The 144,179-nt window shown below is 43.3% G+C and overlaps 1 protein-coding gene across 2 annotated transcripts; it reads right to left on the bottom strand.

The window, feature by feature from the left end:
* Nucleotides 1-50,863: 50,863 nt before the first annotated feature.
* snx2 (sorting nexin 2) lies at nucleotides 50,864-113,530 on the bottom strand. 2 transcript variants are annotated; one of them, XM_041185855.1, is made up of 15 exons: nucleotides 113,372-113,530; nucleotides 107,302-107,416; nucleotides 102,348-102,505; nucleotides 95,051-95,117; nucleotides 94,429-94,472; nucleotides 92,547-92,688; nucleotides 88,403-88,481; nucleotides 75,540-75,615; nucleotides 70,907-71,020; nucleotides 70,569-70,662; nucleotides 67,188-67,393; nucleotides 65,664-65,807; nucleotides 52,468-52,548; nucleotides 52,305-52,376; nucleotides 50,864-51,378 (listed from the first exon to the last, which is right to left on the bottom strand). In XM_041185855.1, the coding sequence occupies exons 1-15, from the start codon at nucleotides 113,489-113,491 to the stop codon at nucleotides 51,328-51,330; spliced, it is 1,563 nt and encodes a 520-aa protein (XP_041041789.1). In that variant the 5' UTR covers nucleotides 113,492-113,530; the 3' UTR covers nucleotides 50,864-51,327. The 2 variants fall into 2 exon arrangements, with proteins under 2 accessions (XP_041041789.1, XP_041041790.1); XM_041185856.1 differs by lacking the exons at nucleotides 94,429-94,472; nucleotides 95,051-95,117 and having other exon boundaries at nucleotides 113,372-113,524.
* Nucleotides 113,531-144,179: the final 30,649 nt, after the last annotated feature.

The following is a 144,179-nucleotide window of genomic DNA, read 5'->3' as shown; positions in this document are numbered from 1 at the left end:
AACAGCAACCCATAGACTTTTAGCAGACACCAAGCAAGCATTTTCACCTAGCAAATTCAAAATGAGGCTCCTTTCACTTTGGTTCCTGTGGAAACAATTGTAGGCTTACAGCACCTTTGACCTTACATTGCCTCTGCCCTGCATACACACAACTGTTGTTATACCTAGCACAGCTCATTGAATGTAAGTTCTCATTGTATCACCAGCCTCTTCTAGCAATAAAACCTCTTTCATAGTACCAGTTTTGTTAGTGATATAAACATATTGCTTGGTCAATGCTAGCTAGGTGCCAAATTTCACTTGCCTTCTTGAATGCTCAGTTCAAAAAAAAAATGTAAACCTCTCTTACACATCAAAACTAGTCCACAACAAAGCACTCAGACTAGCTGGCTTTAATCCAATTAAGACACACCCACAGTCTAAACCTCTATTTTAAAAGAAAAGTATTCTCCAATATTATATAAATTAGTAGCTTCATGGCTCTCTCACACACACTCCCACACACACACTCACTCACACACTCATTAATAGCTCCATGGCACATTCACACACTCACTCACACTCCCACAATCACGCTATCTCACTGCCCCTCCCCCCCACACACACACAATCTCACAGAAACACACTCATTCTCTCATTCCCATTGATACACTCACTCTCTCACACACTCCCAGACACACACACTCATTCATTCCCACACACAGTCACTCTTTACTTCACATACATACACCCACAAACTCACGCACTCTATCACTCACACACACGCTCACTTACTCTAACACTTCCATACACATTCACTCACTCTCTCTCACTCCCACACATGCTCACTCCTACACACCCACACTCTCCCACACACACAACCTCACTCTTTCTTACTCCCACACACACATACACTCTCACTCCCGCATACACTCTCACTCCCGCATACACTCTCACTCCTGCATACACTCTCACTCCCACTCATAGATTCTCAGACACATGCACACACTCTCACTCCCACACATAGACACATGCACACATGCTCACTCCCATACACACACACTGATGCACACAGCCTCACTCCCACACACAGTCACACACACTCATTCACTCACTCCCATACACACTCACTCCCACACACACACACGCACTCACTCCCTCACTCCCACACACACACACACAGTCACTCACACACACACAGTCACTCAACACACACACGCAGTCAGTCACACTCTCTCTCACATGCACACACACACAGTCAGTCACACACCCAGTCTCACACACACAAACACACAGTCTCACACACACACACAGTCAGTCACACACACACAGACACGCACACACACAGTAAGTCACACACACAGTCAGTATTACACACAGTCAGTCACACACACAGTCAGTCACACACACAGTCAGTCACACACACAGTCAGTCACACACACACACAGTCACACACACACACAGTCACACACACACACAGTCACACACACACACAGTGACACACACACTCAGTCACACACAAATACAAACAGTCAGTTACACACAGATATACACACACAGTCAGTTACACACACACACATACACACACAGCCAGTTACGTATACACATACAGTCAGTTACAAACAAACACAGCCAGTCTCTCTCTCTCTCTCTCACACACACACACACATACACACAGTCACACACACACACACACAGTCGTACACACATACAAACACAGTCAGTTACACACACAAACATACACACACACAGCCAGTTACACATACACATACAGTCAGTTACAAACAAACACAGCCAGTCACACACATATACACACAAAATCAGTCACACATACACAAACGCAGTCAGTCACACTCTCACACACATGTATAGTCAGTTACACACACACACAGTCATTTCAGTCAGTCGCACACACATTCACAGTCAGTTGCACACACACGCGCAGTCAGTCACGCACACACACACACACACAGTCAGACATACACACACACAGAGTAAGTCGCACACACAGTCAGTCACACACACACAGGCAGTCACACACATGCACAGTCGCACACATACATGCACAGTTAGTCACACACTACACACACACATGCACACAGTCATTCACACTCATACAGTCATACACACACGCACAGTCAGTCACACATGCATATGCACAGTCAGTCACACGCACTACACACTTTCTCACTCACATATACACACACACTCACTCTCACAGTGCTATACGTACTCACTCTGTCAGTCTCACACACACACACACAGTCAGTCACACACACGCACACAGTCAGTCAAACACACACACACTGTCAGTCACTTTCTCACACACAGTCAGACACTCTCACACACCCAGTCAGTCAGTCACACACACACACATAAACATTGTCAGTCACACACATGGTCAGTGTCACACACAGTCAGTCACACACACAGATAGTCACACATACACACAGTCAGTCACACACACACAGTCTCACTCCCACACAGACACACACACTGCCACACACACACACAGTCAATCACACATACACAGTCAATCACACATACACAAACACAGTCACACACACACATAGTCACACACACAATCATTCACACAAACTCACAGTTAGCCACACACAGTCAGTCACACACGTACCGTCATTCACACACAGTCAGTCACACAGTCACATACAAAATTACACACACACAGTCACACACACATTCAGTCACACACACACAGTCAGTTACACACACACATTGAGCCACACACACACACACACACACACACACACACACACAGAGTCAGTCACATATACACACACAAAGACAGTCACACACACACACACACAGTCACACACACACAGTCAAACACACACACACATTGTCAGTAACTGCCTCACACAGTGTCACTCACTCTCTCTCACACACAGTCACTCATTGTCTCTCACACACACTGTCAGTCACTTTCTCTCACACACATAGTCAGTCACACACAGACACACCCAGTCAGTCAGTCACACACACTCACACACACACAAACATTGTCAGTCATACACATGGTCAGTGTCACATACTGTCAGTCACACACACAGTCACACATACACACAGTCAGTCATGCACAAACACACACACAGCCTCACTCACACACAGACACACACACTCACTGCCACGCAGACACACAGTCACACATACACAGTCAATCACATACACACATACACAAACACAGTCAGTCACACACATACCATCATTCACACACACTCAGTCATTCATGCACAGTCAGTTACACACAGTCAGTCACACACACACATGCACATACACAGTCAGTCACACACATACACATTCAGTCACACACATACACATTCAGTAACACACACATACACACAAAATCAGTTACACTCACATACACAAACACAGTCAGTCACACACACACACAGGCAGTCACACACACACGCAAAGTCAGTCACACACACGCACAGTCGCACACATACATGCACAGTCACACACACTACACACACACATGCACACAGTCATTCACACTCACACAGTCGTACACACACACGCACAGTCAGTCACACATGCACATGCACAGTCACACGCACTGCACACTTTCTCACTCACATATACACACACACACTCACTCTCACAGTGCTGTACGTACTCACTCTGTCAGTCTCACACACACACACAGTCAGTCACACACACACACACACAGTCAGTCACACACACACACACACACACACACAGTCAGTCACACACACACAGTCAGTCACACACACACATATTGTCAGTCACTGCCTCACAGTGTCACTCACTCTCACACACAGTCTGTCACTCTCTGACACACACACAGTCATTCACTGTCACACACACACTGTCAGTCGCTTTCTCACACACAGTCAGACACTCTCACACACCCAGTCAGTCAGTCACACACACACACAAACATTGTCAGTCACACACATGGTCAGTATCACGCACAGTCAGTCACACATACACACAGTCACACACACACAGCCTCACTGCCACACAGACACAGTCACACACACAGTCAATCACACACACACATACACAAACACAGTCACACACACACACAGTCATTCACACGCAGTCAGTTACACACACAGTCGCACACACAGTCAGTCACACATACACATGCACACACACAGTCAGTCACACACACACACACACAATCATTCACACAAACTCAGTTAGCCACACAGTCAGTCACACACATACCGTCATTCACACACACACAGTCAGTCACACAGTCACATACAAAATTACACACTTGCAGTCACACACACACAGTCACACACAGTCACACGCAGTCAGTCACACACACACACATTGAGCCACACACACACACACACACACACAGTCAGTCACACATACACACACAAAGACAGTCACACGCACCCACACACACATCAGTCAAACACACACACACATTGTCAGTCACTGCCTCACACAGTGTCACTCACTCTCACACACAATCTGTCACTCTCTGATGCACACACAGTCACTCACTGTCTCTCTCTCACACAATCAGACACTCTCACACACATAGTCAGTCACACACAGACACACCCAGTCAGTCACACACACACACAAACATTGTCAGTCATACACATGGTCAGTGTCACATACTGTCAGTCACACACACAGTCACACGTACACACAGTCACGCACAAACACACACACAGCCTCACTCTCACACAGACACACACACTCACTACCACGCAGACACACAGTCACACATACACAGTCAGTCACATACACACATACACAAACACAGTTAGTCACACACATACCATCATTCACACACACTCAGCCATTCATGCACAGTCAGTTACATACACAGTCACACACACACATGTACATACACATTCAGTCACACACATACACATTCAGTCACACACATACAGTCAGTCATACACACACAGTCAGTCACACAGTCAAACACACATAGTCACAAGCACATGCACACACACAGTCAGTCACTCAGACACATGCAAAGTCACACACACAATGTCACACACACAAACACAGTTATACACATGCGTGCCCACACACACAGTCAGTCACACACACACATGCAAAGGCACAAACACACAGTCACACACACAAACATACAGTCACACACACACATGCACAGCAAGTCACACGCACACACTCTCACACACACACATAGTCACTCACACATACAGTGTCACCCACAAACTCACAGTCAGTCACACACTCATACGCAGTCAGTCACAAAAACACAGACGGTCAGTCACACACACTCTTACTCAGTCACACACAAACACAGTCAGTCACACACACGGTCACCCACACACAGTCACCCACACACATACAATCACTCATACACAAACACATACAGTTTCACACACACACAGTCAGTGCACACACATTAAGTCGCACACAGTCACACACATACAGTCAGTCACACACACAATCAGTCACACACACAATTACACACACAGTCAGTCACACACATACTGTCATTCACACACACACAGTCAGTCACACACATACTGTCATTCACACACAGTCAGTCACACACAAAATCACACACACACAGACACACACATGCAAATGCACACACACACACTCACGCACACACAAACACATACAATCACTCACACATGTACAGTCACACATTCACACAATCAGTCACACACACATGGTCAGCGCGCACACAGTAAGTCACACACACAGTAAGTCACACACACAGTAAGTCACACACACAGTAAGTCACACACAGTCAGTCACACACACAATAACACAAACACGATCTGTCACACACTAATCACACACGCGCACACACACTCAGTCACACATAGTCTCACACACACACACAGTCAGTCACACACACAGTCAGTCACACACACAGTCAGTCACACACACACAGTCAGTCAGTCACACACAAAATCACACACACACACACACACACACACACAGAGTCACACACACATTCAGTTACACACAGTCAGTCACACACAGAATCACACATGCACAGTCAGTCACACACAGTCACAAACATACCATCATTCACACACAAGGTCAGTCACAGACAAAATCACGAACACACATTCAGTCACATACACATTCAGTCACACACACACACACACACACACACAAGCACACACACAGTCAGTCGTGCACACACCCATACACACACAGTCACTCACACATACGCACATTCAGTCACACACACAGTAAGTCACACACACAGTCAGTCACATGCACAATTACACCCACACAGTCATTCATACACAGTCACACACAAAATCACACACAAACACAGTCAGTCACAGACACATTCAGTCACACACACATGCACACACACAGTCGGTTGCGCACACACATTCAGTCACACACACAGACACACACACAGTCCATCACACAGACACTCACAGTCACAGACACATACAGTCACACACACATGCACACACACAGTCAGTCGCGCACACACCCATACACACAGTCAGTCACACACACATTCAGTCACACATACATACACATGCACACACACAATCAGTCACACACACACCCATACACACACATTCAGTCACACACACACACACACACACACACACACACACACTGTCTGTCACACAGACATAAAACTCTGTCATTCAAACACATCATCAGTCACATGCTATACACACACACACACACTCACTCACACAGTCTCACACACACAATCACTCACACACACACATACAATCACTCACACACACACATGGTCAGCGCACTGCAGTAAGTGACACACACAGTAAGTGACACACACAGTCATTCTCATACACATTCAGTCACACACGCACAGTCACACACACATGCACAGTCAGTCGTGCACACACCCATACACACACAGTCATTCACACATACACACAGTCAGTCACTCACACACATGCAAAGTCACACACACACGCGAACACAGTTACACACATACACACACACACACAGTCAGTCTCACACACACATGCAATGGCACACACACACACACACACACACAGTCTCACACACACACAATCACTCATGCACACACATACAAGCACTCAAACACACACGGTCAGTGCACCACAGTAAGTCACACACACAGTATGTCACACACAGTAAGTCACACACACAGTCAAATCACACACACAATCACACACAGTCATTCTCATACACATTCAGTCACATACATTCAGTTACACACACAGTCACACACACAGTAAGTCACATACACACACAGTCACATGCACAATTGCACACACACTCATTCACACACACATTCACACACAAAATCACACACACACACACAGTCAGTCACACACACAGTCACACACACATGCACACACACAGTCGTGCACACACCCATACACACAGCCATTCACACACACACATTCAGTCACACACACAGACACACACACACATACACACAGTCCATCACACAGACACACACAGTCAGTCACACACACATTCAGTCACACACACATGCACATGCACACACACAATCAGTCACACACACACCCATACACACACAGTCACACACACACCCATATACACACAGTCATTCACACACACACATTGTCACACACACAGACAGTCCGTCACACAGACATAAAACACAGTCAGTCAAACACACATCATCAGTCCCATGCGTATACACACACACACACACAGTCAGTCACTCACACACATGCAAAGTCACACACACACACGGACACAGTTACACACATGCACACACATACACACAGTCAGTCACTCACACACATGCAAAGTCACACATACACGCGAACACAGTTACACACATTTACACACACATACACACAGTCAGTCACACACACATGCAAAGGCACACACACACACACATGCAAAGGCACACACACACACACACACACACACAATCACTCGCACACACATACAATCACTCAAACACACATGGTCAGCGCACCGCAGTAAGTCACACACACAGTACGTCACACACGGTAAGTCACACACACAGTCAATCACACACACAATCACACACACAATCACACACAGTCATTCTCATACACATTCAGTCACATACATTCAGTTACACACACAGTCACACACACAGTAAGTCACACACACAGTCATTCACACACAATCAGTCACGCACACACCCATACACACAGTTATTCACACACACACATTCAGTCACACACACACACAGTCAGACAAACACACATAGTCAGTCATATGCGTATACACACACACACACACACACACACAGTCAGTCACTCACACACATGCAAAGTCACACACACACACGGACACAGTTACACACATATACACACTAACACAGTCATACACACATGCAAAGGCACACACACACACACACACATACAATCACACACACACACGGTCAGCGCACTGCAGTAAGTCACACACACAGTAAGTGACACACACAGTAAGTGACACACACAGTCAACCACACACGCAATCACACACACACACACACAGAGTCATTCTCATACACATTCAGTCACACACACACAGTCTCACACACACATTCAGTCACATACACAGTCACACACACGTTCAGTTACACACACAGTCACATGCACAATCACACACACAGTCACACACACAATCAAACGCACAGTCACACACACAATCACACACACAAACACAGTCATTCTCATACACATTTCGTCACACACACAGTCACACACACATTCAGTCACACACACAGTCACTCGTGCACACACCCGTACACACACTGTCATTCACACATACACACATTCAGTCACACACACACACAGTCAATCACACAGACACACACACAGTCAGTCAAATACGCATAGTCAGTCACATGCACCAGAGTCAGTTACACATACACACACACACACACACAAAGTCCGTCACACAGACACACACACAGTCAGTCACTCACACACATGCAAAGTCACACACACATGCGAACACAGTTACACACATACACACACACACACACAGTCAGTCTCACACACACATGCAACGGCACACACACACACTCACACACACAGTCTCACACACACACAATTACTCACGCACACACATACATGCACTCAAACATACACGGTCAAGGCACCACAGTAAGTCACACACACAGTATGTCACACACAGTAAGTCACACACACAGTCAATCACACACACAATCACACACACAATCACACACAGTCATTCTCATACACATTCAGTCACATACATTCAGTTACACACACAGTCACACACACAGTAAGTCACATACACACACAGTCAGTCACACACACAGTCATTCACACACAGTCACACACAAAATCACACACACACAGTCAGTCACACACACATTCAGTCACATACACATGCACATACACAGTCACACACACCCATACACACAGTCATTCACACATACATTCAGTCAATCACACAGACACACACACACACAGTCCATCACACAGACACACACACAGTCAGTCACGCACACAGTCCATCACACAGACACACACACAATCAGTCAAACACGCATAGTCAGTCAAATGCATCGGAGTCAGTCACACACACACACACACACACACAGTCACTCACACACATGCAAAGTCACACACACACGAACACAGTTACACACATACACACGCACACACACAGTCAGTCACACACACATGCAAAGGCACATACACACACACACACACACACAGTCACACACAAACATAGAATCACTCACACACACACATGGTCAGCGCACCACTGTAAGTCACACACAGTCAGTTACACACAAAATCACACCCGCACGTTCAGTCACACACACATTCAGTGACTCACACACACTCAGTCACATACACAGTCAGTTACACACTCACAGTCAGTCTCACACACAGTCAGTCACACATACACATGCACACCCACAGTCTGTTGTGCACACAGACACAGTCAGTCACACAGACACACACAGTCAGTCAAACACTCATAGTCAGTCACACACACACAAGCAAAGTCACACACGCACACACAGTCAGACACACACACAGTCACACACAAACACATACAGTCACTCATACACATACGGTCACACACACACACAATCAGTCACACAATCATTGTCAGCTCACATACGGTAAGTCACACACAAAATCACACACACAGTCATTCACACACACATTCAGTCACACACACACACACACAGTCAGTCGCACACACACCCATACACACACACAGTCATTCACACACACACACACACACACATTCAGTCATACACACACACACAAAGTCCGTCACACAGACACACACAGTCAGTCACTCACATACATGCAAAGTCACACACACGCGAACACAGTTACACACATACACACAGTCAGTCACACACACATGCAAAGGCACACACACACACACACACAGTCACCCACACACAATCACTCATGCACACACGTACAATCACTCAAACACACACGGTCAGCGCCCCGCAGTAAGTCACACACACAGTACGTCACACACAGTAAGTCACACACACAGTCAATCACACACACAGTCACACAGTCATTCTCATACACATTCAGTCACGTACATTCAGTTACACACACAGTCACACACACAGTAAGTCACACACACACACACACAGTCAGTCACATGCACAATCACACACACACAGTCATTCACACACACAGTCACACACAAAATCACACACACACATTCAGTCACACACACATGCACACACACAGTCAGTCACGCACTCACCCATACACACAGTCATTCACACACACACATTCAGTCACACACACAGATACACACACACAGTCCATCACACAGACACACACACAGTCAATCACACACACACAATCAGTCACACACACATTCAGTCACACACACATGCACACACAGTCAGTCATGCACACACCCATACACACAGTTAGTCACACACACATTCAGTCACACATACATACACATGCACACACATAATCAGTCATGCACACACCCATACACACACAGTCATTCACACACACACACATTCAGTCACAGGCACACACACACACGCACAGTCCATCACACAGACACACACACACAGTCAGTCAAACACACATAGTCGGTCACATGCGTACACACACACACACATAGTCAGTCACTCACACACATGCAAAGTCACACACACACACGCGGACACAGTTACACACATCCACACACAGTCAGTCACACACACATGCAAAGGCACACACACACACACACGGTCACACACACACAATCACTCACACACACACGGTCAGTGCACTGCAGTAAGTCACACACACAGTAAGTCACACACACAGTCAACCACAAGCACAATCTCACACACACACACAGTCATTCCCATACACATTCAGTCACACACACACAGTCACACACATATTCAGTCACACACACACACAGTCACACACACATTCAGTTACATACAGTCACATGCACAATCACACACACACACAATCACACACACAGTTACACACATACTGTCATTCACACACACAGTCCGTCACACACACACACACACACATGCACACACACAGTTGCACACATGCCCATACACACACAGTCATTCTCACACGCACACATTCAGTCACACACACACAGTCTATCACACCCACACAGAGTCAGTCACACAAACACACACACGCTCACACAGTCACACACGCACACATACACAGTCAGTGACACATGCACACACATGGTCAGTGACACACACACACATTAAGTCAAACACAGAGACACATACACAGACACCCACATAGTCACACACACACAAAGTAAGTCACACACACAGACACAGTCACTCACAGACAATCAATCACACACACACAGTCACACACAGTCACATACACACACAATCAGTCATACACAGGCAGTCGGCCACACACAGTCAGTGACAAATACAGACAGTCACACACACACAGTCACACACATACACAGTCACTCACACACACAGTCACTCACACACACAGTCACTCACACGCAGAGTCAGTTATACACACACACACACAGTCAGTTACACACACACGTACACACACAGTGACACACGCACACACAGGATCAGTGACACTCATACACACCCAGTAACTCAGACACAGAGACACATACACACACCCACTTACACACACCCACATAGTCAGTCACACACACACACACACACACACACACACACACAAAGTAAGTCACACACACAGACACAGTCACTCACACACAGTCAGTCTCTCTCACACACACACACACGGCCAGTCTCACACACACACACACATACGCCGACAGTCTGACACACACACACATACACTGTCAGTCTCACACACACACATAGTCAGTCACACACACACCGTCAGTCACACACACACCGTCAGTCACTCACACACTCAGTCACTCACACACTCAGTCACTCACACACTCAGTCACTCACACACAGGAACACACAGTCTGTCACACACACACATAGGCACAGTCAGTCACACATACCCACGCATAGTCAGTCACACACACATCCACATTGACAGTCACACTCACGCAACGTCAGTCACATATACATATACACTCTCTCTCACACACACAGTCACTCACAGATAGCCATTCACACACACACAGTCAGTCACTCACTGACAAATGATCAGTCACTCTCACATGCACACACACGGTCTGTCACTCAATCACTTCCATACACATTCACTCACTCACTCTCTCTCTCACTCCCACACATGCTCATTCCTACACACTCACTCTCCCACACACACACACACACACAAACTCACTCTCTCTTACTCTCACACACACACACACAGTCCCACTAACGCCAACTCTCACTCCCACACCCACTCTCAGTTCCACATACACTCTCACTCCCACACATAGACTCTCACAGCCACACACAAACACAGATGCAGACACTCTCACTCCCATACACACATTCCCACACACGCACAGCCTCACTTCCACGCACACACAGACACTCACTGCCACACAGACAAACACCGTCATTGCCACACACCGACACAGACACAAGCACACTCACTCAATCACTCCCATACGCACAGTCACTCACTTTGACTCCCACATACATTTACTCACTCACTCTCACTCCCACAAACACTCTCTCAGTCTTCCCCACACACACACATACTCACTCTCTCACTCCTACACACACTCACGCACTCTCTCGCTCCCACACACACTCACTCTCTCACCCACACATACAAAGTCACTCACACACACACACACACACACACACACACACAGTCACACACACACAATCACTCACGCACACACATACAATCACTCAAACACACACGGTCAGCGCACCGCAGTAAGTCACACACACAGTACGCCACACACAGTAAGTCACACACACAGTCAGTCACACACACAGTCAATCACACACACAGTCAATCACACACACAATCACACAGTCATTCTCATACACATTCAGTCACGTACATTCAGTTACACACACAGTAAGTCACAGACACACACAGTCAGTCACATGCACAATCATACACACACAGTCATTCACACACACAGCCACACACAAAATCACACACACACATTCAGTCACACACACATGCACACACACAGTCAGTCACGCACACACCCATACACACACAGTCATTCACACACACACATTCAGTCACACACACACACACAGTCCATCACACAGACACACACACAGTCAATCACACACACACACAATCAGTCACACACACATTCAGTCACACACACATTCAGTCACACACACATGCACACACAGTCAGTTGTGCACACACCCATACACACAGTCAGTCACACACACATTCAGTCACACATGCAAACACATAATCAGTCATGCACACACCCATACACACACAGTCATTCACACACACACATTCAGTCACACACACACACACACGCACAGTCCATCACACAGACACACACACACAGTCAGTCAAACACACATAGTCAGTCACATGCGTACACACACACACACATAGTCAGTCACTCACACACATGCAAAGTCACACACACACACGGACACAGTTACACACATGCACACACACAGTCAGTCACACACACATGCAAAGGCACACACACACACACACACGGTCACACACACACAATCACTCACACACACACGGTCAGTGCACTGCAGTAAGTCACACACACAGTAAGTGACACACACAGTCAACCACACACACAATCTCACACACACACACAGTCATTCTCATACACATTCAGTCACACACACAAAGTCACACACACATTCAGTCACACACAGTCACACACATATTCAGTTACACACACAGTCACACACAGTAAGTCACACACAGTCAGTCACATGCACAATCACACACACACACAATCACACACACAGTTACACACATACTGTCATTCACACACACAGTCCGTCACACACATGCACACATGCCCATACACACACAGTCATTCTCACACACACACAGTCTGTCACACACACAGTCACACCCACACAGAGTCAGTCACACAAACACACACACGCTCACACAGTCACACACGCACACATACACAGTCAGTGACACATGCACACACATGGTCAGTGACACACACACACATTAAGTCAAATACAGAGACACATACACAGACACCCACATAGTCACACACACACAAAGTCAGTCACACACACAGACACAGTCACTCACAGACAATCAATCACACACACACAGTCACACCCAGTCACATACACACACAATCAGTCATACACAGGCAGTCGGCCACACACAGTCAGTGACACATACAGTCACACGCACAGTCACACACACACAGTCACTCACACACACAGTCACTCACACACACAGTCACTCATACACAGAGTCAGTTATACACACACACACACACACACACACACACACACAGTCAGTTACACACACACGTACACACAGTGACACACACACACACAGGGTCAGTGACACTCATACACACCCAGTAAGTCAGACACAGAGACACATACACACACCGACTTACACACACCCACATAGTCAGTCACACACACACACACACACACACGGCCAGTCACACACACACGGCCAGTCACACACACACACATACGCCGACAGTCTGACACACACACACATACACTGTCAGTCTCACACACATACACATAGTCACACAAACATACACATAGTCAGTCACACACACACCATCAGTCACACACACACCATCAGTCACTCACACACTCAGTCACTCACACACTCAGTCACTCACACACTCAGTCACTCAGTCACTCACACACAGGAACACACAGTCTGTCACACACACACATAGGCATAGTCAGTCACACATACCCACGCATAGTCAGTCACACACACATCCACATTGACAGTCACACTCACGCAACGTCAGTCACATATACATATACACTCTCTCTCACACACACAGTCACTCACAGATAGCCATTCACACACACACAGTCAGTAACTCACTCACAAATGATCAGTCACTCTCACATGCACACACACGCTCTGTCACTCAATCAATTCCATACAGATTCACTCACTTACTCTCTCTCTCACTCCCACACATGCTCATTCCTACACACTCACTCTCCCACACACACACACACACACACAGCCTCACTCCCACACACGCACAGCCTCACTCGCACACACGCACAGGCTCACTCCCACACACACAGCCTCACTCCCACACACACAGACACTCACTCCCACACACGCACAGCCTCACTCCCACACACGCACAGCCTCACTCCCACACATGCACAGCCTCACTCCCACACACGCACAGCCTCACTCCCACACATGCACAGCCTCACTCCCACACACGCACAGCCTCACTCCCATACACACACAGCCTCACTCCCACACACACACAGCCTCAATCCCACACACACACAGCCTCACTCCCACACACGCACAGACACTCACTCCCACACACACGCAGCCTCAATCCCACACACACACAGCCTCACTCCCACACACACACAGCTTCACTCCCAAACACATAGACACTCACTACCGCACAGACAAACACGGTCATTGCCACACACCGACACAGACACAAGCACACTCACTCCATCACTCCCATACACACAATCACTCACTTTGATTCCCACATACATTTACTCACTCACTCTCACTCCCACAAACACTCTCTCAGTCTTCCCCACACACACATACTCACTCACTCTCTCACTCCTACACACACACTCACTCTCTCACTCCCAAACACACTCACTCACTCTCTCACCCACACACACAAAGTCACTCACACACACACACAGTCAAACACACACATAGACTGTCAGTCACACACACACACAGTCAGTCACACGCACAACATACACACAGTCACACATACAATCACACACACACAGTCAGTCACACGCACAACAACATACACACAGTCACACATACAATCACACACACATAGTCAGTCTCACACACACACATACACACAGTCACACAGTGACACATGCACACACAGGGTCAGTGACACACATACATACCCAGTAAGTCAGACACATATACACACACACACACACACAAAGTCAGTCACACACACAGTCAGTTTCACACACAGTCAGTCTCACACTCAGTCAGTCTCACACACACACACACACAGTCCGTCACACACACACATAAAAAACACACATACACACCCACAGTCAGTCACACACACAACAGGCAGTCACACACACACACACACACAAAGTAAGTCACACACACAGACACAGTCACTCACTCACTGTCAGTCTCACACACGCACACACATACACACACAGTCACACACACACACATACACAGACAGTCTGACACACACACACACACACACACATACACTGTCAGTCACACACACACAAACACATAGCCAGTCACACACTCACATAAACAAAGCCAGTCACACACTCACATACACATAGCCAGTCACACACTCACATACACATAGCCAGTCACACACTCACAATCAGTCAAACACACACACACCATCAGTCACACACACAAAAACACACATTCACTCGCACACACAGTCAGTCACACACACAGTCAGTCACATACATTCAGTCACTCACACTCAGTCACTCACACTCAGTCACTCACACTCAGTCACTCACACACAGGAACACACAGTCAGTCACACACACACATATACACAGTCAGTCACACACACATCCACATTGACCGTCACACTCACACAAAGTCAGTCACACATACATACACACTCTCTCACACACACAGTCAGTCACTCACACATGATCAGTCACTCTCACATGCACACACACGGTCTGTCACTCAATCACTTCCATACACATTCACGCACTCACTCTCTCTCTCTCACTCCCACACATGCTGATTCCTACACACTTACTCTCACACGCACATACACACACACAGTCTCATTAACGCCAACACTCACTCCCACACCCACTCTCACTCCCACACCCACTCTCACTCCCACACCCACTCTCACTCCCACACCCACTCTCACTCCCACACATAGACTCTCACAGCCACACACAAACACAAATGCACACACTCTCACTCCCTTACACACACTCCCACACACGCACAGCCTCACTCCCACACACGCACAGCCTCACTCCCACACACGCACAGCCTCACTCCCACACACGCACAGCCTCACTCCCACACACGCACAGCCTCACTCCCACACACGCACAGCCTCAATCCCACACACGCACAGCCTCACTCCCACACACGCACAGTCTCACTCCCACACACGCACAGCCTCACTCCCACACACGCACAGCCTCACTCCCACACACGCACAGCCTCACTCCCACACACGCACAGCCTCACTACCACACATGCACAGCCTCATTCCCACACACGCACAGACACTCACTGCCACACACGCACAGCCTCACTCCCACACACACACAGCCTCACTCCCACACACACACAGCCTCACTCCCACACACACACAGCCTCACTCCCACACACACACAGCCTCACTCCCACACACACACAGACACTCACTGCCACACAAACACGGTCATTGCCACACACCAACACAGACACAAGCACACTCACTCCATCACTCCCATACACACAATCACTCACTTTGATTCCCACATACATTTACTCACTCACTCTCACTCCCACAAACACTCTCTCAGTCTTCCCCACACACACATACTCACTCACTCTCTCACTCCTACACATCCACTCACTCTCTCGGTCCTACACACACTCACTCACTCTGTTGCTCCCAAACACACTCACTCACTCTCTTACCCACACACACCAAGTCACTCACACACACACACACAGACACACAGTCAATCACACACATAGGCTGTCAGTCACACACACAGTCACTCACACACACACACACACACACACACACACACGGTCACTCACACACACAGGCAGTCACACACGCACATTCAGTCACACACAAACACACACATGTACAATCATACACACACACACATGCACAGTTAGGCACACACACACACAGGATGTCACTCACACAGGTAGTCAGTCGCACACATATGTACGCACATTCAGTCACTCACACACACAGTCACTCACACACATTCACACAGTCACACACACACACACACAGTCACACACACACACACACACTCACACACACACAGTCACTCACACGCACAACCACATACACACAGTCACACATACAATCACACACACACAGTCAGTCTCACACAGTCAGTCTCACACACACACATACACACACACAGTCAGTCATACACACACACACACAGTCAGTCACACACACACACACACACACACACACAGTCAGTCACACACACACACACACACAGTCAATCACACACATAGACTGTCAGTCACACACACAGTCACTCACACACACACACACACACACACACACGGTCACACACACCCAGGCAGTCACACACGCACATTCAGTCACACACAAACACACACATGTACAATCATACACACACACACATGCACAGTTAGGCACACACACACAGGATGTCACTCACACAGGTAGTCAGTCGCACACACATGTACGCACATTCAGTCACTCACACACACAGTCACTCACACACATTCACACAGTCACACACACACACAGTCACACACACACACACAGTCACACACACACACACACAGTCACTCACACGCACAACCACATACACAAAGTCACACGTACAATCACACACACACAGTCAGTCTCACACAGTCAGTCTCACACACACACATACACACACACACACAGTCACACACACATACTCACACACAGTCAGTCACACACACACACATACACACACACAGTCAGTCATACACACACACACATAGTCAGTCACACACACACACACACACACACACACAGTCAGTCACACACACACACAGTCAATCACACACATAGACTGTCAGTCACACACACAGTCACTCACACACATTCACACAGTCACACACACACAGTCACATACACACAGTCACTCACACGCACAACCACATACACACAGTCACACATACAATCACACACACACAGTCAGTCTCACACACACACATACACACACACAGTCAGTCACACACACACACATACACACACACAGTCAGTCACACACACATGATCAGTCACTCTCACATGCACACACACGCTCTGTCACTCAATCACTTCCATACACATTCACTCACTCTCTCTCTCTCACTCCCACACATGCTCATTCCTACACACTTACTCTCACACACGCACACACACACAGAGTCCCAAAAACGCCAACTCTCACTCCCATACCCACTCTCACTCCCTCACCCACTCTCACTCCCACACCCACTCTCACTCCCATACCCACTCTCACTCCCACACCCACTCTCACACCCACACCCACACCCACTCTCACTCCCACACCCACTCTCACTCCCACACCCACTCTCACTCCCACACATAGACTCTCACAGCCACACACAAACACAAATGCACACACTCTCATTCCCTTACACACACTCCCACACACGCACAGCCTCACTCCCACACACACACAGCCTCACTCCCACACACACACAGCCTCACTCCCACACACACACAGCCTCACTCCCACACACACACATCCTCACTCCCACACACACACAGACACTCACTGCCACACACACACAGCCTCAATCCCACACACGCACAGCCTCACTCCCACACACACAGACACTCACTGCCACACAGACAAACATGGTCATTGCCACACACCGACACAGACACAAGCACACTCACTCCATCACTCCCCTGCACACAATCACTCACTTTGATTCCCACATACATTCACTCACTCACTCTCACTCCCACAAACACTCTCTCAGTCTTCCCCACACACACATACTCACTCACTCTCTCACTCCTACACACACACTCACTCTTTCGGTCCTACACACACTCACTCACTCTGTCGCTCCCAAACACACTTACTTACTCTCTCACCCACACACACACAAAGTCACTCACACACACACACACACACACACACAGTCAATCACACACATAGACTGTCAGTCACACACACAGTCACTCACACACACACACACACACACACACGGTCACACACGCACACACACACACATTCAGTCACACACAGTCAATCACACACATAGACTGTCAGTCACACACACGGTCACTCACGCACACGGTCACACACGCACATTCAGTCACACACACATTCAGTCACACACACACATTCAGTCACACACACACATTCAGTCACACACACACATTCAGTCACACACACACATTCAGTCACACACACACAGTCACACACACACAGTCACACACACACACACAGTCAATCACACACATAGACTGTCAGTCACTCATACAGTCACCCACACACACACACATGGTCACTCACACACACAGGCAGTCACACACACACACACAGTCAATCACACACATAGACTGTCAGTCGCACACACAGTCACTCACACACACACACACACACACACACACACACACACGGTCACTCACACACACACACGGTCACACACACACAGGAAGTCACACACGCACATTCAGTCACACACGCACATTCAGTCACACACATACACAGTCACACCCACACAAACACACACACGTACAATCATACACACACATGCACGGTTTAGGCACACAAACACAGCAGTCACTCACACAGTCACGCACACAGTCACACACACACAGTCACTCACACACAGTCACTCACACAAACACATTCAAATCGTCACACACGCACACACAGTCACTCTCACACTCGCAGTCACTCTCACACACGCAGTCACTCTCACACACACAGTCACTCTCACACAGAGTCAGTCACACACACACACAGTCAGTCACACACACAGTCAGTCACACGCACAACCACATACACACAGTCAGTCAAACATACAATCACACACAGACAGTCTCACACACACACATACACACAGTCAGTCACACACACACACACACATACACACACACAGTCAGTCAGTCACACACACAAGTACACACACACAGTCAGTCACACACACATGATCAGTCACTCTCACATGCACACACATGCTCTGTCACTCAGTCACTTCCATACACATTCACTCACTCTCTCTCTCTCACTCCCACACATGCTCATTCCTACACACATACTCTCACACACGCACACACACACAGAGTCCCAAAAACGCCAACTCTCACTCCCATACCCACTCTCACTCCCTCACCCACTCTCACTCCCACACCCACTCTCACTCCCACACCCACTCCCACACCCACACGCACTCTCACTCCCACACCCACTCTCACTCCCACACCCACTCCCACACCCACACCCACTCTCACTCCCACACCCACTCACTCCCACACCCACTCTCACTCCCACACCCACTCTCACTCCCACACATAGACTCTCACAGCCACACACAAACACAAATGCACACACTCTCACTCCCTTACACACACTCCCACACACACACAGCCTCACTCCTACACACGCACAGCCTCACTCCCACACACACACAGCCTCACTCCCACACACGCACAGCCTCACTCCCACACACGCACAGCCTCACTCCCACACACGCACAGCCTCACTCCCACACACACACAGCCTCACTCCCACACACGCACAGACACTCACTTCCACACACACACAGCCTCACTCCCACACACGCACAGACACTCACTCCCACACACACACAGCCTCACTCCCACACACACACAGCCTCACTCCCACACACGCACAGCCTCACTCCCACACACGCACAGACACTCACTCCCACACACACACAGCCTCACTCCCACACACACACAGCCTCACTCCCACACACGCACAGCCTCACTGCCACACACACGCAGCCTCACTCCCACACACACACAGCCTCACTCCCACACACGCACAGCCTCACTGCCACACACACGCAGCCTCACTCCCACACACACACAGCCTCACTGCCACACACACGCAGCCTCACTCCCACACACACACAGACACTCACTCCCACACACACACAGCCTCACTCCCACACACACACAGCCTCACTGCCACACACACACAGCCTCACTCCCACACACACACAGCCTCACTCCCACACACATAGACACTCACTGCCACACAGACAAACAGCGTCATTGCCACACACCGACACAGACACAAGCACACTCACTCCATCACTCCCATACACACAATCACTCACTTTGATTCCCACATACATTTACTCACTCACTCTCACTCCCACAAACACTCTCTCAGTCTTCCCCACACACACATACTCACTCACATTCTCACTCCTACACACCCACTCACTCTCTCGCTCCTACACATACTCACTCACTCTCTCGCTCCCAAACACACTCACTCACTCTCTCACCCACACACAGAAAGTCACTCACACACACACACACAGTCAATCACACACATAGACTGTCAGTCACACACACACACACACACACACACACACACACAGTCAGTCACACACACAACCACATACACACAGTCACACATACAATCACACACACACAGTCAGTCTCACACACACACATACACACAGTCAGTCACACATACAGTCAGTCACACACACAGTCAGTCACACACACACACAGTGACACATGCACACACAGGGTCAGTGACACATATACATACCCAGTAAGTCAGACACAGAGACACATACACACACACACACTAATACACACACCCACATAGTCAGTCACACACACAGTCAGTCTCTCACACACACACAGTCAGTCACACACACAGTCAGTCTCACACAGCCTCACTCCCACACACGCACAGCCTCACTCCCACACACGCACAGCCTCACTCCCACACACGCACAGCCTCACTCCCACACACACACAGCCTCACTCCCACACACACACACAGCCTCACTCCCACACACGCACAGCCTCACTCCCACACACACACAGCCTCACTCCCACACACACACACAGCGTCACTCCCGTACACACACTCCCACACACACACACTCTCACTCCCGTACACACACTCACACACACACACAGCCTCACTCCCACACACGCACAGCCTCACTCCCACACACACACACAGCCTCACTCCCACACACGCACAGCCTCACTCCCACACACGCACAGACACTCACTGCCACACACGCACAGACACTCACTGCCACACACGCACAGACACTCACTGCCACACACACACAGCCTCACTCCCACACACGCACAGACACTCACTGCCACACACGCACAGACACTCACTGCCACACACACACAGCCTCACTCCCACACACGCACAGACACTCACTGCCACACACGCACAGCCTCACTCCCACACACACACAGCCTCACTCCCACACACATAGACACTCACTGCCACACAGACAAACAGCGTCATTGCCACACACCGACACAGACACAAGCACACTCACTCCATCACTCCCATACACACAATCACTCACTTTGATTCCCACATACATTTACTCACTCACTCTCACTCCCACAAACACTCTCTCAGTCTTCCCCACACACACATACTCACTCACTTTCTCACTCCTACACACCCACTCACTCTCTCGCTCCTACACACACTCACTCAATCTCTCGCTCCCAAACACACTCACTCACTCTCCCACCCACACACACAAAGTCACTCACACACACACACACAGTCAGTCACACACACAACCACATACACACAGTCACACATACAATCACACACACACAGTCAGTCTCACACACACACATACACACAGTCAGTCACACATACAGTCAGTCACACACACACACAGTGACACATGCACACACAGGGTCAGTGACACACATACATACCCAGTAAGTCAGACACAGAGACACATACACAACACACACACACACACATACACACACCCACATAGTCAGTCACATATATACACACACACACAAAGTCAGTCATACACACAGTCAGTCTCTCACACACACACAGTCAGTCACACACACAGTCAGTCTCACACAGCCTCACTCCCACACACACACACTCTCACTCCCGTACACACACTCACACACACACACAGCCTCACTCCCACACACAAACAGCCTCACTCCCACACACACACAGCCTCACTACCACACACGCAGCCTCACTCCCACACACGCACAGACACTCACTGCCACACACACACAGCCTCACTCCCACACACGCACAGCCTCACTCCCGTACACACACTCCCACGCACACACAGCCTCACTCCCACACACACAGACACTCACTCCCACACACACACAGCCTCACTCCCACACACGCACACAGTCACTCTCACACACACACAGCCTCACTCCCACACACGCACAGCCTCACTCCCACACACACACAGACACTCACTCCCACACACGCACAGCCTCACTCCCACACACGCACAGCCTCACTCCCACACACGCACAGCCTCACTCCCACACACGCACAGACACTCACTGCCACACAGACAAACATGGTCATTGCCACACACCGACACAGACACAAGCACACTCACTCCATCACTCCCATACACACAATCACTCACTTTGATTCCCACATACATTTACTCACTCACTTTCACTCCCACAAACACTCTCTCAGTCTTCCCCACACACACATACTCACTCACTCTCTCACTCCTACACACCCCCTCACTCTCTCGGTCCTACACACACTCACTCACTCTGTTGCTCCCAAACACACTCACTCACTTTCTTACCCACACACACCAAGTCACTCACACACACACACACAGACACACAGTCAATCACACACATAGACTGTCAGTCACACACACAGTCACTCACACACACACACACACACACACACACACACGGTCACTCACACACACAGGCAGTCACACACGCACATTCAGTCACACACAAACACACACATGTACAATCATACACACACACACATGCACAGTTAGGCACACACACACAGGATGTCACTCACACAGGTAGTCAGTCGCACACACATGTACCCACATTCAGTCACTCACACACATTCACACAGTCACACACACACACACACACAGTCACACACACACACAGTCACACACACACAGTCAATCACACACATAGACTGTCAGTCACTAACACAGTCACTCACACACACACACATGGTCACTCACACACACACACACGGTCACTCACACACACAGGCAGTCACACACATAGACTGTCAGTCGCACACACAGTCACTCACACACACACACATGGTCACACACACACATGGTCACACACACACAGGAAGTCACACACGCACATTCAGTCACACACGCACATTCAGTCACACACGCACATTCAGTCACACACACACAAACACACACACAAACACACACACAAACACACACACGTACAATCATACACACACATGCACGGTTTAGGCACACAAACACAGCAGTCACTCACACAGTCACGCACACAGTCACACACACACAGTCACTCACACAAACACATTCAAACCGTCACACACGCACACACAGTCACTCTCACACACGCAGTCACTCTCACACACGCAGTCACTCTCACACAGAGTCAGTCACACACACACAGTCAGTCACACACACAGTCAGTCACATGCACAACCACATACACACAGTCAGTCAAACATACAATCACACACAATCTCACACACACATACACACAGTCAGTCACACACACACACACATACACACACAGTCAGTCACACACACACACACATACACACACACAGTCAGTCAGTCACACACACACATACACACACACAGTCAGTCACACACACATGATCAGTCACTCTCACATGCACACACACGCTCTGTCACTCAATCACTTCCATACACATTCACTCACTCTCTCTCACTCCCACACATGCTCATTCCTACACACTTACACACACACAGAGTCCCAGAAACGCCAACTCTCACTCCCATACCCACTCTCACTCCCTCACCCACTCTCACTCCCACACCCACTCTCACTCCCACACCCACTCTCACTCCCACACCCACTCCCACACCCACACCCACTCTCACTCCCACACCCACTCTCACTCCCACACCCACTCTCACTCCCACACCCACTCTCACTCCCACACATAGACTCTCACAGCCACACACAAACACAAATGCACACACTCTCATTCCCTTACACACACTCCCACACACGCACAGCCTCACTCCCACACACACACAGCCTCACTCCCACACACACACAGCCTCACTCCCACACACACACAGCCTCACTCCCACACACGCACAGCCTCACTCCCACACACGCACAGCCTCACTCCCACACACACACAGACACTCACTGCCACACACACACAGCCTCAATCCCACACACGCACAGCCTCACTCCCACACACACAGACACTCACTGCCACACAGACAAACATGGTCATTGCCACACACCGACACAGACACAAGCACACTCACTCCATCACTCCCATACACACAATCACTCACTTTGATTCCCACATACATTTACTCACTCACTCTCACTCCCACAAACACTCTCTCAGTCTTCCCCACACACACATACTCACTCACATTCTCACTCCTACACACCCACTCACTCCCTCGCTCCTACACACACTCACTCACTCTCTCGCTCCCAAACACACTCACTCACTCTCTCACCCACACACACAAAGTCACTCACACACACACACACAGTCAATCACACACATAGACTGTCAGTCACACACACACACACACACACACACACAGTCAGTCACACACACAACCACATACACACAGTCACACATACAATCACACACACACAGTCAGTCTCACACACACACATACACACAGTCAGTCACACATACAGTCAGTCACACACACACACAGTGACACATGCACACACAGGGTCAGTGACACACATACATACCCAGTAAGTCAGACACAGAGACACATACATACACACACACACACACACACACACATACACACACCCACATAGTCACATATACACACACACACACACAAAGTCAGTCACACACACAGTCAGTCTCTCACACACACACAGTCAGTCACACACACAGTCAGTCTCACACAGCCTCACTCCCACACACACACACTCTCACTCCCGTACACACACTCCCACACACGCACAGCCTCACTCCCACACACGCACAGCCTCACTCCCACACACGCACAGCCTCACTCCCACACACGCACAGCCTCACTCCCACACACGCACAGCCTCACTCCCACACACGCACAGCCTCACTCCCGTACACACACTCCCACAAACACACAGCCTCACTCCCACACACGCACAGCCTCACTCCCACACACGCACAGCCTCACTCCCACACACGCACAGCCTCACTCCCACACACGCACAGCCTCACTCCCACACACACACAGCCTCACTCCCACACACACACAGCCTCACTCCCACACACGCACAGCCTCACTCCCACACACGCACAGCCTCACTCCCACACACGCACAGCCTCACTCCCACACACGCACAGCCTCACTCCCACACACACAGACACTCACTGCCACACAGACAAACACGGTCATTGCCACACACCGACACAGACACAATCACACTCACTCCATCACTCCCATACACACAATCACTCACTTTGATTCCCACATACATTTACTCACTCACTCTCACTCCCACAAACACTCTCTCAGTCTTCCCCACACACACATACTCACTCACTTTCTCAATCCTACACACCCACTCACTCTCTCGCTCCTACACACACTCACTCAATCTCTCGCTCCCAGACACACTCACTCACTCTCTCACCCACACACACACAGTCACTCACACACACACACAGTCAATCACACACATAGACTGTCAGTCACACACACACACACACACAGTCAGTCACACACACACACACACAGTCAGTCACACACACAACCACATACACACAGTCACACATACAATCACACACACACAGTCAGTCTCACACACACACATACACACAGTCAGTCACACACACAGTCAGTCACACACACACACAGTGACACATGCACACACAGGGTCAGTGACACACATACATACCCAGTAAGTCAGACACAGAGACACATACACACACACACACACACACACACATACACACACCCACATAGTCAGTCACATATACACACACACACAAAGTCAGTCACACACACAGTCAGTCTCACACACACACACAGTCAGTCACACACACAGTCAGTCTCTCACACAGTCAGTCTCACACAGCCTCACTCCCACACACACACACTCTCACTCCCGTACACACACTCTCACACACACACAGCCTCACTCCCACACACACACAGCCTCACTCCCACACACACACTCCCACACACACACAGCCTCACTCCCACACACACAGCCTCACTCCCACACACACACAGCCTCACTCCCACACACACACAGCCTCACTCCCACACACACACAGCCTCAGTCCCACACACACACAGCCTCACTCCCACACATGCACAGCCTCACTCCCACACACACACAGCCTCACTCCCACACATGCACAGCCTCACTCCCACACACACACAGACACTCACTGCCACACAGACAAACACGGTCATTGCCACACCGACACAGACACAAGCACACTCACTCCATCACTCCCATACACACAATCACTCACTTTGATTCCCACATACATTTACTCACTCACTCTCACTCCCACAAACACTCTCTCAGTCTTCCCCACACACACATACTCACTCACTTTCTCAATCCTACACACCCACTCACTCTCTCGCTCCTACACACACTCACTCAATCTCTCGCTCCCAAACACACTCACTCACTCTCTCACCCACACACACAAAGTCACTCACACACACACACACAGTCAATCACACACATAGACTGTCAGTCACACACACACACACACAGTCAGTCACACACACAACCACATACACACAGTCACACATACAATCACACACACACAGTCAGTCTCACACACACACATACACACAGTCAGTCACACATACAGTCAGTCACACACACACACAGTGACACATGCACACACAGGGTCAGTGACACACATACATACCCAGTAAGTCAGACAGAGAGACACATACACACACACACACACACACATACACACACCCACATAGTCAGTCACATATACACACACACACAAAGTCAGTCACACACACAGTCTCTCACACACACACAGTCAGTCACACACACAGTCAGTCTCTCACACAGTCAGTCTCACACAGCCTCACTCCCACACACACACACTCTCACTCCCGTATATACACACACACACACACACACACACAGCCTCACTCCCACACACACACAGCCTCACTCCCACACACACACAGCCTCACTCCCACACACACACAGCCTCACTCCCACACACGCACAGCCTCACTCCCACACACGCACAGCCTCACTCCCACACACGCACAGCCTCACTCCCACACACACACAGCCTCACTCCCACACACACACAGCCTCACTCCCACACACACACAGCCTCACTCCCACACACACACAGACACTCACTGCCACACAGACAAACACGGTCATTGCCACACACCGACACAGACACAAGCACACTCACTCCATCACTCCCATACACACAATCACTCACTTTGATTCCCACATACATTTGCTCACTCACTCCCACTCCCACAAACACTCTCAGTCTTCCCCACACACACATAATCACTCACTCTCTCAATCCTACACACCCACTCACTCTCTCGGTCCTACACACACTCACTCACTCTGTTGCTCCCAAACACACTCACTCACTCTCTTACCCACACACACAACGTCACTCACATACACACACACACACACAGACACACAGTCAATCACACACATAGACTGTCGGTCACACACACAGTCGCTCACACACACACACACACACACACACACGGTCACACACACACAGGCAGTCACACACGCACATTCAGTCACACACAAACACACACATATACAATCATACACACACACACATGCACAGTTAGGCAAACACACACAGGCATTCACACACACAGGCAGTCAGTCACACACACATGTACGCACACAGTCACTCACACACACAGTCACTCGCACACATTCACACAGTCACACACACACACACACAGTCACTCACACACATTCACACAGTCACACACACACACAGTCACACACACAACCACATACACACAGTCACACATACAATCTCACACACACAGTCAGTCTCACACAGTCAGTCTCACACACACACATACGCACACAGTCAGTCACACACACACACATACACACACACAGTCAGTCACACACACACACAGTCAGTCACACACACACACACAGTCAGTCACACACACACAGAGTCAGTCTCACACACACAGAGTCAGTCTCACACACACACACACACAGTCAGTCACATACACACACACACAGTCAGTCACATACACACACACACAGTCAGTCACATACACACACACACAGTCAGTCACACACACACACACACAGTCACACACACATGCACACACAGTCACACACACACACACACACACAGTCAGTCACACACACACAGTCAGTCACACACACACACACAGTCACACACACACACACACACAGTCTCACACACACACACACACACACACAGTCACACACACACACACACACACATACACACACACAGTCAGTCAGTCACACACACACATACACACACACAGTCAGTCACACACACATGATCAGTCACTCTCACATGCACACACACGCTCTGTCACTCAATCACTTCCATACACATTCACTCACTCTCTCTCTCTCACTCCCACACATGCTCATTCCTACACACTTACTCTCACACACGCACACACACACAGAGTCCCAAAAACGCCAACTCTCACTCCCATACCCACTCTCACTCCCTCACCCACTCTCACTCCCACACCCACTCTCACTCCCACACCCACTCTCACTCCCACACCCACTCCCACACCCACACCCACTCTCACTCCCACACCCACACCCACTCTCACTCCCACACCCACTCTCACTCCCACACCCACTCTCACTCCCACACCCACTCTCACTCCCACACATAGACTCTCACAGCCACACACAAACACAAATGCACACACTCTCATTCCCTTACACACACTCCCACACACGCACAGCCTCACTCCCACACACACACAGCCTCACTCCCACACACACACAGCCTCACTCCCACACACACACAGCCTCACTCCCACACACACACAGCCTCACTCCCACACACACACAGACACTCACTGCCACACACACACAGCCTCAATCCCACACACGCACAGCCTCACTCCCACACACACAGACACTCACTGCCACACAGACAAACATGGTCATTGCCACACACCGACACAGACACAAGCACACTCACTCCATCACTCCCATACACACAATCACACACTTTGATTCCCACATACATTTACTCACTCATCTCACTCCCACAAACACTCTCTCAGTCTTCCCCACACACACATACTCACTCACATTCTCACTCCTACACACCCACTCACTCTCTCGCTCCTACACACACTCACTCACTCTCTCGCTCCCAAACACACTCACTCACTCTCTCACCCACACACACAAAGTCACTCACACACACACACACAGTCAATCACACACATAGACTGTCAGTCACACACACACACACACACAGTCAGTCACACACACACACACACAGTCAGTCACACACACAACCACATACACACAGTCACACATACAATCACACACACACAGTCAGTCTCACACACACACATACACACAGTCAGTCACACATACAGTCAGTCACACACACACACAGTGGCACATGCACACACAGGGTCAGTGACACACATACATACCCAGTAAGTCAGACACAGAGACACATACACACACACACACACACATACACACACCCACATAGTCAGTCACATATACACACACACACACAAAGTCAGTCACACACACAGTCAGTCTCTCACACACACACAGTCAGTCACACACACAGTCAGTCTCACACAGCCTCACTCCCACACACACACACTCTCACTCCCGTACACACACTCCCACACACGCACAGCCTCACTCCCACACACGCACAGCCTCACTCCCACACACGCACAGCCTCACTCCCACACACGCACAGCCTCACTCCCACACACGCACAGCCTCACTCCCACACACGCACAGCCTCACTCCCGTACACACACTCCCACACACGCACAGCCTCACTCCCACACACGCACAGCATCACTCCCACACACGCACAGCCTCACTCCCACACACGCACAGCCTCAATCCCACACACGCACAGCCTCACACCCACACACGCACAGACACTCACTGCCACACATGCACAGACACTCACTGCCACACACGCACAGCCTCACTCCCACACACGCACAGCCTCACTCCCACACACGCACAGCCTCACTCCCACACACGCACAGCCTCACTCCCACACACGCACAGCCTCACTCCCACACACGCACAGCCTCACTCCCACACACACACAGCCTCACTCCCACACACACACAGACACTCACTGCCACACAGACAAACACGGTCATTGCCACACACCGACACAGACACAAGCACACTCACTCCATCACTCCCATACACACAATCACTCACTTTGATTCCCACATACATTTGCTCACTCACTCTCACTCCCACAAACACTCTCTCAGTCTTCCCCACACACACATAATCACTCACTCTCTCACTCCTACACACCCACTCACTCTCTCGGTCCTACACACACTCACTCACTTTGTTGCTCCCAAACACACTCACTCACTCTCTTACCCACACACACAAAGTCACTCACACACACACACACACACACACACAGACACACAGTCAATCACACACATAGACTGTCGGTCACACACACAGTCACTCACACACACACACACACATACACACACACACACACACACACACGGTCACTCACACACACAGGCAGTCACACACGCACATTCAGTCACACACAAACACACACATATACAATCATACACACACACACATGCACAGTTAGGCAAACACACACAGGCAGTCACTCACACAGGCAGTCAGTCACACACACATGTACGCACACAGTCACTCACACACACAGTCACTCACACACACAGTCACTCACACACATTCACACACACACAGTCACTCACACACATTCACACAGTCACACACACACACACAGTCACACACACAAAGTCACTCACACGCACAACCACATACACACAGTCACACATACAATCACACACACACACACAGTCAGTCTCACACAGTCAGTCTCACACACACATATACACACACACACAGTCAGTCACACACACATACACACACACAGTCAGTCACACACACACACATACACACACAGTCAGTCACACACACACACATACACACACAGTCAGTCACACACACACACACACAGTCAGTCTCACACACACACTCACAGTCAGTCTCACACACACACTCACACAGTCAGTCACACACACACACACACACAGTCAGTCACATACACACACACACAGTCAGTCACACACACACAGTCAGTCAGTCACACACACACACACACACACAGAGTCAGTCACACACACACACACACACACACACACAGAGTCAGTCACACACACACACACACACACATACACAGTCAGTCACACACACACACACACACACACACACACAGTCAGTCACACACACACACACACACACACACAGTCACACACACACACACAGTCAGTCACACACACACACACACACACAATCAGTCACACACACACACAGTCAGTCACACACACACACACAGTCAGTCACACACACACACACAGAGTCAGTCACACACACACACACACACACACAAAGTCAGACACACACACACACACACACACACACACACACACAGTCAGTGACACATGCACACACAGGGTCAGTGACACACATACATACCCAGTCAGTCAGACACAGAGACACATACACACACACATACACACACACACATAGTCAGTCACACACACAACAGGCAGTCACACACAGACACACACACAAAGTAAGTCACACACACAGACACAGTCACTCACACACTGTCAGTCTCACACACGCACACACATACACACACAGTCACATACACACGGCCAGTCACACACACACACACATACACAGACAGTCTGACACACACACACATGCATATAGTCAGTCTCACACACTCAGTCGCTCACACACTCAGTCGCTCACACACTCAGTCGCTCACACACTCAGTCGCTCACACACAGGAACACAAAGTCAGTCACATACACAGATATGCACAGTCAGTCACGCATACACATGCAGTCAGTCGCACACACATCCACATTGACAGTCACACTCACACAAAGTCAGTCACACATACATACACACTCTCTCTCACACACAGTCACTCACAGATAGCCACTCACGCACACACACAGTCAGTCACTCACACATGATCAGTCACTCTCACATGCACACACACGGTCTGTCACTCAATCACTTCCATACACATTCACTCACTCACTCTCTCTCTCTCTCTCTCACTCACACACATGTTCATTCCTACACATTTACCCATACACACACACACACACAGTCCCACTAATGCCAACTCTCACTCCCACACCCACTCTCACTCCCACACCCACTCTCACTCCCACACCCACTCTCACTCCCACACATAGACTCTCACAGCCACACACAAACACAAATGCACACACTCTCACTCCCTTACACACACTCCCACACACACACAGCCTCACTCCCACATACGCACAGCCTCACTCCCACACACACACAGCCTCATTCCCACACACACACAGACACTCACTGCCACACAGACAAACACGGTCATTGCCACACACCAACACAGACACAAGCACACTCACTCCATCACTCCCATACACACAATCACTCACTTTGATTCCCACATACATTTGCTCACTCACTCTCACTCCCACAAACACTCTCTCAGTCTTCCCCACACACACATACTCACTCACTCTCTCACTCCTACACACACACTCACTTACTCTCTCACTCCTACACACACACTCACTCTCTTGGTCCTACACACACTCACTCTCTCACTCCCAAACACACTCACTCACTCTCTCACCCACACACACAAAGTCACACACACACACACAGACACACAGTCAATCACACACATAGATTTTCAGTCACACACACAGTCACTCACACACACACACACACGGTCACTCACACACATACACGGTCACACACGCACATTCAGTCACACACACACACATTCAGTCACACACACACAAACACACATGTACGATCATACACACACACACATGCACAGTTAGGCAGTCACTCACACAGGCAATCAGTCACACACACATGTACACACACAGTCACTCACACACAGTCACACACACACACAGTCACACCGTCACTCTCACACACACAGTCAGTCACACACACATGAACACAAAGTCACTCACACACACTTGCACAGTCAGTCACACACACACTTGCACAGTCAGTCACACACACACTTGCACAGTCAGTCACACACACACTTGCACAGTCAGTCATACACACACATGCACAGTCAGTTATACACACACAGGCAGTCACACACACACTCAGTCAGTCACACACATGCAGACAGTCACACACACAGTCACTCACACACACACACACACACGGTCACTCACACATACACGGTCACACACGCACATTCAGTCACACACACGCACATTCAGTCACACACACACACATTCAGTCACACACACACAAACACACATGTACGATCATACACACACACACATGCACAGTTAGGCAGTCACTCACACAGGCAGTCACACACACATGTACACACACAGTCACTCACACACAGTCACACACACACACAGTCACACCGTCACTCTCACACACACAGTCAGTCACACACACATGAACACAAAGTCACTCACACACACTTGCACAGTCACACACACACTTGCACAGTCAGTCACACACACACTTGCACAGTCAGTCACACACACACTTGCACAGTCAGTCATACACACACATGCACAGTCAGTCATACACACACATGCACAGTCAGTTATACACACACAGGCAGTCACACACACACTCAGTCAGTCACACACATGCACACAGTCACACACACAGTCACTCACATACACTCACACACATTGTCACACACACACATTCACAGTCACATACGCACACACAGTCACTCGCACACACACACTCTCACACACACAGTCACACTCACACAGTCGGTCACACACACACAGTCAGTCACAGACACACATTCAGTCACATACACACAGCCAGTAACACACACGAACACACAATCAGTCACACACACACACATGCAGTCAGTCACACACACACACGCGCACAGTCACACACACACACGCAGTTGCTCACACACAGTCAGTCACACATGCATGCACAAACACACACACACACACACACACACACAGAGTCAGCCCCACACACACACACATGTGCACTCACTCTCACTCACACCTACAGACAGTCACACACACACACACAGTCACACACAAACACACACACACAGACAGTCAAACACAAACACACACACCGTCACACACAAACACACACAGACAGTCACACACAAATACACACACAGGCAGTCACACACACAGAATCACTCACGCAGATGAACACACAGTCAGTCACACACACACACACTTAGTCATTCAGTCACACACACACACACACACAGTTAGGCACAAACACACACAGGTAGTCACTCACACACTCAGGCAGTCACACACACACATACGCACACAGTCACACACACAGTCACTCACATACACACACATGCAGTCACACACACAGTCAATCACAAATGATCAGTCAGTCACTCTCACATGCAGACTCAGTCAGTCACACACACACACACACAGTCACACATGCACATTCAGTCTCTCACACACACACACACACACACACACAGAGTCACTCACACACACAAACACACAATCACTAATACACACGAACACACAGTCAGTCTCACATACATACACACACACAGTCAGTCACACACACACGCAGTTGCTCACACACAGTCACACATGCACGCATACACACACACATGCACACACAGTCACCCACACACACATATGCACTCACTCTCACACACAATCACACACACATGCAGAGTCACACACATAGACAGTCACACACAAATACACACAGTCACACACAAACACAGTCACTCACACACACACAGTCACTCACACACACAGTCACACACATGCAATCAGTCATTCACACAGTCACACACATACACAGTCACACGCAAACACAGTCATACGCAAACACAGTCACACACACATACACAGTCTGTCACACTGACTCACACATTCACACACACACACAGTCACTCTCTCACACACAGTCACTCACACACACACAGTCACTCACACACACAGTCACTCACACACACACAGTCACTCACACACACACAGTCACTCACAAACACTCAGTCTCTCTCAAAGCCACATACACACACTTCCTCCCACACACACAGTACACACTTTCTCTCTCACCCATACACACACACATTCACTCTCACACTCCTATATATACACTTGCTCTTACAGTCTCACACACGCACACAGTCACTCTCACACACACACAGTCACTCACACACACAAAGTCACTCACACACAGTCATTCACACACAGCACACAGTCACTCACAAACATACACACACTGTCACAAACACACACACACTCCCTCCCCCACACACAGTACACGCTTTGTCTCTCATCCATACACACACACACTTACTCTCGCACTCCTACATGTACACTTACTCTTACAGTCTCACATACGCACGCACAGTCACTCTCACACACTCAGTCACTCACATACACACACAGTCACTCACAAACATACCCACACTGTCACAAACACACACACTCCCTCCCACACACAGTACACACTTTCTTTCTCATCCATACCCACACACACTCACTCTCGCACTCCTACATGTACACTTACTCTTACAGTCTCTCACACACACACACACACACACACACATAGTCACTCTCACACACACAGTCATTCACACACACACAGTCATTCACACACACCCACATACAGTCACTCACATACACACACAGTCACTCACAAACATACACACACTGTCACAAACACACACTTCCTCCCACCTACACAGTACACACTTTCTCATCCATACACACACATATTCACTCTCGCACTCCTACATGTACGCTCACTCTCAGTCTCACACATGCACACAGTCACTCTCACACACACACACACTCATTCACACAGTCACACACACACACAGTCACACACACATACAGTAAACACACACACACGCACACACATTCATTCACACACACGTTACTCACAAACACACACATGCATGCAATCATTCACACACAGTCATTCATGCACACACACACAGTCACACACACACAGTCACACACACACAGTCACTGTATACACATACAATCACTCACAAACACACACACACTCCCACATACACTGTACACACTTTGTCTCTTACCCATATACACACACACACTCTCACTCTCATACTCCTACATGTACACTCACTCTCAAAGTCTGTCACACACACACACTCAGTCATACACACACAATCTTTCTCGCTCACCCATACACATACACACTCACTCTCTCATTCCCATACACACTCACTCCCACATACACACAAACTCCCACAAACACTCTCTTACTCCCCCACACACACTCTCACAATCACACACTACACACTTTCTCACTCACCCACACACACAATCTCGCACTCCTACATGTCCACTCACACTCTCACTCCCACACACAGGTACGCACAGACTCACTCCCATGAACACTCTCACTCCCACAGACACTCTCAGTCACACACACACACACTCTCTTATTTCCACACCCATTCGCTCTCTCACTCCCACACACACACACAGCAGTCAGCCTCCTCCTCCTCCCTCCCCTCTCCAGCCCCATGATCTAGGGCTCCATTTCACAGCCAGCCTCTCCTCCCAGGCACTCCACTCTGCTGCACACTGTTCTCCGGGCCCTGGTTGGAGATGCTGCTGCACCACTGGTCAGGGGGTCACGTCTAACGTTGATGGCAGCCGCCACTGGCTTGCAGGCATTACAATGAAGAACATTGGTTTGGGGGGTAATATATTAGCATGGATAGAAGATTGGCTGGCTGGCAGAAATCAGAGAGTATGCGTCAATGGCTCTTTTTCTGATTGGCAGTATGTAATGAGAGTAGTCCCACAGGGTTATGTGCTGGGGCCTCAGCTTTTTACAATTTATATCAATGACTTAGATGAGAGAAGGAATGGGTAGCTAAATTTGCAGATGGCACAAAAATAGGTAGGAAAGTAAGTTGTGAAAAGAACATAAGGAGGTTGCAGATGGATATAGATAGGTTAAGTGATAAATCTGACAGGTGGAGTATACTGTGAGGAAACATGAAGTTGCTCACTCATGACGAAGAATAGAAAAGCAGAGTATTACTTAAACAGAGAAGGGCTGCAGAATTCCGAGGTGCAGAGGGATCTAGAGTCACAAAACATTAGTACGCAGCTACAGAAAGTAATTAAGGAGGCGAATGGAACGCTATCCTTTATTGCGAGAGGAATTGAGCATAAAAGTAAGGATGTTATAGTTCAGTTATACAGGGCATCGGTGAGACCACATCTCGAATACTGTGTGCAGTTTTGGTCTCCTTATTTAAGGAAGGGTGTAAATGCATTGGAGGTGGTTCAAAGGAGGTTTACTGGATTGACACCTGGAACGAGCGGGTTGTCTTATGACGAAAAATTGAACAGACTGGGTTTGTTTCCACTGCAGTTTAGTAGAGTTGGGGGGTGATTCGATTGAAGTATATAAGATCCTGAACAGTCTCGACGAGGTGGACGTGGAAAGGATGTTTCCTCTTGTGTGGGTGAGTCCAGAACTAGAGGTCACTGTTTTAAAGTTAGGGGTCGCCCTTATAGGACAGAGATGAGGAGAATTTTTTTTCTCTCAGAGGGTCGTGAGACTTTGGAACTCTGTGCCTCAGAAGGCGGTGGAGGCAGAGTCATTGAACATTTTTAGGGCAGAGGTAGATAAGATTCTTGTTAGACAAGGGAATCAAAGGTTATCGGGGGTAGATGGCAATGTGGAACTTGAAACACAAAAAGATTAGCCATGGTCTTATTGAGCCAGAGCAGGCCCAACAGGCCGAATGGCTTAGTTCTGCTCCTATTTCATATGTTTGTATGTTCTTTTTATACTATTTTCCCAGTCCACTTATGCCAACTAATTTTATAAATAATGGTAATTACAATGTTAAGCTGGCATATTGTCACTTGACTGGTAATCTAAAGGCTCAGGGTAATGGTCTGGGGACCCGAGTCCGAAACCCACCACAGCAGATGGTGGAATTTGAATTCAATAAAAATCTGGTTTTAAAAGTCTAATGATGACCCTGAAAACCATCGTCAATTGTCATAAAAGCCCATCTGATTCATTAATGCCCTTTAGAGAAGGAAATCTGCCGTCCTCACCTGGTCTGGCCTACATATGACTCCAGATCCACAGCAATGTGGTTGACTTTTAAATGCCCTCTGGAATGGCCTAGCTAGCCATTCAGTTGCATCAAACAGCTAAAAAGTCAAGAAAAAGGAATTAAACTGGACGGACCACCCGGCATTGACCTAGGCACCTGAAACAGCAATGGCGAACCCAGCCCTGTCGGCCCTGCAAAGTCCTCCTTACTAACATCTGGGAGCTAGTGCCAAAACTGGGAGAGCTGTCTCACAGACTAGTCAAGCAATAGCATGACATAGTCATCCTGAAGGAATCATGCCTTACTTATAATGTCCCAGACACCACCATCACCATCCCTGGGTATGTCCTGTCCCACCGGCAGGACAGGCCCAGCAGAGGGGGCAGCACAGTGGTATACAGTCATGAGGGAGTTGCCCTGGGAGTCCTCAACATTGACTCCAGACCCCATGAAGTCTCATGGCATCAGGTCAAACATGGGCAAGGAACCCTCCTGCTTATTACCACATACCACACCCCCTCAGCTGATGAATCAGTGCTCCTCCATGTTGAACACCACTTAGAGGAAACACTGAAGGTGGCAAGAGTGCAGAACGTACTCTGGGTGGGGGACTTCTATGTCAATCACCAAGTGTGGCTCAGTAGCACCATTACTGACTGAGATCTCTGAGCCCTAAAGGATATAGCTGCTAGACTGGGTCTGCAGTAGGTGCTGATGGAACCAACAAGAGGGAAAAACATACTTGACCTCATCCTCACCAACCTACCTGCCTCAGATGCATCTGTCCATGACAGTGTCAGTAGGAGTGACCACTGTACAGTCCTTGTGGAGACAAAGTCCCATCTTCACCTTGAGGATACCCTCCATCATTGCACCATCATCATGCTAAATGGGATAGAAATTGAACAGATCTAGCAACTCAAGACTGCGCATCCATGAGGCGCTGTGGGCCATCAGCAGCAGCAGAATTGTACTCAACCATGATCTGTAACCTCATGGCCTGGCATATCCCCCACTCTGCCATTACCACCAAGCCAGGGGATCAACCCTGATTCAATGAAGAGTGCAGGAGGGTATGCCAGGAACAGAACCAGGCATATCTAAAAATGAGGTGTCAACCTGGTGAAGCTACAACACAAGACTTTTTGTGTGCCAAACAGCATAAGCAGCAAGTGATAGGCAGAGCTAAGCGAGCCTACCACCAACAGATCAGATCTAAGTTATGCAGTCCTGCCACATCCAATCATGAATGGTGATGGACAATTAAACAACTCACTGGCGGAGGAGGCTCCACAATTATCGCCATCCTCAATGATGGGGGAGCCCAGTACATCAGTGCAAAAGATTAGGCTGAAGCATTTACAACAATCTTCAGCCAGAAATGCCGAGTGGATGATCCATCTCAGCCTCCTCCCGAGGTCCCCATCATCACAGATGCCAGTCTTCAGCCATTTCAATTCACTCCACTTGATATCAAGAAACAGCTGAAGGTACTGGATACTGCAAAGGCTATGGGCTCTGACAATATTCTGGCAACTTGTGCTCCAGAACTTACCGCATCCCTAGCCAAGCTGTTCCAGTACAGCTACAACACTCACTTCTACCTAGCAATGTGGAAAATTGCCCAGGTTGTCCTGTACATAAAAAAAGCAGGACAAATTCAACATGGCCAATTACCGCCCCATCAGTCTATTCTTGATTGTGACAGAAGGAGTCATCACCAGTGCTATCAAGCGACACTTGCTTAGCAATAACCTGCTCACTGATGTCCAGTTTGGGTTCTGCCAGGGCCACTCAGCTTCTGACCTCATTACAGCTTTGGTTCAAACGTGGACAAAAGAGCTGAACTCCCGAGGTGAGGTGAGAGTGACTGCCCTTGACATCAAGGCAGCATTTGACCAAGTGTGGCATCAAGGAGCCCTAGCAAAGCTGGAGTCAATGGGGATCAGGGGGAAAATTCTCCACTGGTTGGCATCATACCTAGCACAAAGGACAATGGTTGTGGTTTTTGGAGGTCAATCATCTTAGCTCCAGGACATCACTGCAGGAGTTCCTCAGGGTAGTGTCCTAGGCCCAACCATCTTCAGCTTCCTCATCAATGACCTTCCTTTATAAGGTCAGGTACAGGGATGTTCACTGATGATTGCACAATGTTCAGCACCATTCACGAAACCTCAGATACTGAAACAATCCATGTCCAAATGCAACAAAACCTGGACAATATCGAGGCTTGGGCTGACAAGTGGCACGTAACATATGCACCACACAAGTGTCAGGCAATGACCATCTCCAGCAAGAGATAATCTAACCATTGCCCCCTGACATTTAATGGCATTACCATTGCTGAATTTCCCCACTATCAACATCCTGGGGGTTTGCATTGACCAGAAACTGAACTAGACTAGCCATATAAATATTGCGGCTACAGAGGCTAGGAATCTGGCAGTGAGTAACTTACCTCCTGACTCCCCAAAGCCTGTCCACCATCTACAAGGCACAAGTCAGGAATGTGATGGAATACTCCCCACATGCCTGGATGAGTGAATCACCAACCACAATCAAGAAACTTGACACCATCCAAGACAAAGCAGCTCGCTTGATTGGCACCCCATCACAAATATTCACTCCCTCCATCATCAATGCACAGTAGCAGCAGTGTGTACCATCTACAAGATGCACTGCAGAAACTCACCAAGGTTCCTTAAGCAGCATCTTCCAAATCCAAGACCACGACCATCTATAAGGACAAAGGCAGCAGGTACATGTGAATCACCACCTGGAAGCTCCCTTCCAAGTCACTCACCATCCTGACTTGGAAATTTATCACTGTTCCTTCGCTGTCACTGGGTCAAAATCCTGGAACTTCCTCCCTAACAGCACTGTGGGTGTACCTACACACAGGGCCTGCAACAGTTCAAGGAGGATCTCAGCACCACCTTCTCAAGGGCAATTAGGGATGGGCAATAAATTCTGGCCTAACCAGTGACGCCCACATCGTATAAATAAATTAAAAACATTTCTCACTCTCAAAACAAATGTGAAGTTCTACCATGTTATGCTCTCTCACCTACAGGAACCCTTACTACAAATTCATTAATTGATCCTGTTTCATTGCACATCACCAGGTCTAAAATAGCCAGTTCACATGGTTGGTTCCAGAATGTTCGAAGAAACTATCCTGAAAATACTCTCTGAACTCATCCTCCAGATTATCTTTGCCAATTTGATTTGTTTAATCTATACAAAGATTAAAATCACCCACGATTATTGCAGTACCTTTCTTACAAGCCCTTATTATTTCTCAATTTATACTCTGCCTTACTGTGTAGCTACACAGTAGTCTATAAACTACTCCCAGCAGTCACTTCTTTCTTTTGCTATTTCTCATCTCCACCCAAACTGATTCTATCTTGATCTTCGAAACCAAGATCAATTCTCACTATTGTACTGATCTCAGTCTATATTAACAGAGGTACCCACTTGCTTTTCCTTCCTTCTTGACCTTTTGAAATGTCAGATACCCATGAATATTCAGGCCCCAGCCTTTGTCACCTTGCAACCATGCCTTTGTAATGGCTATCACATCATACTCAATTATTTCTATTTGTGCCATCAATTGATCCATCATTTTTTTTATGAATGCTACATGCTTTCAAATAAAAAAAAGCCTTTAATTCTGTCCTTTTTAACCAGGGATGAGAGTGGCCAAAGAATACTTATAACAAGGAACCATGTACACATCCTTGCAGAAAAGCAGTAAAGTCACTGCAGTGTGAGGGACCATAACATTATACCATTTTTTTTTTATTATTTATGGTGAAACGCAACTGCTTCCAAGCCACTTCAGATTGATGGAATTGTAAAAGTTTCATGAGATGAATGCAGTTGGGCTCATTTTTGGATGCTACATCTAACAAGCACCTGATCTGGCCAGGATGCTGACTTTCTAGTTGTCTCATTGTAAAGGAACAGTATAAGAACCCATAATAAACTTGGAGTGCAGGACAGGTTTCTTGTAAGGAACAGTAAACTTTATTTACAGGCTCCAAGTGAAGCTACATGCTTGTTCCAAGACCAAGGAGATCCGCCCCTAAGATTCCCCACACTTAGGGCTGATTGGTCTATACAGTCACATGATCCCCATAACAATAAGAAATGGTTTAACATACAATTTCTACATTCCCCCCCCCCCCCCCCCCCCCCCAACCTTTAAAGTTGATTTACCCTCCCATTTACAAAAACATCTTAGCCCTTATATACAGTTCATGTCATTATAAGTTTAGTCTTTGAGGAGGATTTTGGATTTGGGTAGAGCGACGCAACTCTACAACTGGAGGTTCTTCCACTGGATCAACCTGAACAGGAACTGCAGCTTCAGGGACATCGCTAGACAATGGCAGTTCAGAATTATTTACTTCAACAGAGATTTCCCCAAAATGCCGATACCAGTGGGAATTTCTCATCCGTTTGACTATTTTTCCCTATTCTGACTTTATTTGCTTGGCACACGTTTGCACACACTGTCCATTTCTGTCACACTGTGGTTTCCATTATCCATATCGCTACCCTGCACCATTGCCATGTCCTTTCTCCTCACGTGAACCCTCATCAACTATTTAGTTTAAAGCCCTCTCTACAGCCCTAGGTAGATGATTCACTAGGACACTGGTCCCAGCACAGTTCAGGTGAAGACTGTCAAAAGGTACAGCTTCCTCTTTCCTCAGTGTCCCAAGAATGGAAACCCACTTTTCCCACATCAATCTTTGAACCACAATTCAACTCTGATCTTATTTACCTCATGCCAATTTGCTTGTGGTAATCTCTGGATTACTACCTGAACCACAAACTATCTTTGTGGTCCTGCCTTTTAATGTAGTCCCTAGCTGCTCACAATCCATCAGCAGAACCTCTTTGCGACCATGTGAATTAGGAGCAGGATTAGCACATTTGGCCCCTCGAGCCCACTCCGCCATTCAATAAGATTGTGGCCTGAACTCCATTTTCCTTCCTACCCCCTATACCCTTGGATTCTTGATTGACAAGGGAGTCTTAAAAATATTCAATGACCCTTGCCTCCACCACACTGTGGAAAAGTTACAGACTCGTGACCATCTAAGTGCAAACATTTCTCCCCATTGCTGTCTTAAATAGCACACCCTTATTTTTAAAACTGTCTCCCACAGTTCTAGTCTCTCCCATAAGGAGAACATCCTTTCAGCACCCATCTTGTCAACTTCCCTCAGGATCTTATATATTTCAATAAGATAGCTGCTTATACTTCTAAACTCCAATGGATACAGGCCCAACCTACCCTCATAGGATAACGCCTCATTCCAGTAATGTCAAGTGAATCTCAAACTGCTTATAATAGAATTATATCCTTCCTTAAATAAGGAGACCAAACAGTACAGTGCTCTAGATCTGGTCTCACCAATACCCTATATAACTGTAGCAAAGCATGCCTACTTCTATATTCCATTCCCCTTGCAATAAATGACAACATTCCATTTGCCTTCCTAATCATTTGCTGTACCTGCAAACTAACTTTCTGCTTCACATACCAAGTCACCCAGTCTGGTTCAGGTGAAGCCTGAGCCAACAATACAGCCCCTACTTTCCCCAAAACTGGGACTATTGCCCCATGAAATGAAACCCATTTCTCCCATACCAATCTGAGCCACGTGTTCAACTCCCTAATCTTATTTACCCTACACTAAAATTTGCTTGTGGTTCAGGTAATAATCCAGAGTTTGTTATCTTGAGGTTTGGCTTTTTAAATTTAGCGCCTAGCTGCTCATGCTTGCTAAACAGAACTTCTTTCCTAGTCCCATGTCATTGGTATCTGCATAGACCACTGGATCCTTCTCTTTTAGTCCTATGTTGTTGGTTCCCATGTGGACCATAACAATTGGATCCTTCCCCTGCTGCCCAGAGATGTCCTTAGCCTAGCACCAGGCAGGCAATCCAGCCTTTGGGGCTGTCACTCCAGCTGCAGAAAACCTTCCTTTGGCGCTTAGCTGGGCAGAGCTGTGCTCATTTGGTTCCATTCCTCTAATGGTAGCCAACATCGCACTTAGAATGGCTGCTTCTTCCCATTCCCACACATTTACTTCTGATGTTTCCCAAGGATTTACGCTTGGTTCCTTCCTATTTCTCATTTACGTTCTGCCCCTTGACAACATTCTGAAACAAGTGCTAGTTTTCACAAGTAGCCTGACAAAGCTCATCACTACATCACCGCTCCCTCCCTCGTCTCCTCCACTGCTACTAAATTATCAGGCCACTTATCTAACATTTAATACTGGATGAGCAGAAATTTCCTCCAATTAAATAGTGGAAAGACTGAAGTGATTCTTCGGTGGGAGTCAAAAACACTTCCTTAGCTTCTGATTGCATACCCCTCCATAGCAAGTCTGAGACTAGTCTGTTCACAACCTTGGTATTGTTTTTGACCTTGAACTTCCGAACACATTCATACCACCACTTAGGCTGCCTACTTCCACCGCAACATAGAATCAGTCATTTATGGCACAGAAGGAAGTCACTGGGCCAATTGCGTGCACACGGGTGCCCTGTGAAGGAGTCCGGCCAGTCGCACTCCCCTACTCGATACCTGTAGCCCTGCAAGTTTATTTCCTTCAAGTACCCATCCAATTTCCTTTTGAAATCACGTCATTTCTACTTCCAGCACCTTAGTGGTCAGTGAATTCTAGATCAATACCAGTGCTGCACAAAAAAGGTACTTCCTCACACCCACGCTGCATCTCTTGCCCAAAAACTTAAATCAGTGTCCCCTTGTACCATCAGCTGTGTCATAATCTTCTACACCTCTATCAAATCTTCCTTCAATCTCCTTTACTTGGGAGAACAATCCCAACTTCAACTTAACCTTGCAGCTAAAATCCCCCATCCCTGGAACCATATCTTGTGTACCCTCTCAAGACCCTCATCTTTCCTAAAGCATGGTGACCAGAACTGGATATAATACTGGAGTTGGGGCCTAACCATGGTTTTATAAAGGTTCAGCATATCACCACTTTTGTACTCAATGGCTCTATTTATAAAGCCTAAGATCCCACTTGCTTTGCTAACCACTCAAATATGCCCTGCCACCTTTTAAAGGTTGATGAATGTGCCCCTCAGGTCCTGCAGATTTAGTCTATATTGCCTCTCCCTATCCCTTCCACCAAGATGCATCAGTTAATATCCTCCAACTGCACCCATCTCAACTCATCTGCTGCTGAAACATTCATACATACTTTATCACCTCTAGGCTTGACTATTCCACACTGAGCTAACATCCCATATTCTATCCTCTATAAAATGTGGTCATACAAAACTCTGCTGCTTTGTGTACCTAAGTTAGGTTCACCCATCACCCTTGTGCGCATGGCCTTACATTAGCTCTTGGTGAAGCAATGCCGAGATTTATTTAAACCCTTCATCCTTATTTCAAATCCCTACACGGTCTCACTCCAACTTCCTCCAACCCCAAAACCCTCAATGGTTGTATCCATCTAATTTAGGCCTTGAACATCCAATTTTAATTGCTCCACCACTGGTGGCTTCTGAAATTCTTCACCAAATTCTAGTTCTCCACCTCTCATTCTTCTTGTCTACAATCAGGGTGACTAAAAGTGGGTGACTTTGCTTTGCGTTCTTCAGTCTATATGCATGAGCCTAAGCTTCCGGTTGACAGGTTTTTTTTTCTCTCCGCTCCAACCTCAGCCTCCTGCACTGTTCCAATAGAATTCCATGCAAGATAGAACAGCGCTTCATCTTTTGATTAGGCATTTTACAGCCTCAGTGTTCAACAATTTCAGATCATAAGCTCTGCTGCTTTTTGTTTCAGGATGGCGGCTGTTGGCAACATTTCTGCATTTTCCAATGAACAGAGTCTCCAAACACGTTTTGATTCTTCACATCCTGTTACCAACACCACTTTTGCCTCACATCATCCCTTTTGTCATTTGATCTCCTGAATGTCATCTTATTTGCCTTTTTAAAGCCACCACAGGCTTTTATGCTTGCTTTAAAATTACAAACTTTTTCCCCCAATTCTGATGAAAAAGGTAATCAACCTGAAATATTACTTATCCCTAAACAGAAGTTGCCAGACCTAGGTACTTCAAGCACTCTACTTCAGATGCACATTTGTTTAGATGTAGTGCTGAGGCTTAATCTAATTCCACTGCTGGTACATTGTGATCTGCAAGAGAACTACTGTGCAAGTAGAAAACTGACTTCCACAATTAAAAAATAATGGCTGTTGATCAGTGTCTCCAACGCTAGGCTACCCATTGGAGCCTCAGATCAGGGAGGGGTCATTGTTGAACAGTTAAATTGTGCCTTTTGAATAGGATTAAAAATAACCAATTAAGTCAGCAGTGATGGAAGTCTGCAAGCTTGCAGCCTCAAAAAGGGTCTGACAACAATTGTTTAATACCAGCACTCTTAAAATTCCTGTGGTATGAAAATGCAGAATATAGCCTTTTTTAAAAATTACATGGGCACTATAAAATGTAGTCAAGTTGCACACAAAGTTCAAATATTTGTGCAATATCTGAGGGAACATCCAAATTGGGCAATGTGGTGTGGCAATGCGTCAATAGACATATACTTCAAAAACAAATTACATTTTAGATTAAAAGGCTCAATAAAGGGCACTGTTAAAAACTAAAGACTTTGCACTATAGAACCCTTCAATTCAGGATATCTCAAAGCATTTCAGTAAATTAATGCTTTTCTAAGTAAATTAATATATGCTAATATATTAACCATCATTTAGGAAATGCAGCAGAGCCAGTTCGCAAGGTTTCAAAAATATTAATGAACCAATAATCTATTTAGTGGTCAAGGGATCAATATTGCCAGGATAGTGGAACAAACTCAACTGCCTATGCGAAGATGGATCCTGTCAATTGAAACTGGGAAAAAGCCAAGAAAGCTATGGTCATAGGAAGTGCAACTGGTGGAGCAATAATGAGTTTGGGGGTGGAAGGAAAAGAGAAAATCACTTTGAAAAATGCATTTGAAATTGTACCAGAGAAATACAAAATAAATTAGTTGGACATAGAAGCAGCAATAGCAACAATTTTGAGCTGCTTCAAATTACCTTCCCAGAAGTTAGAAGTGGAGATGTTTGCAGCATTCAGTTCCATTTGCTGCTACTCAGATATTGGAGTAGCTCGTGCATACATGCAGCAAGACTGGGACAACATTCAGGCTTGGGCTGATAAGGGGCCAGTGAACATTCACAGCACAAGTGCTGGACAATGATCAAGAGGGTCTAACAATATCCTGCAATGTTCAGCAGCATTACTGAATTCCCCACCATCAACATCCTGGCTTAACATTGGCCAGAAAGCCCACTAGATCAGCCACGTAAATACTGTGGCAACAGGAGCAAGTCAAACTGAAAATTTTGCAGAAATTCAACTCTAGATGCCCCAAAGCCTAGCCACCAACTTACAAAGGCACAAGTCAGGAGTGTGATGGAATATTTTTCACTTACCTGAATGAGCGCAGCTCCAACACTCCAGAAGCTCAACACCAACCAGGACAAAGCAGCCTGCTTGACTGGCACCCCAAATACCACAAACATTCACTCCTCTCCTCCTGAAGTACAGTGACAGTGGAGGTGATATGCAGCAACTTGTCAAGACTTTTTCAACAGCATCTTCTCAACCCATGACCTCCACCACCTGGAAGGAAGAGGGCTGATACATGGAAACACCACCAGCTGCAAGCTCCTCTCCAAGTCTCAGGTCAGGATGACCTGGAACTATATTGCTGTTCCTTCACAGTTGCTGGGTCAAAATCCTGGGAGATGAATAGCACTGAGTGTACATACACCACATTGATTGCAATGATTGAAGAACCTGCCTCACCATCACCTTCAAGGGGAAGTGGGAATGGGCAACAAATGCTGGCCTTGCCAGTGACTTCACATTCCATGAACAAATTAAAAAGACTTGTTAAAAATGTCCTATGTATTAAAAACACTACTAGTGTTGCTGTGCATTAAGTATATCCCTTTATTATAGTAACAAAGATCACAAAATTCATGATTTCTATACAGGAATGCTGATTTATGCTTTCACAATTTACAATTAGTTATGAAAATTCAGTATTGGATCTTCAAGAATGAAACACAAGCATCATTCACAGCAAAATCTGTTCCAGCACTGGCAATATATTTCTGATTTATTTTTATATATAAGATGCACAGTAGTGTTCAATTCAGCAACTACTGCAGAATTTCATTCCACAGTCCAGTTCATTCTGACTGGATCAGGCCATGCAGCTGGTTAACAATGCAACAGAATAAAAAAGGAATCTTCTATTAAACCACTTTTGCAATACAGTATTACAATTTTAAAATAGTGGTTATTAAGTTGGAATTCTGTAGTCAGTCAGTGCTTAGTATGGAACCAGTTGTAAACAAGAGACAGGCCACATTTCTTCATCTCATCAGGAACTCACGCTATTGCTTTGGCTTCAGGCAGAAATGCTTCCCAGTATTTAATTAACTGAAAAAATAATTACAAGAGATTATAAAATGTTAAATTTAATTTAGATGTCTATTTTTAAAAAGTATCAAGAACAGACAGTCTAATTCTACCTAAATTAAGACTACATATTCAAGTACTGCATTTATTGCAAAATGGATTACAAAAAACTGGGGTTGGGAAGCTTAAGAACTCTTAATTCCCATGCTTATAATTTAAATGGATCCTTAGGAAAAGTGGCAAAGATTTGATGCTGCACCATTGAATGATATGAAAGATGCACTTTGTTCTATTCGGAGATTTTTTAAAAAAACCAAACGAAAGAAACTTGCATTATATACACCATCTTTCAGGTCATCTGGACATCCCAAAGAGCTTGAGTCAGTAAAGCACTTCACTGGGAAAAGAAAGATGGCAGTGGGGTAGGGGATAACAATGGGCACTGGGGGTAAAAAAAAACCAAAATGCATTGCGTCATACATTTGGAGAAAGCAAATTTGCACCAAGACTCGATTCATGTTATGGCCAAAGAAAGAAGTAAAGTCCTGTTTGGTCAATCAAAAGACATGCTGGAAAATGCATTGATGCTCTTAAAATGAATCAAAATAAAGCAGCTAAGAGCATTACTGAACGTCCTTATACACATTGATTGCATCAATTACACTGACTACCCCATGCAAAAGACCAATATAATTTGCAAATCAAAAAGAGTGCCCCTGAAAACAGACTAATATTTCCAGAAGTCAGTTCTGGAGTTTGATAATTCAGGTTACTTCATAGATCATTGTCTAAAGTTCAAAATTGACACAAGGACAATATCAAGCACAATGACAGGATACCCAAAAGAGGATACCAATGAGTTCACTGTAGTTAGAACAAAGTGGTCAATAGACACTTCCACAATTCCAATGTCAGGTTAGTTAGCCAGAAAAAAAGTTACAACTTACCTGTTGCTGCGTTTGCACTAAAGATTCAAGGTACTTAATTATGACAGTTTTGAAGTCCTTTACTCTTTCTTTCTGAAAATGAGATACACAAGATCAAAGGATAGCTTAAAGGGCAATTCAGATAACTAAATTTACTCAGAAGATGCTATACCATTCCACATACCTCAAACCTGCCTACTTCCTTGCGAATAGTTTTTGAGATCTGCTCAAAGTCCCTCTCTCCTTGTTGAACTCTTGCCTCCCACTGGAGGGGAAGAATGAAAATAGGTAAATTAGTTATACTCCCAAACACTTAGAATTTCAATGTTTACAGCTGTAAAGCCTTTGGCAAAAGGTAGGAGGGTTTCCTGAACACAGTAACCTTTTATTCTAAGCAGCTAGTTGAACTTGTATTGAAGCTTCATTCAACAGATTAACATTTACATACACGAGCTTCAGGCATGTTTCAATTTACAAAATTAAATTGTAAAATAGTAGGCAAATAAGTTATGAATTTAAGGACAGAACAAACTACAATGATTCAGTAATTAAAGCAATCCTATTTGATTAAGAAACTAAAATTGACAAGTTACATTATGTTACTGCGAGATTAACTTTGAAAGCTAAGATTGCAAAGTCTATCAGCAGCCAAATAAATTCTACCACGTGAAATCTGATTGTAAAATTGGGTTTAAAATTTATGGGTGGAACATTAACAATTAAAATATCAAATTTCAAAAGCATTCCATCTGAAGGAATTAAAGGGCAAAAATCAAGTGAAATTCAAGAGGGAATAGAAGCAGACACTGGATACAAGGCAAACTAGTGCATTTAGAATAAGCTAGGTTGTCCAAATGACTAATGTTTACATTAGAGATTTCTGTAGAGCAGTTAACATTGTTGAAATATAAATGACCAAGTGGAAACTAGTATTACATGAAGTGAAGGCAAGAGAAATAAAAAAGGTGTTGGGGGTTGGGGAAGGAGGAAAGCGTTGAATAAACTAGCAGCTAACAAAAAGGAGGGTGGGGCTAAACAGGGAACTGAAAGCAGACCTATGCATGAGGCAGAGGGCACGGTGAAGGTACTAAAAGCAAAGTTGCTGCTGCTAAAGTTAGTGAAAAAAGCTGACTAGGCTAAAAAAAAAGCTTGATTGGAGATACTAGAAAGGATGGCTGCACTTAAAACTGAGGGGTTAGCAAAACCAGATTGGATGCATTCAAAAGAGGAAAGCAAGGACGTAATTCACAAGGTATAGCCATAATCTTCCAATCCTCTTTTAGACACAGGTGGTGCCAGACGACTGAAGAATTACAAATGTGAAACTCCTCGTTCAAAAAAAAAGCAACTACAGGGCAGTCAGTTAACCTTGTGGCAGGAAAGCTTCTGAAATGATAATTTTGCCCTGGGGGTTTAATCTGTACTTGTCCAAGGCACAGTTAAGGAAAGCCAGCATGGATTTAAAGGCAAAATGTTTAACCAGTTTTTGGATGAAGTATGAGAATTGATGGTAATGCAGTGATGTGGTGTACATGAATTTCCAAAAGTGTTTAAAATAAGTGCCAGTCTTCCCAGCAAAGTTGAAGCCCACCAGGTATTAAAACTGGCTAAGGGATAGTAGTGGTGAATGGTTTTCTCAGGCTGCAAGGAGGGACAATGGGGTTGATACAGGAATCACTGCTTTTCATGATTTAATGTTAATGGCTGACTTGGACACGCAGGGCAAAAAGTATATTGAACAGTGGACAACTTCAGGATGACAAAGGCTGGTGGAATGGGTAGACACATGGGAGATGAAATTTAAAGCACAGAAATGCAAAGTGATATAATGCCTTCTCATTCTAGCCAAAAATGTACCCTTCAGGTTTACAGGAACAGATGGGCTTGGGGGAGTGGGAGGTCAGGGAAGAGAAGGAAGGAAAGAGGAGGAGGGTTGAGGATTATGAAAGACTGGTTCAGCTGCAAATTGGAGCTGTGTGCCCAATTCCATACACTGTACTTTTAAGGATGGGCCGGCTTAAAGAGGCATGGCTCCAGAAATAAGGGACTTCAGTTAGGAGCCAGATTAGAGAAACTACTGTTGTTCACCTTTAGAACATCTAAACGTTTATTACCCAAAAGCCATTCCACCATCCTTCACATTGATCTTAGTGAAGCTTCACTGGATTTTCACATCTGCTTGAGGCCACATTAAAAATCCCTTCACCGCTCCTCAGTTTTGCAGCCCAACATCTGTTCATTCAACGATCTATACATTTCATTTCTTGCCTTATAATGGCAGCACCTTCAACCATCTTGTCCTTGTACTCCCCAAACACAAAGGTTTTGCTACATTTTCCCCACCATCATCTAATACCCAACTAGAGGCTTTCAGCTCTAGTCCATCCCCTATTAGGATGCAATCGAAATGGAGGTGTTCCTTGGGATATTTTGCTTTGTTAAAAGATACAATATAAAATGCAACTTGTTGCATATAGTCAAAAGTTTTGGATTACTTCAGAAGCTTTGAAATGTTGAGCTTTACATTAGTTCCATCTTTGCTAAATTATTTCACCTTCCATGGGGGCTCAGTGCTCAGTAAGGTAAATTTTAGATAATTGAACACTGGTTTGAGGATCAGAGATCAAAAAAAGTTACTCTACTGTGGACACGGCACTGGACAAGAATTCTCCAAAAAATTGATTATGCAAATGCAATGCATTTTGAGCCAGTAACAGCATGCTCATTCAATTGTCACAAATGAAATGACTAACCCCAAAGCACTATTAGCTAAGTTGTGCATGAAGCAGGATTTTAAAAAATTAACACAAAGACATTATTTTGCCTCATCTTTCCCTCACTTCTCAAATCTTCTTCACCCACCATCACCAGAGACTTGTGCTCCTAGGCCCGCTTACACAACATGGTGCAAAAGCTCAATCTTGACATTGTGCTTTAATTTTATCCCTCATTTAGGAACTGGTGCTGAAAAATGAGGAAGGGAAATAAAGGAGAAAGAAATCAGAAAAAGAGCAAGATGTGGTATAAAATCCTATAATGTCAAATATGACCAGGGAGTTGCTGATGCAATGTTCATGGGAACTTAATTGAGAAAAGGTTTACAATAGAATATGTTCATGGCTGCCAGTCAGCTATTAATTGCACCTTTACTGTCCCTTTCACCTGCTGCTCCAAGCCACTGCCATTTAGAAACCAGCCAAGTATGTAAGAGCTTGGCCTCCGATGTTTCTTCTGTGGAGCTCTTCACCCTTCAAACGACCGAATTAAAATTAGGAATTGACCGATTTAAATTTAACTCCAACCAGCTGCAGAATAGTATCTGCTTACTATAATCATATACATGACATCTTGCTTAAAGTTTGCAGCACCCATGTGCACATCTGTACTATTTTAGTTTTGTTGAACAGTTGGCTTTTAAATCTAATTTCCAGAGGCACATATTACTTACTCCTTGTACCTCACCCATATGCAACTAGTGGTTGCACATTTCAACCAGTACTACAAGACAGAAATCAGGTATTGGTCAATTTCACCCTCCCTGACCGAGGAGCTCAGTCGCTCAGCAAAAAGACGGACCACAGAATTTGGATCTCAATAGGCACTCAGGACTACCTCATTGGTGGCACTTAGCAGCACCTGGAATTCCCTCAAAAGTCTCGTCACTATAAAGGAGAGAGAGAAAATATGGGGAGCAGCCCATCTGGCTTCACTTGGCATACAAACATTAGCCTGTTGAATCCTGTAATCTATTTTATCATTCCTTGACCAGCAAAGTTCCTCACAATAGTCTTGCTAATTTGCTTCAATCTTGGCACATTTTCAGATCTGAAAAGCATACTGGAAACTAGCAAAGTTTAAATACCCACATGGAGTTAGATGATCAATCTCTACCAAATACAATGGAGACTTTGTTCACAATGTATAATTTGCAGGGAGAAAATAGGAACGAAGAGAGAGAAGGAAAGTGATAATCAAGAACAAGTCTGCATTCATAGACTGCCTTTCATGCCCTCAGGAAGTCTTAGGCGGTCTCTTGGAATCACAGATGTCTTGCTTTCACTGCAGTTCAAACAGATACTGAAATGGCCATATAATCCAATACACACAAATCTTCAAACACCACCTGCCTGGCATGCGGCAGCATCTGAAGGGTTGGGCTGATGGGTCAAGGTTTGTGCACTCCCTCCGACATCACGATTCCACCTCTGCACATTCCTGAAGTCCCTTGGGTGTTCACTGCCTTCCTGAATAAGCCTTCTCCATTTTGGAGAGTCACAAGCCAGGGTCTCCCATCAGTCAAAAGGTATGTTTGGCCCGAGGTGATGTGGAAATCCTAAGGAGTTTCTGCTGTCCTCTTGGGAGCCTTCTGCCAGAGTTCCAAGTAGAGCAGTTGCTTCAGGAGTCTGGTGTCACGCACACAAACGACATGTCCTGCTCAGCAGAGCTTAGCACCTTTCTGCTAGGTGAGTGAGCTTGGGACACTGCTGTGGTTCCTTCTTGCCACCAATTTATAAGACCATAAGATGTAGGAGCAGAAATAAGCCAATCAGCCCATCGAGTATGCTTCACCATTCAATGAAATCATGGCTAATATGATAATCCTCAACTCCTCTTTCTTGCCTTTTCCCCATAGCCCCTAATTAAAAATCTCTCAGCATTGAATATACTTAACGACCCAGCCTCGACAGCCCTCTGCAGTAAATAATTCCACAGATTCACTACCTTTCAGAGTAGAAATTCCTCATCTCTTTTAAGTGGGTGGCCCCTTATTCTGAGATTATACCCTCGGGTCCTAGACTCTCCCACAAGGGGAAATAATTTCTCAGCATATCCCCTGTCAAGCCCCCTCAGAATCTTATGTTTCAATAAGGTTGCCTCCCATTCTTCTAAACTCCAATGAGTACAGGCCCAATCTACTCAACCTTTCATAAGAAAATCCCTCCATCCCCAGGGTCAACCTAATGAACCTTCTATGGAATGCCTCCAATGCTAATATATCTTTCCTTAGATAAGGGGACCAAAACTGTACACTGTCTTCCAGGTGTGGTCTAACTAGTGCCTTCTACAGTTTTAGCAAGACTTCCCTATTTTTATACTCCATTCCCTTTGAAATAAAGGCCAACATTCCATTTACCTTACTTCTTACCCAGTGAGCTTGTATGTTAGCTTTTTGGGATTCATGCACGAGGATCCCCAAATCCCTCTGCACTGCAGCTTTCTCCATTTAAATAATATTCAGCTCCTACTCTTCCTGCCAAAGTGCATAACCTCACACTTTCCCACATTATATTCCATCTGCCACCTTTTTGCCCACTCACTTAACCTGTCTATATCCTTCTGTAGACTCCTTGTGTCATCCTCACCACTTGCCTTCCCACCTATTTGTCATCCGCAAGCTTGGCGAAAGCACATTCATTTCCCTCATCCAAGTCATATATTAATATATTAATATATATAGTAAATAATTGTGGCCCCACCACTGATCCATGGTACTCAGTTACAGGTTGCCGTCCTGCAAAAGGCACCACTGGTGGCACTTCTCCAGGTGCCTGCAGTAGTCATCCAAGTCTCCAATGCATAAAGGTGTGGGGAGATCACTGCTGCCCAGTAAACCAGGGCCTCTGTCTCAGGTTGGAGTTCCCTATTCCTCAAGTACTTTTCCCCCTCAAGTCAGCCAAGGACTGAGTTGGCACATTGGAAGTGACAACAGCATCATTACCTATGCCTGCTGTCAAGAGGAGGCTCCCAAGGTATGAAAAATGGTCGCTATTTTCCAGGATCTTGCCCCTATCAATTAATATAGAGGCAAGTGTTTTGCTCTGGGGGCTGGAAGAGAGCCTCTGTTAAATTAAATACATTTGTTTAGTAAAAGACCCATTTTTCAAAAGCTTTGGAGGAGTAGACAATGACCTGGAGCTCCTCAGAAGTATCAAAGCACTTAGTAGCCAAATACTTTTGAAGTGTAGTCACCTTATGGTAAAATTCAAACTCAGTGCCATGGTTATCTTGTTACACAGATTTAGGCATTCATAAGAATACATCATAAAACAGCTTTAATGGAAACATTTAGAAAGTGAATTTCAGATGCTGTACAGATCCATCCTGGTAAAGCTGAGAAGTTGAGAAGCTAATATATATTCTCTTCAGGCCCACGTTTCAATTTGTAGAACTTTTAGTTCACCTTAGATATCTTCTTTCCAACTACAGAATCAGTTTATTTCACTTGGAAGCACTTATTCCCAAAGAAACAAATGCAAGGCTGAGAAATTCAGTAGAAGCAACATACCCACTGCAAGAACTCAATCAAATCTATCTTTTGGAGATGCTGAAAATTGAGAGCTATGCTGTACTTGGTTATATATGCCACTGTTAATGGAATTTGCAATTCTAAATAATATTAAACCAGACAGCTTATGGAAAAAAAAGACTTCAGCATTTTAATATTTATAAGGAATGATTCAACAGCCTATTTACAGGAAGCACATGAAACCACTCACTTCTTTTAAAGCACATTTGTTTTAAAATTAAATTTTAAAAAGATTAATAACCAAATCCAACCATAAAGGATAGATTTTCCTGCTTTCTGCAGATGCAAAAAGATTATGCTGCTCCAAGATTTCCTGATACACTCTAAAGGTGCATCATGGAGTTTACACCTGAAGTGCAGCCTCAAGATTAAGTGTCCAACTCTCTTAGGTGACCTTGAGACAGCAAAAAAAAAAGACATGCTACTAGTAACAAGGTTTAGGTTTTTGGTCATATGGTAGAAAGTGAACCTAAAATAAGTGCATCCAGGTTAGTCAAATGATCTTGCTGAGAAAATTCATAAACACTTTTCTGTAACATGCCCAAGTTATGCTGTGCCCATCAATTACTCAACTATTCTATTTACAATGAAGTTATATAACTTCTGTACACCACATAAATATGGTTAAACTGTTTAACACCATGGAAAATACCTCTGCTCAACACCAAACCTTGGAGTTGTACTTTGCATACATCAAATTTTATTCAATCTTTGCTTACAAGTTTTACTTAAACCAGTTGAGTTGCATGATTGAGCACATACTTGTTACTGTCAGACAAGAATTCACAAAACTGAACCTTCACAAAAAATCCACAAAACTATTTTTTGCAACAAATGGGGTTATTATTATACAACAAAATACAAAGTGAGAAATTCTTAAACTAGTTAAAAGTATTTAATAAAGTTGCAGGTATCCTACCAGTGTGCTTGGATTTCTAGAACAAGGGAGTCTCTGCCATGTTAAAATGTTGATATCAAACATTTGGGATGAGTTGCTGCAAAAAGTTAACTGGAAGCGAGCTGTTAGAATATATATGTTCACATATCTACAATGCTCATCACAATAGGGTTGGAGAGCCAAAACAAGTTCTACACTTCCATGGTTTTAAAAGATTAGAAAACATGGGTTTACGCACACATTTGATAATTACTCATCTCCTCATCTAACAAAGGACCTGTTTCCTTACAGCTTATTCATTTGAGTCCTAACCTTAAACTTAAAGCTTTTGACTTTCTAAAAGCATTGTAGCTATGTAATTGCAATGTTTTCAAAGCAAGGTTTCTCAAGAAGAATCTTCCTTTTCTAAATCCAGATTTGCTTCAGTCATTGACACTTCCACCTATATTAGAGCACTTTTCATTATTACAACAGTAACTGATACCAGCTCACCCATCTCTGGGTGAGATCTATTCTTTTCAAACAGATGTGGTTTTGCTGTTTCAAATTCTGCAAACCTTAAACTTTCAAAAGCGGTTAGTTTCCTTAAACAGTGCTCATAATACTGTACATAAAATGCAAGAAAAGGCCATTAGGCCCTTCAAGGCTCTGAAGTGGATGGTACAACCTCATGCCTATATCCAGCAAATGGCATTAATAGAGACAGGCAAAAATATCTATAGCCAAATACAAGAAAATCTAATTATGAAGTTGGAGAGGAATTTGCCAATCATGCGAGTACCAAGAGTTCAAAGTTGTCAACAATTTCATTACCAAAGTTAACAAAGCCCAATAACTGGAACAGCAATATTCTCAGATTTTCCTAAAAGGACTTCAGCAACATGATCAGGCCTTACCTTACTCCAGAGAATGATGGCTTGTGAAAAATACTTTGATATCTATCCCTAATTTATTCTGATAGATTTTGTAGGCTGTAGGCTCAACATCAGTTTTTTGCTCTACAATCCCTATCCATTTGTTCATTGAATCAGGTTCTATTCAATCCTTTTTAAATGTAAAAAGCACAAATCATATTCCTTTTAGCCAGTGTTTCTTCAGTCTTGGGAGTCTACTTTTGAAGTTGTCAACTCTCTCCTATCACTATGTATCCAGTCTGGCCTCTGGACAATGTATTGCTTTATGTATTTCCTACATTTCCTAAACAACCAACTTCAAATCATCATTACCAAATCACAGGATAGAAAGAACAACTTTACTATCAAGCTCCATACTGAATTTCTACAATAAGTTTCTTTCACATCAAGAAACAGGCCACCATTCTTCAATCTATGGGAACCCAAATCTGACTTCCATAAGCAACTAAGCATGTGAACCAGTTACACATACTTGATTAGTGAGCATTCTAATTATATGGCATTGGGCTTTGTATGAATTTAGTGACTATGCATTTAACTTGCAGTACTTGAATCACATCAGAAGTGAATGTAAAGTATTATTTAGTCATCTCTATTTTAGCATATCTGATCAGACTTTTAGGCCTGCCTGCTACCACAATGGTTCAATTTTCTAATAAAAAACCTGTACTTATACACTTTTCACAAACACACATTTTACAGTCAATGAAGTACTTCTGAAGTGTTGTAATGCAGCAACCAATTTGCACACAGCAAACTCCCAAAAACAGTAATTTGATAGTGATCAGATAATCTGTTTTTAATAATGTTCATTGAGGGGCAAATATTGGCAAGGACACTGGATAATGCCCATGTTTTTTCAAAATAGTGCCAGGGGATCTTTTATATCCACCCAAGCAGGCAGACCCTCAGTTTAATATCTCACTTGAAAGATGGCATTTCAGCATTCCCACAGGACTACCAGTGTCAGCATTCATTTTTGTGCTTAAAACCAGGAGGAACCAGAACCAGAGATTCAGAGGAGCAAGTGCTGCCCAATGAGTCACTGCTGCCACAGCCTTCATAATGCAGATGTTATCCTCAGCTTTCTTTTAAGCAGTGCTCCTATTTGAGGTTTTATGTCAGCATCACCCCAGCTCTTACATAAGGACAAAAAGCTTTCTTATCCTAAAGTATGGATTTGTAACCCCCCTCTTCAGTAACAGAAGCAAAAAAGTACTCTTGGATGAGGAGAACAAAAAGAAAAACAGGCTCTTTGGAACACAAAGGACTTCTAAAAACTCAGCAAGTTTGTCCTACAAGTAGCAGAGTTATGCATACAATTAAAGGTGGAGGTTTTCTTCCCATTTTGAATTGGGTTAACAGATCTCAAATCAGGGCATAGTACACTTAATAGGATGGTTAAAGTAATTGATGGGCGCAGCATAACTTGGACAGTTGAGGACAGTGTACTTCACACCTGTCTCTTTTCAAAGAGACACTGATCAGTAAAGCTCTCAACGTGTTGGGCAAGATACTAGAACAGCAAACAGTTGTGGACCTGTATCTGATGAATAAATGGCTTCAGGAGAGGCAAAGAAAAAGCTGAAAGAAACAAATTGCACAAAAACTCAAAATTAAACATGAGTAAGTTACAATGGTAAGGAATCAACTTAAAATTATATTTATGGATGTACCAGCTTGTATTCAGCAACTGTTTTTTATAAGAAATTTCTAAAAATTAGGAAAAAACAGAAGTGAAATGGCAAAGTACATTTGAACTGAAATTTTATACAAGGTGAAGCAGTTACTTGAATTACTTTTTAAAAAGCTTCCTACCTCCTCAATTTCCTTGTGAAGCGGGGTAAAACAAATTACATAAGTTACAAAAAATAATTAGGCACCTTTAACTTGCTGCTACCGTAAGAAAATTTAGTTTGATCCCACTTTTAAAATTTGGTTATTGCACACCTTCCTGAAAGCAGAGTTCTTACCTTAATGTTATACAACAGTATAGGTTCGCTCTAAATAATGCATGTTTTACTGCACATTAAAAATGCTAATATTGATATCCAGTACAGCTCAATGTGCCATTTTATATTGTTGATTGCTTATTTGGCAATTCAACCCCTTAAAGTTTGTACATATCTCAATATTTAATCAATTTAAATTAGTTATTTTTGTATCCTGACCACTCTGCCCTAGATTTAAGCTCTCACTTAAATTTAAGGCATAAGTCTGCTCGTCAAAAGCAATTACCACATAGGATCACTTCCCTGCACAGCACAAAAAGCTTGTCTTTATCCTAGGATAAGAGTAGACATTCTAAGACATACATGGGGAGCTGGGGCTCACCCATGACAGCAACCAACAACGCAAGAGCCTAAATTTAGGGCAAGGTGATTAGTGAAGAGCCAAAAACAAAAGTTGCAAATACAAAATTAGAATATTTTGACTACAAAGTAACAGGGATGAGTTCCTGCCAGTTATATCAGCACAACAGCACAATCTAGACAAAATCAGTTTTTTTTTTAAAAAGAGGTGCAAGGGGTGCACCTTGGAGGTATATGTGAACAAATTTCAAAAGTTCAGTCATCCTCACACCCTGCTTCCTGTAAAGGATTCCATTCTCCCAGTTTTCTCAGTCTCCATTGCATCTGTTCTGATGACACTATCTTGCACCATGGTGCTTTTGATATCCTTCCTTTTTCCTGAACCAAGGATTTCACCCCCCACCCATCCCTCAACTCCAAGGCTCAACTATGTTCTACCCATTTCCCACACTTCTGCCCTCACCCCTTCCCCTCCCTCCTGGAGCCTCAATAGGGCTTCCCTCATCATCACTTTCCACCCCATCAGCCTCCATATTCAAAAGGATCATCCTTTGCCATTTCAACCACCTCCAGCATGCCACGACCAAACATCTTCCCCCATCCCTCCCCCGTCAGCATTCAGAAGGGACTGTTCCCTCCATGAGGCCCTAGTCCACTCCTCAATCACCCCCAACGCCTCATCCCCTTCATGAAAATCACAGGTGTAATACCTGCCTTTTACCTCCTCACTGTCCAATACACCAAACACTTCTTCCAGTTGAAGCAGTGATTTGTGTACTTTCAATTTAGTACATTGTATTCACTGCTCACAATGCAATCTCCTCTACATCAGGGAGACCAAACAATGCTTTGTGGAGCAAACACAAAAGCACCTCTGCTCAGTCTGCATGCATGACAGTTTCTGGTCACTTGCCATTTCAATTCGCGATCTGCAGTATTTTGCTTTTATCAAAAAGTTATCAGGATGGGTTAATAAAGCATGTGATACTGGGCTTCATAAATAGATGCAGAGTACAAAACCCAGGGAAGTCACGTTAAGCTGTGTGTCCAATTCTTGGCACATTTTAGGAGGGATATGGAGGCTTTGGAGAGAGTACAGAAGTGATTTACTAACATGGTTTCTGGGAAGAGAGAGATTATAGCTAGGTGATAGAATGACTCTAGCTTTTCTAGTCTGAACAGAGAAGCAATTTGAAGGGGTTTAAAACACATGAACAATTTAGAGATTAAATAAGAAACTGGTTTTTAATGGCTGAAGGATCTATAACCAGAGATGAGATGAGAATTTAATGCAATGAGTAGTTAGGATTTGGAGTGCCCTGCACTGGTAGCAGATATGGATTTAATAGTAGCCTTCAAAAAGGGAATTAGATAAATACTTTACAAAAGAAATTGCAGGGATATGGGAAAAGAGCAGGTCCAAACTCTTTTGTTGTACTAACCTATGATTCTGTAACCAAAGATCAGTAATTTTAAATGCAAGTTATACCCAAAATCACATGCTCACTTTTCTACATTTTTTCCACTGGTTCAAGATTCAATTCCCCTCATCAGGCATCATCCATAAAACTGAACAATCCAAAATTGCAAGAACACAACGTTTTGGGAAGGCTAAGAAAATGAGCTGCAAGTTTAAGCACACAGGCACTAGTTGGCATGTTTTAAAATGCTTCATATAAAAAATATCCTGATTTTTAGAGAAACTGATTAATATACATGAAACTATTAGACTACACTGAAAATAAATGTTTGTGATTGTAAAATCATGTTATTTACAGATTGAGGACAAGACATGCATTAATAAACTTGAAACCCAGTTTTGTTTCCACTTTTATATGTAGTCAAGGAACACATTTTTATCAAAGGGTAAAAAAGATTGGTGACAGAATAAAATAATCTTCCATGAAATGGTGTGAATTAGCATCAATTAATTTTATAATTATATAAACGGGTTGACAGAAACTAAGCCCAACCTACTAGTGCAATCAAGGGCATTTTGATTTCAACTCCACCTAAAGTGCAAACTTCACCCTAACATCCCAGTGAATGTTGTAGCAAGGATCAAAATGGACTTTTTCTCTTTTTAAAAAGAATTTAATGTGCCACTGGATACTTTCGTATAAGGGGGTCATACTGCTGAATAAACCATTGGCAGTAGTAAAAATGAGGAATGCACTAAATATTATTTAAAGCCACACCATTAACTAGCAAGATTAACCCATAAATGTCACTATATCTAATGTCAATAGATCTGTTATCAGCAAATCATTTCTGTAGTTAACTTCAAAATAAAGAATTAACTTTCAAGAATGTGGAAAAATCTGAAATGTTTCCAAGACAAACATTTAAGAGCATGGTAGTGTCTAGATTCCCAGTTTTTGATAGTTGAAGTATTCACTATATTGAAAACCAAACTTGAAAATTGCTGTATTTCCTAGAAAATTTTCATCTTAAATGTGAGCAAGTGCAAGTTAGATTTGATTAGGCTGATAAGGTAGATAATTGGTTTTCAAATACTCAGCACTACTATAGATTGTCAAGTTACCAAGTGTAATGGCTCATTAATCAAAAGGTAACAAGCTAAAAAGGTGGACACTGCAATTGCATTTCATCACACCCACCACATACTTCATTGGAGCTTGGTTAAATGCAGGGCAAGAGAAAAATAAAATGCGGACAATAGAATAGAAAAACCCTGCGTTAGATGAAACTGTATGAAACATTTATGGATACATTAGACAATGGTCTGAGTACCCATTGGGGAGACATATCAAATAGGATGACTACCAAATTTAAAAAAAAACACTATCCATTGCATAGTTGTGGATTTATGGCAGCTGCCAAGATAAAACCAAAACTTGCATTTACAATGCATTTGTACAGAATTACCTCAATACAATATTCCTCAGGTATGATGGTCAAAAGCATCTAGGTGAAGAAAATACTCACTTCTCTAATCTCTTCTTTAGCTTGCTGCATTTTGTCAGGTTTATTTGCATATTGGAGTTTGGCATCAGCTTCCCTTTTCTTTTGCAGAGTGGCCTGAGCATCCTGCCATTTCTGCCAACATTTCATTCGATAATCAAACACACCCTGCAGAGTGAAGCCAGGCAATTCAAAACACCATAAAAGCACCTAAGACGACTCATACAAGTTGAAGCCATTGAATTAAATGTTGCTTCGATGCACAAAGTTTGTGAAAATCCTATCCATAGAAGTTTATAGCATAGGCTGGGAGAGGGATAAACCCACAAATTAGTCAGCCCAATATATGCAGTGGGGGAAAAAAGACAATATTCTGCGAACAAATTAATTGGCACTTGGAAAATTATGGAGTTAGAAATGTGCTGACTTCAAGATACGAGAAAAATATTTATCCAGCTTGATAAAGTTCTTTGATGTGCATCCAGACTTTCTTAAAGACATTTGGTTCTGTACCATAGGCTTGCAAACAAAATTAAAGCCCACAGCATTAAAAGGGATAATGACAGCACAGATGCAAAATTAACTGAGGGATAGAGTGCATGCTGTGGTGAACGAGGCATACAGTGGTGTCTAAGAGACAGATATTAGGACCACTGCTCTTTGATATTAACAACCTGTTGGACACAGAGCATAATTTCAAAGTCTGCAAATGACAAGACTCAATGTGGTAAACAATAGGACCTCAGACGAGTCACATTAAAATTGTTCATTCTGCTAACCCATATGCCTCAAAGTCCCAGTTCCCCCATGTAGTTCACCAAACTCAATGTAGATCAGCAAAGATTGCGGCCCCTATATGAAAGCCCATATCATCTAGTGTGGGCATGTGGAGTACATTTTTAGTCCTGCAATTGAGCAACAGTAAACTTTGTTTCCTGCAACTAACTTTTATCGATGTTGGATTTTCTCAACCATATCTTTGATTTGTGTATAGACAGACATGTCATACTTCATAAAATTTATGCGCTGGATAAGCTTTAAAAACAAGGGAATAGGATCAGGGAATACAGTAGTAAAGTCAGATGTTATCCACATCTTCGCAAAAAGAATTTTCCTAGGCCAGTCAACTTCAACATTCTAACATTATTCAAGGGTAGTTCCCTCCCCCGCCACTTACTCCAGCATTCAAAAATAAGAAAGTGAAACAAGGTCCTGCAATTGAAATTTCTTCCATCCCATGGCTGTATTTGTAAAATCATAGGTCAGGCACAACTGTGTAATTACCACAATGCATGTGCAGTGTCTGAGGAGTTGTAGGCTAAAGTCATGGCAATAAATTATTCACCGAAAAAACAAAACATTAGCTCCATAGCATATTAGTCCTTTGGTCAAGGAGGGACTTATATTTCAGTATGGTAGATACAAGTCAATCTGACTGATTTGTCTCAAATTAGAACAAGATGCATCCTGCTAATAATCTTTAACACTCGTTTACAACATCCTGCAGATCTAATCAAAATCTTGCTTGAACTCCAGGTTTGAGTTTACCTTTACAGAAGAGATGAGTCTAACATAATCACTTAGAAGCTCCGCAAACAGGTAGAAATCAGCACAAGCCTGTTCCTGGTGAAGCTGGTCTATCTTTTCTTCAACTTCTGCGAGCTGGGATAGTGCTCTCGATAGGGCAGTGTGGTCCTCAGAATTACCCAGCATGGCTGCACTTTTGGCAAAGGCAGCTGTATTGGCTGAGAGTTCTAAATAAAAGGTCAGTTTACATCAAATGAACACTTTCATCAACTGTTCAAATATTACAAAATTTAAAAACTGGCAAAATTACTGCACCAGCCTCCAAACATGTTATAGCTAAACCATTTGATTCTGCAGAGCACAAGTTATAGATAAGCAGCTAACAAAAAAAAGGGAATTCAAAGGTGGTCTTAGAGGCACAGAATATCAAAAGAATTGAAAGAGCCGATCGACTCGAGATTTACTGGTCAAGCCAGAAGGCATGGCTACGATACTAACTGAGCACTTTGTATCAAATGTTCAAAGACGAGGACTTTGTCAAATGTTACAGTAAACAAAGAGGTCACTAGGTCACTGAATGAGATGAAAATAAAAGTTATGAGAGAGGGTGGCAGCAAAGTGGAAAAGTTGCCCTAGGCCAGATGGGACAATTTCATCAGCAACCTAGGACAAAAAAGGTAGAAATTGTGGAGATATCAGTGTCAATGCTTCCTTGGAAACAGGGGTGGTGTCAGAGGGCTAAAGACTGTAAATGTTACCCTGTCTCAAAAAGGATGAACCTGGCAGCTCAATGTTTGTGGTGGGAAAGTCAAGAAATAATAGTTCAGCAGAGAGAAAAAAAAAATCAGCCAGTTGGCCAAGTATAGGCTAAAGGCTGAGCCAGCAAAGATTCAAGGACAAACCTTGTTTAACTAACTTGACAGCTTTTTGCTGAGGTAACAGAGGGTGGAAGAGGGTAGTACAATGTATATGAACTTGAAAAAGACATTTGATAAGGTACCATATTATAGACTTTAGGAAAATTGAAGCCCATGGGAATAAAGGGACAGTATTAGCATGGACACAGTTCAATAAGGGATAAAAAAAAAGTTACACGGTATGTCACAATCACTACAGTGCAGGAGGCCATTTATGGCCCATTGAATCTGCACTGGCTCCAAAAGAGCATTCTACCTAGTCCCAACTCTTCTGCCTTATCTCCACAACCTTGCACAATTTACAGATAGCAATCCAATTTTCTTTAGAATACCTTGATCGAATCCACCTCTGCCACTCTCAGGAAGTTTGTTCCAGATTCCAACCACACCTGGTGAAAAAATTTTCCCCTCTTATTCCTTTTGCCAATTATTTTGAATCTGTGCCCTCTGGTTCTTGATGCTCTCGAGTGGGAACAGTTTCTCACTATTTACCTGGTCAAAACCCCTCAGGACTTTGAAGAGCTTATCAAGTCTCCGCAGCCTTCTTTTCTCCAATATATCTCCATAGCTACAGTTCTTTACCCTTGCAATCATCTTTGGTGAATCTGTGCTGTCTTCGCATCCTTCCTCTGCTGCCCAGAACTGGATGCCATACTCCAGGTGAGGCCTAACTAGCGTCTTATATAAGTTTAAGATGACCTCCTTATTCTTGTACTCAATTCACCTATTAATAAAGCTTTACTATGCTTTAGTAACTGCTTCAACATGCCCTAGCATCTTCAATGACTTATGTACATAGATGGGTTCCTCTGTTCCTGCACCTCCTTTAGGGGTTCTCCCTTTATTTTATATTGTCTTTCCATATTCTTCCTGCCAAAGTGAATCACCTCACTTCATACAGCACAGAAATGGGTCATTTGGTCTGACCAGTCCATGCCAACATTTATGCTGTGCTCAAGCCTGCACCCATCCTTCCGAACCATCAGTATAACCCTTTATTCCTTTCTCCCTCAAATGCTTACCTAGGCTCTCCTTAAATGCATCTACATCATTTACAACAATTGTGACAAATGGTGGTTTTTCCAGACAGGGAGGTATACAGTGGTGAATGGTTTGATGTAGGTTATGATTTAGACCTGGGGCTACAGGGGAAAATTTCAAAATTTGTAGATGACGACTTGGAAGTGCAGTAAAGGGTGAGGATATAGTAATAGGCTTCAAGGGGACATACAGGTTGGTGGAAAGGGCTGTCACATAGCAAAGAAATTCAGTATAAACAAGTAAGGCGATTTATTCTGCTAGGAGCCAGTACAGATAAAATAGTAGAATTTTAAAGTGGCTGAAAGGAGATAGAGACCTGGGTGTGCTTGTGCACAAATCTTTGAAGGCGGCAGGACAGGTTAACAAAGCAGTTCAAGCATTAGTGATACATCAAAGGCAGAGAGAAAAAGATGTCAAATCTATATAAAACAATAGTTCAGATGGAACGGTGTGTCCAATGTGGGGCACCAGATCTTAGGAAGAACTTGTAGGCTTTGGAGAGGGTACAGGAGAGTGATTTACTACAACAAATCCAGAGACAAGGGATGAATGGTTGTGTGGGCAGACTAAGAAGCTGGGGTTACTCTCCTTCAAGTACAGGAGGCAAGAGGAAATTTGATAGGCATTTAAAATTTAGAAAGGCTAGCAAATTGCTTTCCAATGGCTGAATGGTCAATAACCAGAGATGACAGATTTATAGCAATTTACAAGAGAACCAGCAGCAACATGAGCAATTTTAAAAAATGCAATGACTGGTTAGGATTTGGAATGCACAACCAAAAGATGGATACTAATTCACTAGCTTTAAAAAGTGGATAATTACTTCGAAAAAATTGCACGGATATGGGGAAAGAGCAAGGGATTGAGACTAACTGGGCTTTCCTTCAAGAGTCACAGACTCAATGGGCTGATCAGCTTCCTTCTGTGCTCTAATATTCTATAGAAATAAATCTTTCACCAGGTTTGATCAAGAAATGATTGCTCTGCAACAATCAGGTCAGTGGAATTTTAGGATATGTAATCAGCATTTCAGAATTTTAAAAAAGTGCACTTCAAAACAGTATTAACACTGCTGAGAGTTAACTGTTTGCAGGAGAGCATGAACTAATGAACATCAATCTTGTAATAGAATCTTACTAGTCAAGAGGTAACAAATTGCCAGTAAATTTTAATTGCACTCTTCACAGTAACCACACCAATCCCCTCCACACTACACCAAGTCATTAGACCATCCAATAAGGAGATGACAAACTAAACTATTACAATAAAAGCAAGATAGGGATTGGGCATATTTTAAATAATGGCTGTAGCTAGAGTTGAATATTACCCCAAATTCTAGAAAAGTGAAAAATCCATATAAGGTTATCTCAAAACAAAATTTGCAAGTAGTTGAACAGTCCACTCTAACCAACAACCGTCTTTGGAGCGTTAACAGTTTACAAACCTTTCCTGTGGCAGACCAGGAGATCAACACTGGTGTGTAGTTTCCTTAACTGCTGGTCCAGGTTTTCAAACTGCTGCTGCTTTTCCTCAAACCACTGCCAGATGAAGAATGGAGTTAATTTACTAAGAACAAATCATTACAAATTATATTACCAACAGTAAACTACATTTCTTCTTTTAAAAGAAAAACAAATTAACTGTGGTCACAGCCTACACCAATTTGACTGAATCAAAAGAAAATAAGCAAATAGCTTATTTTGTCGTCTTTTCACCCTTAGAAAGGAACTGAAGAATCCCATTAATTCATCTCATTAATCAGGTTCAAAAATCAGCTCTTACTGCATCCGATTCATTCATCTTGATTGTCATTTTGTTGACAGCATCGGCGGCCTTGTTCACCATCCTCAATATGCCTGCTCCACTTAGGGCCTGGGTGCTAACCGCACGAGGCAGCTAGAATTGAATGACAAATAAGGGTGAGCAATCCTGTTAACAGCCTTGCTTCTGTCTAGTTGAAGTGCAAGGAAAGGGCCACAGCATTTTCTGCTCTCATACATTTCAATATACTTCAACTTTGTACTGCAGCCTACTCAAAACTTTTTGTCAAACAATTTCTTAGGTATCTTGAAGTGCAAAAATATAAACTGAAGAGAACAGAGTTGGTACCTATTTGTCAAAAAGTTGCAGACCTCTCTTCAACAGTACGTAAACAGATCAAAACATTAAATCTGTTAAATATGCTACTCAAAATACTTCCAAGCGATTTGTAGAGAATGGTTAAGAAATAAATGCAAGCTCATGCTTGAAACTTTCTTCCAACGTTGCCTCAAAAAAAAATCTAGTTTGTGCAAGTTATGGTCTTCATACTGATGTTACATTGGGCCAAATGTTGCTGAGCAGAATATCACCCATGGCATAGCTTGCCCAGCCAGAGTTACATAAAAATTTCATGTTTAGGATTTTAAAAAATTCCAAAGTTGCCGGAAGCAGAAGCTGAAACAACAGTGAGGGCAATAGGGGGACATCTCCTTAATCAAATGAGATTTAAAGATTAATAAAAGGAATGACTGAGGATGAGGATTAATTACATTAGGATAAGCGCAACACTAAGAATTTAAAATATCAGTGTCATAATACTACAACTGAAATTGTTAAATTGCAGTTCCAACACTTGCAACACAAAGCACTCCAAATCAGGCTTCCATATCACAAACAATTCAGTGACTGGAACTCTTGTGTCCCACATTCTTTTTATCTCAATTGCTGGTGATACCCGTTATGCCATCTTCCTTGAATGTCTTGTTCATACAGTCCACTTGAACAATGCTTGTGGTTCCACTCCCATCTGTTGCACAATAGGCATTACATCAAATTTTTCTCCTTCAACACTCAGTCTTGCTGCTACTATTTACATTATCTAGAATCAGTTTTCATGTGTAGACATTTGAGCAAAAGTTGGTGCTAATTGGCTCAAGGTATAAACCAGTTTACAAACTAATCCACTGTTTAGTTCCCATTACATCACATCAACCCATTTCAAAAGTTGATCCACTTTTACCTCAAAATATGTAATGTTCTTAACCTTAACCACATGCTTCACAATGCACTGAATGATCAAAATTACTTAAATTTCTTCCAACATCTGCAGTTCAAATTTAGGAATCTTAGTCACCAGCTCCACAAAAAAAAATGTTTCCTATTCGAAAGGAATCACCCTTCAGGTCTTCTTTACAGCAAATAAAAATTGACCTGAAACATTCTCTCTGCAGATGCTTCCCAACCTGCTGAATGTTTTTATTTCAAATTCCAGCATTCAGATTATTACATTTACCATGACAACATCTTGACAAATCAGAGCTGACTTGCCAACCAATTAGCACCCTTTTCTCATGCAAAGTGTTGTTCCCTTTAAAATTTGCTATTATTTCATCTGCCCTGATGAGTTAAAGACAAAGAGCTTTACCAGCATGTCTTTTTTTCTAGCAATATTCAAGTTCTGTACTACCAATTATTTTGTTCATAATAAAGTCTCACCATCATCCTCTTGATATTTTCCCATCTTTAAGCTGATTGATCAAAGTCCTTTCCATAAGTGTAGAAAACCCAAACAGTACTCCAGCCGAATCATTAACTTACATAAATTTTGTACCATTTGCTTTTGAACACTCAAATTTATTAAACAGTCAGTAACATTTTTGGGTTTAGGTGCGACTATCTCCAATTCTAATTCAGGAATTAAGCCACCAGTTATCTGCTTGTCCAGATTTTGCCAAAGAATACTGCCATTCCTCATTTTTCTTTTCACCAGCTCATAATTTGGGGTGAATTGTATCAGTCACATCTGCCTTTCACCAATCCATGCTCTCTTGAAGCATTCACATTCCTCCTAGTTGTTAGTCCTAAGCTTGCATTGTCAGCTTGTGTAGAAATAGCCTAGTCAAAAGGAACCCAGCACCAACCTCAGGAATACAAGAATTCTTGTCCTTCTCTCCAAATATTATACATCTACTCTAATTCTTCACGCCCCCAATTAACTTTGCATCCATGTTACAGCAGTCAAACAATGCTTTGAAAATCCCACATGCTCTCGTTCAGTTCTTAAAGCACTTCTACCTCCAGGTTCTAATCCATTTCCATAGCCAAATATAAATCAACTTTGCTTTACTATCCTACCCATTCCCCAGATCCGATGGACCACTTTTTTTTTTAATCTTTACAGCAGTCTGCCACTGCCAAAGCCACAATCCACACTCACTGCCTCATGCCTGGACTTTAAACTCTCCTTGCTGGCTGCTTTGTACCTTTCATTTACCAACTGATCCAGAATCCTAAACCTGATTCTCAACCATATCAATGCCCTCATCACCAGTCTTTTTAATCCCATCTGGCTTCCCACATCCCAGAGAATCAAACCACCTTGAATTTCTTCCATGGCCTTTCTACTCCCAATGTTACGATCATCCCGAGTGGTAAGAGATTTAAATAATTTTATATAATATAAAATTAAAAAAGGTAGGAAAAAGAGTGCGAACGAGGGGGTAGAACTATGAATAGTCTGCCAAATTGTGGCATGGGGAGGCAAGAAAGGAGAGATGAGGGATTTGAAGGTTCATCACTACTGGAAGAGTGCTTACAATGCATTGAATCAACCAAGCTTCAGTTCTTCGACCTTAAAAGGAGGACCTTTTTGGGAAGCAGGGCAGGGAGTGGAGTGTGGGGGTGTAAAATATTTGCCAAGAAAAAAATTCTCTGCATAGCTCTCTTCTTTCTCCCCCACCAAAAGAAAAATTATATTCTTTGCAGAAGAGTAGCTCAATCTAATCCATTGAAATAGACCCCCGCACTTAATGGCTGCATTTACTCAATTGCATTTCATCCTAGTTGTTTCAGCAATTCAAATATTAATCAATTTATTTTTTCTAAAGAAAGGCAGTCATTTCATCATATAAATTAAACTTCTTCAGAATTACACGAGTCAAGGAACTCTCAAAGCATTTGATTTTAGATTAAAAATCAAGCACTGCAGGTCTGCATTGTCCAAGGTTCTTTGTAGGTTGTTTCAATCACTAAGATCAAATTTAAAAAGGTGGTGATGGTGGCAAAGGTGGTCATGAAGATGTCCTGAACTGCAGTGTTGCATCACATTCAGTATCTTGACTGTTAGGTTACACTGGCCAGTGTATAGTGAGCATATCATTTGTATAAACTTCAAACAAAGTGTGGTAGTTTGCTCCCCAATCAACAAGTCAAACATGAGGCACAGGTGGTGCATAGCAAGGAACAGCTTGGTCTCAAGACACAAGTTTTGGGGTTAGCATTATTGAGAAAATACTTTTGAAGATTTGAATGTCAGTGGTGACCCATTAGACAAGAAACTCCAATCCTATTACATCTCCTTGGTTTCCACACCAACTTTTAATCCACAATTAGAAAAGACAGACTTTTCATAGCCGGATACGATTACACTAGTCAAACAGGGCAATTTACTTACTGACCCTCTTGTCTCTCCCTAGCCCCACTTCAAAAGCGTACCAAACTGGGCATGACCAAGGGAAATATTGCTTAAAACTAAAATTTAGGAAATTGCTACACAACTATTTTCTTCCTTTGCTTTCATTGATCAGATCAAGTGAAGACACTCCAGCCAACAACTACAAATCAACTGAAATCAGCTTGAATTGCAGCAGGTGCAATGGGAAGCATTGGGGTAGAATCTATAAGCATGGAAATTGGGACACTTCAATTTTAAAGCAGTTTCACTGCCACACTTTATCCATCTCAATGTTTGCTTTTAAAATTAATTGGTCAGAAAATATGATTGCATCAAAACTAATGTCTCATCTCCAATTCACTGGATGAAAAGGCTTTAGACAGTCTTGGCTTAATCCAAAAAAAAAATACCACCACCCCATGATAGCTCCCAGCTGCTTGTGAAATGATTTCACCTTCACTACTCGTTTTGCACTTTTGAGCTACTTTCATACTTTCATATTGATCATTGTGCAGATTACATCACACATTAACTTGTATTTTACTAATTTGAAGGAGCATCCACTTGTTATTTTGTGTATATAGGTAATTCGTCCGCTATGCTCCCCGTCTATTGAAAGCAACAATTAATTCAAAATAGAATTCCATGCATACAAATAGCACTGTTCCATTAATCACTCCTGAGCATCCACGTGTTGGTAAGGCAATTCAGCTATAAGGGATTATTTTTCAATAGCTGTTTCTAGAAGATATAAAAATCCTGACTAAATTTCCAACCTCCTCCCTCCACTACACCCCCTTCCCCTCTCCCACCAACCATTACCCCAGATTTCAGCTATTAGAGATCATATCTAGGGACTCTGATCTGTATTACAGTACACACCATGCTGCATTGAGGAAAACTCAAAAAAAAGGTCAAATATGTTATCAGCAAGGACAGTTTTAAACTATTTGCTTTTTGTATTAAACACAAATGACTTACCTCATTACTTTCTAAAAAATGCCGTAAATCAGGATCTTGCAATAGGGTTGGATGCTTTATTGTCCGCTGCAGATACCTACATTTTAAAAAGATTATATTGTCTGCTTTATGATCAGATGAGAAGTGCTCACAAGTTGTTAAATCAAAGTCAATAACTGAACATGGAAGAGATAGTGCGAGTGAATGTTAACTGAAACTTAAAAGATTCCACTTCTACATTTCAAATGTCAATTCTAGTCTTGCATGAAATAAAACACAAGAGTCAGTCTTCTGTCTGATGTGACAGGTATTAAATGACTGACCTTTTGGTATGTCAACAGGTTTAAAAAAGGGCAAAGAAATGTCAGGCTCCTCCAAAATGTAATTTTTATTCTGTGCATCAAGATGCACAAAATATCATACAGAGCAAGTTAAGTCATGTCAATTCCAGGCAAATCTTACATCTACAAAGTTTTGTAGCTCAACCACAGATAAGCTATTTGGCTATTAGTTTGTAGCTTTTTGATCTTGTAACAAGTCTATGTACTTAACTTTATATGATTTATTATGTAGCTATTAAGGCAGAAACTTGAGCCAAAACATTCCATGTTCTAATGGCTCCATAGGGGAAATACCCACTCTACATTCTAGTCATAATCCCAAATCCAAGAGCTCTCAATAATAGAAAAGCTTTCACTAATCAAATGTAAACTGAAACCTTTAGGATTTTCCTGTTCAACTGTCTGATGAGAAGAGAAAGCCAATTTTTCCAAGCTTTCCTTCAACTATAGATCCTCATTTCATGTCATTGTAGTAAATAGCATCATCCAAAAGGTCAATGTGATGGGTCTAGTGAGAGTGAAGAGAGATAGCATGCTTCCTACTCTGCTGTTTGCTCATTTCCAGCCTAGACTATTGACTAGTAGCAATGTGAGAGTGCCAAGTGCACAAGTCGCTCACCATCAGTACACAGCCTCACCATTGGCAAGTGCTTTGTTGTACCTCTTCATTGCAACAAACTGAATTCCTCACAGCTCCAGTCTGAAGCCTGAGGAACTCAGAAGTTTGGCCCCCAGATATGTAGTGTGCAGGGCCAATATGTGGACATGCCTTGGCACTCATGACCAAACACCCAGCTATGAGCTAATATCTCCCTTGCCTTGTGGACGTCTCAAGAGTTGAAGGCTAAGGGAGTAAACCATGACAAAAAATTTAAGAGTGGAGCCCAAAGGCAGATTGATGTCTAAATGTGTCATCTTTCCAATAATTCCTGCATCAAGCTGGTGCCAAACTGTACTCTGTTTCTTTGGACCCAACTGGGGAGATCAAGAGGTGAATTCTGACCCATGGACAGCAGGATTCATAAAGTTTGCCCAGGCTTGTATCCTGGAGAGGAACTTGCATTGCAAATGTTAACATGGCAAACAGCAATTACAGGTTGCAAGCCCAACGTGTTTAGAAAAATGGGTGCTACAGGGCATCTCCAATGAGAGGAACCATCACATCCCACTGCTCAGCTATGAACGTGCTGATGTGCCACTGTCTACTTCAACAAATGGACCAAATCCATTGCACTAGGCAAACAAAAAAGATGCCAGCCCTTCGACTGCAAGCTGGAATGTCAGGGCCATGTACATAGTACTGGCTGATAACTTGCAGCTGCTCAATAAATATGCAAGACAGCTATGACTGACATAGAACTCGATAGGCACAAGATCAATATGGCAAGCTACATCTCTTGAAGTGGAGTGTGGATCACAAAGAAAAATATTACAATTTCAATCTGGCAGGGGAGGGGAGTAAATGCATGAGCAGGGTGCAGGCTTTGGTGCAAGGAACTCACTGCGCTTCTTGATAGAAGATCTCAAAATGGTTCAGAGCATGTTCATTATCTGCCCCTCAACTCAAAAAGGGAGAGTTAACAGTTACAAGTGTCTACATTCCATCACTGTGCCCCACTACAGAGATGAAAGACTACTTGTATGGAGGAGCTTGACACTGCTGTCAACAGAACATATTTACTTGATTTCACTGCAAGATTGGGCACAGGCCACAAGGCATGGCCCTACCGAAATATCAAGGTTAGGGAAATAAACAAAAATGGATAGTAACTAATTGAGCTTGGTGTAACTACCTTCTTCCAAAACAAACCTTGCCACAAGGTGTCCTGGAGACATGATCATGACATTAGTATCAAAACTAGATTTGACCATCACCAGACAAGACTCTTAACAAGCAGCTATCAGTGCTGACTGATACAGATCATTGCCTGGTGTGCAGCAGGGTTAGGACGCAACACTTGAAGCTTTTTCATTCAAAGCAGAAAGGATGCCCTCATATCAGTCCCAGTATTACCACCTAACCAAATTGAACAAGCACTATGCAGAACTTCAAGTGCAGAATCAAAGCGGCTTACATCAAGGCAAATCTACACTGTGCTCTCAACATTTGGGAAGCAAGAGTTTTATCATTGTAAAGTTCACTGGCAGTGCCAAAACTCATTGGGAGGTGTAGGCTTTATTAATAATCAATTATTAATTAAACAACACATATTGGAGATGGCAGGGCAGGTGATGTGCTGCGATTATAGGATGTGGGACCTTCGGATATCAGTGTGATCAAGGGTAAACATTCGCAGTGTGTTTGTGGCTGCAGGAACTTCAGCTCCGCATTACTGAGCTGGAGGCTGAGCTGTCGACACTGCAGCATATCAGGGAGGAGGAAAGTTACCTGGATATTTTATTCTAGGAGGTAGTCACACCTCTTAGGATAGACTGTTCTGATTTGGTTAGTGGACAGAGCCAAGAGGGTGTGACTGCAAGTGAAGCAGATAAGGAGGCCCAGGGGGCAGGAGTGCAGAAGCCTCAGCCCTTGCAACTGTCCAACAGGTTTAAGGTTTTCTCAGCTTGTTTTGGATGAGAGTTGGAGCTGCAGGGGGTGGATGACCTAACTGGCCATGACACCGTGGTACAGGAAGTCATTCAAGCAGTGGGGTTGCAAGGATTGTAGTGACAGTAGAGGACAGTACAGTCAGAGGGATTGACACTGTTCTCTGCAAAGGAAGAGTCCAGGCAGCTGTATTGCCTGCCTGGTGCCAGGGTTTGGGACATCTGCTCAGGGCTGGAGAGGAGCATGCAGTGGGAGGGGGTGACCCAGTCACTGTGGTCCATGATGGTATCAGTGACATAACAGGCCAAAGGAGGCACCTCTGCAAGACAGCATGAGCAGCTTGGCACCAAATTAAGCAGCAGAATCTCAAAAAGGTCATAATCTCTGGATTATTACCTGAGCCACATGCAAATTGGCAAAGGACAAATCAGATTAGAGGGGACAAATCATATTAGGAAGATAAATGCATGACTCAAAACAGGTTCTGGTACCAATACTGGGGAAAAATGGTAGACACTGTTGTGACAGTCTACACCTGAACCATGCTGGGTCCAGTGTTCTTGCAAGCCACATAACTAGGGAAGTAGCGAGGCTTTTCAGCTAAATAGTGGTGGCAAGGGATCAAATTTGGGAAGAAGTGGTAAATCAAAGAGCCAAGGCAAAAGAGCAGGGTATTATGAGAAATGACACAGACTGACAGGAAGGGATAGAGTACAAATCTAACAGAACAGACTAGGAGTTATAAAAAGAACAAAAGGCTCTGTATTCAAATGCACAAAACATTCATTCAAAACAGATGAACTGAGAGCACAAAAATAAATATGAACAATTTGACAGCCATTTCAGAGACATGGATTGGGACCTGAATATTGAAGGCTACAGGACATTAGGAAGGATAGGAAGTGAGGAAAAGGTGCAGGGGTAGCTGTTAGTTGATGATGGTATTAACACAATAGAAGGATGACCCGAGTTCAGGAAACCAGGATGTGGAAACAGTTTGGGTGGAGGTGAGAAATGGTAAAGGCAAAAAAATCACTTGTGGGAGTTGTGTACAGGCCCCCTAATAGTAATGACATGGTAGGATGGAGCATGAAGGAAGAAATAATGGGAGCTCGTCAGAAAGTCATAGCAATAATCACGGGATATTTTAATCTACATGTAGACTGGAAAAGACAGATGGGCAAAGGTATGTATATAAGAAGTCCATAGAAGGTTTCTGGGATAGTTTATTAGAACAGCATGTTCTGGAGCCAGAGAACAGGCTATACTAGACCTGGTATTGAGCAATGAGATAGGATTAATTAATGACTTCAGTGAGGGCACCCCTAGGTAGCAGTGACCGTAACATGATTGAATTTTACTTCAGTTCGAGGGTCCGAGACTATGTTTTAAAACTTAAAAAAGCAATTATGAGAGCATGAAAGCAGAACTGGCTAATTAGGTTAAGGGATAGTTTAATAGAGATGAAGTGGCAAACATTTAAGGAGGTATTTCAGAATACACAGAATAGATACATTCTAATGATTAAGAAAGTCCAAGGCCCAGACACGCCACCTGCGGTTAACTAGAACCGGTTAAAGATAGTATCAAACATCATAATTGTGCAAAGAGAGGTGGAAGGCCAGAAGATTGGATAGAACATAAGGAACAGCAAATGATGACTGAAAGATTAATGAGGGAAAAATCAGGGTACAAGAGAAAGCTAGAAAAAAGTGTTTCTATAGATATTTTAAAAAGAAATGAGTTAATAAAGTGAGCATTGGACCTAAAGAAAGCAAGTCAGGAGAATTGACAATGAAAAACAAGGAAATGGCAGATGGATTGAACAGATATTTTGCATCAATCTTCACTAGAGGATTGAAGTAACATCCCAGAGGAAATGGAAGGTAGGAACTCAGGAAAATTACAATTACCAGAGAAGTAGTACCAAGTAAATTGCTGGAGCTGCAGGCTGACAAGAGCCCAGGTCCTGTTGGACTTCATCCTAGGGTCTCAAAAGAAGTGGCGAGTGGGATAGTTGATGCATTGGTTTTAATTTTCCAAAACTCCCTAGGTTTGGGGGAAGGTCCCATTATATTGGAAGGTAGCAAAGATAACTCCTTTATTCAAAAAGGGAGGGAGATAGAAAAACAGGATACTATAAGCCAGTTAGCTTAACATATGCCACAGGGAAAATGTTAAACTTTTAAAAGAAGCTATAGCAGGGCACTTAAAATTCAAGGCAAAGAGTCAACATGGTTTTGTGAAAGGGAAATCATGTTTAATCAACTTGGAGTTCTCTGAAGGAGTCACGTGCTGTGGATAAGGGGAATTGGTGGATGTACTATAAGATTTCTAGAAGGCATTTAATAAGTGCCACATCAAAGGTCATTGCAGAAAATAAAAGCTCATGGTATAGGGGATAATCTTGACATGGATAAAAGATTGATTGGCTAAACAGGGTGCCAAGAGTAGGCATAAATGGGTCTTGAGGTTGGCAAGATGTAACAAGTGGTGTGCCACAGGGATCAGTGCTGGGACCTCAACTGTTTACAATTTATATAAATGACTTAGATGAAGGGATGGACAGGGTGGTTGCCAAATTTGCTGATGACAAAGATAGGTAGGAAAGTTAGTTGTGAAAAGGACAGGAGGCTACAAAATGATATAGGGAGGTTAAGCAAGTGGGCAAAGATCTGGCAAATGGAGTATGATGTGGAGAAAGTGAAATTGTCCATTTGCAGGAAGAATAAAAGCATATTATCTAAATGATGAGAGATTGCAGAGCTCTGAGGTGCAAAGGGATCTGGGTGTCTTAGTTCATGAACCACAAAAGGCTAGAAATGCAGGTACAGCAAGTAATTAGGAAAGCTAATAGAATGTTATAATTTATAGTAAGGGGAACTGAAAACAAAAGTAGGGAAGTGCTTTAGTTATATAGAGCACCGGAGACCATATCTGGAGTACTGTGTAGAGTATTGGTCACCTTATTTAAAGGAAGGATGGAAGTGCATTGGGAGCAGTGGGGGAGTCAATGGCGAAGTAGTATTGTCACTGGACTAATTATCCAGAGACCTAGGGTTTGAATTTAGGGTAGATGGTGGAATTTGAATTCAACATAAATCTGGAATTAGAAGTCTAATGATGACCATGAAACCATTGTTGATTGTTCTAAAAACCCATCTGGTTCACTAATGCCCTTTAGGGAAGGAAATCTGCTGTCCTTACCTGGTCTGGCCTACATGTGACTCCAGACCCACAGCAATGTGAGTTGACGGTTAAATACCTTCAGAAATGGCCTAGCAAGCTACTCAGTTGTATCAAGCCACTAGAATCTCAAAAAGGAAAACATGAATGAAACCGGATGGACCACCCAGCATCGACCTAGGCACCAAAAACGACAGCTGCAAACTGAGCCCTGCACAGTCCTCCTTACTGAGTACAGGTCATCAGTGACTAATAAACAGTTGGAGATGGATAGAACACTAGAACTCAACCTTGAGTTGTACTCTAGGGAGAACAGTCACCAAGAAAACTCAACACCATAGAAAGCCAGAGGGCAGAGCTGAATATCAAACCCACAGTGGGGGAGTTAGCAAAACAATTGGCTTGCTCACCATAGGCAAAGCTCCAGGTGCTGATGCTATACAGCCTGAACTCATCAAGCATGGGAACTGGCACTCCTGCAGCATCTACATGCACTTGTATTTCTGCTGGAGGAAGGGGCAGTGCCTCAAGATGTGTGATTCAAAGATTGCGACTCTATATAAGAATAAAGGCAACTACAACACTTGCAACAATTACTCATCCTGCTGCAGATCTTGGCTGAATACATCCTTTCCAAATCCCACTGTGGTGTCAGGACTGGAAGATCCACATGATCTTCAGTCCTGCAGCTACAAGAAGTGCTGTGAACAAAGGAGACCACTTTATTACCTTTAATCAGGAAATTCAACCATAGGCAGAGGCAATCTGGTAAACTTCCATCTGCCACTTGTCTACCCATTCTCCCTAGTCTATCTAGGCTAGGCCCAAAGCTAAACCATCCCCAAACCACAAGCAAAATAAACTTTTGAATTGAACATAATGAAGCTTATTCTGATTTTAGCATCTTCCATCTTATTTCCTGCATCTTAAAGTAAAGCCACTTCCTTCATGGTTCCAAACTTTACCTCCATTGATAAAGTATCAGTGCTCTAAAATGTACTTGTTATTTTTAGTATTTCAGTAGTTTAATTCCATTTTATGGGGTTTTCAGAGGGTAGCCATTTCAGCATGTTCCCGAAAACAGGCTGACCACTGAAGCTGCTCAGTGTGATCCCCTTTTTCCAGGACATGGAGGCCAGCTCCAACAGGGCAACAATGAAACCCTTTGAGAGGTCCAGAGGGATTAAACAGGGTTGCATTTGGGCACTGACACTATGGAATATTCTGCTGCTGTCACATGCCTTCATGCAAAGAAATCTACAAAAGGGTTTACTTGCACACTAGAACTGATAGGAAGCTGTCAGCCTTGGCAATTTTGCCTTCAATCTTGAGCAAGTCCTCAAGTTGCTCTACACCAATGATCTGCACTAGTATTCCATACCAAGCAACACCTTCAGCACTTGGAAGGTTGGGTTGACAAAGTTTCACGGCCCAGGATTTGCCATATTGCCAATCAGCTCTTTCAATGTGACACTAGAGGTTTTCAACAGTTTTACATATGAAAGCTTGACAATCACCAATCTGTCACTTGTTGTTGAAAACAAACACACTGCAAACGTTGCGACTGTGTCCAAGCCGAGTAAGAGTGTGGAACAACAACAACCTAAGAACTCTGACCCATCATGCTTGAGATTTTTAAACTGGCTAAATACTTTAGGTCATTTAAAATACTATCTTCAGTAATAAAGAACAAAGCGCTAGAAGGAAACTAACATGCAATTAGGGCTAAATAATAAATAACGTTAAAATGCCAGCTTCTAGCAGGATTTTCAGCATGCCTACTCCATTGATAATTTTAACATACCTCCACCCTTAATCTTAACAGCAGTGATTCATTTGGCATCACCAGACATTTCTAAAGTCTTTAACAGGATCTCACACTAAACATTTTACAGAATTAGTTTCCTCAAATAACTCCCAAGGTTTTGCCAAAATACGATTTATGACTGGCAGATTCAGCCAACAGTAACCACCTTTTACTGCTCTACTCAGTCTGTCATTAATCTTGGCCTTGCTGCCTTCTGATTTAAAAAAAATTCAAACATTTCCACTGCTAAAATTACTCCCAAACCTCAGTTTCCGTTTTCAGCCCAGCCCAAATTTTATCCTTAGGAGGCAACTGCTTCTAAAGGCTTTCCGAGTCCAGGCCATGTTCTTTTGCAGGCAGGATCCAGAGGTGGACATTGGACTATGTGCAGTGTCATTTCTCAACAGCCTGGAAGGATTTTGATCATCTACTCCCTTGGGGGATGATTGCTGTCATGACTATCCTTGATCATTCTTTACCCTTTCATTTTATGATCCCTCACTTGAAGTTTAGGGTAAAATATACACAGTTACTACTAGTTTAAATGGCTTGCTAGTTCAAACACCTTTCTGGCCTCTGGAAAAAGCTACATCTCAAACTTGGCTTCAAATTCCCATTTTCTATGGACAGAGACCAGGCTTTTGCACTGGATTACATTGGTTACACAGGCTGCTTCAGCAGCTATACAATAAAGTAAGTCTGTAGCTCTTCTGCCAGTGCAGCTGTAACTTCTGGATTTTGTGACAACCTCCAACTACAAAATCATTTTGCCCTACAACCAATTCCGAAGACCTCCTAGATGTTCATTCCCACAGAAAAACAATCATTCAATAATCAACCTTCAAATAGCTTCTGGACTTCACTCACTGCAATCCCCAAATGGAGAACGAGATGTTCCATGCTGACTCCATCCTATCTACAACCAGGCTTCTGATCTCAATTCTGAACTCCCTTCTATTGTCTATATCTTGTTAGCCAACAGGCTTGCATCTTACTAACTGCTACATAACCAGGCCTATGTAGGAGGAGTTTTCCTTGTGTGTATTAGCATGCACAATTTGGCTGCTGCCCTGGACCAAAGTCAATCACTTCTACTTCTACTTAATAAGAAGTTCTCTCATGTGTTTCATTGTTCCTCTTTCAAGTACTCCATCTCAATTTTCCTGCTCTGTTGCTATCATACCAGGCTCAACACTCTCTTGGATAAGCTCACAGGTTCCCTCTAAGCCCTTAGGGATGCCAAGCCGCAACCCCAATTATCCCAATCCTACTATCTTGCCAACATTCCTGTCCAGTAAATCCACTAGGAGCTAATCACCTTTCTAGCCAAATCATCCATACCACAATGACCCTATCAAATGCATCAGTTCTCAGTCCCATCTCCCTCCAGAATGTCTGTTCACTCGTGAACAAGACACCTGCCACCCATGAACTTAGTGGATGACGGCACTATCATGGCCTTGACAAACAGGGATAATGTCATCTTTCCCCTAAAATGAAGCCTGCCTTCCAAAACTCTCCACCATGTGCCCCACCAAAACAGAGTGCAGTTATCATCAAATCAAACTTTGGCCTAATCCATTACTACTCTGGCATCCCTCCCATCTAAAAAAATTATCTACCACCAGCCCTGTATACAATCAAAATTCAGATATCTTTACTGTTTTCCTCCCTTAGCCTCTGCACTGAATGACTTCTCCACAGGCAATTTCAACCTCCATCTCAACTCCCATGCTCTCTCAAGTTCACTGCCCTCTTATCCTCAAGATATCTCACCATGTAAGTGCCCCAGTTCACTTGCAGCCATTTTCTTGACCTGCCATCTCATGTGGTCTTGCAGTCCCCACAGACAAGGCCATCTGAACTTCCTTGAATCACTCCACCCATACACTTTTCCTACATCCCAACCCTGGAATCTCAATTGTAGTGTTTCACATTTCTGCAGCTACAATCTATTCAGCCACACTCACCTCCACCTTTTGATAGCTTAGCCCCAGTTAAAGCCACTACTCATTCCAGCCATTCTCCAGTGGAGCCCTCATCTCCATTCCAAGATGCAAAAGTAGTCCTGGTTTAGCCATTCAAAACAAGATCTTGCTGGACCATACAGTGGGCCCTGTTCTGATCTGCCAGTACTACAGATAACCCCAGCTTCTTTTTTTTACTGTAAACAGTCTTAAACCTCTCTCTCCTCCTACCCTTACTTCCAACAAGGAAATGCAAGGAGCTCAAGGACTTCCATCATTAAGATGAAGAGCATCCAACCAGTTGCTTCTGGCACAACCCTCCCTTCCTTTAGCCCCAAGTTCTAAAATTCTCTGAACTCATCTTGCTCTAATTTCTCTACCATCTTCCCTCGTGCCAACTCCCAAGCTCATCTTTCCAAGAGACTCATCTCCAGCTCCCTCAACTTTATTCCTACTAAACTGCAGGCCACCCAACCTAGCTTCAGTCCCCAAGTTAAGCTCTCTCCCTTCAGGTATTATCCTTCTCCTTTAAATTTGCCATCACAACCAGCTCCTCAAAATAAAAACCTTGACCCTACTATTCATGCAAACTATTGCCCCATCTCCAATCTCCTTTCCTCACCAAAGACCTTAAAAGCAAAGACACCTCAAATCCACACCAATTTTTCCCTCAACTCCAAGTTTGAATCCTTGTCACATGGCAAAACTGCCACTACCAAAGTCACAAATGACATTCTATGGCTGTGACAAAGGTAAACTATCCCTCTACATCCTTTGACCCAGTAGCAGCTTTTGACACAGCTGACCACACTCTGGCACTTCTCCATGTGCTTTCAGTCACCTGATTCTATTCTTCTAGAATGTAGCCAGGGAATCACATCCTACTCATTTACCATGTGCCCCTCAAGGCCTTTTCCTTGGGCCCCTCATTTCTCATCTACATACTGGCCCTCTACTACATGATCTAAAATGTTAGTTTTCCAAACACATGCTGATAACACTAGTTCGACCTCTTGACTCTATCTTTTGTTTAATATCGAGTGAGGAATGAGGAAATTATAGTTCAAACATTAAGACCAAGCAATTATCCCTGGACCATGTTAAAATTCATTCCCAGCTACTCACTCCATTGCTCTCCCTGGTAACTGTCTTTTGCTGAACCAATCTGTTCAATCACATTTAACCCTGTACTGGACTTCTGGCCACACATCTGTGCCATTACCAAGGCTGCCTATTTCCACTGCTGTGCTTCAGTTCACCTGCTGCAAAATCCTCATTCATGACTGTTACACCTTCAGTCTTGATTCTGCCATGCACTCCTAGTCAGCCTCCCTCATTCTACCCTCTAAACTCATCCCAAACTCTGCTACCAGCACCATTAGCTGCATCAAGTACAATTCACCTATCACTCCTATGCTCACTGACTGACACTGGTACCTGGTCCAGCAATACATAGTTTAAAATTCTCACTTATTCAGCATCTCCTCCCAATCTCTAACCTCCTCCATCACCACAAACCTAATTTGTGCACATTTAATACCAGCCTTGAGCATCCAATTGCAATTGCTCCATCATTGGTGGCTATGTTTTCAGAAACCCAGGCTATCAAGCTCTGGAATTCCCTCCAACTTCTGCCTCGCTACCTCCTCCTTCAAGGCTTGACTTAAAACTTACCTCTTTGATCAAGCTATTAGCCATCTGCCCTAGCACTGGTTTGTGGTGCTGTGTCAAATCTTGTTTGAAACATCTTGCTTCAGTATTGTTGTTACATTAAGGTGTAGTATAGATACAAGTTGTTAGGTATAAATCAAAAGGCTAGAGAATGTCAAACTGTCCTTCAACTACAGAAAATTTCTCAGCCACCTAAACACCTGCCCAATTTCCATAAGTGATTAATGGCAAAACAATTGAATTCAAATTCAAGTATTAGCCAACCAGTAGGGAATAAGAAAATTATTGCCTCGAACAATGCAAATGGGCTTCTTGCTTATTCTATCTTGGAGGAAGCTATCAGAACTCAAGTTTTGGATCAAGGTCCATCATTTAAGATTACTAAATGGCATGTTCTACAGGCTGTCTGGCTGGTGCTTTGAATCATGTCCAGCTCCAGTTTGGAAAAATGTTATTTGCACATCAACTGTAGATTTAAATGTATCAAGTTCAGAAAATTCCAGGTCAAAGAGTACATTTGCTTCGGTTAAAGTGCCTTGCATCTTCTGGCAATGAAAACAGAAAACTCACCTTTCTGCTGGCCAAATGGAAATTTGATGCATCTACAGAGCTCAGTAACCAAAACCACATCATGAATAAAAAGTTTGATATCTTCAAAGCTTTTTCACACAATGGATCCATTAGGCTTTTGCATTATGTGCTAAATGTGTTAAATTTATTTCAGTCCAGAAACTAATTTAGTATCTGCAATATTAAGTGCTTCTAAGTTGCAAGGTTTCTCCAAGTCAGTCAATTGTTAATTAGAGCATGCTGTGTCAAAATAATTGTTAACACAAGTACTGCTATTGGACCATGACAAAATTAGCATAACTCGCTTTAGGAGGTATTTCTCCTATGGTTTTACTTTGATTCACCAGAAGGAGCTAAACCTTTCCTGGAATAATATTCCATGGATGCCAGTCACCTTCAGATACTTCAGCCAAATGATCATGTGTACACAAAGCCAAGATCAAGCCATTCAACCATCCAAGGAATGGAGGGGCAGGTGAAGCAAAGCAAAAAAAGGGACACAGGGGAATGGAGACATATCCATGTGCAAATCCAGTTAAAAACTGTTCCTCAAATGAGGAAGTTTGTGATGACCTTCTTGATATTAAGATGTACAATAACGAAGACAAAAACAAATCTCTAGGATGGATTTCAAAGTGCCAATAACGTGTGCTCATGGATCAGTATAAACTTTAGAACAACGATTTGAAGCAGAACAGTCTTCTACATAATGAAAACAAGGCTCCTGATAATTTCATTTTCTTGTTAATCACATATTCAAGTATTTTAAATTTCCCTGTTCCAAAGAAATTTACCTCTCCAAGGATGCTCTCCTTTTTTCAACAAAATCAGCTGATGATGGATCTTCTTTTCCAACTTTGACTTTGGTCATGCCTTTAGAATTGAAAAAGGAACATCATCCCACCAACAAAACTGACATGCCCAGTGTTTCATCAGATAAAACAGTCTTGGTCAAGTTATGGAACAATACAATGTTAAATTTTCTAAAATTGAAACAGCAATAAAGTTACTGCCTGTGCTTAAATTCACAATACTCAGTTTGTAGTCTCTTGCTCATCACTTCCCACCCATTTATTTAAAGGTCAAAAAAGACATGAGTGTTGGAAAAGGCATAGGGAAAAAAGTGTCCAAGGGGACCTGGACATAATCTATTTGGCTAGAGCCAAAAAAAGAAAAAAGGGTGTGATCGTGCTAGAGGATATTCTAATCAGGCTCCAAATAGTGAGTGATAAAATGTGTCAGCAGCAAATCTGCAGGAACTATACAGTGGGGATATTGGAGTTATTGATATTTGAGCAAGGTTGGAATAATAAGTTTGGGGGGGGGGGGGGGGGGGGGGGGGGGGGTGAAAGAGGAAGAGAAATTAGAAATGTACCCAGTGTGCTCTCAGTGCAACTAGGAATGAGCATTCCTGGATCTGGTACCAGGGAATGAAGCGGACCAAATGGGCAAAATACCTTTGGGGGGGAAAACAGTTGGGGAAAAGTGATCACATCATAAGGTTTTGATTAGTAATGCAGAGGAGCAAGGATCAATCTAAAGTAGAACTTAAGTTGGAAGCAGGCCAACTTCAATGCGCTGAGGTGGCAGGTTGCAGGGGGGCATCTAGCTAATGAAATGAAACCAAAGGCTAACAGGAGAAACTAAAGCAGAATAAATGGATGATATGCCCAGTCTATACCTGAAACAAAGTCAGATGTTTCCCTAGATGGACATGAACAACAAAAAGCAAAAAAAAGTTTCTGACAAATGCTTCAAAATGAGAATCAGACAACAAACAATAAAAGCAGAGGAGAGAGAAAATAAGACTAGAGATGACAGAATGGAACAGCAGTTAATGAGGAAGGAACAAAAAAATTACCAATAGCATGTAAATAGTGAATGGGGAGTAAGAGGTTGGGTGGGACCTATTTGGGACAAAGGGGGCAAGGCTGGAATAGCTAGTAAACACAAAGTACTCATTAAAGGAAATGGATGATTACAAAGTGTCAGTAAAAGTGAAGATAGAGGAACAGATGGGGTGAAAATTGATAGGTAGGATGTACTAGAAATGTGGTTATGCTTAGAGTGGGTAAGTTGCTAGTCCAGATGGCTTGCATTTCAGGTTGCAAAATGAAGTGGGTGTGGAGATTGAGAACGGGTTTGCCATAATCTAAATTGTCCCTAGATAAATGAGGGATGCCTGAAGACAGGCAAATGTATTCAAGAAAAATCACAAGGACATTCCTGGCAATTACTGGTCAGTCAGTTTAACAGTGGTGGGTAAGGTTTTACAAAACTAAATCAGGGAGAGAATTAATAAGCACTCAAGAGGTCTGAGTTAATCATGAGCCAGCATGGATTTATAAATCATGCTTCACTAAATCATGCTGACTAATCCGACTGAACTTTTGATGAAGTAACAGAAGATTGAAAGGAATGTGGTGATGTTGTCTATTGCTGAGGATACCAAACTTGAAGCAGTGGCTATCAGTGAGGATGGCACTAATCAACTGCAACAGGACATAGGCTAACGAGTGTTGGCAGTTGGAATTTAATACAGAAGTGTGAAGTGATGGGTTTTGGCAGAAGGGATAGGAGGGGCAATACAGGCTTTAGGGCACAGTTCTAAAGAATTTGTCGGAACAGAGACACATCATGTGGGTCATATGCCTAGTTCGTTGAAGATGGCAGGACATGAGAGAGTAGTTAGCAAAACATAGGATCTTGGGCTTTATAAATGAGGCACAGAGTCCACAGGTTTGCTGCACCTGTATAAAGCTCTGATGAGGCCTCAGCTAGAGTATTGCATCCAGTTCCAGTATTTACACTTTAGGATGGATGTGAGGGTGAAGAGATTGACCAGAATGGTTCCAGGGATGAAGGCTACAAGGTATAGCTAAGAAGCTGGAGCTGTTCACCTAGGAGAACAATTAGATTGAGGGGAGATTTGATAGAGGTGTAAAAGATTACGACAATTTAGACAGGTTTAGATAAATGTAGACAAAGAAAAATGGTTCCTATTAGCTAATGGTACAAGGATAGAGATTTAAGGTTTTGGGGAAGATACACTGGGGTGTAGGGAGGAAAGTTTTCTGCAACATGCTGCCTAAAAGAATGCCAATGAATACATTTCAAAAGGAATTTGGATGGGAACAAAGGGGACAAAACATACAGGGGAGTGGAATTGACTGGATGACTTGAGAGCTGGCATAGGCTCAATGGCCTCATGTTGTTACGCCCCTTAACTATTCTACAGGCCTTTAACTCTTATCTTATTGAAAGCTTGCCAATGACAGCTATAGATTTCCAAATACTTAACTTTTGCTGCTTATCTTCAAAGGTTGGTAACCACAGCACAGATTCAGTCAATCCTCAAAGAGCCAGAAGGGGCAATTCTAAATTGTTTTTTTTTAAATATAGAAAATCATTATGATCTGTAATGCACTGTCCAAAAAGAGTAGTGGAAGTAGTGATTCAAAAACTAATTGAATATTCTTGGAAGTTAAATACTTGGTGAGGAGAAAATCAAGATGATGGGGGAAGAGCAGGAGTAGGACTAAGACCTGGCACAGGCACAATGGGCTGAATGGCCTCCTATTTTGTTGAAAGATTGTTTTCTTTAATAATTACTAAAATGCCAAGTGAGTAAACTTTATCCACATAAAAAGGGAATTCAGCACAGTTGCAAGTAAGTAGTTGAACTTTTCCAACTTCAACTCTCCATTCCTCCTTTTCTGGGATGTGGGAAAAGATTGCTAAAATTGAACTGTATCATTCTTGATTTTTGGTGCAATTACACATTCCAGTTTGCACCTGCTATTCAGTTGGGGGAAATGGAAGAGCAAAAAGCCAGGAGAGATGCACGATCAATTCTAATTTTGTTACTCCAGTCATGAAAGGCAACGCCAAGTTTAAAATATATTCTCAAAAGGCTAAAAATCAAAATTCCTGAAGATGTTGCTTGCAAAGATAGATTGAGATAGCAGCAATTTCAAGTAAGGCTGAAGGAAAAAGCCAATTTAAAGCAAGCTAGCTTCTCTACAGCTCTTTCAATCTGCATGGGTTACTGTAAGAATTTCGTACACGTTTTGCGAGGAGGCAGAGTGGGGAAATTCAGATAGTTACATGTGGGACAACTCCCAGATGCTGTCCTGCCATGAGACAATGGGGGGAGTTTCTGTATCAGGCTGCCATGGAATCAACAGCCTGCTCCAAGGAGGTGGGAAACCAATTAAGGCCCAATTTAGAGACTGAAAATAGTCATTTTCCTGCAGGCTGCAGCCCTCTAATTTTGAATTTTCATCAGGCTTCCGAGTGCATTTGCACTCGCCTTTTGGCTCAGCAGCACCCACTTCTCCCATTGGAGTTGCCAGCTGGCGTGCAGCAGACCCCTTTGAGCTGCCTGCCATCCTTGGCTGTCTCTGCGTTTTCCAATTAGGAGACTGCTGCATTGAATGTTATATTGGTGGAAGCCTCAGCAAGCATGGGCTTGGAACCTGCATGTGGTCCTGGTGCTCGAGAAAATTCAGTTGCAAGATTCATCCCTCTCTTCCCATTCAAAAGATTTGTTATACTCTGCAAATAGCTTTCACTATTACCCTCAGGTGCTCACCAGGTTTATAATGGGGGAAGGGGAGGGGTGGTGGAAAGAGGAAGGAGAAAAAAAATCTGGGAAGGTACCAAGTCACTGACTCTGAAGAATGAGGGGATAGGAACCTTGTTTGCCAAAAAGGCTTAAATCACACGAAAACTAAAATTATTGAAGACATGACAGATTGAACAACGTCCCTCCATGGAGAACAATATCAGACTCACCAAACCTACACCATGGCTCAAGTTAGGCAAGGCTGTAGAACAGTAATACTGAGTAGAAAATTACTAAAAAGTTGCCACAGGGTAATAATGCTACTCTGATGTTGCAGCTTTTAATTGCACACAATAAATGATTGTTCTTACCTACGAGGCTTTTTTCTGGTGCAGGAGGAACTATATAGCCCACATGCATATACTTTGCAGCTAATTTGCTATGCAGACCCAGAAAGTCACTAAATCTCCTTTTGACCGTAAATTCTTTGCTGTTAAACATAGATAAAGTAGTCTGTATAATGGAAGAAAAATACATCCAGAATTAGTCCATCTTGCATGTACTGTTGTGTTCATAATTCCCGCCAAGTATCAGTTGAATGATATGCCATATGCTTAGAGGTTAGAAAAGTAATCTATAGATTTTATACACAAGTTTGTCATTTAAATGTTTACATTAAAATTCACCCAGTTGAAATATACAAAGTATTCAATACTTTTCCCCCAACATATTTGAAATTAGCAGCATCAATACTTGATAATCCTGGCTCAGGCCCAAATTAAGATTAAGTTCTTAGTCTAGCCTCATGCAACATCAAGCTCACATCTGTTACTTTAGAAATAATATTTGCTTAAAAAGCACATTAGAAGAATTTACATTTAAACTTGGTTTGTCTCCATACTTTAATAATGTACACGTAATAAATCAGCATCTTTTTATAGATTACTCAAGGAAGTGTAGACTCGTCTGAGTGAAACACAAACAAATACTAATAAGATTCAAGAGGTGGTACAGCTTACTTCACCCCATCCCTCAATTACAAGCTAATTTTCAACACCTCCATTATCTGAGTGAATTTTCACATGACCAAGTTATAAGTGAGAATGTGTTTCATTGTGCAGTCTAACATTTCTACTTTATTTGGTTTCATTCCGAAACCTTGCGTAATGTCAATTTGGAGTCTATTAGCTCTCATTTCCTATTTTAGACACATACCCTCATTAAGGTCATTAAGGTTCCATTACAAAAAAGTAAAAGACTCAAGGTGGGGCCAGGAGAGAAATAGTATTAAATGCTGAACTCCATTAAGGTCTTAAAAATCAGTATAAATAGAATCAGTGGTTACAAGTTAGAGGTTTCAGATGGATTTCTATCCAGACGTCAACTTAAGTTGCAACAGAACTGAATGCAAAAAGCGCTAAAGATTGTGGAATTTCAAAGAGTGAGCTGCAGTCCATTATGCAGTCTAATCTGCCATCTTTTATACTGGTTTGAAAGTCCATTCTTTCCCCATCCAAAAGTAGCCACACCTCAGATTGTAATTAAAAGCTTTATGGATTGGACCCACATGCCCAGATCCTGTACAAAGCCACCCATGGTGAGATGGATCCAGAATTAATCATTTGGCCTGCAATCAATTAAATACACTGACCCACATGTTATTCCTGCTGTTGTAATTACTTAATTCAATTTATCAGAATGATACGCAAGGGCTGCAACCAGTTGTCAGTTGAAGCCACACAGGTGCCCTGTTACAATCATTAGTTAATTGAAGCCTCAAGTCCTGCCACTGCAGAAATCAAAGTTGAATGGGTCATTTTCTAGCAACCCACGATACCCACAAAACTACATTTCAGCCTTTTGTTAAAAGCAAAACACTGCTGGTGCTGGAGGTCGGAAACAAAAATGCTGGAAAAACTCAGCAGGTCTGACAGCATCTGAGGAGAGAGAAACAGATTTGAAGATCAGTCTGTATGACCTTTCCTCAGAGCTACTGAAGGGTCATACGGACTCGAAACGTCAACTCTGTTTCTCTCTCCACAGATGCTGTCAGACCTGTGGAGTTCCTCCAGCATTTTACTTGTTTAACATTCCAGCCTTAGTCGATTACATTGAGATAACTGGCAGATTAAGTTCGCAGTAATCAGTTTACGCAAATTTTAGTGCAACTACATTCCAACAAAATCAGAAGTGCTCAATGCTCGAAACACTGCAGTTGTATCTCTTGGAGGCTCCATGTCATTAACTCATTACCTTCGTTGATACCCTGTAAGCCATGTAAGCATTCATACCATCACCTAAGTAGCAAGAGAAGACTCATTATTATAATGCAATGACAAAGTAACATTTCATTGTGCAGCAAACTATGATAATTAGATAACTACTCATTTGAAGCAAGCTCCAAAATGAATGATAAGTGGATTAGAAACAAGAGGGAAGAAAACGACATCCAAAATATAGAAGAGATGGCAGGAACACTGCTCAAAAAGGAAGCTGAGAACAGGAAGAGGCAATTAAGCCCAAGAAGTCCATTTCTGGAAAGGTGGTTTTAAAAAACCATGAATTAAAAAGTGTGAAAAGCTTAACCAAATGACAGGAGCACATAAAACATGTAGAAATACTAGCAAGTTAAAAAATAAAAACAAAAAACGGCGGATGCTGGAAATCCAAAACAAAAAAAAAACAGAATTACCTGGAAAAACTCAGCAGGTCTGGCTTATATCAGGAGTACTCAAAATGAAAAGCAGTCTGGTCTAAAAAAAGGTTGATGGAAATTAGGTAGCCCAAATGTTATCCATATTATAATTGAATAGACTTTTTTTAAAAAAAAGGTGCATTTTCACACAGGATTAGCTACATTAAGGCTTTTACTTACCAACTTTTTCAGGATCAGAAACAGACACATGAATGTCAAACACATCTCCATTTGCTTCTTCCTCAAGCTAGAATAAGATTAACAAAAATGGGCATCATGGTGCAATTATTTCTAGAATTAATTTAGAATTCTGTGCACTTAAGTGGGAACTTAAATACACACAATTATATTAATTTTAAAAAACAGATCTTTATGGCCAAACCATAAAATGTAAGACTAATTAGAGTGGCTTGACGAACAGTAAAATTACATTGATCAGAAGAATGAGTAAAAAAAAATCACGAGATAAGTTACATCAAGTACTAGTAAAATGAAAAGGAAACAAAATGTTGCTATGGGGAAGTGAAAGGACATCAATTCTAACTGAAACTCAAGATATACAATATTTAGATACATGGCCAATATTTCATTAAATCTTATTTAGCTCAGCACAAGCTGTAAGTACTTTGAGGACTATAGTTGAAAGTAGTAGAATGAAATTGGCTCTAGGTTATAATGATTCAGAACATTGATTAGGTTTGATTTTTGATGTACTTCTGGGTTCCTATGTCACCCTTTGGTCAAGCTAAGTTTCAAAACCATTTTGTCTCAAGTGGTGGTAAGAAAAAGGTTGCGAGTACGCTACAATGAAGTTATCCGAAATAATGTTACAGTGGTTAAGAGTTGCAACAAATTGTTGGCAGTAAGCAACAAGAGTATAGCCATTCCCAAAATTGCCTGCATCAGAAAAATGCTAAATTGGATTACTATTATAGCAATTATTACATTTGTCAGTGTTATGTATTGGATTATATGTTATCTTGGAGTAAAGATGATTCAGTTGCTAGATTACGTTCCAGGTACTGTGTACGAGAGAGAAAAAACAAGGACAAGAAAACCCTTCCAAAAACTTATCTTTCTGATACAATTTACAGTATCTAATGGAACTTGAAAAATCCACTTTTGCTGTCACTTACCTGGCAGGTCATTAAGTATTTAATCAATTTGATGTAAGCCTATATAAGAAAGTGCTGCAGAATGGGATACAATTAAGTAATACCATAAGGCCAACTTCAATTAAGCATTTGTCATGACCCAAAGGTTCACAATAGGGATCTAAAAGTTAGGCACGAGAAGCTCAGTTGAATGAAACATCAGTGCAAGTGGATGGTTATCATAATGTGTTAAGATTTAAAATTAAGCCATTAGCAAACTAAACCTTATTATCCATTTAAAGTAGTCAGATTTTGCTGTGTCACATTCCTGTATAGGCAAATTGTACAAAATCCCAATTTTCTGATGTTGAAATGGCATTACTAAAAGTGATTACAGGCAATATGTTTTTGGGTCATTAAAAGTATCCACATGCCATCATAGACAGAAACAAGCTCTTGATGCACAAGTAATATTTGTAAAGATGCAATCTCAATTTCCAAAGAGTGTGAAGTGTAATCACTTGACCTTCCCTACACATTGACAAAGACCAACTTTGTTCTTGCAGGGTAGGGAGTTATTTGCACCTCTCCCCAATTCATTGAAGTTAAACATCTGGCAAGGAAATTTTCTCCAATGTGTACATCTTAAGAACAGGTTCTCAGACTTTGGTCAGTCCCACTACTTTTAGCGAGAGCAACTTTATTTTGCTACAGAAAAGAAATGGTATCTGATTCTGCCAATAAGGATTGTTTGCCATCAAATCTACTGTTAGAACCATTAAGCTTTATAAAGACAGCTATGTTTTACACTGATGGGTGAGAAGCTGTACTGAACTCTGCCTGCTGACAGGCCCATGTGATCTGGTTGCCACTGGGACAGGGTCCCAGATTCAACAAACTCAAGTTCCAGCTTTCACACCTGAACACAAGAGGGAGAAGCATGTGACCTTGCTTCACGCAGACTTACAGACCAAGTCAGTAAGTCTGGAAATTTTCAGGGGAGATATTGAAAAGTTAAACCACAGAACCACCAGAGGAACCTTGCAATGAGAAGTCCATTTGACTATGCTCAAAGGATTAAGTAAAGGTGACTTTATTTAAAGACACTGGAAGATGGGATCCTGTTAAAATCTAAAGCGCTTCCCAGCTTTCGCTCAATATTAGATGTCAAAAGTGTGTGGTACAATGCAACAAAGAGTGGAGGTTTTCAGTTGTGTTAAGGGTTGCAGGGAGAGTTGGAGGAGGAAAAATACCTTTCCAGCAGTGTCAGAGGTCTACAGCAGAGAAAAAAGCCCTTTGGCCTATTGAATCTGCGCCGGTCAAACTATCCTAATCCCATTTTCTAGCACTAGCCCTTAGCCTTGTATGCCATTGCATCACAGTTCCAGTATAACCTCCATGCTCTTATATTCTATGCCTCGGCTAATAAAGGCAAGTATCCCATATGCCTTCTTAACCACCTTATCTACCTATCCCACTACCTTAAGAGATCAGTGGACATGCACACCAAGGTCCCTCTGATCATCGGTACTTCCCAGGGTCCTACCATTCATCGTGTATTCCCATGCCTTGTTTGTCCTGCTCAAGTGCATCACCTAACACTTAACTAGAATAAATTCCATTTGCCACTGATCAGCCGTCTATATCCTCCTGTAATCTAAGGCTATCCTCCTCACTATTTACCACTCCATCAATTTTTGTCATCCACGAACTTACTAATAAGCCCTCCTACATTCAATTCTAAATTGTTTGTTTATATATACCACAAACAGCAAGGGACGCAACACCGATCCTTGTGGAACCCCACTGGACACAGGCATCCAGTCACAAAAACACTCCTTGACCATCATCCTCTACTTCCCACCATTCAGCCAATTCTGGATCCAATTTGCCAAATTGCCTTGGATCCCATGGGCTCTTATCTTTGTCATCAGTCTCCCATGCAGGACCTTATCAAAAGCCTTGCTGAAGTCTAAGTAGACTATGTCAAATGCATTGCCTGCATCTACACACCTGTTCACCTCTTGGAAAATTCAATCAAATTGGTCAGGCATGATCTCCCCTTAACAAAACCATGCTGACTGTTCTTGATTAATCCCTGCCTCTCCAGGTGTAGATTAATTCTGTCCCTCAGAATTGCTTCCAATAGTTTCCTCAACACTGAGATTAGACTGACTGGATCGTAGTTCCCTGGTTTATCCCTTCCTCCTTTCTTGAATAACAGTACTACATTGGCTGTCCTCCAGTCCTCTGGCACCTCTCCTGTGGCCAGAGAAGTATTGAAAATTATTGCCAGCGTCCCTGCTATCTCCTCCCTTGCCTCACTCAACAGCCTGGGATACATTTCATCAGGGCCTAGAGATTTATCTACTTTTGAGTCTGCCAGACCACTTAGAACCTCCTCCCTTTCTATGCTAATGTCTTTAATTATATCACTGTCCCTTTGCCTGATTTCTATACCCACGTTGTCCCTCTTGCTTGTGAACACCGACACAAAGTATTCATTTAGAACCCTAACTACATCTTCCAACTCCACACACAAATTACCACTATGGTCCTTAACAGTCCCTACTCATCCTCTTAATGTAATTGTAAAATAACTTTGGATTTTCCTTTATTTTACCTGCTAATGTTTTTTCATGCTATTTTTTGTTCTCCTAATTTCCTTTAAAAGTTCCCCCTTACACATTCTATACTCCTCTAGTTAACTGTTTTGCCATAAGCCTCTTTTTTTCTCTTTATCCAATCCTGTATATCCCACAAAATCCAGGGTTCCCTAGATTTGTTGGTCCCACCCTTTGTCTTTACTGGAATATGTTGGCCCTGTACTCTCCCTATTTCCTTCTTGAATGAGTCCCACTGTTCTGATGCAGGATTACCTGAAAGTAGCTGCTCCCAGTCCACTCTGGCCAAATGATATCTGATCTTATTAAAAATCGACCTTCCCCCAATTTAAAACTGATTCCTGGCCCATGCTTGTCCTTTTCCATAACAACCTTGATTCTAACAGAGTCATGATCACTACAACCTTGAATCTAACGGAGTTATGATCATATAAGTTGCCTAAGAAATGTTAAGTGACATGAAAGCAAAAATACTGCAGATGATGGAAATTGGAAATAAAAAAGACAAAAGATGCTGGAGAAAACTCAGGTCTGGCAGTATCTGTGGAAAGAAACAGTTAACTTTGAGTCTGTATGACTTCTTTAAAAGAAGTCATACAGACAAGAAATGTTAGTGTGTTACAGTAAATGTCTTAAAATGTGAAATCTTGTTGTGTGGTCCTTTGTGTCACTGGGAAAATTTCTCTTTAAGAGAAATCTCTACAAGAGATTGTAACACTTACAACTACTTCTGAAATCTACAATTCTAAAATGCATTTCTAATTAGTTTGAATACAACTCAAATAATGCTATTTGAGTCAGAAAAATCAGAATTTACTCCACAAAAGGCTGTCAGTCAATTGGGCCATCTGCTCTCTGCAACAACAATTGGAGCAAGTTCCATCTCCCATCCTATCCCCAAAGGCCTGTAACTCTGAATTATCCAACCCACTTTGAAAGCCACAATTCAAACTGCCTCCACCACACTTTGTGCATTCCATACCTTCCCTATATTGAGCCACTTGCTGTATAAAATTTCCCCTTATGTTGCCTCTGATTGATCTGAGAATGGGAAGAGTTTCTCTTAACCTACTGTTCAGTCCCCTCAGGATTTTGAGCACCTCTATCAAATCTCAATGGGGAACAGCCCAGCTTCAATCTATCCATGTAACTAAAGCTCCTCATCCCTGGAACCAATTTTTTTTTGCACCTTCTATACTGCCCCAAATTAAACAATACTCCAGTGGAGGTCAAACCACTGGTTTAGAAAAGTTCACCATAATTTCTTTGGCTTTATAACCCAAGATCCTACTTACAAAGACCAGGATCCTATATGCCTTAACACTCAGCCTGCCCTACCATCTTCTTGATTGTGCCCCCAGGTTCCAGCATTTTAGAATTGTATGTTTTATTGCCTCTCCTCACAAACACATTTTTGTAGGAATAATTTATCTGCATTAAATTTCTGCTGCCATTTGTCCACCCACATCCTTGTGAAGTCTTAGTATCATCCTCAGTTCACAATGCTTCCAAGTTGTCATTTGCAAATGTTGAAAATTGTACCCTACATACCCAAATTTAGATTATAGATCAAGAGGGGAATTACACAAGGGCATTAGACCATACGATTTAGGAGCAGAAGTGGGCAAAATGGCCCCATCAAATCTGCTCTGCCATTCAATGAGATCATGGCTGATCTGATAATCCTCAACTATACTTGCCTGCCTTTTCCCCATTACCCTTGATTCCCTTACTGATTAAAAGCCAGTCTCAGCCTTGAATATGCTTAACGACGCATCCTTTGCGGTAAAGAATTCCACAGCTTCGCTACCGTCCAAGAGAAGAAATTCCTCATCTGTCTTAAGTGGGTGAACCCTTACTCAGGTTATGCCCTCTGATCCTAGACTCTCCAACAAGGGGAAACCACCTCCCAACATCTACCCTGTCAAGCCCTCAAAGAATCTTGTATGTTTTATTTAGGTTGTCTCGCATTCTTCTAAACTCCAATGAGTACAGGCACAACCTACTCAACCTCTCATAAGAAAATCCCTCCATCCCCGGGTCAACCTAGTGAACCTTCTCTGGACTGCCTCTGATGCCAGTAATCTTGTCTTACATAAAGGGGACCAAAACTGTTCAGTATTCTAGGTCTGGTCTAACTACTGCCCTGTATAGTTTTATCAAGACTTCCCTATTTCTATACTCCATTCCCTTTGAAATAAAGGCTAACATGCCATTTGCCTTCCCTATTACCTGAACTTGTATGCTAGCTTTTTGTGATTCATGCACAAGGACCCCCAAATCCCTCTTGCGCTGCAGCTTTCTGCAGTCTTTCTCTATTTAAATGTTTAGCACCTCTATGCTTCCTGCCAGGTGCATTACTTCACATTTCTCCCCATATTCTATTCCATCTGCCAAGTTTTTGCTCACTCACTTAACCTATATCCCTCTGTAGACTGTCATTCTCACCACTTGCTTTCCCACCTATTTTCATGTCATCTGCAAACTGATAATGGTACATTAATTTCCCTCATCCAAGTCATTAAATAATTGTGACACTCCACTATTTACAGGTTGCCATCCTTAAAATGTCCCCCCCCCCCCCCCAACAACCGTATCGCAACTCTGTCTTCTAATAGTTAGTCAATCCATGCTAATATACTACCCCCAACGCCATGGGCTCTAATCTTATTAAGTAGCCTTGTGAGATACCTACTGAATGCCTTTTGGAAATCCAAATATATTACATCTACTGGTTCCCCTTTATCCATCCTGCTTGTTATCTCATGGAATTCTAAAAGTTGTCAGGCATGATTTCTCCTTCATGAAGTCATGCTGACTCTGCCCGATTATATTATGTATTTCTAAATGCTCTATTACATCCTTTATAAAAGGCTAACATTTTCCCAATGAAGGATGTTAAGCTAACTGGCCTATAGTTACCTGTTTTTGCCTTCCTCCCTTTTTGAATAAGGGTGTTACATTTGCAGTTTTATAATTCTCTTGAACTTTTCCCAGAATCTAAGGATTCTTGGAAGATTACTACCAGTGCATCCACTACTTGTGTAGCTACTTACTTTAATATCCTAGGATGCAACCCAACAGTCCAGGGGACTTATTGGCCTTTAGCCCCATTAGTTTCCCTAGTACTTTTTCTCTAGAGTTATTATATTTATTTCCTCCTCCACTTTTGCCCCTGATTATTTAGGTCCAGAATTAAAGTTGTAGAGCAATAAAATTGTACTATAATCTTCCTGTAACCAACTAAAATAATAGTTATGACCTATAAATGTCAACTTTGTTGGGAAGTTGAAGAGAGGATAAAAAGTGTGATGTTCAAAAGGGGGGTAAAATTGAAGGTGCAGCTTAATTGAAATGAAGGACTAGTTCAGCTTGGCTCAGAAAAATTGACTTAATCTGAATGAGTGTTGCATCCTCAGATTTTCCTTAGCATAAGAAATTAAACTGAAGCACCACCTGCTCTTTGTAGCCATCAAATGCCCCATTATACAATTGGAATATGCAGAAGGAATTCTGTATTCTGGCCAACTTTCTTCTATTGAAGAATGTTAAAATGGATTGATTTCAAGGTTTTGACTTCTTTGTGCTTAAAGCAGTTTCCAAGTTCATCTACACAACATTAACTGTAGTCAAGTAATTTACTGCAAGAGGTGCACAGATCCTATATTAACAAATTCTCTCAATAGATACCTAGGCTAACTACAATAGAATTTTGTAGAAGTGCATGACAGACTACATAAGACAATTTGATATTCATACCTCCTCTTTGGATCGATCAAACATTATGGGATGAGATATTTTTAGTTCTGATCGTGGTGCAATGAGTGTTGGAGATTCTGGTGTAATGGCTGGAGTTGGTTCTGGAGAAAGAATATGTTCTCTTTCAGGACTGTCAAGAGACACCTCTTCTGTAGCTTCTGAAAACAGGATGCAGAGAAATGAGAAATTTCATTGCAAGGACATGTTATATTTACTTTCTTACAGATAAGAAGACCTACAGCTGATTTCTAACACACCAAGAGTCACTGAAAAATGTGGTAGGCTATAACCATTTTTGTATTATGCTACACAAAATTTCTTAACAGCTTTGATAGCTGTGCTTTCAAAATAAGCTAACAAAACTAAACTTATTTTAACAAGAAAATTCAGGTCAGAAATGCAACTGCAATGACCAACTTTAGTTACAAAGATTTTGCTTGGGTACGGGGAAGGAATGTCAAGTCCAAACTTAATGACCACATGCAGGGTTCAGTATAAAATGTTGCACAGGTCAAAAACAGCCATCATTTTATGTCCTATTTACAAGGGCTGAATATTTCAACTTTGCCAAGTTTAAAGTATCTTTGCTAAACTAATCAGTTTACTGGAATTGTAAAACATTAGCTACAATATATATCTAGAATCATATATTGCCACCCACTACACGGAGAATATGAAACATGATCAGCTATGCCTGTCACAATTGTTTACCATTTTAATTCAAACAATAACCCCCGAAAATGTTCAAGAAAGCTGGACAATAGCATAATACAAATATGCATTTGAAGTCGAAGCATTAGTGTCCAATGAGCACATCTGCTCACCCTGATATATATTTTTGACTTACACATTCTCATGTCATATGGAGTTGCACAAGGCTGGTTGATCATCTTTGTCACCATTCATATCAACCATCATTTTTGGATTCAGCAGGTGATTTCATGATGTTCCCTTGACATTTCAAAATAATATTTTAAAGAGCTAGAAGGGAAGTCAGCCTTCAATTCTACTAAACTAGTGACCTGCAGAATTTTAGTGTTTTGTATGTGAACTGTTCCCCCAAAGAACCAAAATGTGCTGTCTGTTGCATGGGATCCCAAACGTTGACATACTTGGCAACCTCAAACACATGCAACTTGTTACTATACCTCAATTATTTTCCTTTCCTTTGCCCCCACTAAAGTCTTTTTAATTCTTTCACAGAATGTGGACATCACTGATTAGGCCAGCATTTGCTGCCCATCACCAATTGCCTTTAAAGGTGGTGAGCTGCTTTCTTGAACAACTACAGTCTGGGTATGCCAAATGCTATTTGGGTCAAAATCCGGGAACTCCCTTCCTAACAGCACTGTGGGTGTACACCTACACCACATGGACTGCAGCAGTTCCAGGTGGCAGCTTACCACCTTAAGGGCAACTAGAGATGGGCAATAAATGCTGGCCCAGCCAGTAAAGCCCACATCCCGTGAATGAATAAAACAAAACCGCAGCAATAATTGGAACTATATTGCTGTTCCTTCACTGTCATGGTGTTGACCCACTGACAGTTAAGGAACAGTGATATTGTTCCAATTATTGCTGCGGTTGTGTTATATTCATTCATGGAATGTGGGCTTCACTGGCTGGGCCAGCATTTATTGCCCATCCCTAGGTGCCCTTGAGAAGGTGGTGAGCTGCCTTCTTGAACTGCTGCAGTCCGTGTGGTGTAAGTACACCCACAGTGCTGTTAGGAAGGGAGTTCCAGGATTTTGACCCAGCAACAGTGAAGGAACGACAATATATTTCCAAGTCAGGATGGTGAATGGCTTGGAGGGGAACTTCCAGGTGGTGTTCCCATGTATCTGCTGCCCTTGTCCTTCTAGGTGGTAGTGGTCATGGGTTTGGAAGGTGCTGTTTAAGGAGTTTTGGTGAATTCCTGCAATGCATCTTGTAGATGGTACACACTGCTGCTACTTGTGTCAGTGGTTGAGGGAGTGAATGTTTGTGGATGCAGTGCCAATCAAGTGGACTTTGTCCTGGACGGTGTCAAGCTTCTTAAGTGTTGTGGGAGCTGCACTCATCCAGGCAAGTGGGGAGTATTCCTTCACATTCCTGACTTGTGCCTTGTAGATGGTGGACAGGCTTTGGGGAGTTATTACTCGCAAAATTCCTAGCCTCTGATCTGCTCTTGTAGCCACAATATTTACATGGCTAGTCCAGTTCAGTTTCTGGTCAATGGTAACCCCCAGGATGCTGATAGTGGGGGCTTCAGTGACGGTAATGCCATTGAACATCAAGGGGCGATGGTTAGATTCTCTCTTGTTGGAGATGGTCCTTGCCTAACACTTGTGTGGCACGAATGTTACTTGCCACTTGTCAGCCCAAGCCTGGATATTATCCAGGTCTTGTTGCATTTGGACATGGGCTGCTTCAGTATGAGTAGTTGTGAACGGTGCTGAATATTGTAAAATCATCAGCAAACATCCCTACTGACTTTATGATGGAAGGAAGGTCATTGATGAAGCAGCTGAAGATGGTTGGGCCTAGGACACTACCTTGAGGGACTCCTTCAATGATATCCTGGAGCTGAGATGCCTGACCAACAACCACAACCATCTTCCTTTGTGCTAGGTGTGACTCCAGCCAGCAGAGAGTCTTCACCCCCACCCAAACCCGATTCCCATTGACTAGTTTTGTTTGGGTACCTCACTGTTCTAGTTGAGGAGTACTAACAATTGGGATTGTTTCTCACATCAGAGTCCTGCAGCTTAGTGCAAATTTAGGACTTGCCAGTCATACAAAACCAGCTGTTTTCTCTTCCCTCCCCTATGTTATGGTTACTTCCTTTTGCCAATAAAAAGACAAATACATTGCATTCAAGTTTATATATTAGCCTCCTTGTTCAACCCAGTGTCTCAAAAAAAACTTCATGCAACAAATATTGACTTGACATTGAAAATTACTAGATATTGTTTGCAGGATTTCATCACCAGATCATTTAAATGCTACTAACATGATGCCTCCACATCTTTCAAAGTCTTATGGCACAATAATAATTGTTACTTAGAACCTTGATAAAAGGCAGCTAATATGCAGGAATTTAATACTTGATCAGGAATTCTGTACTCTTAGAAAGGTTGCATGCCTGCACTGATTAACAATATTCCATGTTAAGATCTAAAACACTAGATTAAACCTCTGTTTACACCTTTCATGCAAGCATAACTGGATACATAGAAATTCTGTATTTGTGGAACAGGACCCATCACAAGGTGGTCCTTAGAAGCCAATATTTTATAAGGTGATGCAGAGTACAGGGAATGTCCCAGAAATAAAAGTTAGCTACAAAAAAGTCCAATAACCATGTGCAATTAATGAGTTGGGTACACTTCAACTGAAAACTGGTTTAGCTAGATGATTTAAGAATAACTGAAATGCTTCTTTAGGCATTTCTAGCATGAGCTTAGAAAAAAATACTAGGAACATAGAATTTTCAGAGCATCTGGCAATTTGGAACTGCAGTCTGCCAGTTTGAAACTATTACCAATTAAGTGTTATAAGCAGGAAGTTCTTTGGCAACAAGTTCTTGAAACCGTCAAACATACTCAAACACCAAAATGTTGGCATCAGCTTATCCCAGTACAGGGCATTGAAAACATTTGCACTTCAGGAATATTTAGTCAAAAAATTTTGCAGAATATAAAAGTGCTATTGTAGGAAGGCGGTGGTGTAGTGGTATTGTCAATGGACTGGTAATCCAGAGGCCCACGGTAATGCTCCAGGTACTCAGGTTCAAATGTTGCCATGGCAGGGGATGGAGTTTGAATTCAATAAATAAAAAAAAAAGTCTAATGATGACCATGAAATCACTGTCAGAAAAAAAACAACTGGTTTAATGTCTTTCAGGGAAGGAAATCTGCCGTCCTTACCTGGTCTGGCCTACATGCAGCTCTAGACCCACAATGCGGTTGACTCTTAAACACCCTCTGAAATGGCCTTGCAATCCACTCTGTTCAAGGGCAATTAGGGATGGGCAATAAATGCTGGCCTAGCCAACAACACCCACGTCCCACGAATGAATAAAAAAAAAAAATTACCAATCACTGGGCAGTGATATTACAATTCACATATCCAGAAGCAGTAGAGTAAGCTTTAAATGGCGAAGCATTGTTATAACTTCAATTTGAAAGTGATGCTTGGGACAAAATCAGGGCAAGATGCTACACAACTTTCAGGGCTCAAAGTTTTCAGAACCAAACAGTTTATAAACAATTCAGCAGTGAAGGCTAGGTCATTAATATATTTAAGGCAGAGTTAAGACAGATTTTTGATCGACAAGAGTTGCTGACAACAGGGTTATGAGGGGCAGACAGGAAAATGGAATTAAGGCCACAATCAGATCAGTCATGAACTTAGAATCTAGAACTAGGGGTCACTGTTCAAAAATAAGTGGTTGCTCATTTAAGAGTGAGATGAGGTGAAATTTTTTCTGAGGGTTGTCAGTCTTTGGCACTCTTCCTCAAAAGGAAGTGGAAGCAGAGTCTTCGAATATTCCTATGGCAGAGCTAGATAAATTCTTGATTAACAAGGGGGTGAAAGGTCATCGGGGTAGGCAGAAATGTGGGATTCAGCTTCCAATAAGATCATGGTTGATCTGAGTGTATGGCGGAACACACTCAAGGGGCCAAGTGGCCTACCTCTGCTCCTAATTCATATGTTCGTATGTTATGACCTACTCCTCCTATTTCTATTCTTGTGATCCAAATCACATTTGCAAATGAGGTACTCATTATCAAGCATACTGATTTTATTCTGCACTCTAGGCCCACAATATTTAACCCTGAGAAGCAGAAATTTTCAATTAACCAGAACCATCATAATCAAACAGGAGATTGTTGAGTGGTGAAGGTAGCATGCCAGTATGCCTGCAGCTGTAGTCCATAAAGCACGAAATAGAACTGCAGATGTGCCTCACCAGCAAAAAGGTCTTCACGGTCATCATCCAGCAAAGTGTCAGTTTTGGGACCATTAGACTTTACACTTATGTCTTCAGCTGGGAGACTGGCAGGTTCAGGTGAAGATGGGCTGGACTGAAAAAGAACAGCACATCAGCAAGTTTGTTCTTAGATTAGCTATAATGATGAAAACCTGATTAGTGGAAAGAAAACAAAATGTCAACGTAATGTAGACTTCAGTAAAATGTCAAATAAGCTCTCAGTGCAAAGGAAGTCAGACTAATGGTTATTTATTCTTACTGGATAGGATTAACAATGGGTAAGGAAGCACTTGTTAACTACTTGTATGCACAGAAAACCACATTTGTATTGTTTCATAAGCTCAAAGTTTATCTACATGGAATGAAATCAGGACAACTTAATGGCTTGCATCACATTTTATGCTGAAGTGATTGTTTACATGTAGAACAGATCTAATTATTATAAAAGGGCAAGCTAAGAAATACTTGTATTGAGTAAAAAGTTTCCCAAAATATCCATTTAATAGATGTAGTAGAATGGGGATGCTATTAATCACAATTAAAACATCATCTCCAGTAAACATATTCAAATAGATCAAACACTAGCAACATGCTGAAAAAGCACCAGAAAAACTCACTTCAGAATACTTGCTCAGTCCATTAGAAATTTTCCTCAAAACTATCAAAAGATTGAAAACAATGCAGAGTAGGCCTTTAAAAGGCACAATTTTTCATTACGTGGTACACCTACATATTGCAAAAAGAATCAAAGGTCAGTTTGGTTAGCCCGTCCTTGCTCTTGGAATATTTTTCTTCCCACTTGTCCTTTCCATACAACTGCTGTAGGAAAGCAGTACAGATATACTGATGCATTTTGAATATTACTTGCATGCAACAGGTCTATTCATGTCTAAACAATCAGGTCAAAATAAATGTGCTCATAAAACGGTCTTTTCTGGAACTTTATCTTGAGGGGCAAATGGTATGCTGGCCTTCATTGCAAGAGGATTTGAATATAGGAGCAAGAATGTCTTACTGCAGCTGTACAGGGCCTCGGTGAGACCACACCTGAAGAACTGCATGCAGTTTTGGTCTCCTTACCCAAGGAAGTATATACTTGCCATAGACAGAGTGTGGCAAAGGTTCACCAGACCGATCCCTGGGATGGCAGGTTTGTCATATAGAGGAGAGATTGGGTCAACTAGGTCTGTATTCCCTGGAATCTGGAAGAGCGAGGGGATCTCATTGAAACGTATGAAATTCTGACAGGGCTGGATAGACTAGTGCAGGGATATTTCCCCTGGCATGGGGGGGGGGGGAACTAGAACAAGGGGTCACAGTCTCAGGATACAGGCCATTTAGGACTAAGATGAGGAGAAACTTCACTGGCGAACCTGTGAAATTCTCTACCACAGAAGGCTGTGGAAGCCAAGCCACTGAATATATTTGAGGAAATAGATTTCTAGAGACTAAAGGAGTCAGGAGTATGGGGAGAGAGCAGGAATATGGCATTAAGCAAGAGGATCAGCCATGATCAAACTGAATGGCCTTTTTCTGATCAAGTTTTCCATGTTACTATACAAAAGCTCTCACCACGCTGAAGCAGCTCACCGTTAGAAAAAAATCCAGCCAAAGCTCTCCATCAAAACTTCTTATACCATAAACACAAAATTAATGCAAGGTTTCACACTTTCAAGTTACATAATTCTAGAACCAGGGTCGGATGTCACCAGAGCAAGACTTGCAGCCCATTCTCACTCCATTGTGCTCAGTTTCTGATTTTTAACCATACAATGCAATTTCAAAGATGGAATTGATCATGGATATTCTCCAATATCATGGCCAAAAATATTTATTTCCCCATTTATAATGGTCAACTATGCTAACACCATGTCAAGGTTCGATATATAGAATTACTCAATTATTTAGCATCAGATTCAAAAAGTGACAAGTTCTAGTAAGTAAAGCCACCAATGAGGCAAAAGAAGGATCTAGCAGCCGAGAAATTGAATCAGAAGCCACAATTTTAGCAAGCACTTGGCAGCTATTTTTATTATTTTGGTTTTACGAAGTCATCCTGCAATATAACCATGGAAAATGATGTCACTGAAAGCCTAGGACAATATTACAGCAGCAGCTCTCCATAGAAGATTCACTACGGTAAGCAAGTGCAAGGTTTTCTGGCTACATGACAAGCCTAACTGTCTCAATATGGTGAGAGTGCCTGGCATGCCAACTCAGACACACACCTGTGTCTGGTATTTTGCCCTGCCATCTGATCTTCAGAAGCTTCCAAAGCTAACCCAAGTGAAATGGTTGAGCTTCTTGGCATGATGCTGGTACAGTCTAAGAGTCACATGCATAGAGCAAAGTGGGCTGACTGCAGCAGACTGGTTCCTCTACATTCCCAGGCTGATGTTTGAAGCCTGCCAAAGGCTACAGTTGCTTTGATAATTCTTGCAGGTGTTTTCATAGTCAAGACAAGATGAAAGAGTTTGCTGTCATGCTTCCAAGCTTGGAAAGCATGTTCATGCTGTCAAGTGAACCTGAACATTCAAAGCAACAGGACAAAAAGGGAACAATTAGGCATATGAAAAATTACAGCTGTATCTCTAACGCTACCCAACTCCATGATTACCTGTTAAGATATGAGGGTGTGGGTGAAACAAAACTTCCCCAATGCCATCTTCACCCTACACTAGCTCCTCAGCCCCAATGCACCAGTTATCAACCAATTACATAATTCATTATGCCTTGCCTAATGTTAAATTTGGTGATATTTCACCATATGTTGCTGCATTAATTTCTTTTTAAAAGTTCTCACTATATCTCCCAAGCTTTAAGAACTCAAACATACCATTGTGAATTCCTTTGTCTTTTCTCCCTCAATGAGCATTTGAAATACTTCATCAAAATGACTGCTATTGCAAGCTGTTGTCCTACAAACTTTTAGTATTTGACTCTTTTAATCACTTGAATTAAATGATTAAAAAAGTTTATTGGAGATGAACATTTCAAATTGTAATTAAAATATCAAAGGCAAAACAATTTGCTGGCTTAAAACTAATTATTGAAAAATTCCACAAAAAAACTCATTTGGCTTTTCCATATGTTCACAGGCTGTCCCATGTAATGTGCCTATTCCAACTACTTTGATTGCCAGTGTATATATCTTACACTGCACAATCTTTTGGTTCTCCAACCTTTCCCAATCCTGAATGAATCAACCAGTTAGGGAATTTAATATCCAGTTGAATAATATTTCCTGTTGCAGAAGAGATAGGCATTGTCACTGTACATTAGTAAAGGCATTACAAATCTTTTGTCTCTGTGGGCAGGTATCGGGAATGCAAACCAGTAATAAAATGTGGTTGTTTAATCCTATGACAAAGGGAGCATGCATTGAAAATATTAAATTTAAGAGATGCTAGCCTACTTACAAAACCAATTGACTATAGCTACTTGAAGTTGGCAAGATTTCAACCAGTATAAGATCAGTTTCAAATGGAAAAACTCAGGTTATTTTCAAATGTATGTTATTTAAAAAAAAAGTTTTGCCTATAGCTATTGTGCTTATATCTATAGCAAAAGCTCAATGGAATATCCAACAAGAGGTGACTTCAGTTTTACAATATTATCTGTTGGTGTTGCATCAGGTGCAACTCCAGATACTCAAGAAAAGTATACAACTATATATTAGTCAAAAAAGGAATGGTATTTGAAATATGCAGGAGTTAATGGTTAAACAGAATGCATTACTCGGATGTAAGCTTTAAGCAACAAACTGTTGCTTTCTGATTGTCAGATGATTTTTCTGTGCTTGGGGACAAAATTGCTTTAATGCAGTATTGACATCAGATACTTTCAGGTCAAGCACAGCACATTAACTGGAGGGCAAAGCTCCCTCTGCAGTGACTACCACATGATTTCAACTTCACAGAAACTTCCATATTACCAGGGTCATATCAGCTCTGAACAAACACCTCTGTACCAGCACTCCAGATGAAAGGAGGCATATACCAGTTGTTTTTGCTGGATAAAGAAAAAAAGTCACAGTAAAACTGCAACCCGTGGAGGTGGCCATGAATAAAAAGAGAATCTTTCCCACAGAAAACTGAAGATCCAGTGTAGCTCAGTAGTATTGCTTTTTGGCATGCAATCCACAGTGCAAGAGAGCAGCAACATAAAAGAAATAACTATTCTCTAACTATTTTCCATAATGAAAATCAAGTAGCCTGTTTACCAGAGCATCAAAAGGTGATATGATTAGGCAGGTTATATACAGAACCACAGACTTAAACAAGTGTAGAGGAAGGGAAAGCGAGTATTCTATTGACTAGCAAAAAGGCGACAGCTAAAGCTATTGCATGAAGGTCCTCTGAAACAACTTGACCCAAATGGAATAAGGAGTCCTCACCTTTCAGGGTGGACAATTTCAGGCAAACCTCCAATTTGCCAGTTTACACACACTCAGTGGTATAATGTGATAACACTACCACCACCAACAGCTCCATGAAGGAACCTCCTTATTGCTAGGCCCGAGACTTGAACAAGGGCCCCAAGCTGCCAATCTCAGCCTGGCAGTTATCAGCAGGAAACTAGAGAAGCAGGGAGCAGGACCCATCATATAGAAACAAACATCTCAGCAAGAGCCAGGAGGGAAAGCACATCAAACCATTTAAACAACTAGAAACACCTAATTAGAACACGTGTTATTTGTCAAATAAAAATATTTTTAAGAACATGTAGTTTTCCCATACAACGTCCACTCTTACAATTTCATATTTCAAGTTCTGGAAACAGTAATTTCTACCCAAAATTAAAGAGAGCACTTCAGGTGCCACAACTGGCAAATTTGAACTTAAAAAGGGCTTAATACAAACATTTTTTTTTAAACTGAGTTATTTGGGGTCAAGTGGTGGAAGATGAAGAATATGCACACTGAATTTACTAGCTAGAATAAGTTACAATCCAATTTCCCATTTAGTACAAACGTCAAAAGGGACCAAATCCCATCAGATGGATGAAAACAAAACACTAAGCTGGAGGTGTACTTTACTATATTAGAGCTAGGTAGAGATTAGAAGACACAATCAGAAAAAAAGGCAACTTTCCATGGGAAATCCAGCAATTGTCTTAAAGTAATTAAGGATACCTTAAAGCCCATGCTGTCAGCATAATCTGCAAGAGATTTCTGTTTAAACAAACAGAATTTTACAGCTTAAAAGCCACCACATGACCTAGCTAACCACTTGGTTCCATTTTTATATCCCCTTAGAAGTTCTAGTTTAAAACATCTACTTCCCTTATAAAAGCTATTATTGTTCCTCTTGGTTTATACCATATCCTGTCAGCTTCTGCAAAAAAAAAAAGTATTCTAAACCCTCCCACTGCTCCACTCAGCAGAGGTTACTTAAAACATGGATTACTTTTAACAGACATCTCTTCCTTGACATTTAAAAGAATAGGTTTCACTTAGCAATTTTTACGTACACCGATTTCAAGTTCAACATCCTAAAAATGAACTTGGTAAATAAATAAAGTTAAAAAGGAGGTTTCTCCCTGTGCCCTATTTGATGAGTTAAGGCGACAAATGAATTTGAATACAGGCCAACCACTCATCTAAGTTTTAATTGGCTGGAATGAGGTTAAGCCAGGACACCAACAGCGCCAAAATAAGTGGTAAATAAATCCTCAACGATAAGTTTATAGGATCATTTCTATCCTGCTGCTAGGAAGCTAACACCCTACTTACATGCGCAGTAAGGCCAGGACAAGTTCACTGCGTTCAACAGTCAGTCGTTTTGTAAGCAAAAAAAAAAAGCAGCTTTCTACATGAAACCCAGTGGAGTCAGCGCTGTTTACCGGTGGGCTCCACTCAACATTGTGCCGACAATGTAATTCATCCTAAGTGACAGGCGCCGAGTCAGACTCAGTGAAACACATCAGAAGCGAAATCCCAAGAGAGAGAGAGAGAGAGAGAGAGAGAAAAATAACAAAGTGTCGGCCCAGCCCCGGGGCCACGGCCTCCATTCACCCAACCCGGCAACCGAAGCCCTTTGGCACTCACTTCCAGGGTGCTGGTGGTGCTGACGAAGAGATCGTCACCCCCCTCGCCCTCCCTAAACTCCGAGTCTTCTCCTTCCACATCCTCATCTCCAAACGGAGGAGGCTCTCTCTCTGTCGCCATCTTCTCTGTCCCGGTCAGGCTCCCAAGTCATGTGACACCGACCCCACCCCCCACCTCCCTTCCTTCCTCCCTCCCTCCCTCTCCTCCCCGCCCCCGCGCGCCCGAGCCGCGCGCACATAGACCACGCCCCCGGGACGTCATCGACTGAGTCACGTGCAGCCTCCGCGTGATGCTCGGAAGCGAGGCGCGTGTTTGGAATGTTGCTCGGTCTCTGTGTTGTCCCATTGGGGACCAAGTCTTCAAAGACAATGTTCTGCCGTTCAACCAAAAAAAAATACTTGGACTGAAGGTGAAAGAAAACATATGCATTTTTTTTAACATATATATATATATATATATATATTGCAAACCTCAGAATGGACTTACCAAGGAAGAAGATGCTGCAAAAGCATAGTGAGGGAAGAGGTAGTTGAGTTAGGCTGAAACTTGATAAAGGGGAAGTATTAGATAGTCTGGCTGTAACTAAGTCACAAGGAACTGATAGGAATGATAACCAAGGAAGTAAGGGTGGAAATTGCAGAGGCGCTGACCCATAGTTCTCTGTAGATATGCAGATAGTGCAGGAGAATGGAAAATTACACAAAAAAATGGGTATAAGGATAAATCAAGCAACAAAAGTCCAGTCAGTTTAACCTCAGTGGTAGAAAACCTTTTCGAAACAATAATTCGGGACAAAGCTAATAAGTCACTTGAACGTATCTGGATTAGCTAAGGAAAGCCAACATGGATTTGTTGAAGGCAAATTGTGTTTAGCTAACTCGATTGAGTTTTTTTGATGAGGTAACAGTGAGGCTTGAAGGTTGAAATGTGGTTCATGTGGCTCCCAAAAAGTGTTTGATAATGGTCCACTTAACGTGCTTGTGAAGTTCAACTAATGGAATAAAAGGGACAGTGGAAGTATAGGTACAAAGTTGGATGAGTGACAGGAAACAGGGTAGTGGTGAATGGTTGCTTTTCAGACTGGAAGAAGGTATGCCATGGGGTTGCTATTAGGACCGCTACATTTCTTGATTTAGGTTAATGGGCTGGACTTGGGTGTATAGAGTATATTTTCAAAATTTACAGATGACACAGGGACTTGAAATTTTGTGAACTGTGAGGAGGATAGTCATAGACTCCAAAAGGCCAAAGACAGGCTGGTGGAATTGGTGGACATATGGCAGGTGGAATTTAATGCAGAGAAGTGCGAAGTGATTCATTTTTGTACGAAGAACAAGGAGAGATAATATAAAATAAGAGTACAATTCTTAAAAGGATGCAGGAGCAGAGGGATCTGGGAATATTTGTGCACAAATCATTGAAAGTCATAGGACAGATTAGCAAAGTGGTTTAAAGGCATATGGGGTCCTGGGCTTTATAAATACATTAATTAACTACACTCAGAGTGAGAGACTCAATTTAATGGGCACATTTGAGAAGGTGGGTCTGTTCTCCTTAGAGAAGAAAAGGTTGAGAGGAGATTTGACAGAGGTGCTCAAAATAATGAAGGGTCTAGATAGAGTAGAGGGAGAGAAACTGCTTCCATTGGTGGAAAGGTCGAAAACCAGAGGTCACTGATTTAAGGTGATTGACAAAAGAACTAATCGTAATGTGAAGAAAAACTTTTATGCAGCGAGTGGTTAAGATCTCAAATGCACTGCCTGAGGGTGTGGTGGAGGAAGATTTAATCCTGGCTTTGAAAAGGGAATTGGATAAGTAACTGAAAGTAAGATATTTGCAGAGCTAGGGGGAAAGGGCTAGGGAGTGGGATGTACCTAACTTGCTCTCGCAGGGAGCCAGCATGGATATAACAGGCCAAATGGTTTCTTTGTGTGCTGTAACCATTCTACGATTCTATATAGTTATCATGATTTCAGACTGGCCAGAGTGGTACAAATGGCCGCTGACCCTGGAAAATGCATTGCCAGTTAGATTCAGTTACGTATATAATACCGTCAATAACAACGCAAGTTAGCAAGTACTTCTAAAAACCATTAAAGGTTGTTAGGCCTAGACCCACTTATTTAAACAAGCTCAATGTTATCACCATATCCTTTCAAATACACTTTGTTATATCATTTTCTGCAATAATCTTCCCAGTAACATCTGTTCATTGTCATCACTTAAGGAACGAAGCATTGGATGCTAAAGTAGGGATTTAATTGGCTGAACTGCTTAAAGACGTTGCTACACAGTTCCTCAAAGTGTACGGAATCATTACTATGTGCTGCATAATTGTCATAGAAAGAGGACTAAGTATGCATCTGAGTGATAAGGAGATCTTTGGAACTGCAGGTGCACCTGACGAGAGGAAAAAATGATGGAGGTCTATGATTTTAAGGTCGGGGAGTGTCTGAAACTCTGAACTTGAGGCCATCCAAAACTCATGCCTCTGTCCTAACTCACACCAAGTCTCATTCACCCGCTACCCCTGTGTTTGCTGACCTACACTCCTGGTTAAGCAACACCTTGATTTTAACATTTTAATTCTTGTTTTCAAATCCATCCATGGCCTGACTTTTCACTATCTCTGTAATCTTCATCAGCCGCACAACCCTCCAAAATAGCTATGGTCAGCTCTCTCTGGCCTTTTGATCATCCCTGATTTTAATTGTGCCTTCAGTTGCCTGGGCTCCCAGCTCTGCAATCTCCCCTCTAAAGCTCTCCGTTTCTGTGCCTCACTTTCCTCCTTTAGGACCTTAAAACCTATCTCATTGCCAAGCTTTTGGCCATCTGCCCTAATGCCTCCTTATGTGGCTTAGTGTCACATTTTGTTCTATAATGTTCCTGCAAAACACCATTTTATTAGTTAAAAGCACTATATAGATACAAGTTGTTGTTAATAGGGACTACACTAGTGAATGGCAGCTACTCCGACTGCCTATGATATCCTGCGCTGCAGTTTCCACAAATTAAGCGTTTACTACACTCATGATGACATGTTAGTTGGCAATGGTAGCTGACACTTAAGGCCCAATTTTAATTCTGTGCAAGTGAGTGGGTTTTGGAGTCACAGGGTAGAATTTAGTCATGAGGTGCAGGTCCTGATGGTGGAAGCAGAATTGTGCACCACTTCACTTGCATGTCAGAGTGCAGCTTAGCTAACTGAATGAAGACTTGGAGTTTGTTGAGAGGGGGAGTTCAATGAAGGAGGGAAGGAGGTGTTCGTTTTTTTTTTCTTACCCATAGGAATTGGTTCTTGCTCTACTACACGGGAAGGAGCTAGCTGTTTGGTGAGTATTTGATAAGTGGGTAAGTTTTATTCTATTCCTAAGGTTTAAAATGGTATATAAATTGGTGCTAAGGTTAATAAAATATATAAGAAAGCAACATAACTAACTGAATAATATAACTAAGTCATTATTTAAAACACATTAAGATGGCAGGACAAGTGGTGTGTCAAGGCTGCAGCATGTGGGAGCTCCTGGGTAACATTGTGATCTGGGGCAAACACATCTACAGTAAATGTTTGCAGCTTGAGGAACTTCGGTTCAGAGTCATTGAACTGGGGGCTAAGCTGCAGACTCTGTGACACATCAGGGATGGGGAAGTTACCTGGATGCTTTATACCAGGAGACAGTTGTACCAGTTAGGATAGATCTTCTGATTTGGTCAATGGCCAGGGACAGGAGGGTGTGACTGCGAGTGAGGCAGGTAAGGGGACCCAGAGGGTAGGAGTGTGAGCCTCTGTAATTGTCCAATAGGTTTGAGGTTCTCTCAGCTTGTCTGGATGAGAGCAGGGGCTGCAGGGTGGATGAGCAAACTGACCATGGCATTGTGGTACAGGAAGCCATTCAAGTGGGGGAAAAAAGGAATGTAGTGTTAGTAGGGGATAGTATACTGAGGGGATTGACACTGTTCTCTGCACCAAAGAGCGAGAGTCCAGACAGTTGCGTTGACTTCCCGTGCCAGAGTCCGGGACATGCTTAGGGCGGGAGAGGAACTTGGAGGGGAAGGGCCAGTGGTCGTAGTCCATGTAGATACCAATGACACAGGCAGGATAAGGAAAGTGGCTCTGCATAGTCAGCATGAGCCTGGCATCAAATTATGAAGCAGAACCTCAAAGGTAAAAATTTCTGGAGTATTATCTGAGCCACATACAAATTGGTATAGGACAGATAAGATTAGAAAAATGAATGTGTGGCTCAAGGACTGGTGTGGGAGAAGTGGGTTCTGGTTTGTGGGGCATTGGCACCAGTATGGAGGAAAGTGGGATCTGCACTGTTGAGACGGTCTACACCTGAACTGTGCTGGGGCTGGTGTCCTAGCGAGCACATAACTAGTGAAGTAGAGAGGGTTTTAAACTGAATAGCACGGGCAAGGGATCAAATTTGGGAAGATGTGGTAAACCCAAGAGTAGAAGCAAGGCAAGAGAGAAAAGTATTAATGTGGGAAGTGATAAACAGACTGTGACAGGAAGGGACAAAGAGTACAAATCTGAGTAAATTAGCAGATAAGGCTAGACGCTACAAAAAGAATAAAAGGACAAAACTAAAGGCTCTGTATCTAAATGCATGTAGCATTTGAAACAAAGCAAAACTTCTGATAATGCAAATAGAAATAAATAAGTATGAAACAAAAACAGAATTACCTGGAAAAACTCAGCAGGTCTGGCAGCATCGGCGGAGAAGAAAAGAGTTGACGTTTCGAGTCCTCATGACCCTTCAACAGAACTGTTTTAATAAATAAATAAGTATGATCTGATAGCCATTACAGAGACATAGCTACAGGATGACATAGATTGGGACCTGAATATTGAAGGGTACATGACATTTAGGATACATAGGAAGTTAGGAAAAGGTGGAAGGTGGTTCTGTTAATTAATGATAGTGTTAGCACATTAGAGAGGGATGAACTAAGTTAAGGAAACCAGGATGTAGAAGCGGTTTGGGTTGAGAAGAGAAATGGTAAAGGCAAGAGGTCACTTGTGGGAGTGCCGGTAGGACAGAGTGTGAAAGAAGAGACAATGGGAGCTTGTCAGTAAGGTACAACAATAATCATGAGGGATTTTAATCTACATATAGATTGGAAAAACAGATGGGCAAAGGTAGTTTGTAGAACGTTTTCAGGATAGTTTCTTAGAATAGCACGTTCTGGAGCCACCCAGAGAGCAGGCTATACTGGACGTAGTATTGAGCAACAAGATAGGATTAATTGATAACTTCATAGTGTAGGCACCCCTAGGTCACAGTGATCATAATGTGATTGAATTTTACATTCATTTTGAAGGAGAAACGAGTGTGTCCAAGACTATTATTTTAAACTTAAATAAGGGTAATTATGAGAGCATGAAAGTGGAGCTAGCTGAAGTGAACTGGCAAATGAGGTTAAGGGATAGGTCAATAGACATTCAGTGGCAGACAATTAAAGGGATATTCCAGAATATGCAGAATTGATACATTTCAATGAGAAAGAAAAATTCCAAGGGAGGGCCCACCATCCATAGTTAACTAAAAAAGTTGAAGACAGTATCAAACTTAAAGAAAAAGTGTATAATTAAGCAAAGATGGGTGGCAGGTCAGAAGATTGGAAAGAATATAAAGACCAGCAAAGCATGACAAAAAGATTAATAAGGAGGGAAAAATGAGAGTGAGAGAAAGCTAGCTAGTAATAGAAAGTTGGATAGCAAGAGTTTCTATAGATATTTAAATAAGAAAAGAGTTAACAAAGTGAGTGTCAGTCCTATAGAAAGCATGCCTGGGGAATTGATAATGGAAAGTAGGGAGATGGCAGATGAATTAAACAGGTATTTTGCTTTGGTCTTCACTATAGAGGACATAAGTAACATCCTGGAAATAGCTGTAAATCAGGAAATGGAAGGAAGGGAGAAACTTGGGAAAGTAACAATCACCAGAGAAGTGATATTGAGCAAATAGTTGGCACTGCAGGCTGACAAATTCCCCAGGTCCGGATGGACCTATTATGGCACAGCCAATGGTAAATGCTGAGCTGCTCAAATTCCAAAGGGAAACTTGAAACAACTGTTTTGCAATTTGTATATTTATTTTGAGATGCGTGTCTTGAATTCAGTAGTAAACAAGTCCACTGAGACTTAGAGGGTTTTTATAAAACTAAATTAAACATTTATTAATAAAACAAAAAGATTTTAAGCACATACATAGGTCTACAAATTACTGCTATGATAACTCCCAGCTCCCTGATTAACCTAACTCCCAGTTACACCTCCGTTAAGGCAGCAGTAAAACACATAGATTTAAACAGACGCTGGCAAAGCACACAGCCTCAACAGTCAAATTCAAAGTGGGTTTTCTTAGCTTCAGTTCCTTGTAGACAGCAGTTTGAGGCTTAGATGCTGGAGGCTTTTCACACTTGTGTTAGATCTTAAAATGCCTGCCCTTAGAAACAGCCTTCTCTCCTATATGCATATTTTCCCCTTTGAATGCAAATTCCCATTGTTTCATTGTCTTTGGACTTTACTTCTCTAATACTAAAAATCTATCATAGTACTAATTTCACCAGTAGCCTTTGGGAAGAATAAACACACAGTCTCTTAACTTCTTCCAGCTAGGTGTAACATTTCACCCCCTCTTTTGAATTCAAGCAACTCTGGATTATTTAAAAATGCAAATGTTCCCTTTGCACCTCACATTCTAAAACTTTGCCTGTATTTTCCTATTTAGCATCGCAAACCTAGCTTCTCTTCGTATATCAAAGCCTTCAGACCAGCTGTCTTTAATTCAATTAAGACCCCCTCCCACAAATACACGCATGTGCGCACACCCATAGACACAAGGCCCACTATTACTCTACATTACAAAAATTCCAATAACAATATGAAAATTATTATATCTCCCTGACAATTCTAAGGTCTTGAAAGAATTGGCTAGTGAGATAGTTGATGCATTGGTTTTCATTTTCCAAAATTTGCTAGATTTGGGGAAAGTGCCATTAGATTGGAAAATAGCAAATGGAACTCCTTTATTCAAAAAGGAGAGAGACAGAAATCAGGGAACTACAGGCCAGTTAGCCTAACATCTGTCATAGGGAAAATGTTAGAAGGGATTATTAAAGATGTTATAGCAGGGCAGTTGGAACAGTTCAAGGAAATCAGACAGAGTCAACAAGTTTCTGTGAAAGGGAAATTATGTTTAACCAACTTATTGCAGTCCTTTGAAGGAGTCACGTGCTGTGGATAAACGGGAACCAGTGGATGTACTGTACTTAGATTTCCAGAAGGCATTTGATAAAGTGCCACATCAGAGGTTGTTGCAGAAAATAAAAGCTCATGGTGTAGTGGGTAACATATTGGCATGGATAGAAGGAAACAGAGTAGGCATAATGGGTCTTTTTCTGGTTGGCAGGATGTCATGAGTGGTGTGTCACAGGGATCAGTGCTGGGGCCTCAACCTTTTACAATTTATATAAATGACTTGAATGAAGGGGCTGAAAGTATGGCTGCTAAATTTGCTGATGACACAAGGAAAGTAGGATATGGATAGGTTAAGTGAGTGGGCAAAGGTCTAGAAAATGGAGTAAAATGGGCAAATGTAAAATTGTTCATTTTGGCAGGAAGAATAAAAAAGCTTATTATTCAAATGGTGAGAGATTGCAGAGCTCTGAGATTCAGAGGGACCTAGGTGTCCTAATGCATGAATCACAAAAGGCTAGTGTGCAGGCACAGCAAGTAATTAGGAAAGCTTATAGAATATTATAATTTATTGTGAGGGGAATTGATTACAAAAGTAGGGAGGTTATACTTAAGTTGTACAGAGTACTGGTGAGACCACATCTGGAGTATTATGTACCGTACTGGTCTCCTTATTTAAGAAAAGATGTAGATGTTTTAGAAGCAGTTCAGAGAAGGTTTACTAGACTAAGACCAGAAATAGTTGGGTTGTGTAATGCGGAGAGGCTGGACAGGTTAGGTTTGTATCCATTGGAATTTAAAAGAGTAAGAGGTGACTTGATTGAAACCTTTAAGATCCTGAGGATCTTGACAGAGTGGATGTGGAGAGGATGTTTTCCTCTTGTGGGAGAATCTAGAACTAGGGGTCACTGTTTTAAAAATAAGGGGTCGCTCATTTAAGGCAGAGATGAGGAGAAATTTTTTCTGAGGTTATTGAGTCTTTGGAACTCTCTTCCCCAAAAGGCAGTGAAAGAGGAGTCTTTGAATATTTTTAAGACAGAGCTCGATGGACCCTTGATTAACAAGGAGGTGAAAGGTTATCGGGGATAGGCAGGAATGTCAGGTTGAGGTTACAATCAGACCAGCCATAATCTTATTGAATGGCGAAGCAGGCTCGAGAAGCCTACTCCTGCTCCTAATCCATATATTCGTATACTTGCTGCAATGCCCGGAATTTCATGTAAATTTTAAAGGGCTGGCGGCGATAACATGGGGCACGAATGATCTTGTGGTTGGAGCGGGCAGGAAATGGCCAAACCTGCCATCAGGTATTTATAGTGCAGCTCTGGGTGGGTTATAAAAAGCCCCTTGCTGGGGGACAAAATTTGCAGATTTGGAAGGATATCATCTGGAAGCCAAGCCTTCAGCCCCCCTTTTTGCAGCTTTAAATCTTCTACCCCCATCATTCACCCCTTCATGATTCTATATCATCTTCATAGGAACTGAAGAAGATGGTGACCTTCCGCTAGAGGAGCTTCTTGACGTTGGTTGGCTCTTTCCTGACAGAGTTCATGAGGATGAAGCCATTGCAGAAGCAGGTGATCTGTTGGAAGAAGAGGTTCTAGATTTTGCTACACTCTTTGACTCCACTGCTAATGCAGCTGAAATCTCTGGTGTCTTTTGTAAGGAGCCTCAGCTATTCGTTGAAGAAGGCACTGAAGAACTAAATTGATCTACTTGTTCCGCTGAACCCACCAATGAGGTGCATCAACAGTTGTTGCCTGACAGCTGTAAGCTATCCAGGGAGAATGAGGTACTTGATTCTAAATTGGATCAGACTGCCAGGGGAAGTTTAGAGTTTCTTAGTTTCTACAAATGTAAGGTGCAGCCCACACTTGAATCCCATCAGCATGTCACGAATACATTCAAATCGTCTTTCAGTGAAGAAGCAGAGGCCCAAACTACAGAGCTTCTACAGCAGGAATTTCATCTAGATCCAGACCTGGAGGTTTATTCCATTGTTGATGGTGGTGCAATCCTACCTTCTCCTGCTGATACCGTTATCCAGTCACCTATGGCAGAGCAGCCTCACGCTGAAACAAGCATGGCAATGATACCACTATCTACGGAAAGTACAAATTCCACCCTAATAGTAATAGGGAAGTCATATTTTCTTCCTTACCTGCAATGTCTTCAGGATGTTCTTCATTCTTTTTCTCACATACCAAATTTATCCAAATTTCAGGTATTGAATACTTCTTTCATCATCACTACAGCTGTGAAATTCTACCTGAAGTTGAAGATGCTTCCTTTTATCAGGCCTTTCCCCTGCGTGCAAAGCAGAAGCAGAAGATTACTGAGCATGTCAGTTTATTCTCTTTCTGTTCTAAGTGGTGCAATCATCCATGTGCTGAAGTTTTCTCTCACGAATCAGTTTTTCATGGGATTTACAAGCTGTGTGACCAGGTCGGCGTAAAGGTCACAGCCCATATCATTGACATATCAGTTGTCAAAAGCTGCTATTCAACCCTCCCAATGTGTTTGCCTTCCAAGAAGGAGACAAGGGAACACATAAATCCACAACATCCTCCAAGACAGCCGAGAGCACTGTTGGAGATTGAAGCCTTGGGTGACAGTGACTTTGGGAGGATAGGAGTTGGATTGAAACTATAAACAGCACAGGAGGTTTACAGACTTTGGAAATGTTTAACAGAAGAATATAACAGTTTGAGATTATAACTGGGGGGAGATATAGAATAATGGGTTAATGGTTATATTAATGAGACCATGATGATATTAATGATATGTGTCATCAAGGCTCATATGACCAAGACGCTCCGAGAGCAGGATGCAGAATAGTCTGTGTCTCAGAAACCATGTGCTTACCCTGAGGTTTTTGTAAATGGTTCTTAATAAATAGTTTCAAGAAAAACTACTAACTGACTTTCCTAAGTCTGTCATAGTACAAGCAAAATCTCATCAAGGTGTGGTAAGACAACAAAGCATAGTAACAGTAAAACCTCACCAAAGCTCGGTAAAAACACAAAATACCTGCTGTTGTGGTCACTTTGACAAACGGACCACAGGAGACTCAGGTACAGGTCACAATCGTTTATTTGAGCAATTGCAAGGAGAACACCATTTCAATACAGCTTGAGACAGTACTCTGCTAAATTAGTAGTGTTCAAGATATTTATACATTATTGGTCACATACAAGAACAGTTTCCAGATTCCGATCTCGTCAACATATAGGTTTACATTAAACAGACATCTCTGGTAACAGGTACATGCATCGTGTGTCCCTATTTTCACCCAGGCAGAGACCTTCTAAGCTGGGACCATCTGTCCTTCCCCTATCTGTTGAAGAACACACTTAATCTATGTTATTGCCATCCTCTGACTCCAGTCTAACTCCCAGGACCTTGCTGGTGATTGCAAAGCCTGAGGGTGTACAAAGTTTGGGAGTGTATGGGGTTCATCTGGTTTAACTGTTAAATTGTTGATTTACTGATTTGCACTGGCGTGCTTATAGATTCTAATTTAAGTAATTCATTCCCTTATAATGAATTCCCCCAGTACCATAAATTCTCATTTACTTTCTTCCCCCAACACCTGCCATTAGTCCCCCTCCTGGTGGCCCCATTAAATTCCACCCACATCTCAGAATAAGGGGTCAGCTATTTAAGACGAGATCATCAGAAATTTCTTCACTCAAAGGGTTGTGAATCTTTGGAATTCTCTACCCCGACAGCTGTGGACTCTCAGTTGTTGAGTATATTCAAGACACAAGTCAATGAATCTTTGGGTACCAAGGGAATTAAGGAATGTGGGGATAGTGCTGGATGATGTTGAATGGTAAAATCTTTTGAAAAAGTGAAAACTTGTCAATTAGTTTATTTCTGTTGGCTATTTCTGTTGGCATTATGAGGATTCATTTCTTTTAAAAAGTTAATGGTCTCTGCAAGTATCATAACAATGGTGGAAAGACTTGAGAGTCAGGAGGTGAGTCAATTTCCGCCAAAAAGTCTCTGAATTACTCTTGTAGTCACGGTATTTATGGCTGGTTCAGTTAAATTTCTGGTCGATGGCGCCCTCCAGGATATTGATGTTGGGGGATTTGATGGTGGTAATGCCTTTGAATGTCAAGGGGAGGTAGTCACTGCTTGAAAGCTGTGGTATGAATGTTACTTTGCTCTTAACAGCCCAAGCTTGAATGCTGCATTGGGGCACAGACTGCTGCATTATCTGAAGAGCTGTGAATGGAACTGAACACTGTGTGTTCAGCAAACAATCCCCACTCCTGATGTTAAGATGGAGAGAACGTCATTGATGAAGCAGCTGAAGAAGGTTGGGCTTGGGGCACTGCCCTGGGGTTCTCCTGCAGTATGTCCTGGGATTGTGCCAGTCAATAGAGAGCTTTCCTTATTCTCCCCATAGACTTTAGTTTTGCTATGCCTCCTTTATGCCACATCTGGTCAAATAGTGCTTTGATGTCAAGGGCAGTAACTCTACCTTTGGTATCATCTCTGGAAGTCAGTCATTTTGTCCATATTTGCACCAAGGCTGTAATGAGATCTGGAGCTGAATGTACCTGGTGGAACGCAAACTGAGCATTGGTGAGCAGTTTATTGGTGAGTAAGTCTGGGAAGAGTTGTGCAAGCTGGTGTATCTCGGACAATGTTATCGTGATTATATTCAAGCAGGGAGACAGGTCCGATTGTGGTAACTACAGAGGAGCTTCCCTACTGTATGCCATAGGGAAGCTCATTGTAAGGATCCCCCTCAGTTGCCTTGTCCCTGTGGCCGAGGAACTCCTTCCACAGTCACAGTGCAGCTTTCACCCTTTGAGAGGCAACACAGACATGATCTTCTCTGTGCGGCAAGTTCAAAAAAAATGCAAGGAACAGCACCAACCACTGTACTTTTCCGACCTCACAGAAGTCTTTGACAATGTTAACTGTGCAGGCTTATGGAGTATCCCCCTGAAATTTGACTGCCCACAGAAATTTGCCATCATCCTCTGCAAGACATGATCCTCATCAGTGTTTCTGTTTTGTCCACCACAGACCCTGTCTCAGTGAAGACTGGAGCCAAACAAGGTTGTGTCATTACACCAGCACTCTTCTCCATATTCTTTGCTGCAATACTGCACCTAACCTCCAGCAAGTTGCCCACAGGGTGTGGAAATAATGTACAGAAGAGACAGGCAACTGTTCAACCTATGCTGCCTTCAATCCAAAACCAAAATCACTCCAACCTCAGTCGTTGAACTTCAGTTTGCAGATAATGCTTTTATGTACACTCACTCAGGCATTGAGTTTCAGGTCATTGTCAACTCCTCCAAAGCATATGAGAAAATGGGCTTTTCACTAAGCACCTGGAAAGCTAAGGTCCTCTTCCAACCAATTCCTACAGTACATCATCTCATCCCATCAATTAAGATGAACGGTGAGATGCTAGAAAATGTGGACCATTTTCCATATCATGGGAGCCTTCTCTTGATGAGGGCAAGCATAGATGACAAAATTCTTCTTCACCTCCAATGTGCCAGTTCAGCCTCTGGCCAACTGAAGAAAAGAGTGCTTGAGGACCAGGATCTCAAACCCAAGACTAAGGTAATGGTTTACCAAATAGCAGCAATTCCCGCACTCCTTTATGCTTCAGAGACTTGGACATCCTATATCACGTGACTCAAAGCACTGGAGAAGTACCACCAACGGTGCTTTCGCAAGATCCTCCAAATCTGCTGGCAAGAAAGGCGATCCAACAGCAGTGTCTTCTCCCAAGCCAAGATGTGCAGTATAAAGGTATTAGTCACTCAAAACCAGCTCTGCTGGGAGGGTCATGTCACTTGAATGCCTAACATCAGACTCCCTGAAGCAACTATTCTACTCGGAACTTAGTCACAGCAGGAGGCTCCCAGGGGGACAACAGAAAAGCTTCCCTGAAGAGATCAAACCTCCCTGCTGACTCATGGGAGTCCCTGCCTTCTGACCGACCAAAATGGCGGCGGTTCACTTGGGAAGGCACTGAACACATCGAAAGATTTTGTCAGGTGCATGCAGAGGCAACGTCGAGGCACAGAGAAAGTACGCAAACCTCTAAATACTTCATCTTTGTGACTCTCGAGCACCCCTTGCCCACGTATGGCAGATTCTGCAGATTGGATTATCAGCCACCTCAGAACACAGCAAATTGGAGTGGGAGCAGGTCGTCCTTGGTCCCAGGGATTGCCTAAGAGAAGAGTTGAGTAAATGGCGCTTGCTAGCACTGTTGATGACACCTTTCATCGTTTTGCTGACGATTAAGAGGGTCAGTGCTATATTGGATTTAGCTTTTTGTGGACACACCTGTGCAATTTTCCACTTTGTCGGGTTATGACAGTGTTGTTGCTGTACTGAAGCAACTTTTCCAGAGGCACAGTTAGTTCTGGAGCACGTCATCAGCATTACAGCCAGGATATTGTCAGGACCAATAGTCTTAGCTGCACCCAGTGTACTCAGCCGTTTCTAGATATCACATGGAGTGAATTGATACTGGCTTAAGATTGGCATCTGTGGTGGTAGGGACCACAGGAGGAGGCCGATGTTCTTCCTTAAATGGAGAGAGAAATTTTGTCTGCTCCTGGAGTAGGCAACTTCCTTGGCTGTTCTTCCTGCAACCAAACCTGCAGCACTTCATCAGTGATTGCACAGTTTTTCCTACAATGCTCCTTCTAGTCACACTTTCTGACAGCTACTGATATCTGTTGCAGAAAAATATGTTCAGAGGATGGGCTCTGAAGCTGGAGATAAGTGAGTGAAGCGCCCTCTCTCCAACGTTTTGAAATTTAAAACAGAAAAAGGCATTGTCGGGCGAGGGGGAGGTTGTGTTTGGAACCCCTCCACAGGGTGGCCTGCGGCTGCTGTTGATCCCATGGAGGGAGGGAGGACATCTAAGCTTGTCTGGTGCCAGGGGCCCCGGTGACTGACTCCAGGCAACTAAACTGAACTGGAAAATCCCAGTCAGCCTCTGACAGCAGGCCTTTAATAGAACCTTAAACAGGTCACTTTGAACCCCACCCCCATTCCACTTTCAGGAAAATGTCCCGGGGTGGGATAGAGCTGGGGAACCAGCACATTGGTTGGCGGTGCTATTTTTTTTTGCACCTGCCCGCCTCCATGTCCACCCCATCGCGGCCCAGATATTCAGCCCTTGGTTTAAGAGTGTAAAATGCAACAATGTGGTAGTTCTTAAAGTGTTACAGCTTCCCCTAAAAGGTGCAATTGCGATTGCGGAAAAAAAATTGACTAATTGGTCCTGGAAATTCTCTGGGAGATTGGCAGATCCGCATCAAATATCAGGATAGAGGGAAGACATATGGACAGTGTTGCTACTTGAGTATAAAAATTTGGAGGGCCTGCTGCATGAATTGCACAAAAGGATGGTGGCCTTATTTAGGACTGAAAGTCACTCTCCATAAAAAACAGGTGCCAGCTGCAAGAAGGGAAGTTATTATTCATGCCAGGACAGTAAACCACATCCTTTGCACCCGCTGTAAATGAGGAAGAAGTTTGCTATTATCATTAGGACGGCAAAAGTAACACTAATTCTCAATTTTCCTCATATTTCTTGGTGGTGCATCAATCATGGAACAAAGCTAAAATGGGAATTTCCATACCATTTGGAACAATGCACACTCATTCATGGTGCCAATGCTGCATGGCACACTTTGTTTGAAATTACGTAGCATAAGAAATAGGAGCAGAAGTCAGCCATTTGGCCCATTGAGCCTGCTCTGCCATTCAATAGATCGTGGTTAATCTTATTGTGGCCTTCACTCCACTTTCTTGTCTGCAGTCATAACCCTTGATTCCCTTGTAGATTAATAATCTAGTGCAGCCTCCATTGCTGTCTGTGGTAGAGAATTCCAAAGACTAATGACCCTCAAGAGAAGAAATTGACCCTCATTCCCATCTTTAATAAAAGACCCCTTATTTTGAAATCAGAAGCCGGCAGCTAACCATTGCTGGTAGACTCTTTGTACATTTGGCAGCTTTGACCCTCATAAAATTTCCAGTACCCAATATGGTACCACCCCCTCACTCACCCACTCTCACCCACCCACACATCATCCACCCACTTACTCACCCAACCCACTCACCCACCTGCTCAGTAACCTACTCACTCATTAAAAGCTATTGTCTTAAAAGGGCATGTCCTCTCTTCATCCACGCTTTTCAGTCTTGCTCTGGACAGGTTGCGCTGGCCCATTTCTGCTACAGACAAGATTGGGAATGACAGCAGAAAATGTGCAGTATAGTCGGGGTGCTGATCGATATATCTGAGCAATTACCTTTTTAATTGGTAAATATCTCTAATTGGTTGAATACATAGGAACATAGGAAATAGGAATAGGCCATTTGGCCCCTCAAAACTGCTCTGCCATTCAACTAGATCATGGCTGATCTACTTCAATGCCATTTTCCCACATTATCCCCAAATCCCTTCATGTCTTTAATATCTAGAAATCTATCAATATCTGTCTTGAACATACTCAATGACTGAGCTTCCCACAGCCCTCTGGGGTAGAGAATCCCAAAGATTCACCACCCTCTGAGTGAACAAATTCCTCTTCATCTCACTGCTAAATGTCCTACCTCTTATTCTAAGACTGTGCCCCCTGGTTCCAGGCACCAGTAGCCAGGGGGAACATCCTTCCTGCATCTACCCTGTTGAACCCTCTAAGAATTTTATGGGCAGAATTTTGCCCTTGATGTGCAGGCTTGGCGGGGGCAGCTGGGAAGTTGACCGCCGCCAGCGATTGGCAACACACAGCGATTTTACGTGGGCGAGTCAGTGCCTGTGTGGGTGGGGGAGGAGGGCGAGCAGGCCTAGCATGCAGTTCACACATGTGCGCAAAAGAGTGCTGAACAACTTCCCTGAGGCATGGAGCTGCCTCGGAGATGAAGAATATATTGAACAAATTATTGAACATCAGAAAACTTTAATAAAACATGTCCCCTCATGTGACTCTGTCACATGAGCAAGGACATGTTTTTAAATTAAAAAATAAAGTTTTTATTTTATGTGTATTTGCTTTTGGAAACCTCATCCCAACCTGCTGCTGGCTCCAGCACTCACCCGCCGACCAAACTATCGCGCAACTGCACATTGACATTGGCACGCTCGGCCGACATCAATGTGCATCATTATGCACCTGGTCGGGTTGGGCACATGCCCGCCCACCGAGTGTAATTTTCTGCCCTGTATGTTTCAATGAGTTCTTCGTTCTTCCAAACCATAGAGAATACTGGGCCAGTCTCCTCAAAGGACAATCCTGCCATCCCAGGAATCAGTGTGGTGAATCTTCTTTGCACTACCTCTGTGGCTTGTTGTACCTGCATGTTAACTTTCAGTGTGTCATGAACATGGACACCCAGGTCCCTTTGGACATCAACACTTCCCAATATTTCACTGTCATACGTTGGTTAGTCTAGCTTCGGAATGATTACTGAGATGCTGGTACGTCCAAAGAGTAGCTGGTTTATTATATACAACTGAACTATGTACAGCTATCCATAACTAGACGTTGTGCTGTTGAAGCCCTCTCAACTCCATGCCATGTGTCCTCTTACATCAACATTAAGGGGCTTGCTACTTACATAGTCCCACACATTAACCCTTACAAACCCCAATGCTACATCTCTCCCTATATCTTTGTCCATGTTTTTTACATTCCTACTTTCATACTACCCTATCTCTCCCCAGGCCTCTGACATCACAGATTCAATCTGTCACAACTCTCCCTGATCATGTTCTTGTCAGACTTAGAAGATTAGTGGTCTGTTTTTGAACTTCTTTTCTTGACTTGGATGGTCTTTATTGTAAGTTGTATCTGGTTAGTTCTTAATTTCTGAAGCAAAGCCTGGTTCTTCCAAATGTTTGACTGTCATCTTTGATGAATAGAAATAAGATTCCTTCAGTTTCTGCTATCTTCTGAAGTATGTACTAAATAAGATCTCTGATTATTATCTGTCTAGACTGTTACTCCTTCTTTCCCTTGGTCCGACTTCTGGATCTGGACTTGATCTGTTTCCTCCGCTCTTTACAGTTATACTTTTCTGGATCACATTTCCCTCCCTGTTTGATTTTGCAGGTTTATCGCACTCTTTGCATTTCACACACACACACTATCCTTGCTTCTTAATTTTGCCCTCTTTCATCTTTATTTTTTATTTTTATTTTTATATATTTTATTTTTTCTGGCCTTCCTTACTTCTGGATAACTCCTTGCAGTCTCTTGTTCTTGAACACGCACATCCTTCAACCAGCTGTAAAGATCATTAATAAAAGCATCTATTGATTCAACTGGTTTCTGGACCCTTTTGTTGAATTTGGCCCTTTCCAGAATCTTATTGCTCCTCAGGTTGAAATATTTATTGAAGGCTTTTAAGACTTCAGGACTTCTAGCCCTGGAAGTAATTATTTGGGTAGGATGGGAAGCTGTGAGGAATCCACCTGACCAATGTCTTGATTTCCCTCAAAATTCAGCAGACCTGGTTTCTCAATAAGTTCACTTTCTTCCCACATAGAAAAGGTGGGCATTGCGTGGCTTGGTTCCATGTCTAGTTTTTGACCTGTTTGACTGGTAGCACCCTTGATGACATCTTTTGGTGGATGGAATAAGAATAGATGTACTTTCTAGAAGGTCACCACTGTTGAATAAATGTAGTATTTGAACAGAGTATTCCGTCACCAGATTTTCACCATCCACTTTCGAAACAATACAGAGTGAAGAGTGGTAACTCTGATTCTCGTGTTTTTTCTAGTCTGATTGTTTCATTGTGCATTTGTTGAGAGTGGGCTTTACCCCTCCTGGACATCCTCCTGCAAAGTGCTGGACTATCAATCTCTGTGAAGTGTCAAAAAGTCAGCACTGAAGTCGCGATCCAGATCTTCATTGCTGTTGGATAGCTTCATTTCTGAAGTCTCCCTTGGATTCTTGCTGATTGTTTTCTTCCACTTGCCTGATGAAATTGAGGTCTGTTCAAGTTCTTCTACTTGAGAGGATTCCTGATCCTGTAGAACATTCAATATTTCCAATATCTGCTTTCTTTGTACCAGACTGTTGCCTGTAACTTTCCCCTGACTTTTAGTTCGATCCCTCCTGGACCACATAACTGGGTTTCCATTGGTTGCAGTCATTGTGTTGGTAACCACGGCCCATTGTCTGATAAAATCATTATGCTCGCTCCAGTATCTAGTTTAAAGTTGATGATTGCTGGTGACACATATACATATACACATGTAACTGGTGAGACAAACAGAGGTCTGTAAACAGAACAGGACAATACTGCAAGGTGAAGAAAAGCCTTGGCTCAGGAAACCTCCAGTGATCATGCAGTTCCTCAAGACCAGGAAGACCTCACCTTAGAAACAACCATACAACTGGTGAGACAGAGGTCCGTAACATCTTGTACTTTCCCTCCAAATTGTACCTTCTTTTCAGATGGTTCTTTTACATTCCTGGGCTTGAGGAACTATATGGTCACTGGAGGTTTCCTGAAGCCAAGACTTCGTTGATAGCCTTATGCGTGAAGACTTTTTCTTTGAAGCCTATGAAGTTAGAGGTTTTACTTCTGCGCATCTTCCTGAAATGGCCAATTCTTCTCCAAGAAAGCATTCCACAATGTTTACAGGGCAGCGTTCTTGCCTTTGGGTCTTTTTGGTGCCACAGCACTGGCAGGGTTTTATGACATCTTGTACTTCCCCTCCTAATTGTACCTTCTTTTCAGATGGTTCTTTTACATTTCTGGACTTGAGAAACTGTATGGTCTTTGGAGGTTTCCTGAGCCAAGGCTTTTCTTCACCTCTCAGAATTGTCATATTCTGTTTATGGACCTCTGTTTCTCACCAGTTGTATTGTTTCTAAGATGAGGTCTTCCTTAGATTGCAATAAGTCTGATAGGAATTCATCGGTGACACTGACTACAATATGGTTTCATACTAATTCTGTTTTTAGGTCTCCTTACTCACATCCTTCAACCAGCCTGTAAAGGTCATTAATAAAATCATCTAATGGCTCACCTGGTTTTGGACCCTTTTGTAAGCTTTTGAATTTGGCCCTTTCCAGAGTCTTATTGTTCCTCAGGTTAAAATAGTTATTGAAGGCTTTTGAGACATTTTCCAATTTATCAGAGGCCTCATTGATGTCCTGTCTTGCAATAACATCATCTGCTACTGTTCCTTTGGAGTAATGTGTTGACTTGTTCAGCTTACCATTTACTGTCCAATCCTGAAGCAATTCAGAACCTCAGGCATCTTTTTCTCCAAAGTGCCCAGTTTTAAGTTTGATTTGGTCCACCCACATGTCCATAAATTTAGGATCTGTGGCTTTTCTAAGCTATTAGGTGTTTTACCTGATGTTTTACATTTCCCTTCCAGTATTTGTAGCTTTCCTACGCTGTTCAGTCTCTCACTGAAACCTGCTGTGGTCACTGTCTCTCCCTGGGGTATCCTTCGTCTAAACTTGCTATTTATTTCTTGAATCCTGAATAGCTGTTGAAAATTACTCTGCTTTAAGTTATTTCAATAATCTCCCCACTTCCCCTGGAGCATTGAGAATTTGCAGCCATTTTTTTTCTTTGTAATGGTGCCACCTCAGACCCAGGCTGCAGGGTTTTCTGTAACCCGCCTTTTCCAGTGCTGCCTGGCCATTGCATTGTTAAAATTGACTTTTTTCCCCCCTTTCTAAGGGCTGAACACCATTTCCACTGTCTTTTGCTTGGTTCTTTGACTCAAAGCCTACAATCGCTGGATCTGGATTTTCTTTACAGACCACCATGTGCTGTGGTGCAGCCCTGACTGACTTTAAAAGTTGATTTTCTGACTCCACTTCATCTGCAGAGCAGATTTAGAGTTCTTCTAACTGTACCTTACAGAACTCTGCAGTTTTGGAGCCACTTTTACAGGTCAGGCACTTAACCTTCCTTAAAGTTGAATTTCCAGTATTTTGGGGTCCAACACTGCTGCCATCATATTGTGCATTGGTTAGTCTAACTTCGAAATGATTACTGAGATGTTGGTATGTCGGAAAAATAATTGGTTTATTATATACAATTGAATTATGTACAGCTATCTCTAACTAGATGTTATGCTGCTGAAGCCATGAACATTTTCCCTCTTAACTCCTTGTAATGTGTTCTCCTACATCATCATAATGGATGGGAGGTGCTATTTACACAGTCCCACACATTAACCCTTACAAACTCTAATACTACATTCACCATTTAAGAAATACTCTGCGTTTCTGTTTTTCCTACCAAAATGGAATATAATGTGGAAATGTGTGAAGTTATCCATTTGGGATGTTTTTGCCTACTCAATTAGCCTGTCTAAACCCCCTTGAAGCCTCTTTACATCCTCCTCACAACTCTCACTTCCATCTAGGTTTGTGTCATCAGCAAACTTGGAAATGTTAAATTTGGTTCCCACATACAAATCATTGATATAGATTGTGAATATCAAAGAAGTACAAATGTTGGCTCTAGCGAACATTGTAGCTTGCTTGCTACATCTGTCTTCAGCTTATTTTGTAGATGTCCCCAGTGGCAGTGTTGGACAAATTTTTAAAATTCATTTACGAGATGCGGGTGTTGCTGGGTAGGCCAGCATTTACTGCCCATCCTGTGGTATGGAAGTTGAGGGCAGCTAGGATCTTAACACCCATTGGCATGTCATGTGGTTGAGATTGGCTGTAAGTCTTCTTGCACCACGTACCATTACTCTCTAGTAGTTTTTTTTGGAAAGCAAAGCCTCCCCAAGGATGGCTCCTCTGTTAAATGCAGACAGGAGTGTTTCTGTATGTATACTCTTGTGGGGATATTAGTATGCACATTGCTATGTGCCCACAGTACTTATTTTTCTCCTTAAAAGCAAAAATAGAAGGAAATTCCCAATGGAACCTATCCAAAGTGGGGCAACCCTTTAGCAAATGTAAAATAAGTGAAAATGCCAAAAATATAAATAATGGTATAAACAGATCAATTTTTCCTGGTGATGCGGAAGAGATGTGTTGATTACCATCCCAAAACTGAGCAGAATGAGAAAAAGAATCTATGCTGATTCCAGGACATGAAGGAATGACAAGTTCCTCTTTTGTACCATGCGTAGCAAAAATATAAACGTGTTTATAAAGAACAGATTTATAATTTCACTATACCTAACGGAGTGAAAAAGATCTACCAAGGTGAGGCGAAAAACAAGACATGTCACAGTAGATTTACACCAATTGTTTAATTAGTAATCTTCGCAAACAAATAAGGCAGAGAAAACAGAAACAGCTGTGACTCCAACTCCATTGTGTCTGCATTATTTCAACATGCAAATTTACAGATACAATTTAAATATATGTAGAGAACCAACACCCTTCCTGTTATGCAGGTGAAATGTATAAATTGTTCCTTAATCAACTCATTTACAAGTGCTCAAGTTCAGGAAGGTAAATTTATTGGGGCCAATAATACAGTTAAAGCATTGTGATGCTAAGTTCACAGCAAATCACTTGCTGGTTGTGTGTCTGCATCAGAGATTTGGCCTCACGTGAAAATATCAGAACACCCCAAAAACTATTTTTGCGGTTCTCCTAGTGCATAATGCGTGTCATACTGAGAATGTCACAAAGCTGGCTGGAAGGCAGTGCTGTTAAGAACTGCTGCCCTTCACATGACAACATTTGGAAAAGTACATGCCAACTCCTTTGAGAAGCTGGCCTTCAAAGGCATGGCACCATATTCATCATTATGGAAGGATGGCCTGATTAAAAGGAGAAGGACATCAGAGAGAAAAATTTAATTATTTTAAGGCACACCAGCTGTGTTGTGGGGTTTAATCTAATGAAAGGGGGGGGATTAATTATGGACTTAAACATATTTATTGCTCCAACATTTTGGGGCATGGGGCACATTGAAGGCTGAATAGGCTTCAGCACCCGATAGTGCATGCAGGGTTGAAAAGCTGCAGGCCAATCAGTTAATAGTCCTGTGGAGGGGCTTGCCCTTCAACCGGATATCCCTACCAGCTTTGGGCTTCTTTAATTTATAACTTTGGCCAAGGGTGTCGCCATACTGAGATACCCCCTTGGCACCTGCCAGCCTCAGCAGCGCCCAGATCTCCCAGTGAGGCTGCCAGCCAAACATTGCTGTGGGCCCTCTGATTGGACCTGCAGCATTGGGATCCTGCCCACTTTCCTAATTAGGATGACAAGTATGGTGGTGGCAAACTGGGAGACTGCCTTTCAGTAGGTTGCATTAGCAGACATGCTAAGGACATGGCCTGATGTGTTGAGGACATGGGTAGGTCCCAACAGCCACCGAATAGCCCAGCCCAATGTTTCAGGTTGATGATCCTTCATCAGTTCTCTCTCCATGTCACCACAGATTGCTGCCAGATGTGCTGAGCATTGAGCATTTTCTGCCTTTGTTTTGGAAACTTTAAGATCTCATTTCTGATGTACCCAAACTTAAGAATTTGTATTTATTTAAAAATGTGAATGTAGAAATGAATATTCCTGAACCATGTATTTTAAGCCACATCAATGTTAGGCCATAAATTTAATTAAAGCATTTAACAAGTACTCTGCCTCCTAATATAACATCAAACCTGCTGGATAATTCATTCCAGACTTATCAAAAATGTATTCTTCAATTTTTATTGTTGAATAATCAAATACATTTTCTCTTCTTCTTATGGCTACAAAAGTGTCTTCAAAGACATCCAGTTGTCTGACTTCTGAGGTGCAGATTGACAATATTGTCAGGAGGGCAGAAATACTCAGTGATGAGATGAGGCTGTATTTTGGTCATGAACATCTTCAAACATTTCTAAAATTTAGCAGAGACACCTCATTTGTATAATGTGAAGCTTAGTTTCAGAAAATTAGCTCATGAATATGAATGTCATTTTTATAACATTATTCTGTGCAAACAATAATAACTTTAATACAGAGGGATATTAGGTATTCAACTTTTAGACTAGCTGGAGTTTTCAGGAAATAGTGCAAAGAGACCATTAAAATTATTCTGAATAAGTAATCACGACTGGACCGATTTAAAAATATGAAACCTCACAGGGGGCTGAGAAATTAACAGTTAAATTTGTTTTATTCAGTGAGTAGGAAGTTAAATAAAATTACAAAGATTTTCTGAGAATTTACAGCACAGAAACAAACCAAGCCAGTGTTTATGTTCCACATAAGCCTCCTCTCACTCTATTCCATTTAACCCTATCAGCATATCCTTCTAAACCATTATTCCTCATGCACTTATCTAGTTTCCCTTTAAATGCATCTATGCTAGTTGCCTCAACTATTCCGTGTGCATTTTCTGTTATTGTGAAGATGGAGAGTACCCCGAACAGAATTGGTGCCCCATTTGATTATCATTTATGTTATTTAGAAACAGCCATTCTAGGATCATCTTAACGTTAGATTCTTTGGCCAAGCTAGCCCTCTCTCATATTACTACTCATAGGCCATCATCCTATTCTTTTCCTGCAGACAGGGATATTTAAAAAAAAAAGGCCAGTGGCAAAACAACATTATTTTGGGGATGTCTTGCTGATATCCCAGGATTCTGATGTGGGAAATGCTTGCAACATAGAGATAGAGGTGGGGAAGAGATTTTCATCAGCAGACAAAATTGTTGGGCAGGCACACATAGATGAAAAGAGTGGACAGGGATTTCCTGTTAATGGGGGAAAAGGTCAGCTGGCCAATGTGTAAACTTGCCTACACTTGCAGGAGAAAGAACAGACCTAGCTGAATCTTCCATTTGGACTCTGTTCAGTTACAAGGCTAAGTTGGAGATCTTCCGCACCTTGGGGAAGATAATAGAAGGAATCTTCTTCACTTAGCCCCTGTTAGAATATTGGGACCATTTGTGGATCAGGAATCCATGTGATTAAGTAGTATGCTTTGCTGAGACAAAAACAGAATTACCTGGAAAAACTCAGCAGGTCTGGCAGCATCGGCGGAGAACCGTTCTGTCGAAGGGTCATGAGGACTCGAAACGTCAACTCTTTTCTTCTCCGCCGATGCTGCCAGACCTGCTGAGTTTTTCCAGGTAATTCTGTTTTTGTTTTGGATTTCCAGCATCCACAGTTTTTTGTTTTTATGCTTTGCTGAGAGTCTTTCTTAGAGCCAGGGTATTAGCATCATGCCTTTAGGCTCGCCAGCCAATCTGGCAGGGTGGGTGGTTGGCATGTTCATTCTTTTGAAGGAAGGATTTCTAACTGAAGGGACCACAACATAGGTTAAAAAGGCTCAACCACACTTGGATTTTTGAGGCTGCAACAACCACAACCACATGGGAGGAGACCTGGGAAGGCTACTCCCGAGGTGTCTCAATCTAACCTGGCGATCCAGCTGTTGTTTTTGAGGGCACTGCAGTGAGGTGACCTCTCAAAGGATGGGAGGAAGAGGACAGCCTCTCCAACTAAGCAAGCATAGTTAGGAGTGGGTGAGGACAACTGTGCCGTCACCTCTGCTGGGTCTGTCCTGCCATTGGGACTGGAGATGCCCATGGATGGTGATGGTGGCACCTGGGAGGTATGATTCTGTGAGCATGACTATATCTATATCAGGCTGTTGCTTGAATGGTCTGTGGGGCAGCACTCCCAATTTTGTCAAAAGCGCCCAGGTGTTAGGAAAGAGGACTTTGCAGGGTTCGGTGTCTGTTGTATTTCTGGTGCCTAGGTCGGTGTCTGGTGTTCTGTCCGGTTTTTTTCCTTTTTGTCTTTTCTGTAGTGGCCTGGTGCAACTGAGTGGCTTTTTAAGCTTTGTCAAAGGGTAATTAAGAGTCAACCACATTGCTGTAGGTCTGGAATCACATATAGGCCAGACCAGGTCAGGGCATTAGTGAACTAAATGGGTTTTTAGAACATTCGATAATCCTTCCATGGAACCATTATTGAAACTAGCTTTCAATTTTAGATTTTTTAATAAGCTTATTGAATTAAATGAAATTAATTAATTGAATAGAAATTCCATCAGCCGTGCGTCCCCGGGGCATTTGCCTGGGCCTCTGGGTTACGAGTCCAGTGACATTACCACATCGGCCACCATCTCCTCCTTGAATGAAGCCCACCAATTAGCATCAATCAAGTTGATACCTCAGGCAGGACTTTGCTCTTGGGCTTCAGAACCCAATGTCAGGGTCAAATTAGTGGAGTGGTGGGGGTGGGGGGAGGGTGAGCAGTGGGGCACACAGGCTTGCCTGTTGCACTGCCCCTGGTCTGCCATTGGAAGGCCGCCAACATGTAGCTGGTCTAGTCCCTGACATCTGAAGGTCCCTGACATCTGAAGGACCCAGAGACCGACTGGAAAATTTCAGTTGGCCTTTGACATTGGCCTTGAATGCTAGCTGCCCTCCATCCTTCAGTAAAATAGCCCAAGGAAAGGATTGTGCTAGCAAACTGGCATGCTGGCCTGTGGAGCAAAATTCCACATCCATCCTGTTCCATTTCCAGCCCTAGAGGGCCCTAAAAATCCAGACCTTCCTTTCCAGGAGAAAAAGTATGATGATATTATGATTATCCTGTCACCTGTCCTATGTCCTGACACAATCTGGGAATGTGTTTGAGAACATTCCTGGACCTTGCCAGGAATTCCATTCAGTAAACCACCCTTAGCTCAGTGATTACCATGTCATACTGAACCTCTGAGGGCCCCAAAAATGCTGCAGAGAAAAGATAAATTAATCCCAGAGGAACACCACAGAACCGATTTCCAGTCTATCCTGCAATACTTGGTACCACCAATTATCCATTAACAATGACAGTTTACATTTATATAAACATTAAAACGATAACATGCCCCAAGGCACATCACAGAAACCTAATCAGTCAAAAATTGAAAATGAAACAAAAAAGAAGAAAGCAGCCTTAATGGAGGAGAGAGAAAGGGAAAGGCCAAGAGGTTTGGGGGAGGAATTCCAGAGTTTAGGTGCAGATGACCTGAGGTGAGGGTGGGCCACAGTTGCAGGAGTGCAGAGTTCTTGGGAGGATGGAAGACGTTATAGAGATGGGGCAAGGCCATGGATGAGCAGAAAGGCTGTAACAAGAAAATATACACACGTTGCTTTTATAACATTTCAAGGGCAATAACATTGTTTCCATAAGAATGTGCACAGAACTGCACATTGTACACTAGACAGGATCTTAATACTTTCCACAGCAACAATAAGTTTGGTAGGTTTCTGTCAAGAAAATCGACTGAATCCTGGCCATATGTCAACTTTTCTAGGATGTCTTTGTGCAAGCATTGGGGTAATATTAACCCCCAAAATAGGTGGTTTTTGATTGGGAGGATTGGGTCAAAAGTTAAAATGTTGAAGATCTGAAAAAGGAACCCAACTTCTCTTGACCCTGCCTACTTTTAGTTTTAATGGTGGTGGGACGAGAGGCAGACGAGAGGTAAAAGGAAGCTAGGAGGGCTAGATTCATTATATAAGCACCTGTACAGCAATGCATGAAAATCAGGAGGAATTGGGAGTGTATCTACCAGCACCAACCCTGCTGCTCAAAAAGATAATCTGTTAATACCTCTACCTCCATGATCTCACCCCAACACCTGTGGGCTCTGCATCCTCCCTGATATCTCTCCGTCAAACCCTGATTATTGTGCTGCATCACTTGTTAATACATAACGCAGGACGTTTATGGAGTAGGGCCAACTTCGGAAACCTTAGAAATGGCAGGCAGGAACTGGATGCAGAAATGCCAACCCCCATTTCTGACAGATCCCTTTTTGCTGGCAGGGAAGGGGGTGGGGTGTGAATCACATAAGCGGGTAATCAGAACTCAGCAGTGCCATTTGAAATTATAGTGCTGAGTTCAAACAAACCCTACTTTGGCTGTTCCAAGGGCTATAACCCACAGTGTTGGAGTCACAAATTGATGGAGTAGATGTAAAATCTCCTGGAGGACAGATAAAGCCCGTTTAAGTGTCATGATCTGAAGTTTTGTAAATCCCCAGCTCTTGAAACATGTCAAAAAAAGGCTGAAGCTGAAAATTAGAATTAAATAAGCGTCTTCTGCTGGACTGCTTTAATGGCCACTTCAAGGACTCAATTTGCCCCGCCTATATTTTATCTGTGGGAGGGGTAAGGCCCATGCCATACAGAAAGCCTGGCAGCTTTAGCTGAGCATGATGCTGTCGAAAAAGGGGTGGCGATCACCTTTGGGGACCCCGTGGGCCCATCGGAGGCACACCTCCCCCCCACCAAGATCATCCCCCCACTTTAACACTCCTCCCTGGTCCCTTAAACTGGCTTCCCATCCCCCTAACCGCCTCACCAAGATCCCTAATCTCAGATTTACTTGGGCTGCTAAATGTGTTCGGATTGCCTGTAGTCTCAGAAGCGGCCACACTCCCAGCTGATGCTGCTGGGCTCTCCAGGTGGGACTTCCTCCCAAGAAAAGGGTGGATGTCTTGCCTTAAAGCAATTAACACTGCTCCCAGCTTTAATTGCTACAGGGCAGCCGTTGGTATCATGGGCGGCTCTCCCCCACCCCCGACCTTTTAGCCAGGGGGATGGGTCTGCAGCTGCCCATAAAATCCAGCACACTATATTCAGGGAGATAGGGAAGGAAAAGAAAAAAAGTGGGTGGGGGTGGTGGGTGGGGGGTTGCTGTATTTGCAGTGTTGATCAAAAATAATGGCTGGAATTTTCCCCCCCTGTCAGTGGTGGGGTCTGTGACGGGCGGGGGCAGAGAATATGCCAGGATTATAAACACCAGTTTCCCGATGGTGAGAAATGATACTGGGAACTTGCAGTCCTGACTATCATGGCGGGTTAATTAAAATGCCCAACAGACCGGAATCATAACCCCACTGCCCATCACCCCCTGCCTCTCCCCTACACCCCCGCCCCGTCATATCTTCTGCTCTGCCAGAGGGAATTCACGCCAGTCCCATTCACGACAGGACAAACCCGGAGAGTGTTAAGGTCACTTACCCTGGAAGCCGCCTCTTGGAAGCAGGGGACCATATGACTCTGGGTATGGTGCGCTCCGAGGAGGCGGCTGGGGACGGGGGATGGAGGGGTTGCAGCACACTTGGATGGTGCTGAAAGATATGGGTGTTGTGGTGGGGGGTGGGTGGGTGACCAGGAAGGCTAGGTGTGGGAGGTGGGGGGGCAGAGTTGTTCACAGGGAGGGGTCAGTGCTGTCAATGCTGTAATCTTCAGCAGCAAACCGAGGGTACCGGTGGTAGGCGGGTACTGTGACTGTGAAAGGGGTCAGTGGGATGCTGTGGGGTGGGAGAGTGAGGGTCCAGGTGTGACATGAGTAGTTTTCGTCAGGCGGAGGGTGTTGTCGTTCACAGGGACAAGAAGTTTCACATGGAGCTGTGGAATGGGAAGGATCAGGGTGAGCTTGGGGACTGTGACAGGTGTGAGCTCAGTGCAGAAGGAAGGCACTTGAAGGGTGATGGTAATGGGGGTGATTCAAGTGTAACTGATGGGAGGGTGAAGGTAACAGCGGGGGTGGGAAACGGGGATCGATGGTAATGGGGGGGGTAGGGTGTGGGTTACAGGAGGAGGATAACAGGTGTTAGAGACTGTCTGGAAAGTGACGTACACCATCCTGAGGCAGAGGAAGATGAGGATGTTGATGCCCTCGATGTCCAACAGAAAAACTTCTAGGTGGGAGGAGGGTCATTGGGTGGTTGGAGCTGAAGGTCAGCTCAACAGGACAATTGAAGGAGAGCCCTGATAATCTATCTCGACGAGGCAAAGGTGTCTCTAAAGGGTCTAGAGGGCAGTGGAGGAAAGGGGAATAGTGTGAGTGGGAGGCTTCTCTCACATTGTTCACATGAGCCTTGGCAAAGAGCAATGCCTTGATGTGCAGGCATGATTCAGGGGGACATAGACCCAGTCTTGGTCTTCCTGGGAAGGGAAAAGAGTGTGCATAGCTAATAACACAAACAGCAGGAAGAAAAGCCCAGGAGATCTCCATGATGTGAAATGATTCATATTTTTACAAAGGTGCTAAAACTATATACAATCATCATAAACCCATGCCACCAGTGTTACCTTAATACTTCTTAATTTTTCTTACCCTACCAGGTGCTTCCCCGACCTCCACAGCAGAGGTGGAGATAGCCTGCTGATTGCTACGCCCTCTTGTCAGTGATGCTTTGGCAGATGTCCTCTGGAGGCCAATGCCCGGAGGACCCCAGCCTTCATTGGGTTTCCTGCTCTGGGGCAGGTGCACCCTCAGCGGTCTCAGAGGCTGGAGCTGATGGGATCACTGCCAGAGGAGACTCGGAACACATGGACACGCTTGGAGTGTCCTGTGTGGAAGCCCCAGGAATGTCTCCCTGATGCTTCTCTTGGGTGCTCGAGGGCCCATCCCTGATTCCTTGAGGAGAAGGGACACCTGGAGGGAGTTTGGGGGTGCCCTGCTCCCCTTTCATCTAGCCTACCCATGGCTAGAGCGATGTAGTGCAGGTCAGAGTGCATGTTCGGCATAAACTCAGTGTTCTGCTGGACCAGGGTTTCCATGGTGTCTTCCATCCTTCCCGTGGAGATCTCCAAGCACTCACATGCCGGAGCCACGATGTCAGAGAGCACGCTGACGCACTCCTCCATCTCTCATGCCACTCTGTTGATGGCCTCTGACACATTTGGCTGATGTTCCCCCAGTATGCCACAGGTACTCCAGTATCTTTTCCATGACTACTTTGAGGCTCATCATCTGACTCTGTCTTAGCAGGGGCTTCTTCCCTAGCAGTCCTCTGAGTGCCAGAGACCTTGGTTCTCACTGCCCCTGCTTGCTATGGTCATGTGTCTGTGAGGCTACCACCGGAGTGTGAGCCCTAGTCTAACCTAGATACATACCCACCGAGGTGTGTGTCTGTGGGCTGGTGGAGGGTGCAGGTGAATGCTGTGATTGCTCTACATGTGTGAAGAAGTGCTCATCATTATCTGAGCTGTCCTGGGGGCTGGGGCTTACTTCTGGAGCAGGAGATGGCCTCTCCATCTTCCTACTGGCACCTGGAATGGAGAGAATAGAGAATGTGTGACAGCCTAGGCTGGTTCCTACATTGCACACAGCATCACCTTGCCATTGACGCCAACATCCCATGCTAAATTCAGAAAAATAGTGAGGTGAGTATAGGGAGTAGAAGGTTCACCTACCCTGGCGGCAGAGATTAAATTATTCATCTGTTTCCTACACTGCAGGCTGGTCCTCCCCTGGATCCCTCTGGCACTGGCCACCATGACAACCTCCACCGAGGCCAGCGTGGTGAGTCAAGTGGGCATACTGCTCCCATCCCTGGGAAAGAGGACATCCCTGAAGCGTGGGGCTGGTGGTTGTTGCCTTTTTGAGGCCATCTTGGTGTCCTGAAGTTCTGACATGCTGAATCTCTGACTGATGGTGGGGTGCGCGACTTCCTGCCCGCCATGTCATAAGACATGTTGTGAATTATGCATGCATAATTAATTAGGTGGAGAGGACACAATTGCTTGTAATGGCCTGTCCTGCATATTGCGGGGAACAATCCAGGTTCCCTTTCCTGCCGCAGAACTTATGGCGGAAGGAGAAAATTTGGCCATTGTTACAGCACTTGAAACGGA

Source organism: Carcharodon carcharias, chromosome 4, assembly GCF_017639515.1.
Source record: "Carcharodon carcharias isolate sCarCar2 chromosome 4, sCarCar2.pri, whole genome shotgun sequence".
Lineage (NCBI taxonomy): Eukaryota > Metazoa > Chordata > Chondrichthyes > Lamniformes > Lamnidae > Carcharodon > Carcharodon carcharias.
This window is presented reverse-complemented; position numbering and strand designations above follow the sequence as displayed.

Excerpts from the sequence above, each read along its gene's own strand:
- snx2 (XM_041185855.1), bottom strand. The coding sequence starts at position 113,491 with ATGGCGACAGAGAGAGAGCCTCCTCCGTTTGGAGATGAGGATGTGGAA. Across the intron at positions 107,417-113,371 it reads GCACCACCAGCACCCTGGAA|TCCAGCCCATCTTCACCTGA; the intron begins GTGAGTGCCAAA and ends GTTCTTTTTCAG. Across the intron at positions 70,663-70,906 it reads AGATGAATGAATCGGATGCA|TGGTTTGAGGAAAAGCAGCA; the intron begins GTAAGAGCTGAT and ends TTCATCTGGCAG.